This window comes from Marmota flaviventris, chromosome 15, assembly GCF_047511675.1.
Source record: "Marmota flaviventris isolate mMarFla1 chromosome 15, mMarFla1.hap1, whole genome shotgun sequence".
Classification (NCBI taxonomy): domain Eukaryota; kingdom Metazoa; phylum Chordata; class Mammalia; order Rodentia; family Sciuridae; genus Marmota; species Marmota flaviventris.
The window spans coordinates 41,614,430-41,753,434 of record NC_092512.1 but is presented as its reverse complement, the minus strand read 5'-3'; the positions used below and the strand labels follow the sequence as shown (position 1 = coordinate 41,753,434).

General features: G+C 35.6%; 3 protein-coding genes and 1 non-coding gene across 6 annotated transcripts; 1 reads left to right on the top strand and 3 right to left on the bottom strand.

The window, feature by feature from the left end:
* Nucleotides 1-13,926: 13,926 nt before the first annotated feature.
* Nucleotides 13,927-14,033, top strand: LOC114106495 (U6 spliceosomal RNA). The gene has a single exon (XR_003585201.1). It is a non-coding gene; the product is annotated as a U6 spliceosomal RNA (small nuclear RNA).
* Nucleotides 14,034-23,696: 9,663 nt separating this feature from the next.
* Nucleotides 23,697-127,737, bottom strand: Rad54b (RAD54 homolog B). Of its 3 annotated transcripts, XM_071602242.1 has the most exons (16): nt 127,679-127,737; nt 114,119-114,269; nt 102,556-102,724; nt 57,501-57,686; nt 53,879-54,157; nt 51,512-51,674; nt 47,339-47,564; nt 45,062-45,269; nt 41,139-41,278; nt 38,986-39,276; nt 34,988-35,163; nt 29,383-29,644; nt 27,558-27,624; nt 27,167-27,367; nt 27,034-27,051; nt 26,133-26,303 (listed from the first exon to the last, which is right to left on the bottom strand). In XM_071602242.1, the coding sequence occupies exons 2-16, from the start codon at nt 114,251-114,253 to the stop codon at nt 26,263-26,265; spliced, it is 2,562 nt and encodes an 853-aa protein (XP_071458343.1). In that variant the 5' UTR covers nt 114,254-114,269; nt 127,679-127,737; the 3' UTR covers nt 26,133-26,262. The 3 variants fall into 3 exon arrangements, with proteins under 3 accessions (XP_027803663.2, XP_071458343.1, XP_071458342.1); XM_027947862.2 differs by lacking the exons at nt 26,133-26,303; nt 27,034-27,051 and adding an exon at nt 23,697-24,013; XM_071602241.1 differs by lacking the exon at nt 26,133-26,303 and having other exon boundaries at nt 26,610-27,051.
* On the bottom strand, nt 75,486-84,595 carry Fsbp (fibrinogen silencer binding protein). The gene is made up of 2 exons (XM_027947876.2): nt 84,163-84,595; nt 75,486-80,154 (listed from the first exon to the last, which is right to left on the bottom strand). Exons 1-2 carry the CDS (start codon nt 84,534-84,536, stop codon nt 79,629-79,631), a joined length of 900 nt encoding a protein of 299 aa, XP_027803677.1. The 5' UTR covers nt 84,537-84,595; the 3' UTR covers nt 75,486-79,628.
* On the bottom strand, nt 121,499-122,860 carry LOC114101727 (endogenous retrovirus group FC1 Env polyprotein-like). The gene is made up of 2 exons (XM_071602168.1): nt 122,426-122,860; nt 121,499-122,341 (listed from the first exon to the last, which is right to left on the bottom strand). The coding sequence occupies exons 1-2, from the start codon at nt 122,858-122,860 to the stop codon at nt 121,499-121,501; spliced, it is 1,278 nt and encodes a 425-aa protein (XP_071458269.1).
* Nucleotides 127,738-139,005: the final 11,268 nt, after the last annotated feature.

The following is a 139,005-nucleotide window of genomic DNA, read 5'->3' as shown; positions in this document are numbered from 1 at the left end:
AAAAACATACAAAGAAAAATTACATACTCTTTAAAAAAGATAAATTTGGCCATATTAAAATTTAAGACTTTAACAAATAAAAAAGACTGGAAGAAGATATAATCCCTATATTATTAACCAAATTAAATGTTAAGTATTTAAAGTCAACTAAATATTTAAAATCTTATACGTCAATAAGAAAAAGGGAGGAAAGCAAAAAGATAGACAACACAAATAAGCAGATCCTTCAGAGAAGAGAAAATCCACATGGCTTATTAAACATATTCAAACATACCTATCCTGTCTATTAATCTGGAAAATTTAAAAATAATATTTCCTTTGTCATCCAGATTGAAAATTTTAAAGCTGGTAAGTGCTAAGTGTTGGCAAACATGTTGAGAAACAAGAGTTGTCACATCTTGCTGGAGTATACCTACTTTACAGAACAATTTGGCAACATCTAATAAAGATGAAGATGCCCAGTCAATCTGCTTCTAATATGCACTAGTAGTTTTGGTGCAGCAATGTATGTAATAGCAGAATTGGAAATAACCTAAGTGTCCATCAACAAGAGAATGAGTGAATGAATTGCGGTTTATTAACCCACCGTCAAAATGAAAGAACTCGAGCTGCACGATCCAGATGAGTGAATCCTGAAAATATAATAATAAGTGAAAAAATCATTTGAAAACATATATCCATACTTGCTTATTTTTACATACAAAATTACCATGAAATTTTAAAATAAAAACAGATTTCTTTTATTTTCTTTTTAAAGACCTGTAAAAATGGGCAAAATGTTAAAACAGGATTACAGCATTACCCTGATGTCAAAGCACAGGGTTAAAGAATAATCTCCCCTCAAAAAATGGTGCTGGGGACACTGGATATCCACATGCATGAGAATAAAGTTGAACACTTACCTAACACCATATACAAAAAATACACGGAAGGTATCAAATGTAAGGTACCTAATATAAGTAAGGCCCAAATCATAAAACTCTAAGAATAAACAGGACAAAAATCTTGACAACATTGAATTTGGCAATGACTGCTTGAAAATGACACCAAAGGTTGAAAGAAAATAGAACAATTGTACTTCAGGAAATTTTTGAACTTTTATGTGTTAAAAGATAATAGCGACAATAAAAAAGGTAGCCCTCAGAGTGGGAGAAAATATTTGCAATCATATAACTGATAAGGGATTAGGATCCAGAATATATACAGAACTCCTAAAACTCAACACCAAAAAACCCAATAGGCAAAGGACTTGAATAAACATTTCTCCAAAGACAAATAAATAAGTGGCCAATAAGCACATGAAAAGATGTTCAACATCATTAATTATTAGGGAATGCAAATCAAAACTACAAAGAGATACCACTTCACATCCTTTAGGATGACTGCTACAAAAAAAAAAATCAAAACACCAGAAAACAACAAGTGTTGGCAAGGATACAGAGAAACTGGTCTATTTATGTGTTATTCATAGGAATGTAAAATGGCACAGCTGCTGTGGAAAACAGTATAACAGTTCCTCAAGAAATTAAAAAATAAAACTACCACATGAGCAAGAAATTTCACTTCTGGTATATACCCAAAAGATTTGAAAAACAGAGTCATTTGTACTCCTGTGCTTATTAGCAACATTATTTACAATAGCTAAAACATGAAAGCAACACAAATATCTACCTACAGATGAATAGATAAGCAAAATGTAGTACATCGTGTTAGGTAAGGGTTCAACTTTATTCTCATATATACACAATGGATTATTATTTAGCCTTTAACAAGAAAGAAAAATTTGACACATGCTACAATATGAATAAATGAACCTTGAGAACATTATGCTAAGTGAAATAAGCCAGTTTTCTCTCTCTCTCTCTCTCTCTCTCTCTCTCTCTCTCTCTCTCACACACACACACACACACACACACACACACACACCATATAAATCCACTTATATGAGGTACTTAGAGAAGTCAAAACCATAAAGACAAATAGTTGAATGGTGGTTGCCAGAAGTTGAGAGGAGGGAGTAGTTATTGTTCAACAGATACAGAATTTGTTTGATAAGGTGCAAAGTGATATGGAGATGGGTAATGGTGATGGCTGCACAGACTATGAATGTATCTGATACCACTGAATTACAGACTTAAAAAAAGCATAAGATTGTAGAGGTTGGGTGCATTGCAACACAACAAAAAAAAAATTGGAAAAGAAAACTTAAGGGAGATGGGCAACATGCTACAGTTAGTAGTCAGGAAGATCACTCTGAGAAGGTGATGACGGAGTGCAGACGTAAACGAGTCCATGAATCCAATGATGATTAGAAACATTTTCTTCTATATGAAGAAAACAACGAATTTTCTACAAACATAAAAGAAGACATGAATATCTGGAGAGACATTCCATATTCCTAAATTAGCACTATAAATAAATTATTTTTCTCAAAATTAATTGACAAAATAATCCTAAGACACATTTGAAACATAATTAAGAAAGAATAACCAATAATATATTGAAAAAGAATGGCACTACAGATAAGTTGCCTACTAAATGTTAGCAAATTTTATAAATCCATGGAAAATCCACTGTTCAAGAATAGACAAATTGATAGAAAAAAAAAATTCAGAAGTATACCTATAGAAAATAGGTGACATTTCATATCAATGAGGAGAAAAATGGATCATTTAAGTGTTGTTGATACAATTGGACAATCATTTTCTTTTTCATTTTTTTTTTAGTTATAGGTGGACACAATACCTTTACTGTATTTTTATTTGGTGCTGAGGATTGAACCCAGTGCCTCATTCATGCTAGGCAAGCACTCTACCTCTGAGCCACAACCCAGCGCTGGGCAATCATCTTCTAAAACTTAGATTCCTAACTCATGCCTCACACCAAAATTACAAATAATAGAAAATAACCATCTTGGAATCTAGATATAAAAAAAAACTAGAATATCATCAGTTCTCAAAAACTATATAGCAAATGATCAATAAATTAATGAGACATAGAGCTCCTTACAAAAGAAATGAAAGAAGTTCTCTTGTATTTTACTATTTGTTTGATTCATCATTTGTCCATTTAAGCCAATTATATTGAGCACTTGCTTGGTGCCAGTATCATCCCAAAGTGTAGTAATAATGGAAGGCTCAGCATGTCCTGAGATGTCAATCACGTTTCTCCACAGTAAGAGCTCTATCCAGGTGCAACTTGTGGGTAGATCCTCTTTTACTTACAAGGTATTCCACATCCTCTAAGTCTCAGTTATTTGTTCCCTGCATTTGCAGAGCCCACATGTCATCTGCTGGTATAGTATTATTAGAAAAGTGTGACTTTTCTATCTCATCATCCTCAGGAGCACAAGCCCTTTCCCACCCTAGAATCAGAAAAAAAAAAAAAAAAACAGGCTCAGAGATAGGGAAGCCCATGAGACTAAGGCACTCAGAGGAAAAGCAACATCCAGGTCAAAGCATGACTGTGGACCATGTGAAACTCTCCACCTGGGCCTCCAAGGCACTTCTTCGAGAGTCAGATGGGTCCTGCTGGTGCCTCAAGGCTGGCTTTCATCAAATACTGCAGCAGCTGGAAATTTCTCTTTATGGACACTTTCACAGGAATAAAATTAGCAACCCAAACATATATTTTCATCTCCTACTTATTAAATAAACATTGTTTTTGTGTTTTCAAAGCCATTTGACAGTCAAAAAAAATCCTTTAATAAAGTTCATGGAGGAGAATTGAAAAATTGGTATTGGAGGTCTCCCAAAACAATCACAATAAAATAAGGAATGATTCATTCTATGTAAAAATCAGTTTATTAAACCTATATTCATCTCACAACAAAATTGGAAGTTAGTAATTAAGATGTCTGATTCAACAGATAATATCCATTAATTTTTAAAATGTTTGTTCACTTTTTATTTGATTTATAATTTAATACCCACCCATCCATCCTATCCATACAACCCATATGGAAAAAAAAATGAGTGTAAAACGCTGGCAACATAAGAAAATAATACTCTTGGTCATATTGATAGCTCAAATGATTTGCCAATATTTATAGCTCTCATAATGGCAGCCTGTGATTTGAAATCTTACAAAAACAGGAAGCTTTGTGCCTTATGACATGCCTAGAATTCATAAGAAAACTGTGATCTGTTGCTGCCGCCAGCAGGTTATTCTCACTCCTTTGCTTTTGCTTTTTGTTTCTTTTCTAACTTATCTACAGATATTTCTCAACCACCAAATTATTTAGCCAGGACAATTAATTAGATAAAATAACAAATGTCTTTCTCACAGATATCCTCAGTAATGGTCACTTTTTCAAAATCTACAATACATACCCTTTCTTTTCTTTTAGAAAAATGACTCATCTTTTTCCACATTTTCTATTGAATATATTTATTAATAAGGCCTCAGTCCTTGCTTTTTTGAGATCATGTTCCTGGTAAATATATCTTAATATGAGAATAAGTGATCCTGGCATTAAACAACTGAGGCTCCCAGCCCATCACACTGATGATTGCTGCAAGATATTCCTTAAATCTTCATTCAGCATGTGAATCTAAGTCTGGTGCATGCAAGAGAGTTTTAAAGCCATGTCAACCTGAAATTAGATGCAACATGTACTTTGAATTAGCATTGTGATCTTGGAAGTATTTACATTTTCTAAGCCTGAAAAAGTTTCTTCCCCTGCAAGATGGGAATAATAATATAATATCATCTAAGTTTGGGGATTATCTAGAGGAATAATGAAACAATGCATATAATGGTTTAATAAAATGTCTGACACATAGAAAGCAATTGATGAATGATTCATTATTACAATTATAAAAAAGTGCAAAATTTAAGTGACTTCCATATAATTCATCAGGATAGTTTTGACTAAAACCTCCAGATATGCTGATTCAAAGCCAAGGACTTGGACCATCATATTGCAATGATGCTGACTTTCTATTTACCTAATTAACATGAAAGCTCTGGTTTCCTTGGGATAAATACAAAATTGCTGCAAATATCACTTTTCAGCTACTCTTCTGACATTAATATTCAGAATATTTAAGGAACTAAAAAATTCACACACACACACACACACACACACACACACACACACACACACACAAAATAACCCAACCAATAAATGGGCAAATGAACTAAACAGACATTTTTCAAAAGTAGAAACGCAAAAGGCCAACAGATAGATGAAAACATGTCCAACACCCTTAGCAATCAGGGAAATACAAATCAAAATTACACTGAGATTTCATCTCACTCCAGTTAGAATGACAGACATCGAGAATACGAATAATAAATATGGGTGAGGATGTTGGGAGGAAGGTAAACTCATGCATTGTTGGTGGAACTGCAAACTAGCACAGCTTTGGAAAACAGGATGAAGATTCCTCAAAAGACTGAGAATGAACCCACCATGTAACAAACTATCCCACTCCTTGATATTTATCCAAAAGAACTCACAGCATACTATAGTGATACAGGCACAATAATATTCACAGCAGCACAATTCACATTAGTCAAGTTATGGAACCAGCCTAGATGTCCATCAATAGAAGAATAGATAAAGAAAATGTGATTTATATGTATGTATATAAGGGCAATCCTGTACACACACACACACACACACTAGAGTTTTACTCAGCCATAAAGAATGAAATGTGTAATTTGCTGGTAAATTAATGGAACTGGAGAACATCATTCTGAGTGAAATAAACCGGACTCAGAAATTCAAGGTTGAACATTTCTTCTCATATGTAAAAACTAGAGAGAAATAAGGAATTTATTTTTAATAAAGAAGATCTTATGAATATGGAAGGGAGAACAGAGGAGTAGAAGAAAGGGCTCAAGTGGGAGGGAGGAAGAACAGAAAATGGGAGGAACTGTGGAATGAAATTGGCCAAAATATATTATGTGCATGTGGGAATACATCACCATGAATCACACTTTTATGTATAACTATAATGTGCCAATTAAAAAATAAATCATTAGGCAGGCACAGTGACATAGACCTGTAATCCCAGCTACTCAGATGGCTGAGGCAGAAGATCATAAGTTCAAAATCAGCCTCAGCCGTTTAACGAGGCCCTAAGCGACTTAGCCAAACCTTGTCTCCAAAAAAAAAAAATTTAATTTAAAAAAAAATGTGGCTCAGTAGTAAACCACTCTGGGGTTTAATCCCCAGTATCAAAATAAATAAATAGATAATCAGAAGGAAGACAAATAGCGTATATGAAGGGGATAGGGAAAGGAGGAAAAGAGGGAAGGGAGCATACTGGGACTTAAATGGAGCAAATCACATTATATACATTTGTGAATATGTCAAAATGAGCCCCACAACTATGTATAACTATAGTGCACTAATAAAGAGCAACAAATTAGTTAAAAAGTGATGTCCTTTATAAGCCCAGAACTATACAAATCAGCAGATCTACTGGATATCCCTACAACAGCTAACAATTTTCTTCCCATTGGATGACAAAAGTGGTATTTATTTTTCTTTTTTCTTTCTTTCTTTCTTTTTTTTTTTTTTTTTTTTTTTTTTGGTACTTAGGATTAAGTACCAACTTAGGGAGTTTTACCAATGAGCAACAACCACAACCCTTTTAATTTTTTTCTTTTCAGACAGCATCTTGCTTAGTTGCTTAGGGCCTCACTAAGTTGCTGAGTCTGGTCTTGAACCTGCAATACTCCTGCCACAGACTCCCAAATCACTGGGATTACAGGTTTGCTGAACTGTGACTGGCAAAAGTGGTGTTTTCATGGTACCATTTCTTATAAAAAGTAAGTACATGAGATTTCTGTCTCAGTTCTGAAATATTCTACTTTTGCTGAGCTTTAGGGAAATAAAGCAGTTGTGCATTACTTGTTTCTGTCAACTGACATCATAAAATGTGTTCACGGTGGAAAATAACCAGAGGGTCACTCCCAGTGCAATTAGTAAGAATGATTCCTAGTCTAGGTTAAGGTCTAGTCCAAAATCATAAATCCTCTTTGTTTGAGATTGATTGGTACTGATTTCTCTAACATCTCACTGACGAAGTGTCCATGCAGTGTAAGACAGTACACTGTGAATTTCTCATCTAGCCTTGTTGCTAAAGATTTGTAGATTCAGGAGTTGGGAAGACCAGCAATGGCAAAGAAAGTCCACTTTACTTACAGAGAGAGGGGGTGAAGTGTTTGTACATCAATAATAATCTCACACAGGTACCTTGAAAACATTATCCCATAATAGATTCTCACTCCATTAATTGGTCACTCCCATGATTGCCCTTTCTATTTGAGCAAGTTATCATTCTGGACCTGCTGTCTCATCAAATGTTAAATCACACATTAATTGTTCCTATGTCTGCAATGCAAGCATCTCTACAGACTTTTCCACATTTCAGAAATTAAATTATTACATGGAAACTAAATATAGGAACTGAGTGATTTCCAAGACTAGAGAGGGAATTTACAGGATTTGTGTACCCAACTAACTTCATTATAGGGACTAGAGTTTTATAAAAGGTCATAGGTCATTCGCAAGTGTTAGAAGTTCTGGCAATTGACCTAAATCCCCTCAATTGACCTATAACCTCTTGGTATAGAGACACCAGAGTTTCCTTTATTGCTTATTATGTTTTTAAGGCTCTAGTTCTGCACAGTTAATGTTAGGACAAAGTGAAGAGAAAATGAATGAACAGCAATGCTCTTTGGCGTCAGCACTGATCCACTGCTGAACCTCATAGTTTTTTCCTGAATGCCTTTTTTTAATATTATTTTAGTTATATATGGACACAATATCTTTATTTTATTCATTTATTTTTATGTGGTGCTGAGGATCGATCCCAGTGCCTTATGTATTCGAGGCAAGTGCTCTACCACTGAGCCTCAACCCCAGTCTTTCTGATTGCCTTTTAAGGACATAACCACACACCTAAGAATTTTGTCTGTAGAGACAATATGACAATTTATATAACCATCCTCAAAAGCTACTTCTAGTATCTTCCCTAGGAAGAGTACTCATGCATGGCCTTCTCCTGTCCCACATTCCTCCTTGTTTTCATCAAAGGTTAGACACCATTGGTCACTCCTTATTCCAATTCAATTCCCCCAACAAGTTGTTGAGCATCTACTCCCTATGTGCCAGGCCCTAGGACACCAGGACAGAAACTGAGGCAGAAGTATGTTTGGCATTTAAGGAACAGCAAGGAGGAGAATGGGAATGGAATGAGAAGGAGATGAGGTCAGACCATGTCAGGACTACAGCCATTATTGGGACTTCAATTTACACTCTGAGTGAGGGAAGAATGAAGTTTGGTTGGGTGGTGGGGAGTTAATATTTTTTTTCTCTTGGTAGTTAAGAGCAAAATTAGCAAGTAACAAGTACTTAAAAGAGTCCCCAGTTTTAGGTCTCATGTGTCCATCACCCTGGGCATTTGTCAAATGGCCTTCTACCGACACCCCTAGGTGCCTCAGGATTGAACCAGAGTTCGAGAGTGGCCCCTAGCTTGTTCTTGTGAATTAGTGCATGAACTGGGATCTGAACAGGAGCTTTGGTCCCACACCATTCAACACTTTCTTGCTTTCTTAAACTTGCATACTTTTAGAAATGTTGGGCCTGAGCAGGACAGTAGCTGCTCAAAGGGATACACTAAGTTCCTCATGCCAGCTGGGATGCCCTTGGCTGCCAGAGCTATGGGTCTTCCCCATGGCCTTTGGACCATGGTATAACCTGTAAGCTGACTGAACTTAGCTTGGCTTTGGAGTAATCTCAGGAATGAAGAACAGAGCATCATTCATAGCAGCCTCAGTACCACCTTGTTTGCTGGCCCCTGAGTTAGAAACTGATTTCCCAGGCCAACTCTGGGGGGAAATTTGGCTATATTTCCATCTTGATAGTGTTTAACGAGACCTCCTGATGAAATACAAGGTTCCTTCTTGATAATTTCCTTTGATGGCAGAGGGTCTGAATGAATAAAGGGAGCAAGATTACAGCATCTGGCTCCATCTAATAAAGTTGACAGTGTCTGCTTTGCCAGTGATTGAATTTTAAAATACAAACAGGATTCAGAGAATTAAGGTTAATGTGACACCCTATTGCGATGGTTATTGCTTACAGTAGGAAACATCATTACCGTGTTAACATTTCCAAAGTGCTAATGTAAGCCACAGGCTATTAGCATTACTGCTACTCTCATTATGGGATTAAATAAGTCATATAAATGATAACACTCAGTCTAAAACTTGAAAATAAATTCTACAGTGCCAAAAAAGAAAGAACAAAAACTTTAATCTACATGTATATCAGCCTCCTTTGCAAAGCCCTATAGTAAATAATTTTTCCAAAAGTTATGGTGGACCATACTCCCCACCATCCCCAGTTGCCTAGGGAATAATTCTACATGTATTGATACTTATTAGGATTCTGCCCACCATCCATTATGAGAGGATATGGTTCTTCCAGTGCAGAGAGCTTCATTCATATAACTCCTGGCCTCCTTTGTTCCTTTACTCACCACATCCCTTAGGAGAAGTGATATCTAATTGGTAAAGTTATCCAAAACAACTAACAGGCATAGAGTAAAAGTGTGATTTGCAATTTTGAGGATAAGCCCTTAAGGGGAAGGTTTGTCGTTCTCTTTTCTGTTAACTAAAATGCAGAAGTGAGTGCTGGAACCAGTCTGGGCAACAAGGTGGAAGCCTCATAATAAGGACTGAGAAAGATGAGCTAAGAGTTTTTTACCTGAGAAGTCAACCTCTATCTCATTTTTAAGCCCCTATATTTTGAATTCTTTTACCATCATAGCCAGAGAACAGAAGCACGAAGTCCAGAAACACTGGGGGCAAGGGCTCAGGCCAGGAAAAATCCACTAGAGCGATACCCAGAGGAATAAGTTACCGTAAAAGAATAAGGTGATAAAATTAAAAATCAAAAGAAGGCTTGGGGTGGTTGTGTACCTCTATAATCCTGGTGACTCAGAAGGCTGAGGCAAGAGGATCCCAAGAGACTGTCTCAAAATAAAAAGAGTGCAGATGTAGTTTAGTGGTTAAGTGACCCAGAGTTCAATTCTCAGTGCCAAAAAAAAAAAAAAGGAAATATGCTTGATCTGGGTGAAAGAGAATAAACAAACAAAAGAAAATTAAAAAAATTTTTTTTGAACAGAAGGTAAATAAATAGAAACAAAATAAAGATTTGGGGAACCAATCTAACAAATCATGATTTATATTTATATACTAAGATTTGTATTCATGCACATACAAAGGGCCCACATTAATACTTGTAAATCACTCAGGAAAGTCCCTAGCACATAATGAATACTACATAATGGCTAATAACTAAAAATAAAATAAATACGGTAAACAAAATAAATAGTGTATGCTTAATTTTGTGTCAACTTGGCTGAGTTATTTGCTCAAACACCAGTCTAGAGGTTACTATGAAGGTATTTCTTTTCTTTTCTTTTCTTTTTTTAGTTGTAGGTGTACACAATATCTTTATTTTATTTTTATGTGGTGCTGAGGATCAAACCCAGTGCCTCATGCATGCTAGGTGAGCACTCTACCTCTGAGCTAAAACCCCAGCCCACTATGAAGGTATTTCTTAAATGTGATTAACATCTACCACTGAGGTAAAGCAGGCTACCCTCTGTAATGCCAGTGAACCTCACCTACACAGTCATTCTCCTTCCCTTGCGACTGGTTTACGCAGAAAATGAGAGCGACCACAATGATAATGATTTGTCTGAGCCCTTGAAGCAAAATGCTTATAGGTATATTTCTTTTTAAGGACAATGAAAATATTCTGGAATAAAATAGTGGTGATGGATTTATAACACTGTGAATAACTAAATCCCACTGAATTGTTCACTTTAAAATTATTAATTTTATATCATATGAATTTCATCTCAATAAATTATCTTTACTGGTAAATTTCATGTTATGCAAATTTTCAAATAAACAAACAAAAAGGAAATATCTCCACCTCCTTCTTCCTGGGAATGAGGCTTCTTATAGGAGGCACAGAATCTCCCCACTGCCTCCTATTACTCAGGTAATATTTCCTCGTTGGCAGAGTTTAGGTTTGGGCTTTTTTTTTTTTTTTTTTTTTTGGTGGGTGGGTACACAGGGATTGAACTCAGGGGCACTTGACCACTGAACCACATCCCTAACCCTATTTTGTATTTTATTTAGAAACAGGGTCTCACTGAGTTGATTAGTGCCTCGCTTTTACTGAGACTAGCTTTGAACTTGCAATCCTCCTGCCTCAGCCTCCCCAGCCACTGGGATTACAATCGTGTGCCACTGTGCCCAGCTCGGAGTTTAGTATTAACAAACACTATTGGGTAACAGGTATGAAGGCAGGTCCACCAGATAAGCTGTTATAAAAGGGATATTTTGACCTCCATGTTTATTCCCCAACCTTAGCATGAGACAGAGCTAAAAGAAGCCAAGGGCTAATGGCTCCCACTAACTAAGGCTGTTCACACCCAGTCTGTCTCACATGACTACATGTATCTCAAGTAGACAGGGACTGGGACATTTGGAAGCCTTACCTGGAAATCATAAAATGCATTTGGCATTGGTAATTAGTACTTTCTTGTTGCCAATTCTGTATGCTTTCTTAAAGACGTAAGCTTAAAGCCAGGTGCAGACCATCGCATCTTGTGAGTTGACTAGCAATCTAAGCAGAATAGGTGAGACAATCAAATCAACTGCATCAACTATAAACTACCATTTCTATTGTTCTGTGACAGGATAAACATCTATGTGCAAATATCTCCATCAAGATGAAAATTAACAACAAAGATGAAGGAAAAGATGTTGAGATGGGCTTCTACCTCCACCCAACATTATGTCCCAACTCTCTCCACATCCATCCTATAAAATGGCTCATTCTTAAAAAGGAAGCTGGGTGGCAGCTATTCCACTCCTCGGACTATACCCAAAGGACTTAAAAACAGCATACTACGGTGACACAGCCACATCAATATTTATAGCAACTCAATTCACAATAGCTAAACTGTGAAACCAACTTAGATGCCCTTCAATAGATGAATGGATAAAGAAACTGTGGTATATATACACAATGGAGTATTACTCAGCATTAAAAGAGAATTAAAAAAATAAAAAAGGAAGCTGAGTGGGCTGGGGGTCTAGCTCAGTTGGTAGAGTGCTTGCCTCGCATACACAAGGTCCTGGGTTCAATCCCTAGCCCACAAAAAAAAAAAAGAAGAAGAAGAAGAAGAAGCTGGGTGTTCTCTGCTTCTGGTAAACCTTCCCAGAACCCAAAAGTCATTTTAGGTGCCCTTCTCTTGTGATCTCTGAGTTGCTTGTGCACAATTGGTTGTACACATTATGTGTACAACCAGACGTGAAAAATTGTGCCCTATATGTGTACTATAAACTGAAAAGCATTCTGCTGTTCCATATAACAAATAAGAATAAAAAAATTAATTAATTTTTAAAAAGATTGTGGTTCTCAAAATGGGAGATGTTTTCCTATTCCCCCTCTTTGGATTGTGGCTTGGAGACTTTGGATGTCCCTTGCTTCAAGAACATGCTAAGGAGATGGAATTAAACATTGTAGCAATCTGAATTCAGGCAGGGAAACTAACAATAGTCTAGGCAGAATGTGATTTAATGTAGGACCTTCATTGGAAGGTTTGAAGCAGGTTTGAGAAGGCTATTGTTAGGTTTCAGGGTCTCCCCAGTGTGATTCAAAATCAGGAAATGGGGCCTTGGTTTTAGCTCAGCACAGTGATAGAGTGCAGGCTTAGCATGTGCAAGGCTCTGGGTTCGATCCCCAGGAGATCCCCTACCTAGAAGAATGAGTGAATTTCTCCATCAGATGGTTAAATCATACAAGTTTTAAAATCATTTGGGATACCTAGGCATCCTAGATCTAAGCTGAAAAATAAGGAAGATGCCAACCAAATATTTCTAAATTGCTAGGCTCAAGAAATTCATGATTTTTTTATGTCTAAAAAATTTACAAAATTATGTTATATTTAACCCTTGCATTTTCAAGTAAATGTAACAAACTCCAATAGGGAATTCCACATACATTGTTTGTTTGTTTTTTTAAAGAAAAAAAGAATAATAAAAGCTGAATTCTGAATTGGTATTGATTTTATGGACAAAAAAAATAGTCTTAGAAATGGAAATTTGTTATGGCTCGAGGCAAAAAGCATAATCTAGCTATTAAAAAAGTGCCACAGGAAACTAATCTAAACCAAGAAAATCTGTATCATACAAGGTACAACAAAATAATATCCCTTCGTACCAAGCCATATTGAATCCTTCCTTGAACACCAACAACAGCATGCCTACAAACCCCTCTGGGATCCAATAGTGATTTAGAAACAAATTAGAGAAACAGTGCCATCTGCTGATTATACATACTGTTTTGCTGCAAGTCATAGAATTTCAATCTTGTCAATATCTATATATTAAGTTGCCCAGGCAGCATAAACTAGAGGCCATGATTATACAACTCAAATAAGTGCCAGCTGGGTTTTCTTATTTGCTTCTTTATCATACACCCTGTTACAGGGATGGATAGAGGATGGTCCATCCAAAAGTTAAATTACGTGCATCAGATCTGTTCACATTTTAATTAATCATTAGCGATTCAGTCCTAACGAGAACATGATTGAAATGTATTTATATTGTCATTTAGAACAGGAATATCATCACATAAAACTACATGAGAGGTATATTTATATAATTAGGAATGAATTATGTGACTCAAATTTATTGCCAATTGATAACTTTTGTCAGTTCATGCAGTAGATTGATAGAAATCATGTAAGCAGCAAAGAAGAGTCTACATTTTGGGTGCTTTTTTTTTTTGAGTCGAGCACAAACTATGCTCAGCAATTGGCCTAGGAAGTACTTTGAAACTGAGCAAGATGGTTAAAGAAAACAAAGAGGTGAACTACTGTGCTCACTTTGGCAGCACATATACTTAAATGGGACCAATACAGAGAAGATTAGCATGGCCCCTGTGCAAGGATGACACATAAATTTGTGAAGTGTTCCATATTTTTACATACATGTCAAATAGAGCACTAATCTCCAAGATATACAAAGAACTAAAAAAACTTACCACCAAAAAAAAAAAAAATAAGAACCCAAACAACCCAATCAATAAATGGGCTAAGGAGCTGAACAGACACTTTTCAGAAGAAGATATACAACAAATATATGAAAAAATGCTTAACAACTCTAGCAATTAGAGAAACGCAAGTCAAACTACTCTTAAGATTTGGCCAGATGCAGTGGCGCACACCTATAATCCCAGTAGCTCTGAAGGCTGAGACAGGAGAATCCTGAGTTCAAAGCCAGCCTCAGCAACGACGAGGTGCCAAGCAACTCAGTGAGATCCTATCTCTAATAAAATACAAAATTAGTATGGATTGGTCTGGGGATGTGGCTCAGTGGTCAAGTGCCCCTGAGTTCAATCCCCAGTACCAAAAAAAAAAAAAAAAAAAAAAAACTATTCTAAGACTTCATCTCACTCCAGTCAAAATGGCAGTTATTAAGAATACAAGCAACAATAAGTGTTGATGAGGATGTAGAGAAAAAGGCACACTCTTATATTGCTGGTTGGACTGCAAATGGTGCAACCAATCTGGAAAGAAGTATGGAGATTCCTTAGAAAACTTTGAATACAATTGCCATTTGACCCAGCTATCCCACTCCTTGTTTATACCCAAAGGGCTTAATATCAACATACTATAGTAAAGCAGCCACAGCAATGTTCATAGCAACTCAATTCACAGGAAACAAATCTAAACCAAGAAAATCTGTATCATACAAGATACAACAAAATAATATCCCTTTGTACCAAGGGGCAACCTAGATGCCCTTCAATAAATAAATGGGTAAAGAAACTGTGATATATATACACAATGGAATATTACTCAGCATTAAAAGAGAATAAAATTATGTCATTTGTAGGTAAATGAATGGAGTTGGAGAATATCATCCTAAGCGAAGTAAGTCAATCCCAAAAAACCAAAGGCCAAATGTTCTCTCTGATAAGTGGATGCTGATCCATAAAAGAGGGGTATGGGAAAAATGGAGGAACTTTGGGCAAAGGAGAGGGGTTAGGGAGGGGGAATGAGGTGGGGGGCGGGCAGGTAAGATGGTGGAATGAGATGGACATCATTACCCTAGGTACATGTATGACTTAACAGGTGATGCGACTCTACATCATTTACAACCATATAAATGAAAAGTTGTGCTACGATTGCATACAATGAATCAAAATGCATTCTGCTGTCATATATACTTAATTAAATTAATTAATTAATTTAAATTTTTTTAAAAGAGGCAAACTACTTTATTCATTCAATTTCTAAGTAGCTGTTTCTTTGCCAAGCACCACTGAACATCCTAAGAATAAAAGGATGAGTAAAATGAAATCCCGGCCCTCAAAGAATTCTGTCTAATGAGAATGGAAAAAAAGTGAATGAGCAGTTATGGATAATGTGTTAAGAGCTACCCAGCAGAACTACTGAGTAGGTGCATAGAGAAAGGGGAAGGAACAGCTGGGGGCATCGCTCAATGGTAGAGCACCTGCCCAGCCGTGTGTGAGGCCCTGAGTTCAATTCCCAGCCCTACGAAGGGGAAGGAAGGAGAATTCTCAAAAATTGAGCATCTGTTAAAGATGCTTTGTATATGCAACCCCTGCTACCCTAGATGTCATGGAGACCCCTTAAAATCTTGATTGAGTTTAGGCCCCCCCACAAATATTTAGACTGTCAAAGTTCAAAGGTTTTTTCCATGATTCCCAGAGGACTTGCCATCTTGGATGCTTCCCAGCCTGTGGGCTCTCATGTCATACTTGTTGACTTTGTCTCATGTCACCGGACTCTCTCATGAAACAGCCTCTTTTGAAATTTCTACTACAAAAAGCACTTGACTCTATGTAGGTGAGAAGAGTTCAGATTTCAGACGGGATCCAGAGAGATAGAGAAAAGGTCACCTCCCATAATACTTAGCATTCAACTTTCTGGAGAACAGGCATTTCTGTTATTCAAATATCCTTCCCATTGTAGATATTGAATATGAAATGTTCCCCAAAGACTTGTGTGTTAACAGCTTGATCTCCAGTGCAGCAATGTTCAGGGATGGGACTTTGAGGAAACTGTAGGCTGGTGATGTATGGTCAGAGGATGTAGGTCACTGGGAGCATGCTCATAGGCACTATATCCTATACCTGCTCACCACCACCCCTTTCTGGCTGCCATGAATAGATCTGCTTTCCTCCACCATGCCCTTCCACCATGATGTTTTATGCCTTGAAACCCACTGACCATGGATTAAAACCTCTGAAAGTGTGAGCCAAAACAAATCTTCCCTCTGTTAAGTTGTTATATCAGGTATTTTGGCCACAGCGACCAAAAGCTGACTAATACACTCCCATTCCTAACATTGGGAGCTTACCTAACCCAGTCCCAGCCTTCTTCTACATTCTCATTTTCCCCTCTTCTCATTCTTCCCTCTCAAACTGTCTTCCATATTCCAAATTTTCCTTCATTGCATTTTGACAGCAACAAACACCAAAGGTTTTGAGAGATTCACCTGAGTTTAGTAGGTATTTTTTTCAAATAAAGACTAAGGAATTCTCATGCAATAAGTTAATATTATTCTATGTACTATCCAAATCTCACTACTTCATCTCCCTGCACAATTCATATAAAAGTTTTACAACTGTCATTGGACATATTGTTGTAGGGACAGACATGGCAAGGCACCAAAGATAGCAGGAAACAGTTTTATTTGGCTGCAGCCAGGTTCAGAGGGCACAGCTTTTGCTGTAATCAATCCCCTGAACCCCGAGTTCAGGTAGTTTCAGAATTTTATACCCAGCGTGTAAGGGGAGGGGCTTAGAAGTTCACAGTCTACAGAAGTTCACATAAAGCAGCTTTTTTCTTTCACTGTTTTGGGCAAGTTAACCCTTCAAGGACAACACCTGAGAAGCGGGCAGCTTCCTCTCGCCTTTCTTTCCTCCCTCTGCCAACTGTTACCATGGAGGCCAATTGGTAACTTCTCTTATCTTAGGAATGTAGACATCTCTGTGAAGCCCAGATCAAGGCCAGAGGCCTTGTTTACACATTTTTACAAACTACTACATTGGATACATGTTTGTAAAAAACTAGTAAGGGGGTGTCCAGCACCTGGAGTGCTGATTTCTTCCTGGCCAGTGTCCGAGTAAGACAGGGCAACACAAAAATAGGAGCTTTATCTACATTGAACTCTTTTGTAAAAGAGACTCTTTTGCTGACAGTCCTAAAATCAGCCATGGTGAAGATTTCTGGAGAAGCCCAGTTAAGACTTTTCTGTGGAGTAAGGGGGTGCCACTACAATATCACTAAACAGATGGGGAAATTTAGTTTATCTAAGATAAAACCCTATCTCATAGAGTTGCTTATGTATGCAAAGCACTTAGCACTTAGAATACAATAAGCACTTGATAAATGCTAACAAATATTAGTTCATCACTATATTTAGATGTTTCTCTCTTTTCTACTATACTTTACCATCTAGGTTATATTATCTAAATCTTGACTTTAAATACCACCGAGATGCTGAGAGTTCCCAAATTTATCTCCAGCCTTGACCAACTCTGCACTCATTGATATGTCAAATTGTTTATTTGACATCTCCACTGGGGATGTCTACTAGGTGTCTCAAAATCAACACCATCAAAAATGAACCTCTGGGGCTAGGAATAAGCTCTTACCTAACATGCCTGAGGTCCTGGGTTCAAGCCCAAGCACTGCAAAACAAAAACCAAACCTTCTAATTTTCCTCCACAGGCTTCTCCTCCCACAGTTTTCCCATTCTTCCACAATTCCATTCTCCATTTGTTCAGGCCCAAAACGTTGGAGTCATTGTTTTTTTTTTTTTTTTTGAGAGAAAGAGAGAGAGAGAATTTTTTTTTTTTTTTGATATTTATTTTTTCAGTTTTCGGCAGACACAACATCTTTGTTTGTATGTGGTACTGAGGATCGAACCGGGCCGCACACGTGCCAGGCGAGCGCGCTACCGCTTGAGCCACATCCCCAGCCCCACATTGGAGTCATTCTTGATTTTTCTTTTTCTTATATTGTACATTCAATCCACTACAGAATCTTATTTGCTTTGCCTTCAAAAATATCCAGAATCCAACCCACTTCTTAACATCTTGATGTCTATTACCTAGCCTAAGTCACCATAGCCCCTTGCCTAGATTATATTAGCCTAACTTATCTTGCTTCTACCCATTGATCTAGCCAATCTGCTCTCATCACTGAGCAATTCAGATCACGCCATTCCTCAGCTCAAGTTGAAATGTTTTTCCATTTCCTCAGAGTAAACGCTAAAGCCTCCCCATGATCTTCAATGCCCTGTAATATCTGATCCCCATCTCCATCACCTCTCTGACCTCATCTCTTAACACTCACAATGGCTTCCAGGCTGTTTCTCCAACATGTCAATACTTCTCCTCCTGTCTCAAGGGCTTTGCACGTGAGTTTTCCTCTCTTTGCAACATTTTCTTACTTTTTCCAGGTCTCTGCATAAATTCACCTTAATATCGCTGTTATTCTACTTATTTTTCTCCATAGCATTTACCATCATGTGCCATATAATATATGGGAATTGTTCTCTCTCTGCATGTTAGAATGGAAGCATCATGAAGACAGAGACTTTGCCTGTTATTTCACTATATATGCACAGCACAGCGAACATGAACATGTGCTCAATAAATATTTGTGGATTCATGAATTATTTAATCATTTAATCAAAAATTAGGAGGATAGGATTTTCAATAAGCACTCACCAATATCTAAAGTACACAGAAACCGGGATAAAGATTGAAAAGAATTCACTGCAATTGTCAACTAGAGAGCCATTGGGATGAAGGTCTTGAGGTCTGGAGGAGGAAATAGAGGACAATAGTTTTGGGTTGATAGTTAAGGAGAAGTACAAAAAGAGCCATTAAGAATTCTCTTCTGGAAATGGATAGTGGTGAAGATTGCACAACATTGTGAATTGTTAGTCATCTTTCCATTACTATAACAAATACCTGAAATAAATCAACTTATAAAAAAAAAAAAAAAGCCTCACAGTTTTGGAGGTTCCAGTCCGTGATCAGTTGTCCTTCTTGCTCTGGGACCCATGGCAAGGCAGCGTATCATAGTGGTTGGCATATGGTGGAACAAAGTTATTCATCTCATGGCTAGAAAGTGGGGGTGGGGGTGGAGAGACGAGGGGCTAGGGTTCCACTATCCCCTTCAATAGCACATTGCCAAAGACCAAAAGTCCTCCCACTAGATCCCATCCTTTATAGGTTCTTCTATCTCCTAATAATGCCATTGTGGAGACCAAACCTGTAACACCTGGGCCTTTGAGAGATATTTCACACCCAAACTACAGCACAATGCCCAAGAGGCATTAAAAATAAACACATTCTATAAATCTAAAATTATTCTGAAATAAACATTTAAAAAAAATTAGCACAAGTGGCAATTATTTTGGGTATGGCCTATTTTAAAAATGTGCTTATCTTAGTTCAGGTTGCTGTAATAGAACACCATAAACTAAGTGCTTAAACAAGATAAATTTATTTCTCACAGTTCTGGGGAGTCCAGGATATATGTGTCAACAGAATTGATGTCTGGTGAGGACATTCTTCCCGTTTTATTGATGGCCATCTTGCATTCTTACAAGGCAAAGAACAGGGAAAGAAAGCAAGTTTTCAAGACTTCTTTTAAGGGCACCTATCCCATTCATGGAGTTCTGCACTCATAACCTAATTAGTAACTCAAGGAGAAACCTCCCAATATCACACTTGGGGTTAGCACTTCAACATACGCATTTTAGGGAACACAAACAGTGATATAAATCTAACTTTTTAAACATCTTTCACACTATCAGTTCATTCTATTAAATGGTCATCTGCCAACAAGTATTTGCAATTTGATATCATCAATTATAATTATTGACTTGGCTTTTCTATAGTGATACTTAAGGATGTGGAAAATAAATCCAAGGACTCTTCCCCTATCTTCAGTTGTTTCCCCAGGAGCCTTAACTGGGGTAAAATTGAAGCTTTTGTCATTTAAAATCCCAGGCTTCAGCCAGAGGGAAGGAACACCAAAGGAACTCCACCTGACTGGCACCTGACAGCACGCCCCTCCCCAACCCCCACACCCCGTCATCTGACACCAATAAAATAAACCCCAGGGGAATTCCATATTCATATTCCTGTCCACCCTAAACAAAGCCTATATAACCAGACCCTTGCTTCTGCCTGGTTGCCATTTTCTGCCCCCAAAATGAGCCACAGCCACAGCAGCGTTCCACCAATTGACTCTGCCACTAAATACTGAATAAAGAAAAGCCTGATGACCGGAGATTTACTTCCTGTCTCCCACCTTTATCACGTGTGTGTCGTTTGTCCTAAAAGATACTCCTGCAGAAAGTGTCTTAAGTCAGGTTCCCTGAAAACAGACCAAGGCAGATTTGTGTGCAGGGGATTTGGTGGAAAGTCCTCTTAGGAACAACATAAGAGAGTGAAGAAAGTAAAACTGGACTGAGGGAGAAGCAAGAAATGCCTTATCTGAGGATCCACAGAACTGGAATGATCCTGTAGAGTTGTCCCAATTTGAGTGAAAGATGCTAGTCTTTCCACTACACAATCACTAATGCGTCAATTTGGGGAGAGCCTATAACCTTGGGAGAGGCAGCCCTTTCAGCTGAGGGCTATTCTTGGGGTGGGATTTGGCTATGAGTGATCAGTAGTTGACACTACAGGCAACCAGCAAAATTGGCATGTTGGTGCTAAAGAGAGCAATCTAGACAGCACACCCTAGATCTACTGGTTAAGATAATGCTGATTTAACAATAAGGCTCTTATCACTTTCTGAGGATTTATATCTGACAATATGATGCAAGATGTATATTGAAAGCCTCATACAAGGCGTCAATTACCATTTTTTATTGGTTGAATACTTCCTGACAAATTTGGTCTCAAACTGCATGTTTATGAATCCTAGATGGAAAAATGCCCAGATATAGCACTGAAGAATTATATTGTTACCGAAAGCACCCCAATGCCAATCAAATAATGAGGACACCATTTTGAGAAAAAGAAAATGGTTTGTTTTGCTAGCAAAGGAGAAACACCGAGGACTCCTGTCCCAAAGGCTGTAATTCTCCCCATCAGCAGGAACAGCGGTCTTTTAAAAGAGGTGATTCAAAGCTACATTCCACTTATTCTCTGTTGGAGTTTTGTAATTCATTTGTTATTTTGGGAGATAATCATTTCTGAGGTTTTCTGGTACTATCCCCAAAGTCTGGATTACTTTGTTCCTGTGGTAGGTGTGCACTCAAGGACCGATAAATCAGCCTAAAATGGGGAAGAAAACTAATCCTGTTTCCCTGAGATTAGGGAGGGGCAGAGATTAGGAAGAGAGGCAGAGAAAGAAACAGGACAATTTTAAAATAAGTTGCAGTGGTAGAGCAGCAAGGGCTATATTCAAACCATAAAGTGAACCACTGTTACAGTATTTGGTAACTGAATTTTTTTTGGGGGGGAGGATGGTCATGGGTGCTTTACCACAAAGCTACTGTACTGGCACTCCCTCCTCCATAGAAAATCTTAATTAAGCTTCTCCAAAAATCTTCACCATAATTGTTCTTAGGACTATCAGCAAATAAACTATTTCCTGTTGCTCTATCTTACTTGGCCACCAGCCTGGAAGAGATCAGTGCTCCACGTGTTGAATGCCCCTTTACTAGTTTTTCACAAACATTTATGGACTATCTAACATAAATAACATATATAATAGTTTGTAGAAGAGTGCTTGCAAATGCAGAGTGTGATAAGAAAAACAGATTCTTTTAACTAGACCCCTGGCCTTGGGATGATGTAATGGGGGACCGCAATAGACTTCCAGGAGCCGAATCCGATGGAATCACAGAAGAGTCTTTATTGCAAGCTTGAGCCTGGCCTCATAACAACTCTTAATATTGATCAGCACATTCACTGGTGGGAAAAAGTTGGGTAGGGGTGATTGGTTAGTACAAGAGGGGGATTCGTTTGAACTGATTGGTTAATGCCACGAGGGGTTTAGGTGCTAAATTACTTGGTTTCACAACATGTTATCAACTACCATAAACTACTGGGAGGGTCATCTGGCATCCCAGGTATTTTCCCTGTCTCATGCTGATTGGTGGTTGCTATGGGTCCTCACCTAGCCTAACTGAGTTAGGGACACCTGGTGCCTCAGATCTCTCCAGTTATTTGCAAACAACTTAGCAGGGCAAGTATGTGCTTAGGTGTGCTCTGTGGGTTTTTCCAAGGACAAGGGTCATGCCCCCTTCCTTGGACAGGCTTTGAGGTAGAAGCTTTTTTCAAAAATGGAGTCAGGTCGGTTTCTCAATGGAACTGCAGAGAGGTAGATAAGAGGCTACTAATTGTGCTCTGGGTAACAGCTGGTAGGGGGAAGAAAGAAGGGGAGAAGAAGCTCTCCCTTGTCAGGCACTGTCCTTGAAAGGTTAATTTGCCAAGAACAGTGACAGAAAAAGCTTTTGTGTGAACTTCTGCAGACTGAGAACTTCTGAGTCCCTCCCCTTACACGCTGGGTATAAAGTTCTGAAACTGCCTGAATTCGGGGTTTAGGAAGTTTGATTGACTACAGCGAAAAGCTTTGCCCTCTGAACCTGGCTATAGTCAAATAAACCTGTTCCCATTTGGTGTCTTGCCTGTCTGTCCCCTGCAACGCTACATCCCCAGCTCTTTTTAATTTTTACTTTGGGACAGGTTCTAAATTGCTTAGGACCTCACCAATTGCTGAGGCTGGCTTTAAACTTAAAATCTTCCTGCCTCAGCCTCCCAAACTGCTGGGATTACAGGCATGCATCACCAAGCCCAGCTCAATAATTGAATCTTGAACACCTTAAGACAATATTCAGTCTAAGGGTCTGGGTATATAGCTTCAGTTGGTAGAGTGCTTGTCTCGCATGCACAACAACAAAAATTCAGTCTAAAAGAAATTTTCCAAAATGGAAGCAAAAGCTGACCACAGAAGACCCAGTTGGAGACTAGATGAGTAACTCCTTTCTCTTTGTAGATATCAGTCCTTTAATATTTGCTTTGTACATTAAACTCTTTTTAAAATGTCAAAAATTACTCCAGACAATCCTCTGATGATGGGAGCTGAACTTTATTCAGTGTACAAACAATGTTTGGTGGGCATGCCTTTATTGTCTGCATATTAGGCCCCCAAAAGTCTGAGGTCCCAGACCAGGAACTAGTGCTCTGAAATGTCCCAATTTCCTTCAAATCCGGCCCCAACCTACTGACTATTCTCAAATTGCCCTCAACAACTGCACTCAATGTCTTAAGCATTTGCAATTCTAGCCTCAGATTCTTCCCCCCTTGAGCTACAGTTTTAATTTATAAAGTTCTCAATTGTGTATGTTTAATATTCTTCATGAGATTAGATTTCTCAAAGTATTTTTACCTTTTCATATTCCTTGTGAAAATGATTTAATAAAAATGCTTTAGTCAATACATAACAAAATAAACCCATTAAAATAAGTTAAAAAATTAACTCAATTTTTTTCTTATTTGTTCTTTTAATTATACATGACAGTAGAATAAATTAACTCAATTTTTATTATTGTATAAGAACTGATAAATCATATTTGTTGCAAAATGTAAGTAATTTTATTAATTTTCAAAAATTACGTTTAATTACTATGTTAAATTTTACAAAGGGAGCAAGGGAACATCATTAAGTAGTCTTTCACTGCATGGCCGTAGTGTTGATTGTTATGTTCTGAAAAAAGAATGACACATTTTCTCTTATTCCTTTAAGAAAAGGATCTGTAAGATTTATATCATCTCCAGAAAAATGTTTCCACCGCTTTAGCTGTGACATGGAAAGAGGTTTCAGGGAATTTGGTTTCTGGTGATGTGGACCAAGTTGACAATGTCTAGAGATAGCAATCTTTTCTGAAGAATCATCTGAAATAAATACCAAGGAGAAAATCCTTAGACCAAACCAATATCTTATTGTATGCAATATTTTTGTTTAATGACAATGAGTTTATGTGATTTACAACATTTAATCACCATTTTTCAAGTTAAAAGATTCAGTTCATCCTTTCCACAAATTATATATATATGTATTCATGTAAGCATTATGAGCAAAAATTATGAACAAATATAGACATCGAAGAGAAAGCGAGGAACAAGAGATGGGTAAGCGAGAAATGAAAGATGGAGAGCAGGCAGAGAAACATGAGAATTTATTTGTCAGAACTGACAAATAAAGGCCATCTCTCTATAGGACAGAGAGGCAAAACAGACTTGAGTTCTATGACTTATTCAGAGGCTAGGGAATCAGAGCTGAGCAGTCTGAATTCGGGCAGTTAAGGGTTGGATTGGTATGAGGGAGAGGTGTTTCCTTTTCAGAAATGCCCTTGGGGTGGAAAAGCAAAACTTTTTCCTTAAAATGGAGGCTGTCACTTAAGATGGCCATCCTGATGCTAAGGACCTTACAGACAGGGTCTCTGAAATCAAGAACCTATGTTCAATGGAAGAAATGTACATTAAATAAATAATTATTCAAATAATATATTACACGCTCATAATCCCTTATCTAAAAATCTATGAGGCCAGATTTGTTTCAAATTCAGAATATAATTGGAATAATGTGGTTAGCATTCCATAATCAATCTCATAGTATTCTACAAATGTCAGATGAAAAGCCTTATAAATGTGTTAGAGACTACCAATAAGCTTATATCCATTTTAGGTAAGCATTTTGCCACAAATAATTTTGTTGCAAATTTATGAAGACAAAAACCCTTTGGGTTGTTTGAACACTATAGATTTCAGAACTGAAGATAAGGAACTGTGGCACTACATTACAAAAAATACAGGGGGGTCTAAACACAATGAAAGGCTGACCTGGTCTGAAGGTTAAGTGAGGGGTTCCCTGAGAAAATGTTCTATTAAGATCTAAAAGATGACAAAGAATTAAATGGGGAAGAGACAAAAGCATTCCAGGAAAAGTACATTTAAAGGTCATGAAAGGAAAGAGATGCTGACATATTGAAGAACTGGTAGTAGCCAAAAACAATCACAAGCCTAAAGAGTAAACGCAAAGAACAATGCAAGAGGAGAAGTTCAGTATTACTGAATCAAGTAAGTATTCCAGGTGAAGCAAGTATTCAAGGGCTGAATTACGCAATACACGAATGGCAGGGACCAAATCCATTTCTTTTCCCTGCAGGGCACTCAGCACATTTCCCAGCCTCCCTTACAATTAGATACAGCCACTGAGTCTGGCCTATGGGATGTGTTAGTGAAAATTCTAGGTCTGGCCTATAAAAATCGTTATGCAAAATTTCCTACATTTCTTCTCTCACTGCTAGATAGAAGATGCAGGGGATCTCTACAGAGGACTAAGGTACAAGGGGTGGAAGGGCCCAAAGTGAAAGAAGTCTAGTTTGTTAATTCACATTACAAAAAAAAAAACAACTATCCACTGAATGTCATAACTAACCTGTTACATGAACAAATATAATTACATTGTGTTTTTTTAGTTTCCTGTTACAGCACTTAGCCTATCCTGACTAACCACTTTAAAGATTGTAGCTGGTCATGGTGGTGCACTTCTCTAATCCCAGTGGCTAGGGAGGCTGAGGCAGGAGGATTGAAAGTTCAAAGCCAGCTTCAGCAACTTAGCAAGACCCTGTCTCAAAACTAAATATATAAAAAAAGCCTGCGTATGTGGCTTAGTGGTTAAATGCCTCTGGGTTCAATCCCTGGTACTATTAACTATGGAAAATTTCTAATTAAGATAAAAGTTGGTAGGATAGAAATGAAGAATCTGTATATAATTCAATCTTCAGTGACTATCATCTAATGGCCAATTATTTTTTATTTAGATTGCCACACTTTTTCCATTTCCTCAATATTCTGAAATAAATACAAAGCATATATCATTTCACCTACAAATATTTCACTATGTAATTCTAAAAGACAGACTTCTTTTAAATTTTATCACAACTTTAAAAATCTCAACTGGTTGTAATGGTGCTGTCATTAAACTAAGTATCTGACTTAAAATTAGAAAAAGAACATTAGAGTAAATACAAGTAAAAAGGAAGATAGAAAATAATATATTAAAACAAAGAATAGGGGCTGGGGATGTGGCTCAAGCGGTAGCGCGCTCGCCTGGCATGCGTGCGGCCCAGGTTCGATCCTCAGCACCACATACAAACAAAGATGTTGTGTCCGCCAATAACTAAAAGAAATAAATATTTAAAAAAATAAAAAATAAAAAAATAAGTAAAACAAAGAATATATAATAGAATCAAATGTTGATTTTTATTACTAAAAATGGCTATAAAGAGAAAATCTGAAAACATTTATCTGAAGTTTAAAATCTATCCACTATATACATATTTTATATTATACCTAATGTTTTATTATTATAATTATAATTATGATTATATCTGATTATATTAGTTCTAATGAATATAAAATTCAGAATATACAAATTTCATATAAAATATTTTATATGCTAATATAACAAATTATTTCATGTCAGTATCACACAGTCTAATATCTCAATACAAATATATCAAGTGACTTTCAACTACTGGACATTGCTTGCTCAAATCCTACTCCTGATCTAGTTGCTTTTTGAATAGTATCTAATTCTGGAGAGCTGACATCTTCAGCTTTACTTAAGCAGCAACAGCAGTTTACCAAGTACTGTAACAACAGACCATGTTAAGAATCCCAGAAAGTCTGACCCCATTATGAATAAGTTCTACACAATATAAACAAACAGTGGGATTATTTTGTCAAGTATTTTTTTTATGAAATAGAAGAATTAAAAACATTTTTTCTAACTCTAAGGCATTATACCAGGCTTTAAAAGATTTTTCTTAAACAAGTTAATTTTTCACAATCAATTCAGAAATAAGGTGCTAAATTGAGTTCAACTGAATATCTTCTCAAATATCTACCTGGCATTGCTCTGTGACCTGAGGGGAAAAAAGAAAACCAACATATGAAAATGATAAATATTTTGAAGTTATTTAAATATTTTCAATGGCTAAAGAGAAACAAACTCACTTTACAGATTAAAATACAACTAACCTGTCTGATTTTCTCCTCTTGTACATATACAGCCAAGCAGGTCATGAGTGACACAAAGTGAACTTTCATGTAATGTGAACAAATTTTTAAGTTCCTCTACTGAAAACTGTATATGTTCAGATGTCTTAGTTACATCTACAACTGCCCCCGAAAGATTTTGCTTACTGATCTGCCTTTGATAGATCTTTTCTTCTATTGTACCTGAAGAAAAAACATTCATTAGATTTCCTTCAGATGTTTATATCTATTATTTCTGTAGAGTAAACATGCTTATTACAATACTAGTAAATACAATAATAATATATTTCTGACATTGAAACAGATTAATCAAAAAAATTATTTTAATTACTCAAAGGGTATACATTTTTTGGTCACACTGAATGGTTATTACCTGTGGTTAGGAGTCTGTAAATATGTACAGAATGCTTCTGACCATCCCTCCAAATTCTAGACATAGCCTATAAAAAATAAGTGATAATTCTGAGTACAGCAGAAACTAATGGTCCTTGCCACATAAGAAATTTGCCAGAACATATTTTTAAGATTGAAAATTCTGTATTTTACTTAAAACTCCAAAAACCAAACCCTAGGTAACCCCAAGAATAACCCATTTCATATTTTTGTCCTAGGTTACATAAAGGGAGGGCGCTAAGCATTCACTGAGGTACTGTAAAACAAATTGCAGGGTTGCCATACAATAAAAGGGTATATCTTTAAAAATAATAAGACAGTAATTTTGAACAGCAAGAATGTAAAGAATCAAGAATAGCATGAGCATGAAGGGTTCATTCCCAGTCCTAGTAGCTAAAAATTCACTCCCCCCAAAAGCCCCCAGGATATATGCAATCAACTCAGGCTCTATGTAGATCCCTGAGATTTAAGAATTAACAATGATACTATAAAGGTTTGACATTCAAACTTTGCATGTTTCAAAGAAAAGTCTGGCCTCCAATCAGCTCCTAGAGATATCATCTCTCTAAGTTATTGCAGTATCCTATATCAAAATAGTGCCTTGTTTATCTGAAGCCACATTTGACAGTTTATGTTAACAATGTGATACAGGTGAAGGCCTTGGACCATGTGGTCTAAATTTGACCTCTGGAAGGGCCAAGTCTAAGCAAATAAGGTCAGCCATGCATGTGCTTCATGCCTACAAGACTGACCCAAACAAAAATTCTGAACACCAAATTCTAAACCAGGTGAACTTTCCTGGTTGATGATACTTCATATATGTCATCGCTCATTAATGCTGAAAAGAATTAAGAGTTGTTCAAATAACTCTGCTGGGAGGGACAAATGGAAGCTTGTGCCTAGTCCCTCTTGGACTCTGCATATGCACGTTTTTCCTTCGGCGATTTTAGTGTCCTTAACATTAATACAACTAACTGAGTATAGCTGCTTTTCTCATTTCTGTGAGTCCTTCCAGTGAATCAGTAAACCTGACAGTTGTCTTGGTATTCCCTAATGCATATACTAACTTAGGTACAAATCTATACGTAGAAATCTCAAAATACATGAAAATAGACTAGATACTAAAGAAACCAAAGGTTTTCTTTCAGGAACCAGCCTACGTACCCATCAATGGATGAATGGATGAAGAAAATGAAAATCAAAGGGGTATCAGTAGAGTAGATGAAAGGGATCAAAGGGAAGGAAAGGAGAAATACTGGGGAATGAAATTGGCCAAATTATATTGTTATATTGTGTTCATGTACAAATATGTAACAAATCCTGCCATTATGTACAATTATGATGCACCAATAAAAAAATGTGGGAAAAAAAAATCCTTGCTAAAAAAAAATAATAAAACTTATTCAAAATAAGCTAATTTTATACCCTCACCATAGCCTGCACAAATTGATCACAGCAATTCATAGCATTTTATTGTTTTCCCCTCATGGTCACAAGCATCACGAAGACCCAAAAGTGCTATAAAGTGATTTAGGGCTTGTAAATATAAGGTTTGGGTTTGAATCCTGGTTCTGCCTTATAAGCTGGAGGACCTTATAAGCTTCCATTTCTTCATCTGTAAAAAACAGGATCACTAATATCCATATTTATAAGGATGTTTTAAAGATTAAAAAGTTAAATGAAAAGCACTTAGAGTATCTGACACAAAATAAGGGCTCGATGTGCAGCAGTTATTTATACTACATCATGATCATCATCATCATCATCATACCATTCAGTAATGTCTAATGAATAAATAGTCGTACCTGGATATCAGTGGCTGGATTCCAATCAATGTCATAAAGAATTAAGTGAGATCCTCCAATAAGATTAAGTCCCACACCACCAGCTTTTGAACTTAACAAAAAAATAAAATCAGAAGAGTATTTACTATTGAAGCCATCAACAATTTGTTGTCTTTGAGAGATTGGTGTTTGTCCATCAAGTCTTGTGTAAGCATATCCGTGACGTCTGCATACTTCTTGTAAAATATTCAAGGTCTGTGTATAGTTGGATACCAATACCACCCTGTATCAAAAAGAAAGATTCTTTATATACAATTAAAGACAATAACATTTTTTAGTTGAAGGAAAATACCACCATAATATTATTAGTGATATTTACAGAACATGCAATAATGACTTTATACAACTTAGTATTCCTTCACATTCAATTTTAAAGTCATTGTCTAAACTTCCAGTTTTAAGACAGTGGAATAAGGACCTTTCTCCTCGCAAGAGGAGCCAACCTCTCTTTACATTTCTCTGAAATCACCCTAGAAAGAGCAGGAAAACGAGCAAAATATACAAATGAACAAAAAAGGCACTCTTTGTTAAAACAAGTAGAAATTCATATATGAAAACAAAAAGGAAGAGTAAAGCAGCGACCTTATTAGGAGTAGAGAGAATGTGAAACTTAAGAGGCAGATTCCAATAAGAAACAAATACAAGTTCACTCACACTTTAGAATCTTGCAAAGGCACTTCAGGAGGAAGTAATCTAGACTGGAGCTGTTAAAGAACATTGGCAAAGAGAACTTAGACCGCCCCCCATGTGAACAGTTGACTTTTTTTTTCTCAAATAGAATGTGTACTTTCTGGAGAAAATAAAACAAAGAAGCTCAGACCAGAGGATTGTATAAAGCAGGATATTGTATCAAATAAAAAATGAAAGCCTGGATACTCAATGGTAAGACCTTAATCCCCTTTTTCTGCCAACTCCCGGATCAATAAATAGCCAGGTACCCCTCTCATGTCCCAGCTCAAGGATTGTTTGTCTATGGAAAAACTTGAATGATTCCAGAAAAAAAGTCCACAGATAGGAAGTCCCCAAATTGAAAAGCGTCTCATCCAGTGAATACCATGAGTTAACAATCCCTGCCTACCCACAGTGTCCAATTAACATTTTGACTGCCTCACCCCAAGGGTTACCAGCTACTGAGATGAGATTAACAAGAAAAGGAGAAACTAAAACCAATAAACAAGAAAGAAGAAATCTAACTAAAACAGCAATCAAAGAAAAAAGAAGACAATTTGAAGGAAAAAAAAAAAAACAGCATTCACCAAAAAAAAAAAAAAAAAAACAAGGCTTTGAATGTAGTATGGGGGTATAGCACTTACCCAGCAAGAACAATGCCCTGTGTTTGATTCCCAGTACTGAAGGGGGGTGGGGAGAGCTACAATTTTAAGGAACAATCAAGAATAAGAAAAATATCTTGGAAATTTAAAATTATAACCAAAATAAAGTTTTAATAGGACAGTTGAACAATAACAAAAGAGTTTGCCAGGAAATACATTAAAAAGAAAAGGTGATGACCAAGAGGAGAAAAAACATAATAAAGAATCAATTCAAAAGGTTTAATAAATGATTGCTAGAAATTCCAAAGGAAAAAAATTGTTTTATGAAAGACAGAATATTTTCCAAACTTGGGGTCTTCAGAGAAAAAAGACCTACTATAAAGTTCCTAGTTCAATGAATGAAAAAATGACTCCTATTAAAGTACATTAAAATTATAACTCAACTGGGGCTGAGGCTGTGGCTCAGTAGTAGAGCACTTGCCTAGCATGTGTGAGGCACTGGGTTCGATTCTCAGCACCACATATAAATGAATAAAATAAAGGTCCATACATCTAAAATTTTTTAAAAAAAATTATAACTCAAAGTGTAAGAAATGAAGAAAAGTTGCCAAAGCTTTCACAGCGTAAAACATGAAAAGAAATGGAAATTTAAAAAGCATCAGTTTTCTCACAACCAACTCTAAAAACTAGAAGAGATATAAAGCAACACCTTCAGAATTCTAAAGGAATACTATTTCAACCCAGAATTTTATAATCAGGCAAGTTGTTAGTCAAGTGTTAGGGTAAAATAAAGACACTTTCAAACCTGAAAGAAATTAGAAATTTACATCCCATCTTCTCTTAGGAAAATACTATAGGATGTTCTAGCAAACAAGAAACACAGAAAATAGACTGAACACAGAAGAAAAAAGAATTTATAGGTAATTGCCGCAGTCTGGCTGCAGCAAAATAACCAGGGGGCGAGTGACAAGGAACTTGTGAAGGTTGATACAGCGGGAGCCACTTTATTGTCGGACAGTAGAGGTATATATACACTTAACTGATTATACACAGCTTGTTTCAATTAACATCCAGATACATCAATAGGTCATTAAGGAATCCTCATCATCTTAATAATTACACACAGCTTAATTTAATTGACATAATCTAGACACAGCAGTCAGTCATTAAGGAATCTCTATCATCTTAATGGATCGCTGGCGTTACTTCTCAAACCACTCCTCTTGGCAAAGTGCCAGGCGCCACCTTGACTTGTCTGTGGCTCTCAACAGGTAATGAATAAAAGAAGGCCCATGATAACAACTCTGTAACAAGATTGAAATGGGTAACTAACCTAGGCCTGGATACAAAAACTAAGGACACTGTCCGAGAAAATTAGTGCCTGGGAAAGGGAGAGTTTCCCATCCCTCCCCTTTTCAAGTCAGCTGGGTTTTCAGGGAACCTAATTAGCACCATTCACTCCTACCTTTTGGATTGTGAAGGACCTTCCCTAGGATCTAACTAGTTTCCTTTGAAGTGTTAACGCCTCTGTGAAGGCTCCAGGCAAAGGCCTCCAAGAGGAGCCAATCTCCCTTTTACAAAAGCACTCTGCTTTTGTACACATGCTTCCCGCCTGAAAACTCTTACACACAATCATACATAGGTTTTTTTTCAAAGTTTGTGCAGAACCATATATTGTTTTAGAATAGAAAATTTATGGCACTAGATAGCCTATAAATGTTGTGAAAAACTGGTAAGGGGAGCTCAGAATCTGGAGTGCTGATATCCTCTGGGCCCGCCAACATAAAATAAAGTTTGGTTCTCCTAATAAATAAATAAAGTTGGGTTTCTCCCACCAGAAATAAAGTCTTGGTTTCTGCCATTTGCTGCCTCTTGCCTGATTGCCGCAACAAGATTAGAAAACAATCAAATTTTAGCAGAAGAACAGAGGATTCATTGAGTAAAGATAAAAAAGTACAAAATAACTTAAAAGACTTGAAGAGCATGGGGACACTATAACAGTTAAAAAGAACCAAGTAAATGGGAAGACAGGTAGAAAGCATTTGGGGGAGGGATTATTAAAGAAATGAAATGTAATCATTTAGGTGGAGCAATAAACAACAATGCAGTAGCAATGATGTAAGTATTAAATGTTAATTTAGCTAAAAGTTGTAGTACGGCTTGTCTTGGAAGGATGGAAGGTGAAGGGAGAACATAAGAGCACTAAATTCTCATCAACCATGAGAGAAAGTCATTAGATAAAGTAAAAAATGAATCAGGCAAATGATGTTAGCAAGATGTAGACTTGAAAAGTTCCAAACCCTCTTCTACAGAAACATTAAATAAACATCAGGAAACTTACTAAATAACTTTACAGGAGCTCTAGAAACCAGTAAAAGATCCACAGCAACTATCCAAACAACCAGTTTGGAAAAACCACATGTAAATGAGTAGGAAAGTTCCTGGTGTTTTACTTGCCCTATCCCTTCCCCTGTGCTGCAAAGCTAGGGGGATTCTTTGGAATACAGCAACCCATTTCCCAGCTTCCTTCTGTGAACTGAAACCAGCCGAGTGGCTGCAAAGTTCTAACCTACATGAATGCTGCCTGAGGGACTGGTCTCTGTAACACCTCACTTGGAATCCAGAGAACTAAAGTAACTGGGATCTCAGGTTTGGTGAAGCCACAGAAGCAGTGGGCATGGCTTGTGAAAACCAAAAGGGAACTATACGCCTCTGGGGAAAGAGATTATTGAAAACAGCTAAGGTCCCAAGAAGCAGCAGAGATGAGACTCTTAGAAAACAAAAACTTTAAAACACTGTCTTAAATAAGAGGAAAAATAGACCAAGAACTAAGGGAAAGCAGGACAGCAATATGGGAACAAAACACAAGTATCAAAGATAGAATTTTTTTAAAGTGGGAACTGAACCCAGGGACACTTTACCACTGACGCTTTACCCACCCCTTTTTATTTTGAGAAAAAGCCTCATGAAGTTACTAAGGCTGGACTCAGAATGAGAAGCAGAGATAATACCAGGCATGGAAACCTGCAACATAGAAGGGGCACAGGGTGAGAAATAGGGCAAATTACAGGTTTCACAGATAGTCTGGTATAACTGGACCCATGACTGGTTTGACTAGAAAAGGAGGCCATTGGTCTTGTCAAAGATGCTAGAGTTGAACCTGGGTGCAGTGGCACACGCCCATAATCCCAGCAGTTCGGGAGGCTGAGGTAAGAGTTCAAAGCCAGCCTCAGCAAAAGTGAGGTGCTAAGCAATTTAGGGAGATTCTGTCTCTAAATAAAATACAAAACATGGCTGGGGAGGTAGTTCAGTGGTGGAGTGCCCCTAAGTTCAATCCCTGGTAACAAGCCTCCCCCCAAAAGATGCTAGAATTTAGAAATTTCTACAAGACAAATTAAGAGTCTTTGAATGAATATTTTAAGAAAAGGAGTGACATGATCATATTAATATTTTAGAAATATAACTAAAGGCAATGTTGAGTATGCAATGGGGTTGAAAATAAAAGGGAAGTGGTTCGTAAAAGACGATCAGATCACAACCCAAATCAGGAATCAGAATAATCAAAATCTTGGTATCAGAAAGGAGATGGATTCCTGAGATCAAGAAATAAAACAAATAGGATTTAGCAACTGACAATGTTATTAGGCAAGTGAAAAAGAAAAATAAGTCTTGAATAACTTTCAAGGTTTTTACGTGCATTATGATATCATTCATCAAGCCAAGGGATAATGAGGAAAAGATCAGGCTTGAATGGCAAAATGATGAAGCTAATTTTAGACAACTATCTGAAGCTTGAAGGCCTCTAAGACACCAAGATAGATTCAGATGCCAATTAAACAGAAATAACCATGTGGAAATTAGAAGAGAGGACTGGACTAGAGATATAGACATGGAGTCAATATTATAAGAATGACAGTTCAAAGTATGGGAAATAGAGATCACCCAGGAAGTGTGTTGAGAGTAAAAAGTTTAAAGAAAAAACCCTGATGTGTATCAACATTTAAGGGACAAAAGAGGAAGAAAGGATTCTAAAGAAGATTCAAAAGTAAGTTGTGTTATATATCAGAAAACATCAATAGATTTTTTAAAAATATAAATATATTACATTTAGTTTTTCTTAAATAAAACTTACACATTTTATTTATAAATAACTTCACAAAATACCAAGAGCTGACCACATCCCTAAAAACGAATGTTCTTTTTAATGTTTTCTTATTAAGCAGGGGAGAACTAAGAAATAATGCAATCACAATTCCACGAGTGCTTATAGGCAGTTTGTTAAACTGGTCTCTTACTTTTCAGTGGGACAAAGTTGGTGGATAACTGCTAAGAGCTTTGACAGCACTTGTAGTTTTCCAGACTCCTTTTCAGTAAACAGGAGAGGGTTATAATCAGCAGGGAACACCCTCAGTAAGCCTTCACATAGGCGCCTCTCTTCATTTTCATCACAAGTTGAGCTACGTTCTTTTTCCTGTTCAAAATAATGATTGTTAATACTGGCTTGTTTGTTTTATTTTAAAAAGGAGGCAAAAATGCTAAAATTATGAGGGTGGGGAGTAAAGATCAATAGCTGCCTGAAAAATCCAAGCTCATTCTTAAGGAAATCTTTAAAGGTCAGGACTTGATCATTTTTGAAAAAAGCTAACACGCATCCATCCTACTGAGTTAATTATTGAGCAGTTCTAATGCGGTCGCCTAGTGGCTGCTACCTCCACCCTACAAGTGCAGGATTATTTCCCACATACAACTATGGGGGGTAGAGGGTGGAGAAAGAAAGGAGAGGAATAAAGGTCAAGAAGTGGTGCAAGATCTGTCCTCTCCAAAACCCTGATGTTTTCCATTATCAATACTTCTTTTTCTATTTAATTTTCTCCTTTCCCTTCCTATTCTTTTTTTCATCTAAGTTGTGGCTGCATACAACACCTACCAGGTGATATTCAAAAACCCAAAAAGCATTAATAGTCTATTTAATCTTACCAGTTTCTTAGTAGGAAGTTACAATTTTACCCAATCGACTAACAGAGGAATGTATTCTTACAATAATATTTTTTGTTTACTCTACTAATAGTTGTCTCTTCGGGAGAAGGCATTCTAGGGATTAAACGAGAGCCTCACACATATGAGGCAGGTACTCTACCACTGAATTACTCCAGCCCCTATTTTACTAATAGTCTTCAGAATAATTTTATTCCAAAGTTATATCAGCATCTATGAAATTCCTCCCCCAAACAGCCTAGCTAACATATTAATAGAGATTAAGTTATTAGTGATTATTCACTCTTTAGATTAAATTCCCCAAACGGGCAGATCTCCTCACTCCCACTGATATATTTAACAGATATATCACTGTTTTCAAAATTCTTTTCAATCTACACCCACAGCCTGGAATGCATTCTTATTTTTTGGCCAATTATCTCAATTCTATAAATACTTAAGACCCAATGCAAATTCCCCCAATTTTATTCACAGTCTTTTTCTCCCCTTCCCAGTACATTTCAGCTTTGACTTTATTTAAACAGTTACTGTTATACTTTCCTAATGTTTTCATTCCCTCTTGAATAGTATGAGAAATATCTTAAGGGCAGTGAATCCTGTAGTATAACATGCTGGGAATTAAGTACTAATATAGCAATACTTCAGTAAATTCACTGGATTAAAAATACTTGGAAGTCTAAGATATTTATATCAGTTGATACATATGAGGGGAAAGAGATGGTTGCTAGCTGCTTCATGTTAGGTCTGCTAAAATGCCTGCGACTTGGCAAGGTCATCAAAGGTCTGCAGATCCAGGGTCTAATGTTGAAAAACCTGAATATGCTTAAGCTCTACAGACTAATGATTAAAGCTAACCAAATTCAGAGACTGAATAAATTAGAATTCAATGTTTTCTGGAAAATTTACTGATCTGCAAATGAGACACACCTATTTAAAAGAATTGGTTTATCTATTCTGTCCCATTAAAGAAGATCCAAAGGGGAAAACAAATCCCTAACAGAAGGTTGTCTGATGAATATTAAATCAGACTACAAGGGAGACAGGTGATTGCAATGCACAAGTTCTTAACCAGGACCACAAAATCAGAATCACTTGTGAAAGCTTTGTAAAAATCCTCATGCCTGAGTCCTGTTTTCAGAGGTTCTGAATCAGTCCCTATGTGTTGAGGCCTGGCTAGATACAGCTTTAAAAGCTTCCCAGAACATTGCAATATATACCACTAATTAATAATCAACTAATGGATAATATCTTTATGCTATAACAGCCTGATTCATCACCTTCATCACAGAGACTGTCAATTCAGGCTTCTATCAGCTAAACAAAATGTTCCCTGACTCCAAGTAATCCAATAATCTTGATTATGCATTATAATATCATTGCTGTTATACAATTGTTACATGTGTTATTCATATTTCATGGAGAGATCCATCACTTTGACTGAAACAATCTTTCAATAGGAACACATTTGTATTTAGAAACCATTGCTTAAAGTTTACTTATACATGTGGAAGGCTCATTTTAGCCCTTTTCATATTGATGCTTATCAATATCAATATGAAGGTTTTCTGAATAAGTCTCAGACTGTACATGAGGCTACCCTATCTATTTGAAGCTCGTAGTATCCTATGCCTATTATTTGTGGCCATATGGCAGTAATGGAGAAACACACAGAGCCCCCTGCAGCTTTCTTCAAGATCATTTAAGGATATTCTAAATTAACTGGTACATTCTGGGCCATCATAAAGTCTTCCTTTTAAGGAGGAATTGTTAGCTTCTATTTTTGCTGGGCTTCATGCCCAAAGGGTTTAATTTTTTACCACTGTGTATAGAATCTGTTTCTTAAAAACGTTACTTAATAAATTGTTATAATCCTGCCTTCTGTAAAGTTACACAAAGCTGACTTGTCCTATGATAAGCTAGGTAAATATAATCTATTGTAGGACAAACTTGGAGAATTCACTCCATTTTCTAAATATATAATTAATGACTTCAAGTATAATGTAGCATTTTATCACAATTTTTTTTCTGGTGGGTTATTTTTTGATCAAATTTTGATTCTACTGTTCAACAAAAAAATAAAAGAAGAAAAATGGTTCAGGGTGAACTAGGAATAACAGGTTATTCATGGATACTGTGCAACATGTATGGCCAGGCATTCTGCTAGGTTTTTCCATAATTTCTTATCAAATTGTCACAAGAGCATTATCAACTATCATTGGCTCTGTTTTCCGGATAGGAAATCCAAGGCTCACAGGTGTAACTTGATTATGTAACTTGTTGATAGTTTAAAGAACTAATAAATAGTAAAGTAGGGACTAATACCCAATTCCAATTTCAAAACAGAAAACTCCTACCATACTCCAAACTGTCTTAAGTTTATTAAATATCCAAAAGCCCAACTTTGTAGTTATTTTTTAAAAATCATACCTGTAGAAGGTATCTAAATTTGTGAAAATGTTCACAAATTAGTGTAAAAAATAATTTAAAAATAGTGAACACAACATCATTAAAATTTTTATAGAACAAAGTTTTTGTAGAATAAATTTTTTATAGAATAAAGATGATATACATATCTCTGAGCCTCTATTTTCTCATCAAAAAACAGATGGTAATATATGCCTCTAGGCTCAGCTGCTCAGGAAACTGAGGCAGGAGGATCATTTGAACTCAGAAGTCTGATACTAGCCTAGACAACACAGTGAGACCAGGGAGGAATGGTAATAATAGTGCTTATTTCACATAGTTTTATAAAGAGTACATAAAACTAGACAAGCACTTTAAGTCTTTGGTATATGATAAGTTGTTTAATAACTGTTAGCTAATATTACTATTGTTATTAATACCAAAATTTGATTTTCTGTATCTGGAAAGCTTATGATGACTTTTACTTTTTGTGATTTTTCTGAATTTTCCAAATATTCTGCAATAATTGGGTATCAATTTTATGATGAGAAAAAAATATTTTTAATGGTAAATTTCATATTTGTTAGCAACAAACAAAAACAGCTGACTATATTAACATAAAATAGGACAGAACACCATGGCAAAGTATTAGAAGTGTTCCTTAAGGCAGTGCCTAAACTCTTCCCATCCCCACTGTAGCTCCAGGAATGTGGACGTTTCAAGGAACAAGTAGAAAGCTGGAGAAGCGCGATAGCACAGCCATCATGGAAAGTCCACAGAACTTTTCAAAAACCCATAAATGTAAGCTCAGGAATTAGCCCAACCTGCCTTCTTGGACTCACATACCATACAACCCTCATCTGATATTCCTGACACTGTTTCATATCCTACTTACCTTTATAGAGTTGAACAAAAGGCAGGGGTGATTGCACAGTTTTTTAAGAGCCCCTATACATATTAGATGAGGACTATTTTCCAACAACCCTTGAAGACAAAACCTGACAGTCTGAGAATTCAACAGCTTTCGATACAGTTCAATCTGTAGTGCACTTGGTCGGCAAAAGACAACATTCTCTATTTTAGGTGGAAGATATTTATTTATGACTTCCTGGGTTCTTCTAAGGATAAAAAGTCCAGTACGGCAAGTAAGTTCTGCTGCTCGTCTCTCTCCTAACTTCTTTTCTTCCTATGGAAAAAGAGAATATTAAAATAATATTAAAATTATCAACAAAGACCTGATACAGCAAAAAACCAAAACAAAACAAAAACAAAATCCTTTTTTTTTTCTTTTTCTTTTTTTTTGCAGTGAAGATTGAACTCACTCTACTACTGAGCCAAATATTGGCCCCCCCTTTTTTTTTTTTGAGACAGGGTCTCACCAAGAGTTTTGCCTCAAACTTGCAAGCCTCCTGCCTCAGCCTACCAAGTAGGTGGGATTATAAGCATGTACCACCACACTTTTCTGATTGCTTCTCTTGGAAGCAAATATTTTGACAAAGTATTGATCCTAAAACTAAGCTTACAAGAAATTCATAGCACAAGATACTGTTGATGCTTTACAAATCATTATACATTGCTTACTAAATAACAGTACATCTTAAGTCAACTGTATCATCAAAATATGTTAAAAATTCTCTATATAAACTTTTCAGCATACAGAACTTTACAGGAAAGTATAAAATAAATCCCATATGTATATATTTGTTCCTATGTGAATCAGAAATTTTTTCCTTGTATTTTAAAACAATGTTTAATTTTTATTACAAAAGTAATACATGCACTAAGAAAGACAGAAATTACATTCATGCAAAAATAAGAAATTTAACCAACCAGAAACAAGCACTGTTGTAAAGATTTTTATGTATATCTTCTAAGTCCTGTTTCTCTACATAAATACACAAATATAATGATTAACTTTTATTAGTAACAAAAATAGGATCTCAAACTACAAAGTTTCAGGCAAACAAAGAACCAATCTATTTGGCTCATTATCTATCTCCCAGTGTCTAGCACTTAGCCTTTGACCCACTTACAATGTTTAACATATCTGTTGGATAAATTAACTAATATGATTTTATTTTTAAATAATGGAACATGAACATTTTCCATGCTACTAAATAATCACATAAACCAGGTTGGGGGTGTAGCTCAGTGGTAGAGCACTTGCATAGCATATGCAAAGCCATGGGTTCAAACCATAGCATCACCAAAAAAAAAAAAAAAAAATTCACATAAACTATTATTTTGTATAGTTCCTGGCTCATGGAATATGTTCAATAAATATTTGTTGACAAATTACTATGTTTATGAATCTGAAACAATATTATTTTCATACATTTAACTTCTCTGAAATAGGGTGTGGTTTTTTGTTTGTTTGTTTGGGTGACTTTTTATTTTATTTATTTATTTTTATGTGGTGCTGAGGATTGAACCCAGGGCCTTGCACATGTGAGGCGAGTGCTCTACCGCTGAGCCATAACCCCAGCCCCAAGGGTGTGTTTTTTTTATAATCAATAACTTATAACAATTTCAATTGATAGACAATAAAGTTCTATCTTTTGAAATGTTTGTTTTCTTTTAGTTTCCTTTCTGTTTCCAATTTGCTACCCTTACAGGAGAATATTTTAACAAACCTTTGCTATTTCTTTATAAGTTCTTAAAAGTAGCATTACCAGATCACAAGATATATGCAACAGATATACACTATTTTTAAAATTTTTATGTTTCTAAGAGGTATCACTATGTTACCCAGGCTAGCCTTGAACTCCTGCTCTCAAATGATCTTCCTTTCTCAGCCTCTTGAGCAGCCATGGGATTACAGGTGTGCACCACTTTGCCTGTTTGTATATAGTTTTTTTTTTTTTAATATTTATTTTTTAGTTATAGGTGAACACAATCTGTTTTTTTTTTTTTTTTTTTTTTTTACTTTATGTGGTGCTGAGGATAGAACCCAGTGCCTCACACATGCTAGGCAAGCGCTGTAGTTCTGAGCCACAACCCCAGCCCTGTATACAGTTCTTTTTTTTTTTTTGTTAAAGTAAATTATACCTCAGAAGCAGAAGGTTCTCTTGACATAATGATGGGTTCTTCATATATTTTCCTATAAGATGACAAAGTACCTAATATTCCAGGATTTACAAAATCAATTAATGCAAAAAATTCTTGCAGATCATTCTGAACTGGAGTACCTAAGGCAAGATAAAAGTGATGAGAAAGTCAAGTTTGTTTTATAATCAAGGTCTTTAAAGCAATTTGTACTCTCTTTCTTAAGAGGAATAAATACAAGCAACTTCCTTAAAACTAATAAAGAGTGGTCAAATCAAGTTAAAAATATGAATAATCATATAAATTTTTATCTATGGTTTTCACAGCATAGTGGCTGAGTACAGGCTTTGGAGTCTGACTGCTTCAGTTCAAATCCTACCTGCATCATTTCTTCCCTAAGTGACCCTGAGCAAATTACTTCTACCAGTTTCTTATTACAGAGTAGCTCCTCGGGTTGTAAGGATCAAAGTAGCCAATCCATATAACACAATGGTGCCTAGATGTGGACTTCCAGTCTTAAGAACTGTAGGAAAATAAGTAACTGTTGTTTAAACAACCCAATCTATGGTATTTTGTTATGGTGACCCTCGGAAACTAATTATTACACTGTATTCAATCTGAATCCTAACCATTTTCTAGTCAATATTAACTGAACGCTTTCCATAGCACTTGGATGGATAATACCAGAAGACAAAACCAAAATTTCTTTCAGGCAAATCTAAGGATACAAAAATCAACTATGAGTAAGTACTTCCAATTTGGAAGTTAGTGTTAGTTTTCTCCTAAATTTAGAGCTCAGGGGGTTGAGTTGACAAGGACAGGAAAGCAGAAAGAATCTCAAGACTCACAAATTAAGGATTCAGAGGACAACACTACCACTCAAAAGAAACTATCTCACTAATCACCACCAGGACATTCCTTCTGAATGAAGTCCCAGAATCATTTTTTTTTTTTTTTTTTTTACTGCAAAGATTAAATTTAGTATGGAATGCTATTTAAATTGGTATTTGCTTGTAATCAAGAATATAAAACTTTCCATCTTTAACCAAAGAAAATTGTCTGATTTTCAAGTAGGGGAATATTTTACTTTCACTCCTGACCTTCAATACTTTTTAATAACCTTTATTTCCTACTCCTCTTTTTTATTTCTTTTACTCATCACTTCTAGTGCTAATCTTTTTTATTTTATAGCTACAACTATTCTTTAAATAAGCAATATTGACCCCATATTGAGCAATCAGAAGAAATCATCTGCTTTTCTCTTCCAACATAAGACAGTTAAATTCTTTTCCAGTCCTAAGGATATCAAGATCAAAGGCTAGTCAAGAAGTGTGAACTGTGGCTTTGGGAATTAAGAATGAAGAATCGACTCAGTTGCTTGAACAGTCAAAGACATGAAAATCACATAAGATTTCTGTTCCCCATTTCCTTTTCTCCTTTAAAAATAACATTTTATAAATAACCAATACCAGCCTTTCCGTTCTTTGGCTTCCATATCACTATTACTTTCAAACATTTGTTGAGCACCTATTAAATCTTGAGGATAGAAATAACTATGATATTTTACTCTGGTCTTTTTTGTTTGTTTGTTTTTCATCTTTTTCATCTTTAAGTGACAAGTGACTAAATTCAAAAAAAAAAAGATTATGTAACATTTCTCAATTTTATTTTTTATTTTTTGGTGATTAGGTTGACCTAGGGGCATTTTATCAGTGATCTACATCCCCAGCCCTTCTTTTCTTTTTATTTTGAACAAGGTCTCACCAACTTGCTAAAAAGACTCAATAAATATCTGAGGCTGGCCTCAAATTTGTCATCCTCCTGTCTCAGCCTCCTGAGTCAAAGTTATTTTTTAAAAAGTAGTTTTAAAAATTATCTCTGATAATGGTTAATACAAAATTTCTACACAAACTGGATGTCAAATGACTATGGATTACTTAAAGATGGGCTCCTTCCTTACCTCAAGTCAAAAAAAAAAAAGGAATTTTCTGTTCCCTGTTGCTTTAAGAAATACTTCTGGACTGGGGCCGTAGCTCAGTGGTAGAGCACCTGCCTCCCATGTGTGATGCCCTGGGCTCAATCCTCAGCATCGCATAAAAATAAATAAATAAGATATTGTGTCCATCTTCAACCAAAAAAAAGAAAGAAAGAAAAAAAGAAATACTTCTACCCTAAGGATTTAGAAAGAAGGAACAAGCAGTTATTCACACTCCTTCTTTCTCATTTTAACTTCCAATAAGAGCTCTGACAGGCATAAAGAATACACTAAGGGGGCTGAGGTTGTAGATCAGTGAGTGGTAGAGTGCTTGCCTAGCATGTATGAAGTCCTCAGTTCAATCTTCAGTATCACATAAAAATAAATTAATAAAATAAAGGTATTGTGTCCATCTACAACTAAAAAAAAGAAAAAGAGAAAACATTTTTAAAAAGAGCGAAAATACACTAAGGATAAAAAATACATAAAAGGTCATTGTATAGTAAAAACAATCATGGAGCGGGGACGTAGCTCAATGAAAGAGAACACCTGCCTAGCATGCTCAAGGGCCAGCCCTGGGTTCCATTCCCAGCACAACAACAACACACACACACACACACACCCTATCTTAAAATGAGTGAATATGGGAATGAAAGCCAAAAGTCTGAATAGATCTAATTAAAAAAAAAGCCAGGCATGGTGTCACACACCTGCAATCCAGAGACTTGGGAGGTTAGGGCAAAAGGACTGGAATTTCAAGGCCAGCCTCATCAACTTAGAGAGGCCCTATGCAACTTAGTAAGATCTTTGCAGCTCACTGGTAAAGCATCCATAGGTTCAATCTCCAGTACAAAAAAAAAAAAAAAATTAATAAAAAGAATAATCATGCCCTGCCCATTCCTGCAAGAAGGGCTGAAAATGGTAGGGAAATGGAGCCTACCAAAATGGAGGGTTTGTAAGTATTAGGAGTGAATATGATTCTCTTCTTTCTGCTGCTGCCAGAGGGGCAAACGAAGGATGCACAAGACCAAGGTGAGGTATGAAACAGAAGTATGTTAAAAAATTCAGACCTGACTCTAGGCTAGGCCTTAAGCTTAAAAGAACTGTGTAGAAAAGAATTCTTATATTTACACATGGTCCATCACACCTTTCCAGACCATCTGGGCCAGAAGTTTGGCCAGCAAATAAGCCATGCACACGTAGCACAGACATGAAAATATTTAATACAGTGGGCTAGGGATGGAGCTTAGGGGTAGAGCACTTGTCTAGCACATGCAAGGCCCTGAGTTTAATCCACAGGAGACCTTGATATTAAATGTTTACCACATGTCAGGTAGTCCCAAGAATTTTACACAGAATAACTTAAACATCAGAATAACTATATAGTAGATGACACCATACCCCTGTTTCACTAAGGAAACTAGGACACAAAGAAGTTAAATAACTTGCCCAAAGTTGCTCAGCTGTAAATGTCATTGCTGACTCAGAAGCTAAGCACAGGCAATCCAATCTAGCCCCATCTCCTATATTCTTTTATGTTTCTTTTTTGTAAATTACTGGTTCATAGTTTGGATTTTAGTTCTTTATTATTTTATTTTACTTTTTATTGATTATTTTATTTTATTGCAGTGCTGGGGATCAAAACCAGGGCTTCACCATGCGAGATGTGCACTCTACCACTGAGCTACTTCCCCAGCCCCCCATCTCTCCTATATTCTTTACTATGGTACCCGTTGGGTTTATTCCTCAGAAATCCTCAAAATCAGGGCTGCAGAAAAATCACAAAAGGGTTTGAAGGATCAGAATCCTACCAAGATTTAATTAACATGGGTTTATTAGTATGAATTCCATTCAACACAACCAGTTCTTTGGATGTCAAACATCAGATTATAAATCTTACATGTTCACTAGGCAAAAATTCCATCATGTCTTCCCCAAAGTGAATACTGACCAGTTAAAATTATTCTTTTCTCACAAGAGAGGCTAATGAGGGCTGTAGTTGTTTTAATGGCACTGTTCTTCAAACGATGCCCCTCATCACAGATTAGAAGATCAAATTTTACATTCTTAATTTGATCCAGGGAACGAAGTAACATTTCATAACTGATGATAAGAACAGTATAAAATGTAGATTTGATAAAGTCATCAACTTTGTGGTCCTGAGGGAAAAAGAATAACATTTAACAAACTATGAGCAGAAACTATGTGAAATCAAATTTAAAAAGAATATTTCTTACACTTGTTTATCAACTACTAGAACATGTTAACTTTTTCTGTCATGGTTGGCTCAGGTTGTGATAATAAAATACAACAGATTAGGTAGCTTAAACAATAGCCATTTGTTTCTCATAGTTCTGGGGATTAGGAAGACAGAGATCAGAGTGCCAGCATAATAGGTGAGGGCCCTCTTCCTGACTTGCAGATGGAAGCCTTCTTGCTATATCCTCAAATGGTTGAGAGGGGAAGTTCTGGTATCTCCTCTTTTTCTTACAAAGGCACTAATTTTATCTGACCTCTCCTGACCTTATGTAAGCTTAATTACCTCCCAAAGACCCCACTTCCTGAAAGGGTCCCTGGATTTATGATGACTAACTTGTAATTTTCTTATTTTACAGTGGTGCAAAAGCATACTCATACAATCCTTCTATTTCTTCTTTTCATGATTCAATAAATCACAAGATATTCAATATTTTATTGTTTATTAGATGATTTTGCCAAACAGTATGCTTAAGGTAAGATAAGCTAAGATACGATATTCAAATAGGTTGCATGTATTGAATGCATTTTTGATTCATATTATATAACCCCATGGCAAGGCAAGGAGCATCTGCATATTGAGATTAAGGCTTCAACATATGGATTTGGCAGGGATTCAAACATTCTGTCCATAACAACTCAAAATCAAAATGTAAGCTAAGACTCCATTTTTGTGCAAAGATATTAGGGAGTTATACTTGAAAAACTGCATCATAAAGAGTTAAAAACTGTTGTTGTTTGACTTCATAATGGCTGCCAATCTAACTGGAGTGAGATGGTATCTTAGGGTGGTTTTGATTTGCATTTCTCTGACTGCTAGAGATGGTGAGCATTTTTTCATGTACTTGTTGATTGATTGTATGTCCTCCTCTGAGAAGTGTCTGTTCAGGTCCTTGGCCCATTTGTTGATTGGGTTGTTTGTTCTCTTATTGTCTAATTTTTTGAGTTCTTTGTATACTCTGGATATTAGGGCTCTATCTGAAGTGTGAGGAGTAAAGATTTGTTCCCAGGATGTAGGCTCTCTATTTACCTCTCTCATTGCTGGTGGGACTGCAAATTGGTGCAGCCAATTTGGAAAGCAGTATGGAGATTTCTTGGAAAGCTGGGAATGGAGCCACCATTTGACCCAGCTATTCCCCTTCTCTGTCTATTCCCTAAAGACCTAAAAAGAGCATGCTACAGGGACACTGCTACATCGATGTTCATAGCAGCACAATTCACAATAGCTAGACTGTGGAACCAACCTAGATGCCCTTCAATGGATGAATGGATAAAAAAAAATGTGGCATTTATACACAATGGAGTATTACTCTGCATTAAAAAATGACAAAATCATAGAATTTACAGGGAAATGGATGGCATTAGAGCAGATTATGCTAAGTGAAGCTAGCCAATCCCTAAAAAACAAATGCCAAATGTCTTCTTTGATATAAGGAGAGTAACTAAGAACAGAGTAGGGTCGAAGAGCATGAGAAGAAGATTAACATTAAACAGGGATGAGAGGTGGGAGGGAAAGGGAGAGAGAAGGGAAAATGCATGGAAATGGAAGGAGACCCTCAGAGTTATACAAAAGTACATACAAGAGGAAGTGAGGGGAAGGGGAAAAATAATACAAGGGGGACAAACGAATGTCAGTAGAGGGGGCAGAGAGAGAAGAGGGGAGGGGAGGGGAGGGGAGGGGGGATAGTAGAGGATAGGAAAGGCAGCAGAATACAACAGACACTAGTATGGCAATATGTAAATCAATGGATGTGTAACTGATGTGATTCTGCAATCTGTATATGGGGTAAAAATGGGAGCTCATAACCCACTTGAATCAAATTGTGAAATATGATATATCAAGAACTATGTAATGTTTTGAACAGCCAACAATAAAAAATTAAAAAAAAAAAAGAGTTAAAAACTGAATTAGTGATTTGAAAAGCTAGAGATTTAAAGAATGACTAAGGCTAAGCTTTCAAAAATCTCTTACCTGATCAACAGTAAATACCTTGATCCTTTCACTTCCTAGCCATTTTTGAAATTCTTTTCTCCAATTATTCACCAAGCTTCCAGGTGTGACAATAAGTGTCTTCTTTATTACTGGCTTGCCTCCATAGGGTCCCTGACACTGCAGGGTCCAGATGAGCGAAATACATTGCAACGTTTTCCCTAAACCCATTTCGTCAGCAAGAATAGCTCCACATCTGCCATTCATTCTGTTAGAAATAATTTACTTTCTTTAATAACTACAGGAAATATTTTATATTCCCCAAATCATCAAGAACCAGAAACTGATATTTTGTAATTATGAAGAATCTTCCAATATTTCCCTCTTCTTCCTCTTTTTTTTTTTTTTTTTCTTTTCTTTTTAAAGATGGAGGAGTTTCACTATGTTGTCCAGTCTATTCTCAAACTTCCGGGCTCAAGCAATCCTCCCTTTTCAGTCTCCAGAACAGCTTGAACTACAGACATAGACCACCAAGCCCAGCTCTATCTATGGTTTTTCAATCAGCTGATTTACAACACATCTCTTTTGCATCTTTGATAATTATATCCTTTACATATTTTCAACGAAATTACCAAGACATAATCTGAAATTAGAAGCTGAATTTAAAACAGTTACTGTTTATATGTACATATTTTGGAGTCTAGAAATGAATCCCAATTTTATATCTACATTTGGATAATTTAACTATAATTGTGTTTCTCATCACTATAGTTGAGCAATTTTCACCAGTTTCTGTATTAGATATCAAAAGTTAAAAATATATCAGCAAGATCTACTGAGCTGAATTTATTAAAAATAAATAAGTTTATTTTAGAATAAGAATTTATCACTGTCTGGCAGAAAATGAAATCCTCAACCAAAACAGATCTAAATACTATTTAAAAAATTAATAAATACTTGATCAGATTCATATAATTTAATAAAAGTATGCTGTTCTTCAGTTCAACTAAATTAATACAATTTAATAATAAAATCATGCATTTTATATCACTTTATATTTTTAAAAGTAACAAAGTCCAAGGGAATTAAAGATATTACCAAAATTATAAATATACTTTAATAGCTAATGATATTTCTTATTAGTAGAAATAAGAACCAATAAATAATTTTATGTATGCTTTCTATTTCAAGGTATAGAGAAAAAATTACAAACATGAAGTAAAGTCTCCATTTTTTTAGATAAACAACTGGCCAATGCAGACCAAATGAGACTTGAATGAATAATGATAGCAGCGAGAAAACAGAAATCCACCCTTTCAAGGTGGAAGAAAAGAGAGCAGGAAAACTTCACAGAGAAGATGTACCTTGCACAGAATTTTAAAGAGTAAACAGGTATTTACTATATTCAATCAGCATTCAGTTGGATCTTGAACTGAATTCCAAGAGAGAAAATACAGAAATACAAAGCTGGCTAGGTAGTTAAAAGACAGAAGATGAGGATATGCACCCTGAAAGCTTAGATTATATTTGTAGATAAGGATTTCCCAAACATCAGTCCTTCATGATGACCATCATTCTTTTTTGCTGTATATGTACTACTATGTTATTTTTCTTTAAGCCAACTCACTTTAAAAAAAATTTTTTTTGGTTGTAGATGGACAAAATGCCTTTATTTATTCATTTTTATGTGGTGCTGAGGATCAAACTCAGAGCCTCACACATGCTAGACAAGTGCTCTACTACTGAGCTACAATCTCAGCCCATTAATCAACTCACCTTTTTTTTTTTTTTTTTTTGGTGGTGCTGGGGATTGAACCCAGGGCGAGGCAAGTACTCTACCGACTGAGCTGTATCCCCAGCCCAGTCAACTCACTTTTAACAAATTGATCTGAAAAAAAATTCTAGGGGCTGGGGATGTGGCTCAAGTGGTAGCGTGCTTGCCTACCATGTGTGAGGCACTGGGTTCGATTCTCAGCACCACATAAAAATAAAATAAAGATATTGTGTCCACCTAAAACTAAAAAAATAAATATTTTTTTAAAATTTTAAGTATATTTTATCTGTGAAACCTAAAATTTAAAGTGCTACTTTTTCTAATAATTCATTAATGAAATATACTACTATTAAAATTTTTTAACTTAAGGGGCTAGGATTATGGCTCAGGGGTAGAGTGCTGGCCTAGCATGTGCAAGGCTCTGGGTTTGATCCTCAGCATCACATAAAAACAAATAAATAAAACAAAGATATTATGTCCAACTACAACTAAAAACAATTTTTTTTTAATTTAAATCTTGTCCATTTACCACCACAAAATGGATCACATGAGTAAGAATCAGAGATTGGGACACATTGTTTTAAATTCTTGGACTGCAAATAATTCTAAGTAAGGAATGATTGTTCAGAATTGTTGTGCAGAAAACTCAAGCTGGTATCTATATGAAGATTAAATTTGAGAAGAATCAGAAACAATACAAGTTAGGAGTTACTACAATAGTCCAGACAATACACTATGTCTATATGACATCATTTACTATGGACTGCTATAGTGGGATACTAAAAAAGGTTAGGAATCAAATAATATTTAGGAACTTAAAATAATTAAAATATCAGGCTTAACCTCAGAAACTAAAAGGTCAAATATTTTCTCATATACAGAAATTAGAGTAAAATATAGGAAAAGGGGAGAGAAAGACAAGATAACTTAAAAGGGAAGATGAGTAATGTAGAAGGAGATGAAGAGACAGAAGAGCGGGGGTTGTGGCAGAGCCCTTGCTTAGCATGTGGGAGGCACTGGATTTGATCCTCAGCACCACATAAAAATAAAATAAAGGTATTGTGTCTACCTACAACTAAAATTTTTTTTTAAAAAAGAGAGAGTGGAAGGATGGGTAAAGAGAGGTAATGCAGAATGAATTCTTAAAAAATCAGGTTATGTGCATATATAAACATACAAAAGGGAACTTCATCTTATGCACTGGTAGAAAAAAACAATCAAATACAAATTAATCGATGAGCAAAAGGAAGTAGCAGAAGAAGCAGAATGGGAGAGAGGAGAAATGACCAGAGAGAAAAGTGGGGGGTCGGGGGGAAGACTGAACTGAAAGCGAATTCCATGCATGTATGAGTTTGTCAGAATGAAACCAACTTCTGTGCATAACTATAAAGTTCTAAAAAAAAAATACATATATATATATATATATATATATATATATATATATATATATATATATATATATATATTTTTTTTTTTTTTTTTTTTTTTTTTTTAAGTTCAGCCTCAATTAGATTCAGAAGGTGAAAGAAAAAGATGATTCCTAGGCCAACTAAGATAAGATCTCCAAAAGGAGGAGGTGAGAACTTAAATCTAGCTAAAAGTTTCTGGGAGACAGTATTTCCTATCATTCACGGGATTCTTCGAATTGGGGAAAATGTACATTTATCATTACCTTTAAATGACAAATATAAAAATCAAAGGCCTTTGCGTTTAAAAACAAAACAAAACAAACAAGGAAATATTCCAAGATGTTTGTGGTATTTAATTTTGGGGCCTTTGATTCTTTTTCTTCTTCTTTCTGCTGTGTAGATGTGTGTCTTATAACTTTAAGGATGCTACTATTCCTTAATAAGAAAAACCTCAAAGTGGGAGGGTACTTTGTTCCCTTTTTAAAAAATAGAGGTGAAATAGAAGAAAATCTTTTCCCCAAAATTCTTCGAAGCAAAATTAAGAGTTTCTTGTTTGCTTCCCAACCCCTTATCATACTAGTAGCAAGCTCTTATTCTATCACTTTTTTTTTTTTTTTAGTTGTAGTTGGACACAACACCTTTATTTCACTTATTTATTTTTTTTATGTGGTGCTGAGGATCGAACCCAGGGTCTTGCACATGCGAGGCAAGCACTCTACTGCTGAGCCACAACCCCAGCCCTCTTATTCTATCACTTTAATGTTGAAATATTTTAAAAACCACTTATGAGTAAGGACCATGGTCCTAAGTCCTATATGATTACCTCCTCGCAGGGTTTCTGGCACACAGCATCCATCAAAAACCACTTTTGAAATAAACATACTCATTAAGTATCACTTACCTTTCCTACCAACTAAAATTCACAGTGTACCCTTTAGACTCCTCTTATCAAGCTATTCTTGGAAAAGCATTTTTATGTTACAGGGTAAATCAAAACTCAAATTAGACTAAACAAATGACTTCTTTTCCTACCTCATTCCCATTACAACGTCATAAAGGAATATGATTCCTTCTTTCTGGTGTGGGCGAAGATGATATACAAGGTGAGGATCAACAACTACCTCCACAAGAGGGAAATTGTTCTTATTGAACATGCACTGGTGATTCTTGTCTGGTAGTGGCATAATGAGGGAATCTTAAAATAAAGATAAAAGCATAATTATAAATGTAATTTCACTTTGTCAGCAACTACACTTATCTTGTTTTCATTAATTCCCAAGATAGAACTCTTGCCATCATTTATGGAAAAAAAAACCACATGATATTTAGTAATACTGATGCTAAACAAGATTACAAAACCAAAAAAGAAACTCTCACACCTTACCATTATATGATTTCATTCAAAGAATTACAAAAAGCTTCCCAAACTTCATATGCTCTAGACTGCTTCGAAACCACTAATTCACTCTTGTCTAATAAGAAACTTGGTAAGCTACAACATTCACTAGCTCAGTATTCAGAGTAGAGAACTACTTTCACCTGAAGTTAGAATTTTGCAAAGATGCATTTATCAATGCTTATGGCTTCACATCCTAAAGATTCCCCAAACTTAGCATAAAGGCTTTCTTATTTTCAGTCCTACATATACTAACAAAAAATGACCATTATCCCTATTATCAGAAATGAACATCATACATTTTCCATGATTAAGCTATCATTATTTGCTTAAAGTTAATTATTACATTCATAAATGACAAATTCATGATCCTGTGCAAAGCCACATGAAATAAACAATTGAATAATAATATTAATTCTCTGTACACAGTAGTACATTCTTGTAATTCTAGTCACTAGAAAGGCTGAGACAGGAGGATAGCAAGTTCAAAGCCAGCCTGGCAACTCAGTGAGATCTTGTCACAAAATGAAAAACCAAAATAAGTCTGGGGGTGTAATTCAGTAGTAGAGCATACCTGGGTTCAATCCTCAGTACTGGAAGTGGGAGAAAAAAAAGTAATTCTCCATAATTATGCTGAGAGTTTAAAGGTTTTAATAAAGTACCATCATAAAGGCAAAAGCAAATAAAACTATAAGGCAAGTCTCAAATGATAAATCTGAGGTAAGATAATAAAACCATCAAACTTATTTTGGGGGTGAATTTGCATGTTTATATCATGGTTAAAAATTGAATTAGATACAAAAAATAAAAAAGAGATGTGTAAGGAGATGAAAACAAAAGAAATAGGTTCAGCCAGGTGTGGTGGTTCACACTTGTAATCCCAGCAACTCAGGAGGCTCAGGCAAGAAGATTACAAATTCAAAGCTAGACTCAACAACTTGGCAAGGCCTTCATAAACTTAGTGAGAACCTGTCTCAAAACAAAAAATAAAAAGGTTCGATTCCTGGTACCAAAAAAAGAGAGAGAAATAGGTTCCAGTAGCTTAAATTCATCCATGTAGAAATATACAGTCACATCAAAATGAGAGTTTTGATCATGTTTACCACTAGCAATCACCCAGAGGACAATTTTTCTGTGGATCTTCCCAGGATTCTAAGTAAAAATGCTTTCATCTTTGAGGTTAATTAGGCAAGGGATTAGGAAGTAAAAATGGATAATTTTTTTAAACTAATTTTTTCGTTGTCAATGGATTTTTTTTTTTTTTAAATATATATGATGCTGAGGATTGAACCCAGGGCCTCATGCATGGGAGGCAAGCACTCTACCACTGAGCTACAACCCCAGCCCTATAAAGTGAAGTTTTTAAAATGAAATTCATTAATGTGAACATTAACTGAATTGAACTGAATTTTACAGGTGAAACTTGATTTCTTTGCATGGCATCATACCATTCAACATTTTCATACACTAAGACATGTGATCAAAGCATATGCTATTCAAAGCATAATTATAATTCTGGTCTATAAATTGACTATTTTTTCTCCTTTCTATAGAAGGCAAATTTCATTCAAAATTATACTTTTGTGTGGGACTACAGTTGTGGCTCAGTGGTAGAGTGCTTGCCTAGCATGTGTGAGTCACTGGGTTCAATCCTCAGCACCACATAAAATAAATAAAATAAAGGTATTGTGTTCATCTACAACTAAAAAATATTTTTTAAAAATTATACTTTTGTGTATGTCACATTTACAGTTAGTATTTTTCCTTCAACACATGTATAATATTTTGATTACTATATTTCTGGATTATACATTTACATATTAAATAATTACCAAACTCTTATTGTTTGACTTCAACATTATCCCTTGTGTAAGATTGAATATATGAAGGAAAATATGTATTTCAGTTGAACACTACAAAACAAAATTTTAAACTTTAATTCATATACCAAAAATGATTTTGAAAGTAAAAACAGAATATTCAAATTATTTTTTAAATCTCACTTGGTGCATATGGATCATGGCGTGGTTTGCAATTTGGGGAACCATTCTGTCTATTTTCCTTTGAACTTGGTTTACACACACTCTTGAAAGGGTTAGAAAAGCACTTTCTGGCAGTTTGAGAACGTGGGATAGCAGGACTTCCTCCCCCACGCTGAAAACATCTGCCACTGTTGAAGTCATCAGGAGGGATTATCCCCACGATTTCCAATTCTTTTCCCGCAATCATCAGTGTTTGGCCCTCTTCGATTGTTTCAAGCTCTTTGAATTTATGTCCAATACCTTTAGGTTGAGAAAGAAAAAACAAATTAATTGAACTAACATTCTAAGATGACAGTGATACTACAGCCACCTTTCCAAAACAATACAGGATGAAAACTCTGCATATATTTTAACCTTGTACAATGTGTTAGCCCAAATGAAACATAATTTTTATTTTCATTAGGGAAAAACTAAAGTCAGAAGAAATTACGACTATGAAAATCAGCCACGCTTTAACAAAAACAAGGCTGCTTTGGTTTGAAAACATCAAGCCAAGAAAATAGTGTAATAGGCTACATGAACTCTCTTTTTTTTTCTGGAGAGACACTATGATATCTCTGTTTCCAATTAGAAATAGCTAGAAATCTGAAGAATTAGCAATAAAAGTATTGGTTACCACAACTAGTAGTGAGTGTACTGAGATAGCAAAGTTAAAATACAGTTGTGGCAAGAAGCTTTTGATATTACAAGTTACAGCTCTTTAATTATATAATTATAGTGATATATTTTATAATATTGTTTAAATTAATATTAACTTAATGAACATTTAAGTGTTGCCATATGTAGGGTGCTGATGGGATATAAATATGAATAATTCAACAAGTCTGCTCAAAATGAACATTAACTAGACAGAATTTTAGACTCTCATACTTTCCTATCAAGTGAGTCAAAATATGAAATGTATAGTTATTGTGCCATCACAAAGGGCAGGAACTGTGTATATCATAAACTGTTCTTAAGTTTCTAAAAAAATATTAATAGACTGTCATATTTCAAAAAATATGACCCTTATTATTAGTTGAAAATTCTACAATTTGCCCCAATAAAACTCATCTTAAATTTATTATCTGAACCAGTTTTTAAAAGTGTTTAATATTTTTTCATTTTAATTAATATTTTTAAAATTATTTATGGTAAAGTATGTTTTACTTTTAATATTCTTAAGTAGAAAGACTTTACTGGTTGTACATCTCTAATCCAAAAATCCTAAATCTAAAAAGTCCAAAACCCAAAATCTTTAGAGCACCTATATGATGCTCAAAAATGTTGTAGAGATAAGGAATGCTTAACCTGTGCTTAAGCTGACGTTCCAAATATGTTTAGTGATGTTCCTTCACTTCATTCTGATTCAGCAATGGTCTTGACCTCTCCACATTAATGAAGATTATAGTTTTAGCTTTTATTCTTATAGAATCCAATTACTCTTAAACTCAGTTTTACATGAAAATGAAAGACAGGAATAAGCATGAGGATATCTTTAAAATTCTTTAATTCCAGAATCTCTCATTTTATATTGGTCCACAGTAATGGCTCTTTCAAACACCTGAAGACTTTCTTAACTGTTACCCTCTGTTTTCCACCCTTGTTTTTCATTTTTGCTTTGTTTCTGGATATGGTATAATAGTGGCCATTGAGCTTGACTGCCCTATCACAATTACAAATAATTTTAGTGTTCCAGTTTTGGTTTTCTTAGCAACTATCCCTATAGCAAATTTAAATCCTATATATCCAATTATTTCAAAGAAAATCTGCTTGTTTATAGGCAGTCACTTGCACAATTAGCTCCCAATTAAAGCTCTTATTAATGCTATAATTAGGAGAGCCAAGTCTTATAGTTAGATGTTTTAATTTGAAAACCAATATAATCCCCTTCATTGTTTATAACTGGTTCTCATAGTTGGATATTAGAATCACCTGGAAACCTAAAACATACCTATGACCAGTCCCTTTACCTATTCATCAACTAAATCAGAGCCACAGAGTTTAGAGCCCAGGCATTAGAATTTTTAAAGCACCTCAGTTGACTCTACTTGAAGGACCAGGGTTAAAAACCCACCAGTTTAACTTTTATACCTGCAAATAAAAGATCATTTTATTGTAAACTATACATACACAAAACTATGTATATGATACCTTGTAAGATATTACAGAGTTAATTCTGAGAATTTTACCTCTCTAGCTGAAAAACCTAGCCCCAATCTACCTTAACAACATGAAATGAGTACTGTCCTCTAATTACTAAATATTGTATACATAGTAGCTGCCTCCTGTTTTTATAATAAATAAAACATTCTGTTGCAGATCATTAAGTTCAATTTCAACCCTTATTGCTGTGTCACTACCCTTCCATACGCTACATTTCTGAAACACCGAATTAATTTCAATTCTTTCCTGCCTTTTGTATATGCTCTTCCATTTACACAAGCCCCTTTCACGTGACCTCCCAAATATATACTTTCAATATATATTTCTTAAACAGTAAATCTGATGAGCTTATCCCTAAGTCTCCTAAGCTAAATTAAATGGTCCTTTTATGTTATCACTACACCTAATAAAAATTTATTGAAACAATTATTTTATTGTATCCTAATTATTAAATGCATTATCCCCACTAAACTCTAAATTAAAATAACCTTTAATTCTTTACTCCTAGCATAGTGGTTGGCACACATATGTTACTAAAAATTTGTGGGGGAGGGGGGTATTGAACCCAGGGGCAATTAATTTTTTTTGATATCAGGGATTAAATTCAGGGGCACTCAACCACTGAGCCACATCCCCAGCCCTATTTTGTTTTTTAGACACAAGGTCTCACTGAGTTGCTTAGCACCTTGTTATTGCTGAGGCTGGTTTTGAACTCACAATCCTCCTGTTTCAGCCTCCCAAAATGCTAGGATTACACGAGTATGCCACCACACCCAGCTACAAACAATAATTTTAAGTGAAGGAATGAACATGTAAAACAGATTTTATAATTTGGCCACATTAAAAATTGAACAATAGGAAGCAATGCAAATAATAATATGCTCCTTCATTTACACAAGCTTAATATAATATTAAGCATTTTGAATGTATAGGCTAACTTGTACTAGGGTCAATTACACTGGAAACATTTTATAACACAAATGGTAACCTCCAATTTAGATGTGTTAATCTATGTAAGCCTAACCATTATTTCCTTGTTCTGTTTCCCAAAATTTTCTTGCATAGCACTGAAATTCTATTATTCAACTTTTGCTATCAACACCCTTTAAAAATTTTTAATCACTAACCATTCACAAAAAAAAAAAGAGGAAAAAGCATATCAACATAAACTGCTTAATCTTAGAAGTATGACAAAATAACTATATATAATTGGCTGACCATTTTTGGAGAAAATGAAACCATAAGTTGAATTTATCTTATTGAGCTAACACAGATCCTAAGATAGTTAGGATAACTGATTAATATGAAATAATTTATGTATCATACATAGTATGGCATGAATATGGACTTTATAAAGCCCAATTATATTTCAATTTTATAATCAAAAATATACATTAATTTTAGATCAATTCATAAACATTAGGTAATATCATAATACCTTTTCCAATGTCTTTGCCATCCAAATCTTTCAATGTAAATGACCTTCCTTTTACAATAAGAATAGCATCACCTTCCCACTTTTTGTGTTTTTTCTTTGAAGGTTTACACCAAACAACATTAAAATATTTAACGAGGCTCTCAGATTCCTCTTCTTGTCCCTTGGACTCTGTTATTTCTTTAGGAGCTAAATGAATCAGAATTAAAACAAACAAACAAAACATTATTAGAGATGACTTTAATGTTTAAATGTTAGGGTCGTTTTTTAAAAAGGTACAAGAAAATCAGATTTATTAAGTAGTATGAAAGAATTTTTGATTAAGCTTATGTTAGCATTTTAGAAACTAAAAAGTTCACGTCAGGGGCTACCATTATCATGAATACAATGAAGATAAATTTCTTATCACCCATAAGTTATATAAACTCAACTGAAGTAGAGTAACAATAATCACTGTAAACATTTTTGGAACTCTACAAAGTTATTATTTCAATGTCTATAACATTGGGAAATATTTAAAATTACATTTTGACCACTGATTTAATTAACAGTGACACAACAAGTTGAGGGAAAGTATATTGTAATAGTCTGAAATAAAAACCTATATTTTTCTTTTCTTCACTTACTGTGTAATTAACAAAAATATATATATTTATGGAGTACATCATGCTATTTTGATATATTATACACATTATGGAATTCCTCACATTTTTTCATAGTGAAAATATTTGAAATTAATAGCATTTTTCAAGAATACAGTATTTTTTATTAACTACAGACACCATGTTTTACAGTCTTAGAACTTATTCCTCCTTAACTGAAATTCTGTATCCATTCACCAACATTTTACAAATCCCCCAGCCCCACCCCATTCCTCTGGTGATCACCACTCTATTCTCCATGAATTCTATTATGTTTTTAGAGTCCACGTATGAGATTATACTGTAATTATCTTTCTATGCTTCACATATGTCATTCAGTATAATGTTCTCTAGGTTCATTTATGATGTCCCAAATGACAGGATATGTATTTATTTCTTTATTTAGGTGCTGATGATCAGCCCAAGGTCTTGCATATGCTAAATTCCCAGCCTATAGTTTTTCTTCTTTTGAAAGGCTGAATAGTTTTATCCACTGATATTGATAGACACTTAGTTTGATTCCATAGCTGGTTATTGTGAATATTGTTGAAATGAATGTTGAGAGTGCAGATATCTATTCAACATACTAATTTCTTTTGGGGGGGAAATTATATATTATATATTTAAAAGTGGAATTGCTGGATCATGTGGTATGTAATATTTTTTCAAATAAGAACACATGTAGAGCACCAAGGTATGAATGAGACTAAATTTTATTAAAATACTTTTGTTTCCTAATTAGAAAGTAATCAATTTGAGCCACTGTTTTGAGAATTTAGTAGTATAGGCTCAGGAAATAAAAATGTATCTTCTTACAAAAGTCTGGTTTTCTCTCAAAAACACTTCTAGGATCACCTTATAGAAACATATACAGTCTAACAGAAAATACTCCAGCATCATGAAAACTAATCTATAGAAACCAGTGGTTGTGGGCTGGGGCTGAGGTTCATGGTGGAGTGCTTGTCTAGCATGTGTGAGGCACTGGGTTCAAGTTTCAGCACCATATATATATATAAATTAATAAAATAAAGGTCTATCAACAACTGAAAATATATATATTAAAAAAACAATGGTCGTGAAAATATAATTCTATACCTAGAAGACCCAAAAAATTCTACCAGAAAACTTCTAGAACTAGTAAATGAATTCAGCAGAGTAACAAGATACAAAATCAATACCCATAAATCAAAGACATTTCTGTATATCAATGACAAATCCTCTGAAAGGGAAACAAGGAAAACTACCCCATTTACAGTAGTCTCAAAAAAAAAAAAAAAAAAAAAAAAAAACCTGGGAATCAACCTAATAAAAGAGGTGAAAGATCTCTACAATGAGAACTACAGAACGCTAAAAAAAGAAATTAAAGAAGCCCTTAGAAGATGGAAAGATCTGCCTTGTTCTTGGATAGGCAGAATTAATATTATCAAAATGACCATACTACCAAAAGCACCATACAGACTTAATGCAATTCTAATCAAAATCTCAATGACATTCCTCCTAGAAATAGAAAAAGCAGTCATGAAATTTATCTGGAAAAATAAGAGACCCAGAATAGCCAAAGCAATCCTTAGCAAGAAGAGTGAAGCAGGTAGCATCACTATACCAGATCTTAAACTATACTACTGAGCTATAGTAACAAAACAGCATGGTATTGGCACTAAAAATAGACTGGTAGGACCAATGGTACAGAATAGAGGACACAGAAACAAACCCACACAAATACAGTTATCTTATATTAGACAAAGACACCAAAAACATACATTGGAGAAAAGATAACCTCTTCAACAAATGGTATTGGGAAAACTGGAAATCCAAATGCAACACAATGAAATTAAATCCCTATCTTCACCATGCACAAAACTCAACTCAAAGTGGATCAAGGACTTAGGAATAAAACCAGAGACCTTACGTCTAATAGAAGAAAAAGCAGGCCCATCATGTCGAATTAGGCCCTAAGTTCCTTAATAAGATTCCTATAGCACAAGAATTAAAATCAAGAATCAATAAATGGGATAGATTCAAACTAAAAAGCTTCTTCTCAGCAAAAGAAACAATCAGTGACGTGAACAGAGAGCCTTCATCTTGGGAGCAAATTTTTATCACATGAGCATCAGATAGAGAGCACTAATCTCTAGGATATATAAAGAACTCAAAAATCTTAACACCAAAAACACAAATAACCCAATCAATAAATGGGCCAGGGAACTGAACAGACACTTCTCAGAATATATATACAATCAATCAACAAATATATGAAAAAATGTTCAACATCTCTAGCAATTACAAAATTGCAAATCATAACTACTCTAAGATTTCATATCACTCCAGTCAAAATGGTGGCTATTATGAAGACTGTTAAACAACAGGGTTGGCGAGGATGTGGGGAAAAGGCACACTCATACATTGCTAGTGGGACTGCAAACTGGTACAGACAATATGGAAAGTAATATGGAGAATCCTTGGAAAACTTAATGGAACCACCATTTGACCCAGTTATTCCACTCCTCAGTCTATACCCAAAAGACTTAAAAACAACATACTACAGGGACACAGCCACATCAATGTTTACAGCAGCACAATTCAAATAGCTAAACTGTGGAACCAATCTAGATGCCCTTCAGTATATGAATGGATAAAGAAAATGTGGTATATAGACATAATGGAATATTACTGAACAATAAAAGAGAATAAAATCATGACATTTGCAGGTAAATGGATGAAGCTGGAGAATACAATGTTAAGTGTTAGCCAATCCCAAAAAAACAAATGCCGAATGTTTTCCCTGATATAAGAAGGCTGATTCATCATTGGGTTGGAGGAGGGAGAGCATGGGAGGATTAGATGAACTCTAGATAGGGCAAACGGGTGAGAGGGGAAGGGAGAGGGCATGGGGACAGAAAAGATGGTAGAATGAGACGGACATCATTACCCTAAGTACATGTATGAAGACGCGAATGTTGTGAATATACTTTGTTTACAACCAGAGATATGAAAAATTGTGTTCTATATGTGTACTATGAATTGTAATGCATTCTGCTGTCATATATAACAAATTCAAATAAAAAAAATAACAGTGATTGCTGCTTATGGAGTTGAGGGAATTGACTGGAAAGGAGCTAGACAGAACTTGTTATAAGTGATAGGTGTATACAATTAAGAAAGATCACCAAACTGACCATTTAAAAGCAATACATCTTTATTACATTTGTTATATTTAAATTTTATTTATTTTTAACATCTTAATTTAAAATTTGTTATATGATGATGCAGGGGGAAATTAATTATTAATGTTCCTTAAAATTATTTAAGAGCTGGGACTGTATGTAGCTCAGTGGTAGAGGGTAGACTGTATGTAGCTCATGTATGAGGGTTCGATCCTCAGCACCATATAAGAATAAATAGATAAATTTAAATAAATAAATAAATAAAGATATTGTGTTCCGCAGGGCATAGTGGCACACGCCTGTAATCCCAGTGGCTTGGGAGGCTGAGACAGGAGAATTGCGAGTTCAAAGCCAGCCTCAGCAACTGCGAGACCCTATCTCTAAATAAAATACAAAATAGGGCTGGAGATGTGGCTCAGTGATTGAGTGTCCTTGAGTTTAATCCCTGGTACCAAAATTGTGTGTGCGTGTGTGCGTGTGTATGTATTATTTAAATTAAAAACCAAATGCCCTAGAACTACTATTCATAACTATTCAGTCAAATGCTCTCTGAATTAGCTGTGGTACAAGCAAAAACTAAAAAAAAAAAAAAGTTACATTTCTCTGTTGATTCCTATTTAAATAACTTCATTCCAATCCAATATAGTTATTAGAACTTAAAGATCTTCCACCCTTCACAAACTCAGGCCATCTTCTGGGGAGAGGAGATCAAGCTGGTTCCTGCCAACACCCAAATTAAGCTCCTAGGTAAATCCACAGTGTCTCCTCCCACCAACAGAGGAAGCACCACTCAAACCATCAGTCTTTATCCTTGTGCAGTCAGGATCAATTCCAGACACAGTCCCCTGCCTTTAAACTTTTCTTGGCAAGAGTCACACACTAACTTCTCAAGTTCTGGAGGAAATATACAAAGCTTTCTGAAAGGTTTCAGAGACCCTCTTCCCCATTTACTTGGAGATAGAGTGGCCACTCCTCCTCCCTCTGCTGCATCTCAATCTTAAAAAGACAAAACAAAAAATAGTGGTCTAGGGGATAGGGTTGTAGCTCAGTGGCAGAGCACTTGCCCAGCATGCATGAGGCACTGGGTTCGATTCACGGCACCACATAAAAATCAATAAAGGTATTGTGTCCATCTACAACTAAAAAAAAAAAAAAAAAACCCTAAAAACTAAAAAAATATACTGGTCTAATAGATCGAAAGGCACAAATTCATAATTTTATAAATAATGGTGTCTTTTAATATTTTGAAGCAAAATTACCATACTATAATGTACTAATTCAAATTACACTTGATCATGACAGACAAAATTTCCCCAAATGACCTTATCTCCTTCTTTTCCCCTTGGCAATTATAGATTAGACATAAAACACCAACCATCCTGTCATGAGAAATTTAGACCCTCATACTGAATCATAGCTCCTGCTTCTCACCTAACTTTTGTGCACTATATATAGGCAAAAGTCAATCTAGCTGAAGGTGGCAAAATCTAACTTCCACATTACCGAAGGCATTTCACTATGACTTTTACCTAATACACACCTGATCCAGGGAAGCCATCAAAACAATACAACTTAACAAAAACCAAATAAATTTTAACCTTTTAAAATACATCATTTATTTAAATGAAAAAAAAAAAAGAAATACCCTAATATAAGGAATAAGAATGATCACTTCTATTCAACACTGTCCTATAAGTCCTATCCATTACAATATGACAATTAAAACTTTAAAAGCAAAAGGATAGGAAAGGAAGAAATAAAAACTGTACCTATTTGCAGATAATGACTGTTTTCACAGAAATCCCCAGAGATTCTAAAAACTGACTAGATCTTATAAAACAAATTTAGCAGGGTCACAAGACATAAGGCTCATTGGCAAAAAGAAATCAGAAAATGAAATTTTAGAAATTCCATCCCCAGTAACTCCAAAAAAAATCACACAAATACTTAGAAAAATAAAACAAAAGGCATCCAAGTCTTCTATACAAAAAAAAAAAAAAAAAATTAAAGAGCTTTGTTGAAAAAAATTAACAAATCTAAATACATATAAAATAACAAATCAAAATCTAATTAAAGAAAGCATCTATTTCATGTATTGGAACATTCAATTTGGTTAATATAACAATTTTCAGATGGGCTCAGTGGTGCTTAACTATAATCCCAGATACTCCATAGACTCAGGCAGAAATATCACAAGTCTGAGGCAAGTCTCAGCAATTTAGCAAGACCCTGTCTCAAAATAAAAGGACTGGGATTATAGCTCAACGGTGAAATGTCCCTGGTTCCAATCCCCAGTATCCAAAAAAAAAAGAGCAATTTTCTCCAAAATGGTTGATACAACCAACACAATACCAATCAAAATCCCAGGATACTTTTGGCAGAAATTGGTTAAGATATCTTAAAAATCTATATGAAATACATACTCCAACCTATTTTATTTATTTGTTTATTCTGTGGTCCTGAGGATTGAATCCAAGGTTTCACATATGTTAGGCAAACATCCTACCACTGAGCTACATCCCCACCCACCAAAAATATGTTTTAAAAGAACAAAAGTTGGAAGTTTACAAATATGCTACAATAATCAAAATAGTTTGGTATTGGCCAAAAACAAAACAAAAAAAACCAACAATGATCATGGTTCAATGAAAAGAAATTGTAGTCAGAAACACTCAGTCAGGTATCTCCTAAAAAAAAAAAAAAAATGATGAAACAAACTCAATGGAGAAAGAAGAAAGACTTTTCAACAAATGTTGATTGAACAAGTGGCTATGCATTTGCAGAAAATGAGTATCAACTATTAAGCCTCAAAAATTAACTTAAAATGGATCATAAACCTAAATGTAAAATCTAAAATGAAAAACTGCTAACAGAAAACATAGGAGAAAATATTTGTAATCCTGGGGTAGGCAACAGGTTCTTAGAACACAAAAGCACAAAACAAAAATTGTAAATTGAATTTTATCAGAATTTAAAACTTTTGCTTTTTGAAAGATGCCATAAGAAAAGCAAAAAACCACTGGCTATGGTCAAATGTCCACAATACATGTATGATACAAAACACTTTTATCCAGAATATAAAAAGAAAACTTATAGCTTAAAAATAAGACAATAAGGGCTGGGGTTGTGGCTCAGTGGTAGAGTGCTTGTCTAGCATGTGCGAGGCTCTGGGTTCGATCCTCAGCACCACATAAAAAATAAGTAAATAAAATAAAGGTATTGTATCCAACTACAAATAAAAAATAAATTTTTTTTTAAATAAGACAACAAATAAATCAACAGAAAATGAGCAAAAGACTTAAACAGACAACTGAGGAAAGAATATGTACAAAAGTTCAATATGCACAAAAAAGATGTTTAACATCATTAATTGTCTGAGAAATATATATTAAAAACAGTGAAGTTCCACTTCATTTCCCTTAGAATGGTTAAAATAAAAATAAAAACAAGTCAGAGAATATGGAGAAATTACAACTATCACAAACTGCTGCTGGGAATGTAAAACAGTGCAGCCACTTTGGAAAATACCATGGCAGTTGCTCAGACAACTGAAGAGTTGCCAAATGATACACTACTTCAATTCCTAAGTATGTGCCCCAAACAATGAAAACCCATGCTCATGCAAAAACCTGTACACAACTGTTTTTTGCAGGACTATTCAGAATAGCTCAAAGGTAGAAACAAGTCAAATGCCCATTCAAGTGTCCAAATGACAAAATGGATAAATAAAATGTGGTTAAATCCACACAATGGAATATCATTCATAAAATATTGATACATACTCAAACATGGATGAACCTTAAAAACATTTTGCTAGGTTAAAGAAGTCAGTCATAAAGACCTATGTTTCATGATGTTGTTCACATGAAATGTCTAGAACAGGGAAATATATGAGATAGAAAGATTAGTGGTTGCTTAGAGCTAGAGGATAGTTATTTCCACCACCTCACGAGATCGCCTAGTGATAGCTAAAAATATAAGGTTTCTTTTTTGGGTATAGAAAATGTTCTAAAATTGACTGTGGTCACTGTTGCACATAACTCTGAATATATTAAAAGCAAATTGTATGGTATGCAAACTATGTCTCAAACTTGCAAAACACATGCACAATAACAGTACATACTCATTAAACTGAATAAAATGATTTTGAAAACCTACTGTAGCAAGTATTGACAAAGACATGGAGCAACTGGAAGGAATATAAGATGATGCATTGGGAAAAAGTACAGCTGATCCTTTAAAAGTTATATATACCTACATTAACCACTGCTTGGTAGAGATGGAGGAAGAAAAGGGAAAGAGGTAGTTGAAGAAGTTGAATATGTTGATGACATATGTCCACAAAAAATACTTGTACATCATCAAGCAAGGTAAATTAATCACTCAAAGGTCTAAAAATCCAGTATCATCATTAGAACTCAGATAACTCATTATTTTATCACTGGCACTCATGGATTTTAGAAAATGAGTCTTGACTTTCTTCAACAAATAAATTTATAGTCAGAATCATCAAGGTTTTTTCCTTAGAAAACAGATGATTCATATCCTGCTTGAATCACCTCTATCCAGAGTGCCCTGAAAGAATTCAGACTGCTTTGTTAACTCTGAGCAGAGACCAAGAAGACACAGAACTTAAACACAACTTCTCCATTTCCTGACTTTCCTTCCATAATAAGGGTATATGGATAAAGGATAATTTTCAGATACCTCTTTGTATATACCACTAAAAAAAAAATGTACACGTGTTTACTGTTTATATATTATTGTAAATACATTTCTGCATAATCTTCTATTGGAAAAACATATAATTTAATTAGTGCTCTATTGTTGAGCTTTTTGTTGTTATCAATTCTATTTTACACAATCTTTGTTCATCTTGATTTTCAAGATAAAGTCCTAGAAATTAAAGCACTGCTCCAACAGGTTTCAAGATTTTCAGACTTGTCTTAAACCAACAAATTTTTCTCCAAAAAAAGGCTGTATCAATGATATTCCCACCAATCACAATATATCATCAGCACAATATCATCTTTACCAACTACTTTCTAATATTTTATACAGTAAAATTGTCTTCTTTCTTGATGTAGTTCTATGAATTTTTTTTTAGAGAGAGAGAATTTTTTAATATTTATTTTTCAGTTTTTCAGTGGACACAACATCTTTATTTTTATGTGGTGCTAAGGATCGAACCCAGCGCCCTGCACATGCCAAGCGAGCGCATTACCGCTTGAGCCACATCCCCAGCCCAAGTTCTATGAATTTTATATGAATCTCTCTATATAGATTAATATAACTGCCACAACCAAGATATAGAATAGTTATTTCCACCATCCCACAAGACTCTCCAATGCTATACACTCACCCTACCCCTCCAGAAATTACTGACCTGTTTCCCATAAATACAGTTTTAGTTTTTTTTACAATATCCAATAAATGGAACCATCCAGTATACAAACTTTCAAGACTGGTTTCTCTTACTTGATACAATGTTTTTAAGATTCATCCCAAATTGTTGCTTAAAGCAACAGCTTATTTATTTTTGCAGAACAGGGGATTAAACCCAATGTTTCTCTACCACTGAACTACATCTCCAGCCCTTTTTATTTTAACACAGGGTCTCCCTAAATGGTCCAGGCTAACCTGGAACTTGTAATCCAATGATCTCAGTCTCCTAAATAGCTGCAATTACATTTATGTGCCAGCACACCCAGTTGTTCTTTATTATTATATATAATACTGAACAACAGTGAGCTGTTTCCAGCTCTTGACTATCATAAGCTTCTATATTGTGTGAATACTCATGTTTACCAATTAACTGGTAGAAACAGTATCTTCTTAATGACATAATTCAAATTTGATTATTGGTGATAAGACGTTTTTAGATATATCTTCGTTTTCTCTTTCTTTGACTCCCCTAAGTCACATTCAACTTAAAGGATATACTTAAGGTAAAAAAGAAGATTCTCATTTCCTCTACCAGGACCAGTTGGGGGTTTGGTTTAGGGAAAAATTATGTTGTGGGATGGAGGAAATTGAGTTGAGGAGGGTTATGTTCTTTTCTTCCTTCCTTCCTTTCCTTTCTTTTGTAGATTTAGAACAGTGACAATAAATGAGCCCCCTTTAAAGTGAAAAAAAAAAAATTCTCATGTCTTTAAATTTTTAATCTGACCAGAAAACACACAATGTCCACTTAAGCCAACATGTTGTCCAAAATGTACAGTCTAAACCTAGACTCTCAATCACTACTTTTTTTTATTTTAAAATATCTTTATTTATTTATTTATGTACATGTGGTGCTGAGGATCAAACCCAGGGCCTCGCACATGCTAGGCGAGCGCTCTACCACTGAGCCACAACCCCAGCCCTCTCAATCATTACTTATTTCAAAATTTCACATAAATTTTTAAATAGAAAATAGACACAAAGAATATAAATTAGGGGCTGGGGTGCTGGCTCAGTGGTAGAGTGCTTGCCTAGTATATTCGAGGCACTGGGTGCAATTCTCAGCACTGCATTAAAAAAAATAAATAAATAAAGGTCCATTGATAACTTAAAAAAACATAAATATTAAGAAACTCGGTCAAAATTAAATAAAAAACACAAAACTATTACATTTTAATATGTAAAATGCTAAAAAAAAAACCACTTAAAACATTGATTGTGCTAGAAGAATCAGAATCTACTTAATGTCTTACTTAATAGGAGTTACTAAGATATGGAGCAATTGTAAAACTTTAAATAAACACAGGTCATTTAAACAGACTGTCCTATTTTTGTCAGGGTTTACCCATAGGAAGGAAGGAAGGAAGGAAGGAAGGGAGGGAGGGAGGGAGGGAGGGAGGGAGGGAGGGGCAGGGGAGAAGGGGATGGGAGGAAGGGAAGGAATGAGGAATGAAGGGGAGGGGAGGAAGGGAAAGAATGGGGAGGGAAGGAATGGGGGGTGAAGGGGAGGGGAGGAGGGGGAGGGTGGGGAAGAAAAGAGAAGGGAAAGAAAATTTGGGCAATGTAATATTTAACAAATTAAAAGTTGCCAAGATAAAGTAAGCCCACTCACTTATTAGAAATATAAGCATTATACTATACTCTAAATCAATGAATATTCAATGTGTTTCAGTAAAAGAGCCAAACAATACTTGATTTTTCTTTTTTAATAAGAAAAACAGGTAGTGAGGGAGGAATTAGTGCACTCTTTGGCTTCTTACTTGACAAACTTGTTTTTCCACAGTAAATCATTGAAAAGACCATTGCATTAAAAATACATTATGTTTCAGGGAGAAATAAGGACACTCTGTATAAAGAGAAATTTTAACACCAGAAAAAAGTGATCTACTTTCCATTATTTCTATTTTAAGTATCCAAACACCCTAGTCATTACCTCTATTCAATTTCCCACCTTCCAACTACTCCAATCTGACTTCCAGTATCATCCTCTCCCCAAAACTGCAAATATTAAGGGTCACGTAGGAGCTGTCAATAAATCCAGGTCAGGGCTGGGGCTATGGCTCAGTGGTAGAGACCTTGCCTAGCATGTGTGAGGCACTGGGTTCAAACCTCAGCACCACATAAAACATAAATAAATAGGGTTTAAAAAATAATCAGAAAAAAAAAAAAGAACACTGGCTGTACTACAGCTGTGTGCCCTATCTCACTGTGCATTTGTATTATTATCACAACATATGGAAATGTAAAATGAAATAAAAATAAACCCAGGTTTTTATTCCTATATACAATGCTCAAAAGCTTTGGACAGTATTACTTCCTCCTTGAAATAGTGAACTCTATTTCTGTAGCTCTTAACACCCTTATAAGGTTTCTCTTACCTCATTAGCTGCTGCTTCCTAGTCAATGCATACTTCTTTATCTAACCTTTCCTATTGGAGCCCTTAAGAACTTAGTACTAGGCTGCCTTCTACTCTCATGCACATCTTGAATTAGCTCCTCCTCCCCGTGGCTTTGATACAATCCATGTACTAACAACTTTTTTTCCCCTTATCTCTAACACAGACCACAACTCTAGATTTGTGTATCTATATACCCAACTATCTCCAGATATGTCCACATGGATGTCTAACCAACATCTCAAACTCATCATGTCCACTATCTTCTCTCCAAAAACTGCATCTTCTTTATTTTTCCTGTCTTATCCTTGTTCAAGTGAGAAATTTGGAAATCATCCTTGATACTTTCTACTTCCTTAGTCCCACAGCTGATCAACCACATAATCCAGACAAGTTGACCCGATTCTCAAAGTTATATACTATTTGCCTTCTCTGTTGCCTCCACTTATTCTGAGAAATCTTTACTGAGTTCTTTTCATGCCAATATTTCTTTAAACCATATTCCACATTTATTATTTTTAAATATAAATTTGAGCATGTATCCCTCTTGCTTAAAATTCATTAGTTTTTATAGTTCTCAGGGAATTATGCTGCTTCCTGTCAAAGGGCCTTTTATTTGTCTTCCTCTAACGCACTTAACTAAATTAATTTCTACCCACTTCTGTATAAATTTCCCTGTTTAATGGATTAGATCAAGTTGCCCTATTATTTCAGCATTATCTCAACAATTAATTATATAACAAATTACTTAGGATCAGTCTTCCCCACTATACTCTGAATCCTGAGATGAGTGGTCTGTTTTGACTTTGTACATCAACAAACTCCCAGATAATAGGTACTCTTCAAAATTGCCATTTTGACTGTAGGTAAATTTTGACTTCATGGTTTTGAAAATATTTATGAAAGATAGAATTATCTCAAAATTAGTTTTAATCTGGAAAATAGCTTTAGAAAATAAACTCATTTTTGTTTTTACGTTAAAGACTTGTTACTCTCAGAGCAATTGTTTCCCAAGTAAACTTTCTAAGATTCACCAGCCACTTCTTTGTGTATCATATCTTAATGATTACAGCTTTTATCAATGTGAGTTCTTTTAAAACGATAATTTCTAACAAATGTAAATTGCTCATTTTGTATAACTAAATTTAGTCAAGATTGTATTAATCCACCAATTTTTAGTCAAAAATTAGTGGCCAGTTTTCAGATACATTACTTGTCAATGTGTTATTTTTGTTGTTTTTAAGCCCGAGTTCCCAGAGAAAGTTTGAAGGTTTTCAGCAGTAACAAAAAAGATGGGGTGATTTGACCAGTTTTTGAACTTTAAAAAATTTTGTGTTGTGCAACTGTAACCAATTTTAATTAGTACTTAAGTAATTCTAATAGCTGTAGTTACTATGAATCAAATAAAGCACTGATAATAACTTTGTTTTTTTTTAATGTGGCCTTCTGCTTTTTATTGGGTTATTCAAGAGAAAAATATAATTTCCTTTAAATAGTCCAAGAGTTCCCTAAGGCAGGGTAAAAAGAATGTCTCATCAAAATGACTAGGGAAAACATCCTAGATCAAATATTCTGTTATATTTTCACTGTCTAAACAAATTATTTTATATCCAAGAACACTCCAATACCACCAGCAGCAAGAAAAAGAAAAAGCTGAATTAAATAAAGCATAATAATTAAATTCCGGGAACTCAGAAATTACTTATAATTAACTTTGAAATAGCCTTAGACTCTTCAGATTTAATACACTCTCGCAGAGCAGGGGAAGAGCACAAACCATGGAGCCAGACTGCATGTGTTTAAATCTTGGAATCCACCACTTAATAGCTAGGTGGCCCTGGAAAAGTACTTATTAAAACATTTTGTGACAGTTTATGATTCTATAAAATGAAAGGAATACTAATACCTACCTTCAAACTGATCATGAACATCAGATAACAGATGTAAAATGCTTAGAACCATTCTTGTCACATAAAAAATGCTCCCTAAGTGTTTACTACTGTCATCATCATTTTACCTTTGCCCTGTTCCCATCAGTCCCATTTAAAATATTATGTAGGTACAGGGCATGGTGGTACATGCCTGTAATACCAGCAATTCGGGAGGCTGAGGAATAGGATCAAAAGTTCCAGGCCAGCTGTAGCAACTGAGCAAGACCCTGTCTCAAATGAAAAGAAAAAAGGGCTGGGAATGTAGCTCAGTGATAGAATACCCTGGGTTCAATCTTCAATATTTAAAAAAAGAAAAAAAAATCTACCTACTAGGGCAGGTAAAAGAAGATGAGTAACTCCAAAAAATACAATGAAGATCAGTAATGGAATGGTGGAACATCACAACCTCCTAAATCTAGACTATTTGTACAACAGAAAATATTGACTTACTATGTCCCAGGCTAACCACTCTAAAAAATTCCAATCTAACAATATTTTATTTCTAAACTTGGTTCTGATCTATATCCCCCTTGACCATGTACTGTACTTCCCAAATCAACAGATCTGCATGAACATGACAATTGAAGGCCCATCAGCAAGATTACAAAGTAAGGATGCTTAAGATCATGCTTTGAAGAAGATAATGCCATTTACTATTAATAGTGGGCATTATCATCTTAATGAAAGATTCCTAAGTATAGGATGATTTAATTACATATCCCACAACTGCAAGCCTTTAATATTATAAACACAAAAGTTGTTTTCAGTGGTAAAAATAAAATTTAAAATATCTCAAATAATAAAAAATGCAAAGAGTCTTGCAGATTGTTTTTATGTTTCAAAATTACCAAATCTCTAGAACTTTTAACACACATTAACATATAACTGCAATATGAATTTAAGACTAAAAGATTTTATTAAACTAAAGATTATAAAACATTAATGCACAAGTCCCTTCAGACAGATAATCAGCCATAGTTTTCTTATCTAATAAAAGAAATTGAATGTCAACTAAGTACAAATATCATTATGTGTAAAATAAACTTAGAAGATACTTTTTTGCATTAGAGATCATTTTCTGAATACACTTTATAAGCATGACAGGGACTATACAGTTCATATTTCTTCAATACCTCATGTCAAAGAATATATGCAGCAAGTACAAAAATGAAAAAAAAATAATCAAACTACAATATTTCCAGGTATCTAAATTATCTGCTTGACATTTTTAATTCATTTAAATATTAGATGAGTTATACATCAATTTCAATTATGACATTTGTTACTGAACATGCAAAGCTTTATTTAAAAAAAAACTCATACATTGTTGATTGAAATGTAAAAATGGTACAATCACTTTGGGGAAAGGTCTGGCAGTTTCTTAAACATTAAATGTAAAAGTTCCCTAAGCAGGCATTATGTCCACAATAAATCCGTAGAATATTCATAAAATACTTATACATAAGAGCCAAAATCTTGATATTTCCCAGAAGTCCATCAAAAGAAAATGGATAAATTTATATATCTATACAATGAAATACTATACAGCAATAAAAAGGAATGAACTATTGATACAATATATGAAATCAGATAAATGTCAAAAACACTAAGTTAACCTAAGTTAAGACCAAGTTAAAAAAGAAGAAAGTATGCACTGCCTGGTTCCAATTATATGAAGTTCTAGTACAGGCAAAATCTACTTAAGATTTTTAAACAGAACAATGGTTGTCTGAGGTGCCAGGGGATTGATTTCAAGAAAAGGGCAGCAGGGACTTTCTGATGTGATAACATTCTGTATCTTTTGTGTGTATGCACAGTACTGAAGATTGAACCCTGGGCCTCACCCAAGATAGGCTAGCACAGAGCTACAGTGTAAATTCTTTCCCACTCTGTAGAATGATTGATCTTAAATCAACAAGGAGCAAGATAACCTGAAACATCTCCAAATCCACTTTTCTTTTCCTCCAGTTCTTACATCATTTTAAATCCTGATTGGAGTTTGAGCAATACAAATACAGGTATTTTCCAAAACTTATCAAATCATACATTTAAGATTTCAAAACTACACAAATATTTATTTTGAGCAAATAAACATAAGACTCTAGTAATGTTGAAATGTTTAGTGATAACTATTCTAATTTTGTAACATGCTTTAAAATAATGTTTTTCTTGAAGCTGATCCCAGCATAGATGGTGAAAAGGATCAGTTTCAGAGGTTCTTTTAAGGATAGGGACATCAGAACGAGCTAATGGACTAGATGTGGGCAGTTAGGAAAAGACAGTAATTAAAAATGGCTTCTAAATTTTTAGCTTGACCACCAAGTAATAGAATATACTGAGACCAGAGGAGGTACAAGGAGTAATAAGGATTACCTTTCTTCCCCATCCCAGGCAGGGTTATCTGTCCTTGAGCACACACCCACCACAGGAATAAGGGATGGCTCCAGAAGACCTACGACACAGACTCTGGGACAGTAGTGCCCTGTGTCTCTCCTTTCTTAGCAAAGCAATAAAACTTGTTTTTCTTTTTTCTCAATAAAATAATAATAATAATAATAGTGGTTTCCTTAAAAAATGGAGGGTTAGATAAATATGCAATAAAGCAAATATAGTAAAACATTAACTGATATTTTGAATTGATTTAAATACTAGAACTTTTTCAATTCTGACATTACAATTATTGAACATGTAAAGCTTTATTTTTAAAAAAAACACTATTGATTGAATTATAAAATGGTATAATCACTTTGGGGAAAGGTCTGGCAATTTCTTAAAGTCAAATGTATAAATTCCCTAATCAAGCATATGCCAAGCAAAATCTAAGTGGTAGGAATATGAATATTTATTACGAAATTCTTTCAACTTTTTATTGTATATATGAATGATTTCTTAATAAAAATGTTGGGGTTTGTAAAAATCTTTGTTTATTCCATACCATTTTTTGGGGTGGTGGTGTTGAGGACTGAACCCAGGGGTGCTCTACCATTGACCTACACTCCCCAGCCCCCACCCCTTTTGAACTTGGATTTTGAGATGCACCCCTTTTTAACTTTGATTTTGAGACAGGATCTTGCTAACTTGTCCAGGCTGGCCTCAATCTTACAATCTTCCTGCCTCAGCCTCCTAAGTAGCTGGGATTACAGGAGTGCATCACTGCACCCAGCACCACACATACTTTTAAAACACAAAAGATCTATTAATAAAGTGTAATACTAATACATCCATTTTTTTCAATTGCCTAGGCTAACTTGATTGGTAGTTTTATTTGCATTTACTCATTTATTTTGCTTTCCACTATTTATAAAGCTACTGAAAACTTTAAATAATTTCAAATCATAGCTACTAGTTTTAATCAATTTAAAAGATATATAAAAAATTAAACAATTTCTCAAAATAGTACATAAAGATTTAGTATAATTCTGTTAATGTTTAATTTAGTTGCATAAAGAATTTTCTCTTGTATTTAATTATGCAATATTTCATTTAATTCTTTTTATAATCAAATTCACTATCAAATATTTTTAAAGATTTTAACCTTTATTTTTTATTTTTGTTTATGTGGTGCTAAGGAATAAAAGCAGTGCCTCACTCGTGCTAGGCAACTGCTACCACTGAGCTACAACCACAACCTTCACTATCAAATTTTGATTTTGAGAATTTGTGGGTCTTAATATTTGAAAAAATATAATATTTAGATAGGTACATTTGGCATTATATAATCATCTAAATAAATTTATTTCAATTATACCTCATCAAAAAATTTCAACTCTATTGTATTGAATTCTTTTTGGGGGGGTAATAAAAAAATACAAATCAATATAATGTATTAATTGTAATTAAAAGAATATGTATTAATAAATCATTTGCTTAACCACCATCATCAGTGGTATATATTAAATATAATTTATTGCACTCTAAGATATTTAAACATGTCTTTAAAATACATTTAAACTTTTGCAAATCAAAATCAACCAAGACTGACTCAGAAAAAATTACTTTAGTATACTTACTACAATGAATGTAATTCTGGTTTTTAAAAATACACAAAAATAAAGTTTCTTAATCTGCACAGCCCTAAATGCTAAGGAATTGTGTCACTTGAAACCAAGTTTAGACAATTCTGGAGAAAAATACAATTACCAGATTATTCTAAAAGAAGGCACATGGAAAATATTCATATTTTAAACATTTTCACAAAAAGATGGAAAAGGGAAGATCAACTCTTTCAAAAGTGAAATACCAAGTTGTTTCATTACACAAAATGAAAAATTTTAATATTTCAAGAAACCTGGCATTTATTAGAAATGAGAAAATTAAGCTTTTCTTATAAAATTAGGCTTTTTCTTATTATAAATCATATCTAGTTTAGAAAATCATAAGTTATAATAATAACAACATATCCATTTAAGCTCATATGGATAAAAGACAGAAAGCTGGCAAAAATAACCTAACCACTACCTAGATTAATACATTGAATGAAATAAACTTTCAATTTATTTTTCAAATTTAAAATACTTCTACAGAATCAAATCTAAAATCAAAATAAATTCACTCTTCTCTATATTTTCCCAGTACTATATGTTATAGATAAAATTCCATACGTAGGATGTCTGGAAGCTTCCATGTATACACCGCTGGTACTAGCAGAATTTCTTCCTCCCATTAGTGATACTGTCCTCAAAAAAAACTGCTAATGGAAGTTGGTAAGTAGTCCCCAAACTCAAAATATCTCAATATCAAAAAAAAAAGGTTAACTCATAATTTCCCTAAGATACTTTAAAAGATAATAAACAACCTCCAAAAAAATGTTCTGTGGTGAAACAAGCAATTTTCTTTATTCAGAAATTCTTATAAACTACACTATAGTAATCATGGTTTGTAGGGAGGAAGTGGTTAGAAAATGGAGAATTACATACATTTAAACTTTTGCAAATCAAAATCAAACAAGATTGACTCAGAAAAAATTACTTCAGTATACTTACTACAATGAATGTAATTCTGGCATTTAAAAATACATAAAAATAAAGTTTCTTAATCTGCACAGCCCTAAATGCTAAGGAATTGTGTCACTTGAAACAACCAAGTTTTGTATAATTCTGGAGAAAAATACAATTACCAGATTATGCCATTTGATGGGCAATAAAGGAATTTTCAAAGGCAATATAATTACATATCATTTTGTATATACATGATTTTTTTTTTTACCTTGCACAATGACTTTAGAACCAAACTACCAAAAGAGGTATGTTGTACTTTTTGAACAGAAAAATATTCTAGAACCATCTCAGAGAATTGACATTCCACAAAACACATTTTGGAAAATTGATTTTGTTGTATAAAGTCAATACTTTAACACTCATCAATTTCAAGTGATAGCATGCTGAATATGTGATTAAATTTCATATAAATAATTTGCATTGTAATTTCAAAAAGTAAAACTGTCTAAAGAAGTATTTACTAGAATTATAAAAATACTACCTCAAATTAGAGGACTCGTGACACTCAAAGGAAAGTCATAGCACAGATGAAAGAGAGAAGATAAAATGGTCAAATGAATATGATTTATACCCAAGACATTTCTATAATAAAAAGCTTAACTCTAATACGATATAAAAAGTTTTTTAATTCAACTAATGAAATTAAGTAATCAATAAGCTAAAATAGTACCCACAAGAGTTTATTTTTTGTTTCTATAGCCACAACCTAAATTTCCAATTAAATTTTCTCTCACTACAATGCCTACTACTAAATGCTACTATACTCTCTTCCTAAATTACAGCTCTATTATATTGTCCCCCTAATCAAACATTTGCAGTGGCTTCCCATTGTATATTCAGTTAAGTCTGACTCCTTAAAAATAGCATTTTATTTAATCCATTATCTGGCACCAACCAACATCCAAATTGATATCCCTTTGCTTACTTCAACCCATTCTGCTTTTCCACAAAACTTTTTTTTTTTTTTTTTTTTTTTTTTTTTGAGAATCTAACATGATTTAGGCACCAAGTTAGGTTGTAAAATACTCTTATTTCAAGCCAGGTGCAGTGAGGCACCTCAACTCAAGAAGCTGAGACAGGAGGATTTCGAGTTCCAGGCTAGCCTTAGGCTATTTAGTGAGATCCTATCTCAAAAAAAAGGGGGGGGGGGGAGTTAGAGATGTAGCTCAGATATTTAAACATGTCTTTAAAATACATTTAAACTTTTGCAAATCAAAATCAAACAAGACTGACTCAGAAAAAATTACTGGATTTAACCCCCAATGCTGTTTTTAAAAATACATAAAACTATCTCATTGACTCAAATTTTAACCAGCATTATAATCCATAAGAGGGCCTATTACAAAAGACTGCAGGACGCCATCCTCAAAAGTTTCTGATTCAAATGGAATTTCTAACAAGTTCTCAAGTGATGCTGATGTTACAAAGCACTACACTTGGAGAATGATAGCTCTACTCCAAAAAGTCACAAACTGGAAGCCCCATGGCTGAATGAAGCCCACTCACATGTCTACATGGTATCTGAAAAACATTTTGAATTATTTGTGAATATTTTAAAATTGAAAAATATTATGTATATTGCAGGTTTCTGGTTTACTCCTGCAAGTAAAATTCTACTCAAGTTAAATAGAAGCTCCAGAGAGGTGTCCTAGTCTAGGTTACCAGAGTCTGAATTGGGTCTCTGTAATTTCACTTTAAAGCACCTGGCTTAGCATTGCATTTGTGCTTGCACACCCTGATCATTTTTTTTCCCACTCTCCATTCCTTTTTTTCGAGAGCTCACTCTGACTTCAAACACCCTTTCTCCCTGTATTGCTGAAATTCTAGTTGCCCATTCTCAAGCTTGATTTAAAATTCTTTCTCAACAAAATCCCAGCCAAATAGATATTCTTAAGTAAAACACATATTAAAAATTTAACAAAAGTTTAATGTGTTCTTTAAAAATCAAGGTTTTATTTCCACAAATACTAAAATAGCAATGTTTACCTGAAACAAGGCTATCTCATTAAATTATAAACATAAGATATTTTGCTATTTTCAAAGTAAAATTTTCATTTTTCACTGATTTTTACTTTTAAAGAAACCTATTTCAGGAAAATGAAACAGGATATAACTTTCAATCACACAGTCAAAATACAACTTCAGTATGATATCAGATCTCAAATTATAGAACATAAAAGAGAAAGGGTATGATTCCCTTGGTTTTAACCTAACAATTATTAACCGTAATCTTTTGTTGCTGCTGTTGTTTGTGGTCCTGCAGATTGAACCTAGGGCCTCATGCATGCTAGTCAAGCACTCTACCACTAAACTACATTCCAAGTCTTAAAAGTAGCTTTAATTAAATAAATTCTTCAAAATTTTAAATCTAGAAATCTGGAGGATATTTTAACAGATTTTTACTTGTATAGAATAAATTGGGAGGAGGGGAGGAGAAAAGAAAAATGAATACTGGTCCTTGCTCTGCTGAAGCTTTGTTACCGCAGTAAGTCACTGAGTTCTCCTTGGACCTGGGACCTATTTCATTACCTCTAAATTGAAGAGGAGGGAAAAAGTGTTTTCCAAATGTCTTCCATCTCTAAAATCTAAGACTTACTCCTTCAAAAGATGAAAACATAAAAAATAGTGTCATAATGAAATTATGGCATTTGCCAGTAAATGGATGGAAATGGAGAATATCATGCTATGTGAAATTAGCCAAACTCAGAAATTCAACAAACATTTTCTTTCATATGCAGAAGCTAGAATAAAACAAAGGAAAGTGGGAGGGGAAGATAGGATAATATAAAGAGCCAATCAAATATGAATTAATACATGAGCAAAAGGAAATCTAGTAGAGGAACAAGAATGGGAGAGGGGAAGAAGATGGGAAAGAAAGGGGGAGAATCATGAACTGAAAACAATTTCCATGCATGTAAGAGTGTGTCAGGATTAATCCAACTACTGTGTATAACTATAAATAAACCTCTAGTTTAAAAAAAAAAAAAACAAAAAACTACAGTGTCATACAGATAAGGTTTTTTTGTGGTGGTGGTGGTGGTGGTGATGGTGGTACTGGGATCAAACCCAGGGCTTTGCACATCTCAAAGTAAGTGCTCTACCACCAAGCTGCATCTGCAGCCACAGAGAAAAGCTTCTTGTTATTGAGTCAGTATAGTTTCTAAATTGGACTGACTTTAAAACCTTTAACTATAAGTTTCAAACTTCTAACCCAAAGTGCTGAAGACAGAACTTTGAGAGAATATGTTTATATATACATATTTGTATATATTTTAATGATTAAAATAAAAGGCCATCTATAAGGGCAATAATTAAAAATAAATTGGAGGGAAAATATTACCAATCAACACATTAGTAAGTTTGATATCCAAAAAGAAAGTCAAATAATTAGGAAACCATGCCCCCCCCCCCCCGCAAAAAAAGAAAATCATGTCAAAAGTTTTTCCATAATAGAGATTAACAGCATTTTCCATACATCTATTTGCTTCAGAATATTCCCAAAGTAATTTTGGATGAAATTTAAATTATCAAATTGAAAAACTTAAAAAAAAAAAAAACCCTCAAAGACTATTATAATCAGGTAGATCATGCCGTAAGCGAATTGCTTTCAGCTTCTCCACTTCAATTTTTGCTCTCAGTAGCTCTTCCTCTAGCTGCTGCCTTCTTTTCAATCCATCCCTCTTCTCCTGAACATATAATCCAAAATTTCTTTGATTTTCTAAAATTATCTGATGCTCTGCTTTCAACATTTGCAGGATCTGAGGATCGTACCCTAATAGAGACCTAAAATGTTCTCCACTTTCATGCCGAAAAAAATCATCTCTCCTTGGAGTAGAAGTTGGAGATGATGTCATTCTCATATCAACAGAGGAAAGTGATGGTGACAAAGATCTTTCCATAACATGTACTAATTCATGTTCTTCTCTTTGCTCTAAAACATCGCTGTGTTGAGGATTTAAAACCAGTGGAGGAGGTGGTTTAATGTCTTCTTCTTGCTTCACCTCCACTGTAATAGCAACAGGATGGTGATCCAACATTACCTGTAGTGAACTGGTACCAGCTTGTGCAGGTTCATCCAAGTTCGCACTACAGCACACAAAAAAAGCATTATAAAATATAAACCAAATGAAGATATGAGCATATTTATAGCATGCTTCATATTTAATATATACCTAATTATTAAGCCTAAAAAGCCAGGTATGGTGATGCATGCTGAAATTCCAGTAACTGCGGAAGCTGAGGCAAGAAGATTGATTCAAGTGCAAGGTCAGCCTCAGCAACTTAGTGAGACCCTATCTCAAAATAAATAATAAGGGCTGGGGATGTAGCTTGGTGGCAGAGCATCCTGGGTTCAATCACTATTACAAAAAAAGGGAAAGAAAAAGAGAGAATGGGGGGGGGGGGATGAATATGAGAATTGTGAAACAAGAGGAGTTTAACCCTGGGCATAACAAAGAGACTTAAGATTAGGATTTCAATAACACATACATATAGGTATCCTCCCCATCCTTATCCCTTTTTGTGTGTCTTGTTTTATGGTACTGGGGATTAAACCCCTGGCTTCTGGCATGTTAAGCAAGTGCTCTACCACTGAGCCAAATTCCTGGCCCTCCCTTATTAACTTCAAAATTGGGCTTTTAAAAAAGAAGTACAAATCTTATATAGGCTAAATGAAGTAGATAAAAAAGAAAAGTCATTTTTAATGCTCTCAAAGAGATACCAATTGTCCCTATAACCTCAAGGTTTTTAAATAGTGTTAAGGGTCATTTAATATATTCTGTGCCTCCCTCTTCCCATACCTTATTTAGATCTCCTGCTCTGTTGTCTTTGGATTGTTATAAAAATAATCAAGGTTCATGACTTCTAGGAAGATAGTGGAAGCCCATTTATGTGAGGTACTGATTTCTGCATTGACCCAAAAAAACTAAAACTAAGGTCTCTAAGGCTTTGGAGTAACCCCTTTACCTATACTGAACCACATAACTCAGCTACTCTTTAAGTCTTTCAATCATGGGAAGGTAAAGTTAACAAGAGCAAGGGGTTTTATCCATCACAGCATACCCAGTATCTAGCATAATATAGCACTACTTAGAATATAGTAGATGTGTTGAATGAATAAATGAACAAATAAAATGATTTTTATATGAAATATTCTTAAATGGCCTATATAGGCACATTGAAGGTTTGCTGAATTTACAACAATTCCCATAACATATACATTCCTAGTAGAGGTAATTAAGAGTTTTTAGCATAATTTACACTCTGGCATATTATTTTTTGACATTATGAACACAATGCACTTTAAAATCCTATTTTTTAAAAAAAATAATTTCAAGTATAACATGAAGCTATTAAGAATATATATGGGGGGCTAGGGCTATAGCTCAGTGGCAAGAGTGCTTGCCTAGAATGTGTGAGGCACTAGCTTCAAACCTTAGCACCACATATAAATAAGCAAATAAAATAAAGACATTCTGTCCATCTATAACTACAAAAAATTTTTTTAAAGAATATATTTGTGTGTGTGTATATGTATATTCTTGAGCTTTTTTTTTTTTTTTTAATTATGCTTCTGCCTAACTTAAAAGGGAAAATAAAAAGGGGAAAGAGATTATTGGAACATTAATGGAAGTATGTTAACATTATTTAAAGAACATTTTATAAATGATAAATAACATCATTAGGAATATATCCTAGATGATGATTAAAATGTTGGAATACGTTCACATAGAAAATAAGGAAAAAAATTTTAAACTCCCATAAGTTACTTATTAATGGCATTAAGTTGCCAGAAATGTCAGATATTTGTCTAAGAAGATACAAATTTAAACAATTCAACAAAATATATATTATAAAAATTTTTAAAAATTCAAATAAATACTGTTCCAGTTTAGTATGTATAACAGTATAAACATAAATATTACATTTCTCCCACTATATTAAAAATATACTTATATCTGGAATATTCCATTCCATTTTAGTTGAAACATTACAAGCATAACTTTAAAAAAAAAGAAAAAGAAAGAAAGAAAGCTTTAAGAAAAGTAGCAAAAACAATAAAAGGACTTAAAGGATCAAGAGGTTGTAGAAACAAAGCATAATCTGACATTAGAGAGAGGTAAAAATAAAGACATAATTCAAAGTAAGTTGTAGAAACAGATTTACTAAGCAGCTGTATATTTTTAAATACATTAAATAATATAAACATTAATATTTCCTTGTAAAAAAAGGGAGAGTTTGGTGAGATTAACAGTAATATTTATGTAGAAACATAATTAAGATTACAGAATAATTATATATTTCTGATATAAAGATTCAATATGACATCAAATAAGTATATTAAATATATATTAAGTGAGTAAGCTAATATAGAGAAAATGTCAATATAGACACTAACAGGTAAAAATTTAAGTGGTATATTTCTTATATTCTTCCCTTTAAAATTTAAAAACATTACTATTATTTAAAAAGTATAGAAATGCATAAGTCAATTAATTTTAAATGTTTATATGTACATTTATATGATGTATGTATACACACATAAGTGGACAAACTATAAAGATACTTGTATATTTATATATTATTTCTCTTCTATATTCACTGTATTTTTAAAATATGCAACTAACGAAAACCGTAGTGTTTTTATGTGTAGTTTTTTAATTATAGAAAATTTAATACAAAAAAAGGTAGTTTTCCACCTGTAAAGCAAAAGCCTTTTTTTCTCTGGGGTTGATGGAGGTGGAAATTATGAGTATATAGCACAGCATACAACAAATTTACTGTAGACTTTATTGGATTATCCAGCATATTAGGAGGACCTTATCATTTGTCATCAGAGGGAACATTTTAACCAGTGGCCCCAACAAATTAATCCACTGTGCATCCATGTCCTGAATTCCCACTGGTGATTTTTTAAAATAGTTCTATCAAGTAGAAATAAGCAGTATGTAGTAAGAAACTAGGCTCAAAAATATTTTCTTGGTAAATTACAAAAATCACAGAATCTCTTGGTTAAAAAGTTTTTTCTTCTGTTCTTCTAACTTCAAAGAGATTTCACAGGTAATCAATAATTTTGCTTACATAATGCCTTTCCTACTAGTAAGAAAGCGCATTGTGTAAAGCTTTGTTTGAAAGACCCTGCAACTAACAAGGAGTTTACAGTTTGCTTTAATTATCCTAAAAGGTTCAGAAGAATGTAACTGCCATTTTTATCGTTTGCCAAGGGTTAAAATTTTAATTAGTGGCAAGATAATATAGTTTTGAATATTTCCAGGCAAAACATTACTTAGAGCACAATTATCTCAAAAATTGTTTCTAACCCTAAAAGAACTCAGTTGCTATTATGGGTATAATAAAATTCATAGTTTGATATCCTTTCAAGGCAGTGTAAGAAAGCTTACCCTTTCCTGTATGATCCAAGATCAAAGTGAAACTACACCATGAATGAATAAAAACAACAAAAACTTAATTTCATTAAGTAATCTGAATCTCTAATTAGGTATTAATTCCCTTTAGTTGTGTTCATCTTATTTTAAGTGTTAGAAAAATAATTTATCCTGTCTTCAAATATATAATCATATCATTAATAAGTTTACTTAAATGTTGATTTTAGTTCTGTTCAGTGCATTCAATAAGTGGTAGACAGTGACAAATCATAAAAAAGCAAAGATTACATTTCTCCTGAAACTACTTCATATAAATTTTACATAAAATTGAAAAATCCAGTGAAATGTAATCTTAATAGAAGAAAAAGGTAGCTCTTAAAGGAAAATTAAATAATTTAAACCTGAAGCTTAAAAAGTTTATGAAGTGATGTCACAAATTTCATCCCATTTATTTCTCCCTAACCTTCACTTTTAGAAACTGTAAGAGGGAAGGGGGGAGGGGAAGACAGTAAAAAGTGGCTTAAATCTAATGCAGCAGAAAAATTCCTTATAGTCTCACTTTTCTTTTTTTTAAGAAAGCAAAACAAAGACACTATTCATTGCTCCCCTTGTGGGGATGCTTACTATGCATATCTCTATCACAACTAAGCCAAAGCCCAATAGATAGGAGGCGCCATAATTTTCCACAACAAAATAAAATAAAGCTTACCTTTGTATGTGGTTCCTGTCTCTTACCAGGCAAAAACTGGAAATCTGGGGAATCATCTCCATAACTTTCTTGGTTGGCTCAGAAATATTGCTTTTAAAATCTGATTGGGCCTCTTTTTGCTGCAATAGCTCCTGTTTGGCATATTCTTTGAGCCTTTTGTAAAGGGTGCGTAGGCCCTGCGCTGTTCGAGGAGGGCGATCTACTCCAATTGCATTATAGTTAACTGCTATGATATCCCAACATCTATTCTTTTCCACTATGACTGAATGTTTATTAGTGTGTTCTTCGAGAATTTTCACATATGGCTTCACAAGCTTTAGCAAATCAAGCTTTTCAGATAAAGTAAAATTGGAAGATCTAGCCTTTCCTACCATTGTTCTTTTCAAATTAAGTAGGCAGTTTCTGAAACCACCATGCAGCCTTCAGCTCTGCTCAGCTCTTTTCACAAACAGAAAAAGATCAGGCTTAACTAGGCTAGCCTCATTTAGGCCCACGCCTACAGGGGAGGGTTTATTAAAATTCCTCCAGCTTAAGCTGACGCAGGTTCAGGAAATCTGCTTAAGCCAAGCCTGACCTACATAAAGCTTCTCACTGAAGAAGACAGGAAGGCACAAGCAAAACACACTTGTGTATAAAGAGAACAGCTCCAGATAGAATTTAATGCACAAAGGTCTAAAGATAAGTATGAACACAGCTAAAAATTAACTAATTTAGTGAGAATATCAAATTTTCACACATGTTTGCCTGTCAGACTGAAACTGCACTGCAGTATCACTTTAATAAGAACAAAAAAGAAACGGTTTTGTTCTATTTGTTTACAAATCCAGTAGACCGAAAACTAAAAGATATGAGTGGTGAATGTAGTGATTCCTAACAGAGCTCTAATCACTGTTTCTGAGCTGGGTGTTCTCCCTTACAAAATCTGCATAATGCTGGTCCTGCTGTCAATCAGGAATTGCATATCCTCTAGCTAGTTAGGTTACACCCAGCTCAGACTCCACAGTAAAGCTAAGCTTCTCCTTCATTTTACAGTCTACATTGGCTCCTGAATATTTTTTTTGTTATTTAAGAATAAATTTTTGTTGAACACTAAATATAAAAACCAGGTAACAATTACATTTTTAAAGCAATGGATTGTTCTAGCTATAACGCATGTGAATATACTAGCCTGCTTTATTATGTGTAAAAATAACTATTCATGGTGAGAAACAGCATAATCACACCATAGGAATGCACACAACAAAATCACATTTGCTGTTATAATAGAGAATTTTTATTTAGCTATAATCACAAAACATAGACTATAAAAGGAAACACCTAATCTAGCCATTTGCAAGACCATGAGTTTCCATGCTTAATCCTAGTCTGAAAACATGATAAATAATAATGTAAACAAAACAAACCTATTTTCTCATGATATACATGTTTCTCCTGATAAGGGAATTAATTATAATCTACTTGAACAAGGTTCAATTCAGCCAATTACCAAACACTTATAAAAATGCTCCCAACCACTGTGCAAAGCCCAAAGAAAACAAAGTGAATCTATAAACAACTCCCGCACAGGGAACTGTAGTTTTACAGAAACGTTATAAATTCTCAATTATCTTGCTTTCATTCTTTTTAGAGAAGAGAAGCAAATTAAAATTATCATCACTTTGAACTGGAAAATGAGCTAGAAGTTTTCAATGTGTTATCGGTCAGGAAAAGAAAAATTAAAGATTGCTAGGTGCTCTATAAAATGCTACCTGTTTTCTGACAGGCTTTTGCCTTACAGGTAATCTGATTCTGTAACAGTACTAGTTTTTCCTTGCCCTTTTGTAGTTTTATAGCTTAGTAAATATAGGTTGAGTATCCCTATATTTGAAATGCTTCAAATCAGAAGCTATTAGGGTTTCGGATTTGGGGATATTTGCATATATATGATATCTTGAGGATAGAACTCAAGTCTAAACACAAAATTCATTTGTTTCATATATATCTTACACATATAGCCTTAAGGTAATTTTATACAATATTTTCAGTGCACCTACATTTTTTTAACAAAAGAGCAGCTATGCAATTTTCCACTAGAAGGAGTCATGCCAACACTCAAAAAATTTCAGATTTTGAAGCATTTCAAAGGATGTTCAATCCATCTTAATGCAAATAATACATATTAAAAACTGATCCACTGGGCACAGTGGTATACCCCTGTAATCCCAGCGGCCTGGGAGGCTGAGGCAGGAGAAGCACAAGTTCAAAGCCAGACTCAGCAACTGAATGAGGTCCTAAGCAACTCAATGAGACCCTCTCTCAAAATAAAATATAAAAAAGGGCTGGGGAAGTGGCTCAGTGGTTAAACACCCCTGCATTCAATCCCGGCTATAAAAAAAAAAAAAAATTGACCCACTCCAACAACCACAAGGCTGCCCTATATTCAAAGTCATTCTAGCTTTTTCTAAGACTTCAAAACAATAAAGGAGAACTAAAGAAATAAAAAAAATACAGGATATAACTTTATTTAGATAATATTTTCTTATTTTTGGAAGAAATACAGGTATGGTGTTAAGAAATGAAATGCTGTTAAAAATATTTTAAAAGAGCTCAATCTCACTAATTATCAGGAAATGTATACTAAAATGATTTTTCAACCACAGATAAGCAAAAAAATTTTAAACTAAAAATGTCAAGATAAGATGAGGGTATCTGGGTATGATGGCACAAGCCTGTATCCCAGCACTCAGTAGGACGAGACAAATCACAAGTTCAAAGTTAGACTGGGCAAGTTAGCAAGTACCCATCTCAAAATAAAAATATACACTTAGCGAGCCCCTAGGTAACTTGGGAAGACCCTGTCTCAACATAAAATATAAAGAGGGCTTGGCGATGCAGCTTATTACACTCCCTGGGTTCAATACCTAGTGCCAAATAATAATAATTAAAAAATAAAAATATACAGGGCCAAAGATGTAGCTCAGTGGTAGACTGACTCTAGATTCAATCTCCAGTACCACAAACACAAACACACACACACATGCACACAAAGACTGAATGAGGATACAAGGGAGTGCTCTTCAGTCCTATTGACAAGAGTATAAAATGACATCCTGGGTAAAGATCTAGAACTATCTTAACATTTTACATGATTAAAACATTGTACAACTGTGGTAAATGTACTTTTCAAAATTTAACTTAGAAAAATACTCAAATACGCACAAGGAGTAATGAAGTATGCTACGTAGTTGCAGAGTATTGTTATCGGTTGATTTAAAATTAGTCCACACCTACCCCATTTTGTTCAGACATCTCACCCTGTGTGAAGTCGGAGCTCCTTCCACATGAGCTTACTCCTGTAGAATCTAACACCTCCACCCCCACCCACCTGCACACTGACCACAATATCCTTGCTCTATGGGACTAAAGCAAAATCGTTTTTCTGAGAATGTAACTTCTGAAAATATTAGTATATGACTTTTTTGTAACTTTCCATTTGTATGAAATGTAATTATCACTATTTTTTGTAATTATCATTATTATTATTATTATTATTATTATTATTTGGTACTGGGGATTGAACTCAGGGGCACTCAACCACTGAGCCACATCCCCAGCCCTATTTTGTTTTTTATTTAGAGGCAGGGTCTCACTAAGTTGCAAAGCACCTCACCATTGCTGAGGCCGACTTTGAACTCTTGACCTGCTGGGATTATAGGGGTGCACCACCACACCCAGTTCTACCTTGTAATTATGATTGCTCCTCCTGCCCACCCCGCTCTTTGTGGTTTTAGGCCTTACAAGTGTATTCCTACTCCAATTGGGCTCAAGGGTTGCAGAACTGCTTGGTTCTCTGCACACTCTGCCCTGGCCAGAAATAAAGCTTCTGTCTTTATCTTCAAAGGACACAGTGAATTATTTGGAAATCTGAGGATAGCACTTTAACAGTATTAGAAGCAATCTAAAAGCACAATAGTTAAAAACTAGTTAAAATCAGAGTATATCCATGCTATGGTCTACTTAAGCAAAATTAAAATGAAAGAGGCAGATTTCTATATATTGACACAGAACAAGCTTTAAAATACGGTAAATGAAGAGCAAGTTAAAAATATATATACACCATAATCCCATTAAGCTTATATTGGGACTCCAAAAATGAACCCCAAAAAGCAATCTCACAACCAAGGTCTCACTGACCTTACCTCATCTGTCATCCCATTTCTCCTCTTTCTGTGAAGTTCCCCTATGTATCCATGGACCAAAAGAAATACAATTATCTTCCATCCTTTCCAGTTTCATCAACCAAGGAAAACTAAGCTCCTATCACAGAAGAACTGAAAGTCAAACACCATATCTAGAACTCAGATGAACTTTGTCCCAGGCCATGTCTGTTCTTCAGGTCCACTACCTCCCCTAAGGATCATTTACTGTTCCTCTAAAATTACCTATATCCTATTTCTCTCTCCCCCATGAAGAAGGATACATAAACTTCTAAATCTCCTAGATGACAGAATACTCACTCCCCTATGATTATGCCGTGTACATAATAAACTTGCATGCCTTTTTGTTACTACCCAGAATACTGTCATACTCAATATTTTCTGCTGGTAAGTCTATTTCTCATACCCAAATATCAGCTGGGCACAGTGGCACAAGCTTGTAATCCCAGTGTATTGGGAGGCTGAAGCAGAATGATCACAAGTTCAAAGCCAGCCTTAGCAAGTTAATGAGGCCCTAAGCAATTTAGCAAGACCCGCTCCCCGAAAAAAGGGCTGGGGATGTGGCTCAGTGGTTAAGTGCTGCTGGGTTCAATGCCCAGTACAAAAACAAAAAACAAATATCTCATCTTTAGAAGTAAAAGAGATGGTACCCTTGCCCCAACATTTATTTAAAAATAATAATAACAATAAAGCTAACTACTTCTGTAGGTAGAGAATGTTATATAAAAGAGAATGTTGATACATATTTCTAAAAATGTACTCACAAAAAGATCTAGAGCCTTGCTATTCAATACAAGCCACATGTGGATACTGAGCACTTTTAATGTGACTAAACAGAATGAAAAACTGAACTTTTAACTTTATTAAATTTTAATTAATTTAAACAAATTTTAAACTGAGGAAGTATTACACTTTAGGTATGAGGTTTCCCCCAAAGCTCATGTGTAAGACAATACAAGAAGGTTCAAAGATAAAATGATGAGATTATGAGAGACTTAACTTAACCAGTGAATTAATCCACTGATATGGATTAACTGGGTGATAACTGTAGGCAGGTATGGTGTGGCTAGAGAAGGTAGGTCACTAGGGCTTGCCTTTAGGGTTTATATTTTATCCCTGGTGAATAGAGCACACTCTGCTTCCTGGCTGTCATGTCCTGAGATACTTTCCTCTACTACCCTTCCACCATGATGTTCTGCCTCAGCTCAGAACAAAGGAATTGGCTGTCTATAGAATGAGATTGCTGAAACCATGAGACAAAATAAACTTTTCCTCCTCTTAATATTGTTCTTGTCAGTTCTTTGTCACGGTAACAAAAAGCTAACTAAAAGAAGCAGCATTATTTTTTCCTTAAACACAACTTTATTGTTTGGTAGGATAATATTTTACCTTAACCTTTTTGTCACATATGAAACTATTGTTTCTAATATTATTGACAAGGATTCCCTCCTTAACCAAACATTGCTTCTCTGAGAGCTCTTTTCAACTAGGACTAGTTAGTTCTTGGTCTGATGAGGCCAATTTAAGCAAGAATGTTGCTAAGCCAGTTTATTAAGCATTTCCCAGCCCTTGCTATCTAATCAAATTCTTCATCCTCCCCACTTGATATTTTATGAAGTTCTCACCCACTCTTAACACCAAGTACATTACCAAATTAATTTACACTGCAACTAAGCTATAAATCCCAGTTGTATTGAGAGTTGAGTTCAATCTTTTTCCCCTATTGCAATAGTATTGAATAATGTCTTCCTTGCTTGGAGATGGAGGTGTAGCTCAGAGGTAGAGTTAGCAAGCACAAGGCCCTGGCTTCAATCCCAGCACCCTTAAAAGACAAAATGAAATAAAAATTTCCTTGCCTATTTAACCTGACTTTTTTTTTTTTTTGTACTGGGGAATGAATCTAGGGGTACTTTGTCATTGAGCTACATTCCCAGCCCTTTTTAATTTTTGAGACAGGGGTCCACTAAATTGCACAATTTTTCTTTTGACATTATAAATAAATACACCACCAATATAATAGATCTTGTTTAACAAACTGATTCATTTGGGAGAGATAATTCAATGGGGGACTGGAGTTGTGGTTCAGTGGTGTGCCACACATGTAAGGCACTACTGGGTTCAATCCCAGAACCACATAAAAAATAAATAAATAAAAATAATAAAGGTATTATGTCCATCTATAACTAAAAATTTTTTTAAAATAAATAATAAATAAAAAACCTAGCCAAAATGTACAGGACCACGCTAGATGTTAACTTTGTATTCAGATTCACAACACATTTTTGTGATGATGGTACAATTGGCTTTACCAAGAAATACCAGTTCTTTGTATTTCTTGAACTTGGGGGGATTTCTTTGGATTTTTGGATTATGCAATGAAAAATAAAGCCAAATTGACTTTGTAGGTATGTCTGTATGAGAAAAAAAAAAGGCCTCAAGAAAATAGCAAGAACACAAGAATGGAATGAAGAAAATCAGGATGTTGCAAAAGCTAATGTTGGTGCTGGCAAAAAGCAGAAATAGAGATTTGTCAATGACTTTAGGTGTGGAGACTATGTATTTATTTCACAAGCAGATTAATAAATTGCAAAAATGTTTTTTGAAGCTATATTGGCAATATAGAACTGCATGCTGATGAAGAAGCTAGTCTTCCAACTAGAACAGTAAAAGAACAAAAATGAAGGGAAAGGGAAAGAAAAACTGGAATAAGATATCTCAAATTTCATGATCAATATCAAATGTAATTTGCTATAACAAAAATTAAATTACCTGTTTATTAATCAAAATTTTAAAGATAATAAGTATAAAATAGGAAAAGACATTGTCAAAAATACACTGTAAATTTGATAAGCTTCTTCACAAAAGTAAAACAAGAACCAACACAAATTGAGTCATTTCAAATTATAATTAAATAACCAGAAATATTTTTAAATTATTAAGTTATTATTTTTTAAATATTTATTTATTTATTTATTTATTTTTTAGTTTTAGATGAACACAATATCTTTATTTTGTTTCTATGTGGTGCTGAGAATCGAACCCAGTGCTTCACGCATGCAAGGTGAGCGTGCTACCGCTTGAGCCACAACCCCAGCCCATTAGGTTATTATTAATAAGAGATGAGCTTATACTTTTGGCTAGCTAGAAAAAAGCTTGGTTTATCGCACAAACAAGAAAGTATTTTTAGTGAGATTGGTTTAAAAAATATTGTTTCAGTTATGAAATTTTTGTTAGAAAGAAAAATATTTAAGAAGTGTTTCAGGGTTGGGGTTGTGGCTCAGTGGTAGAGCGCTCACCTAGCACATGCGAGGCCTTGGGTTCGATCCTCAGCACCACATAAAAATAAATAAAGATATTGTGTCCAACTAAAAAAATAAATAAATATATAAAAAAAAGAAGTGTTTCAAAAGTGAAAATCTATGGGCTGGGATGGTGGCTCAGTGATAGACTGCTCACCTACCATGTGTGAGGCACTGGGTTCGATTCTCAGCACTGCATATAAATAAATAAAATAAAGGTCAATTGACAACTAAAAAATACTTTAAAAAAAAAGAAAATTAAGCAAATTAATTGCCTATAGAATGTAAGATTTAATATCAAAGATCAACTGATTCAATTTTTTTTTTAAACCACAACTACTTTTCTTTAGATTTACATGAGAGGAGTTACACAACATAAGATTGATTGAACCTATTGCCTCGCTAGGAAAGCACTCTACCACTGAGCCACAACCCCAGCCCCTATTAATATTTCAGTTGCATTTTATCTCAAAGGATTTATAAATTTACAAAAAAAATGCCACTGATTAACAGCCAAATATATACATATGAATACATGAATTTGTGGCATAAATATTTCTGAATCTTCTATACCTGTCAAAGAAGAATTTCAGTGGCAGAGTGCTTGCCTAGCACATGTGAGGTACTAGGTTCGATCCTCAGCAGCACCACATAAAAACAAATAAATAAAATAAAAGTATTCTTTTTTTTTTTTTTAAGAGAGAGTGAGAGACAGAGAGTAAAGAGAGAATTTTTTAATATTTATTTATTGTTTTTTTTTTTAGTTATCAGCGGGCACAACATCTTTGTATGTGGTGCTGAGGATCGAACCCGGGCCGCACGCATGCCAGGCGAGCGCGCTACCGCTTGAGCCACATCCCCAGCCCCAATAAAAGTATTCTTTCCATCTAAAACAACAAAAGAAAAATTTCAGCAATATTTGAAAAAATAAAATTTCTACACAAGAGACAATATTGTTAGGTTATGTAAAAATTCAGGCTTAATGAAATTCTCAAACAAGAAACCAATATTCCATTTATTGTTTAGTTCTACATACATAATGAATATACTGTGCTTGACACTTTCTAAAGCAGATTCTATGTAAAAGACCATGGATACTATACTTTAAAACATTAGTAATACATGCAAATGCTATGAATTACTGCCAATAGAAGAAGTCCTAGAAATTACATGAGAATGAAAAACAAATTTTAAAGATAACTTAGAAAAATACATCTCACAAAACTTATTCAGCAGTTTTTGTGGGGAGGGATCGTAAGAATTTTAAGACTATTTGAGAAACACACTAAAACTATAGTTTCCCTCCTTAGAAAAATGCATGTATGTATGCCACCCTGTTTTAATTGCCTCCTATTCGTACAATTAATGAGGCAGGGATTCCTGTTCTAGGGTTATGAAGATAGCCAAATACATGACATCTGACACTGGACAGGTAAAGTTCAACAGTCACATGTACTCAGAACCCTCACAAGCAATCAGAGCTGGGAGGAGAGGAGGACATTATTCACTGACGGCCACACGGGGGATAAATATTAGAATAGAGTGAACAACCAGTGGCTTTGGGAAACAGGGTTTGTAGTACTAAGAGGATGAGTAGGATTGGCTTGTTTACTTTTGTAGTCAGCTAGGAACTGAAATCTGTTACTTCATAATAAACAGGAACTGAGGAGGACTGTTCAGCTAGAGGACCATATCCATAGAAGCAGAATGGGGAGGAGCTAGTCCATCAAGGCCCTTCTAATTTTACCAGATGTCACAACAGTCCCTAATATTGAACATTAAAAATAAACAACCCAATGCAAAAACCCAAAACAGACATTTCTCCAAAGACATAAAAATGGCCAACAGGTTTATGAAAAGGTGCTCAACATCACTAATCAATGGGGAAATGCAAATCAAAATCACTATGAGGTATCATCTCATATAACTGTCATGAAGACTAACATCAAAAAGACAACAGATAACATATGTTGGCAAGGATGTGGAGAAAAGGGAATCCTTTATACACTGCCGACAGAAATGTAGACAAGGCAAATCATTATAGAAAACAGCATGGAGGTTCCTAAAGAAATTAAAAATAGAACTGCCATATGATTCAGTAATCCCACTTCTAGACATATACCCAAAGAAAATGAAATCACCACCTCCTAAAGATCTGCATTCTCATATTCACTGCAGAATTATTCATAATAGGCAAGATATGGAAACAATCTTAAATGTCCACTGACAGATGGATGAATAAAGAAAATCTCTCTCTCTCTCTCTCTCTCTCTCCACACACACACACACACACACACACACACACAATGGAATATTATTCACTCTAAATAAAAGAAATCCTGACATTTGCTACAACATGGATGGACTAGAGGATATCATTCTAGGTGAAGTAAGCCAAACACAAAGAAAAATGCATGACCTCACTTATATGTAAAATCTGAAGGGAAAAATGCATGACCTCACTTATATGTAAAATCTGAAGGGAAAAGAAAAGGTCAAACATACAAAAAAGATAAAACAAAAGTAATGAAGGGGCAAATGGAAAAAGATCTACCCAAAGGGTACAATTAGCAGGTATGTAGAATAAATGAGTCTAAGAGTTTTAATGCATAACTAAAGGACTAAAGTTAATAAAACTGTATTGTACTAGGGTTTTAAGTAAGTAGATTTTACCTGCTTCTCTCTCTCTCTCTCTCTCTCTCTCTCACACACACACACACACACACACACACAAATAGTAACTCTGAGACAATGAATATGTTACTCTGCTTCATTACAGTAACCATTTTAGGATTTATGTGTATACTATAACGTTATATAGTAAACTATACACATTTTTATATATACATACATGTGTACATATACATTTTTTTTTCAAATTTAATTGAACCTTGAGCTACGGTACATACAGCTCAGTGGTAGAGTCTAGCATGCACAAGCACAATACCCAGCACAGCAAGAAGGAGAAAGAGTGGATGGGAGGAGTAGGAGAAGGAGGAGGAAATGATGGAGAAGAAAAGAACTAATGCTCAATATCATTCTATTGTTGCCTCTTCTCATAAGAGCTCCACCTTAAGAAAAAAGTAGGTAATGCTCTGTGCTCAAGGGATAATCCAATAATTCAGTATCCTAAAATAATCCTGAGTAATTCCTAAGTAGTCTCAGATATGCTTCAAAATTATTTAGAAGGATGCACATGAGAGGATCAATATTCAATTGACCAGGATCTTTTTCACAAGACCGATTCCAGGATAAAGTTGAATAAAATTATTCACTTACACTCAAGGCAAAAATTCAAAAGCACAGTCCCAGTCAAAAGCCCTTCTTTATCCTGAGAACTAAAGGCAAATTAGTTAGGGGAGAATAATTTTCAATGTTGTTTTTACAAGGGGTGAGGCTACAGCTATCAAATTTCCACTTATTAATAGAATGGGTTACAGACATCGTCTAATAATCTGGACTAAACACAACTCTACATACTCCTAAAATTGTGAAACCTGTTTATTCTCTGACCCAAATCCTCATCTTAAAAAAGCCTTAAAGGGCAAAAGATGGCCTCTCAATTCTTTATGTTCTGTGGGAAATTTTCTATGGGGAAAAAGATATTGGTGGGTCTAAACATTCAATATATGATTACTTACAGTTATGTCTAAAGTTGTAATATGAGGAAATGAGTCACCAAAAGAGAAAAAAAAATTTACTAATCAACTGATAACTGATTTTTTAAAAAATCAGTCCCCCCATTCAAATGTCTTTTCAGGCTTAAATATAATATAAAAGTCTCTTTTTAAAAAATATTTATTTTTTAGTTGTAGTTGGACACAATAACTTTTTTTAAATTTATTTATTTTTATGTGGTGCTGAGGATTGAACCCAGGGTCATGCAAGTGCTAGGCAAGCATTCTACCGCTGAGCCACAGCTCCAGCCCCTCAAAGTTTCTTTTAAAACTGAATGACAATATGACAATCAACTGCAAAATGAAATTGCAAATTTTGCAAAAGGGTGATATACTAGGTGTTTTAAAAAAAAAAACTGACTTGAATATCAAAGAATTTTAGGCCCTTGAGAAATAAGAACTCCACAAATATTTTGCAAAAAAAAAAAATAGTTATATGATAGTTCTAAAAAAGTCATACATAAACAAGAGAACCTTTATCCCACCACCATAATTTTTGTGAGGAAAAAGCAGAATGGTAAATTTTGTTTAAACAACCACTCTTAGGCTGGCTCAGTAGGAGAGCACTCTGTGGTAGAGGGCTTGCCTAGCATTTGTGAGGCACTGGGTCTCAGCACCGCATATAAATAAATAAAATAATATAAATAAATAAAATAAAGGTCCATTGACAACTAAAAAAATGTTTAAAAAAACACTATTAGTAAGGATATAAAATCTCTATCAAACTTTTTCCACAAAAATATTTACTGTTAATTTTGGTTCCATTTTGATAGACTGGTTATATAAAAGTGAAATGAATAATATAGGTAAATCCATTTAGGATAAAACCAAGTCTTTCACCATCCGAGAATGTGCTACAAATATAGAAAGGGTGAAGACTAGAATGAACTGTGGAACTAAACTGAAATTAAAAATGTTAGTATGAACTCATGGTTGTTTGGGTTTGCGGGGGGGGGACTGTTTTTTTATTTGTTTTGGTGCTGGGGATCAAACCAGGACCTTGTGCATGCTAAGCACAAGCTTTACACTAAGCTAGTCCCAAACTTATTCTTTTTATTTTTTTTTATTTGTTTTAATTAGTTAAACATGACAGTAGAATGCACTTATATACTTTGATACATCACACATAGATGAGATATAATTTCTCATTTTTCTGAGTATACATATGGTAGAATCACATTGCTCATACAGTCACATATATACAAAAAGTAATAATGTCTATTTCATTATACTATTTTTGTTATCCCCACATCCCCTGCCTTTCCCTCCTTTCACTTCCCTCTACCTAATCTAAGATAATGCTATTCTTTTTTTCCACTGAAGGACATCTAGGTTGGCTCCAGTTTATCTATTGTGAATTGTGCTGCTATAAACATTGATGTGGCTGTGTCTGGAAATCCATATGCAACAAAATGAAATTAAATCCCTATCTCTCACCATGTACAAAACTTAACTCAAAATGGACCAAGGACCTAGGAATTAAACCAGAGACTCTGTGTCTAATAGAAGAAAAAGCAGGCCCTAATCTTCATCATTCTTTTTAATAAATATTTTTTTTAATTTATTTTATTTTTTTTAAATTTTTTTTATTGTTGGTTGTTCAAAACATTACATAGTTCTTGATATATATCATATTTCACACTTTGCATCAAGTGGGTTATGAACTCCCATTTTTAGCCCATATACAGATTGCAGAATCACATCAAATACACATCCATTGATTTACATATTGCCATACTAGTGTCTGTTGTGTTCTGCTACCTTTCCTATCCTCTTCTATCCCCCCTCCCCTCCCCTCCCCTCCCCTCTTCTCTCTCTACCCCCTCTACTGTCCTTCATTTCTCCCCCTTGTATTATTTTTCCCTTTCCCCTCATTTCCTCTTGTATGTTCTTTTGTATAACCCTGAGGGTCTCCTTCCATTTCCATGCAATTTCCCTTTTCTCTCCCTTTCCCTCCCACCTCTCATCCCTGTTTAATGTTAATCTTCTTCTCATGCTCTTCGTCCCTACTCTGTTCTTAGTTACTCTCCTTATATCAAAGAAGACATTTGGCATTTGTTTTTTAGGGATTGGCTAGCTTCACTTAGCATAATCTGCTCTAATGCCATCCATTTCCCTGCAAATTCTATGATTTTGTCATTTTTTAATGCAGAGTAATACTCCATTGTGTATAAATGCCACATTTTTTTAATCCATTCGTCTATTGAAGGGCATCTGGGTTGGTTCCACAGTCTTGCTATTGTGAATTGAGCTGCTATGAACATCGATGTAGCAGTGTCCCTGTAGCATGCTCTCTTTTTAATAAATATAAATAAATATATATGAGCCAGGCATGGTGGCACACTCCTGTAATCCCAGTGGCTCAGGAGGCTGAGGCAAAAAGATCACAAGTTCAAAGCCAGCCTTAGCAACATAGCAAGGCACTAAGCAATTCAGTGAGACCCTGTCTCTAAATAAAATACAAAAAAGGGCCGGTGATGTGGCTCCATGGGTAAGCACCCCTGGGTTCAATCTCTAGTACCAAAAAAAAAAAAAAAAGAAATATATATGTTAGTAATCTGTATCTCCTACCTTTGATTGCTAGAAAGGCTAAAACCAGCAACACTGCAGGATCAATGACTATATCAAATGACCAGACTGACTTTTAAATACCACTCTCCACTAAAATAGAAGTAAGACCTTTAGCTGATTTCAAGAGCAAGGGCAAGGAAGATCTTATTGAACTATATAGTACAAAAGTACTCAAAAGTTGATGGGAATTGTCAAAAAATAAAAAATAAAAGTTCTTGTAAAGGGGTTCTCATTAGTCGAATCTGAAACAATCTGAGCATCACAAAATAATTACATAACAATAGATTATAAACCACTGAATAAAACAAATTTATAAATCCACAAAAATTAATTAGCAAGTTAGGGGAGAAGGGAAAGCTTTTCCCTAGAGCAGAATTCAAACTGATAAATATAAGTGAAATTAGTATCAGACACGGTGGTGTACACCTGTAATCCCACTGGCTCTGAGGCTGAGGCAGGAGAATTCATAGTTCAAAGCCAGCCTCAGCAACTTAGGGAGGCCCTAAGGAACTTAGCAAGACCCTGTCTGAAAATAAAATATTTAAAAAAAAAAGAGTGGGGATGTGGCCCAGTGGCTAAGCAACACTGTGTTCAATCCCTGGTACCAAAAATTTAGAAAATCAACATTTGACAACAAACATAGCAATACATTTTAGGCAATAATCAGTATTTTCAAAGTGACTCCCCAGAGTTACTTATAAGTTACAAAGGAAAAATAATTTTTAGAGTAAATACACCCTTTAGATAGCAATTTTTCAAATAAGTTTATTATCGTCAATAATGGGATAAATTAAAATCATATGCCTTTAGATGATATACTAGGAATTATGTCTGTGATATTCCTGCCCAAAATGTATAAACTGAATCTAATCATGAGAAAACATCAAACAAATCCAAACTAAGAAACATTCTACAAATGAATGACCCACACTCTTTAAAATTGTTAGTCACAAAAGATATGCAAAGACTTAAGAGACTGTTCCAGACTATAAGGGACTAAAAGACATGACAACGAAATACAACACATAATTCTGGACTAGCAGGAAAAAAGTTTATTATTCATTTAAATTTACTTTTGCCATTAGTACTTTGTCTTAATGCACTCAGGCTACCATAACAAAATACCACAAGTTGGGCATCTTATAAACAACAGAGATTTATCTTCCACAATTCTGGAGCCTAAGGAATCTGAAATCAAGGCACTGGCATTCAGTATGTCCTCATATGGTAGAGGTAAGCAGCTCTCTGTGGCTTATTTTATAAGGGCAGTAATATTCAGGAAGGCTGAAGAATTTTGGTTGATGGGGCATCATGTCAGCAAATCTCTTGTTTGGTTCCAAAAAATTCCATACACAAAAATACACAAAAATGTAAACTTTGTTGATGTTATTTGTACTAGTCTTAGATTTTTCTATAAGTTTGAAATAATATTAAAATGTAATATTTAAAAGTTTAAATTAAAAAGCATAACAAAATAACTTTTTAATTACTAGACTATGAAATACCAAAAGTATAATTATGTATAGATTGAGATCACAATAAATGATACATGCATTGCTCAATCATGCTGGCAGTATAACCAGTACTATACCTCTACAGAGAGCAATTTAGCAATATCTATCAAAACGATAAATGCACATACCTCATGACCAACATCATACTCCAAGGTATTCTCCTATGAATATATTATCAAATACGTACATAATATATAAACACTTATTTTAGCTTATTCATAATAAGAACATATCCAAAACAACCTAAATAACAATTAATAAGACATAGTTAAATATATATTTGATGCATCTTTACAATGGAATTAGCTTTTAAAAAGAACAAGGTAGTTCTAAATGTATTTTAAAAAACATTTCAAAGATGTACTATTTACTCTCATCCCTGCCTTCATTGTCCTGTGGCCTCATTTTGATCTGTTTTTCTCTTTCTCTCTCTGATAAAGATACCAGTCATTGGATTTAGGGTCCATAATAAGCCAGTATTTACTCATCTTTATTCTGGATTTGTTTGTTTGGTTGTTTTGATGTTTTTTATTTGGTTTGGTTTGGTGCTGAGGATGGAACCCATGGCTTCACACATGCTCTAACAATGAGCTATATCCCTTACCCTTTTCATTTTGAGACAGGGTCTCGCTGAGTTGTTAAGGCTGGCCTTGACTTTGCACTACTCATGTCTCAGGCTCCCATGTTGCTGGAGTTACCATGTACCAGTATGGCCAGCTCTGACCTCATCATAATATCCTAACATCTGCAAAGAATCTATTTCCAAATAAGGATACATTCATAGGTACCCAGGGTTAGGACTTCATCATATTCTTTTAGGGAACACAATTCAACTGTTTCTCCTTTCACAGAACTTGGTTTTCACAAAACCAATCTCAAAAGACTAAGCTGGACTATTCATAGAGAGAAAGGGCTATGACACTTGAACAACAAAAAAAGACAGAAGTGGGTCCTTTTACTACAACCTTCAAAGAGGCACATTCTCTGGGCCTTGGAGGAAGTCATTCAGGAGTAGACCTGGACCTATACCTTTAGCCTCTCACAAGGAATATTATCTACAAATATGTAATGTTACAAAGAGACTTCAAGTGCTCAGTAAAGTTGAATGGAGTGGAAATATACTTAATAGGGATAGTTCAGTTGTGAAAGAAAAAAAAAACTTAAAACAATTTATGTAAAAATAATATTACTAATAAACTGAATATTAAATATCAAATATTATTATAAAATAATATATGATTATATAGGAGAAAACATTTATTTTAAGAAATACTGCTAAAGTAGAGATAAAATAACATAAAATACACAATTTACTTTCAAAAAGTTTAGGGGAAAAAAGTATATGCACAAAGAAAGAAAGAAGGGCTGGATATGGTATAGCTCAGCGGTGGATGTTTGTACAGCATGTGTGAGGATCCCTGTGTTTGATCCCCAGCACCACACACAAAAAAGGAGAGAGTGTATAAATAATGCAAAATAAAAGTAAACTGTTGATTTTAGGATGTTAACTGGCCTATTCTCTCAATTTCTCCATTGTAGGAAATTTTTCAAACTAAAAAGATGATGTGGGGAAATGGGGGCATATCTTAACTGGAACATACCAGCTTGCACCTCACATCAGAATAGATTAGATCTAGAACAGAAAGGATGTAAAAAGGTGAGTACTTTATACTACGTGTCTCTCATCTCTATGTTTTTCTATATATTATATTTCTCCCCAGCAATCTACCATAACGAACAAAACATTTCTCACAGAGCTTTTTTACCCTATTTAACCTCTCTCTGAATAAGAGGCAGAAAAGTATCAGGAGGTTGGCAAAGTTTCCCCAGTCCAATGAATGTACTAAATCAGAGAAGGATTAAGGGATTAAGGCTTGAGTAAATTAATTCTCTCTTCAATTTATCTTAACTCTTAATTCCCTTCTCACATTTAGCAGGGAAGAGAATGAGAAACTATTGTGGGGGGGGGGGGAGCCCAAATGAGTAATACAGATTATATTCCAGAGTCTAAACATCATTCTCTGGTGATAAGCTACCATCCTAGAAAAGAAGCAGACACACATGAATCATTCTCTTTCTCAGGTTTGACAGTCAGAACAAAAGCCTGGGAAAATAGGATATTCACCTAACTAGGACAGAGGAGAGAAAAGAGGAATGGAGAAAAGTAAGAAAGAAAAAAGGGAAAGCAAATTAATAAGAGTGGCAATTAAATTGATAAACTCAGAGCTGTCCCTAGATATCTTTCTAGATCAATTCCAACTCCGAAAGTCTTTCTCAATCTCATTCTGACACTAGTTACAGCTTTTGAAGTCATAAGAAATACAAACATGACACCAGGTTATTGGACAATCAGGAAAACACAGAATTCCTTTCTGCTACAAAAAGAAATGAACCCATTCATGGGTAAAATTTATTAATCATCACAAAGTTCAAGAACCTCCTTCAAAAGGGTTAAGTGTTTAAAATACTTTACTGATTTGCACTGGTATCATAAGGACAGCAGTTACCATTCTACAGCCCAACAGATGAAGCCAACTCCTAGAATCTGTCCATTCAAACGATGAATAAACATCTGTGAACCACCTTAATTATATTTTTTTTAGTTACCTGAAAAATAGTATCTCTTACAGATACAAAAAGAACCATAATCACTCTTTTAATCCAATTCAACAATGGCAGAATGAAACATGTTAAATGCTTGGTTTTCCTGCAATTATATACCTTGGTAATTGAAATTCAACTAATATGAAGTTACTTCAGACTATAATAAATTGAAAATTTATTCATTTCAAGTACATCTCCCCAGTACCATTAACATGTTTATTACAAAAAAAATTATATCAAAAATTTAAACACAATTAATTGTGGTACTTGAAGAAAAGATCATATTTGACCAATAAATTCCCTTAAAATAGTATTAAACCTACACCTACCATAAAGTACAAGACTTCAATTACATGGCTATTAATATAATCACTAAAGATAAGTTATGACAACAGAAGATCTGAATTATCAACAATCTAGTATTATTACATCAACAGTTTTCAAATATAACATTCATTCTTGAATAATCATTTAAATATGGTAATAAGACTGATCAAGTACAAACCTGATCAACAAAAAAGTTCACTCTTACCTAAAGGAGGTGAATCTAATGTCGTCACTGCAGATGCTTCAAAACACCACTTCCCACTGTAATTATTTCCATCATTAATTTCCTTACTTCTTCCTTTAGTAGGCAAAAGATTTGAACCACATACTCCAGAATCATTCTGTGCCTGAAGAAATGCATTATTTGCTGTACCCTAAAAGAATCAAATATATATATATATATATTTTTTTTAAGCAGAAATTGATTCTAACTTCCCATATTTTTATAATAGACTCCTAATTTTAAATGAGCTACCAGTTTGCCTACATCAAGAACAGATATTTAAGAATTAAAATCCAATTTCTATTGGTTTTTAATTGCAGAAAGACACAATAACTTTATTTTATTTATTTATTTTTATGTAGTACTGAGGATCAAACCTAGCGCCTCACACATACTAAGCGAAATGCTCTACTACTGAGCTACAACCCTAGCCCCCTTCTACTATTATTTTTATTTATTTATTTATTTATTTTGGTACCAGGGATTGAACCCAGGAGTACTTCACCACTAAGCCACATCCCAGCCCTTTTTTGCATTTTATTTAGAGACAGGGTCTCACTGACTTGCTTAGTGCCTCGCTAAATTGCTAAGGCTGGCTTTGAACTTGCAATCCTCCCGTCTCAGACTCTGGAGCCACTGGGATTTTAGGTATGTATCACAGCATCCAGCCCTCTTCTGTTATTTTTAAAGCAAATTTATGTTAATAAAGCTGAAAGACATGACAGAATGAAAACTATGGGTATAACTCCAGTGTATTTTAAACATATCAGAAGAATTTTTAAAGAAATCAAAACGTCATTCACATAGTCAAATGTTCTTTTTCCTGATAAATTTCTCATTACTAAAATCAACATTTAAATATAATTAATTTTTAGGTGTGAAAATAGCAAATGCTTGGTTTTCTTGCAATTATATACCCCGATATTCAAATCTAACTGATGTGAGATTATAGCTGGCTCCCAGAATCTGTCCACTGTTGGTTTGATTTAAAGAGCCCTTACATATTAGAAACATATACTAAAAATGTACTTAAAAGAGACTCCTGGAATTTTCTTCAAAATACCTTGGGAGGGCAGATGCTGCGGCCGTGCCCAGGTCTTTTCTCTGCTACCTCCGAGACTGCTGCCCCTGATGCCCAGAGGTCTTTTCTCTGAGATTGTGACTTCCACCTACAGTGTTACCACCAATGCTGCTGATACTAATAACGCTGTTGCCACCCCAAGGCCTCCAAGAGATCTTCTTTCTGGGTGCCCACACCCAGGCAGCTGCAGCCAACTCACTGCCCCCCGCAACACCGCTGTCCCCTATACCATTGTGGCCGACACCACTGCTGTCCCCGCCCCTGAGATCACCTAGGTGATGCTACCACTGTCCCACTATAGCTACCGCTGACCCACCACCTGCTGCCACCAACCCCTGCCACTACTGCTGCCATCACTGCCCAGAGGTCTGCTGCCACGGAAACTCCAGGCTTGGTTGCATGTGGCAGCATCCACCTTGGGACACCAGCCAGGGCCCAGGGGGCTCCAGAGTGCCAGCAGGTTTGCCACCACAACCGCCTCTGTCTGGGGATTCCAGCCAGGACCTGAAGGTCCAATGTGGGGAGTTCTGGTGGGTTTGGGTGCACATGGGGTCTTCCTGCTGGGAGTGCTGGTCGCCCCTGTCTTGCTGCTGCTTCTCAGGGTCACTCCTTTTTGTGAGCATGTCCCTGGTGGTCTCTCTGCAAGGTGCAATAGTGTTGAGATCTTGGGACTACAGCAGGGCCAAGCCTGGGGTATTTGAAGCCCAGATTGGTGGAAAGAGTTTGATTTTTCCATCAAAATTTATTTTATTTTTCTATTTGCTAACATCTCTACCATATTTTGAACAGGGTGTTTTTTATGCCTCAGTGTGTGGAGGATGGTGATATATAAATAGTGTTTTGCAGTTTTGTTGTACTCTTACATATCTTTAAATTTTTTTCTTTGTTTGTATTCTTCCTTTCACTTGTCTGTTTTCCTGGATTCTCTTTCCACCTTTTCTCTAACCAACAGCCAATCTCAGTCGGTTCTCTTCCACTCTTCCTATGAATTTAGCTTCTAGCTTCTCTCTTCCTCACTTGTAAACACTGCATACTACACTACTCCTGTTCTCTCATCCACCATTTGAAATTGTAAACAGTTTAGCAAATTTTCTATTTATACTGTAGATGACTACTGAACTTATCATTTTGGTTTATTGTGAGAAAGCAGTGGATGCCTTAGTGGGAGCTATAAGGTTTAAGGCTATATATTGTTTACACTGGGTACTGTTGATATTGGTCTCACCTTTAAAGGTGAGGTGCTGGAAACCTTCAGAGACATTATAGGTCAACAGGGTAGAATTTCTGCTAGATGGGAAAACACACGAACAACATGAAAAAACAAGGGAATAAAGCACCCCAAACAAACCAAGATATTCCAACAACTGATTCTTCTAACAACATAGTAGAAGAGATGTCCAAGGAGTTCAGAATGTACATAGTTCAACTGATCTGAAAAGTAAAGGATAGTATAAGGAGTGAAATCAAAGAAAGGAAGTGAAAGATCATTTCAATAAAGAGAGATTGTGGAAAAAAACAAGCAGAAATTCTAGAAATGAAGGAATCAATAAACCTAATTATAAATTCAATAGAAAGCATCACAAATAGACTATACCACTTGGAAGACAGAACCACAAGCAATGAAAACAAAATATATAATCTTGAAAATAGAAATGACCATATAGAGAAAATGTTAAGAAACCCTGAACAGAACACCAAAGAATTGTGGGATACCATGAAAAGAGCAAATTTAAGAGTTATCAGAACAGATAAAGGAACAGAGGAAACAAACCAAAGGAAAGCACAATCTTTTCAATGATAAAATATTACAAAATTTCCCAAACCTAAAGAATAAAATGGAAAATCAAATACAAGAGGCTTACAGGACCTCAAATGTACAAAATTACAGCAGACCCACACCTAGACACATTATAATGAGAATGACTAACATAGAATAAAGATAAAATTTTAAAGGCCATAAAAGAAAAATATCAAATTACGTATGGGGGAAAACCAATTCAGATCTCAACTGATTTCTCAATTCAGACCCTCAAAGCTAGAAGGTCCTAGAATAATATATCTCAAGCTCTGAAAGAAAACGGTTGCTAACCAAGAACTTTATATCCGGCAAAATTAAGTTTCAGATTTGAAGATGAAATAAAAACTTTCTGTGATAAACAAAAATTAGAAGAATTCACAACTTTAAACCTGCACTACAGAACATTTTCAACAAAATATTCCATGAGGATGAGATGGGGAAAAAAAAAAGTGAAAACCAGCAAAGAGAGGATCTACACTAAAGGGATAGTCAACCAAAGGAGAAACTAAGTTAAATTAAAAACCAGAAATAAATCAAAATGACAGAGAATACAAATCACATCTCAATAATAATAACCTTGTATGTTAATGGCCTAAACTGATCAATCAAAAGACATAGATTGGCAAATTGGATTTTTTTAAAAAGACCCAACAATATGCTGTCTCTAAGAGACTCACCTCATGGGCAAAGACATTCACAAGCTGAAGGTGAAAAGATGGGGAAAAAAACATATCACTTACAGATTGTGTGAACAAGCAGTGGTTTCCATCCTCATTTCAGACAAAGTGGACTTCAAGCCAAAGTTAATCAGAAGGGACAAAGAAGGACATTTCATAATACATGAGGAATTATATATCAGTAAGACATAACAATTGAAAATATTATGCCCCAAATAATGAAGCATCTATGTACATCAAACAAACCCTTCTCATTTTCAAGAATCAAATAGACCACAACGCAATAATACTGGGTGACTTTAACACACCTCTCTCACTACTGGACAGATTTTCCAAATAAAAACTAAATAAAAAAACTACAGAACTACATAATACAATCAATAATTTAGACTTAACAAATACATAGAATATTCTATCCATCAACGAACAAATATACTTTCTTCTCAGCAACACATGGCTCCTTCTCTAAAATGAATCGTATATTGTACCACCAAAGCAACTCTTAATAAATTAAAAAAAAACTGAGATAATACCTTGCATTCTATCAGATAACAATGGAATAAAATTAGAACTCAACAATAAAATAAAAAATAGAACCTACTGTAACAAATTGGAGACTAAATGATGAATGGATAGTAAAAGAAACAAGGATGAAATAAAAAAATTCTTAGAGGTAAATGAGAACACTGATACAACATATCAAAATCTCTGGGACACAAGGCAGAACTAAGAGGAAAGTTTATTGCATTGAACTCAGACATTAAAAGAAAAAAAGTCAATAAATAAAAAACCTAAGATTATATCTCAAAGCCCTAGAAAAAGAACAACAAATCAACACCAAAAGCAGAAGACAGGAAATAATTAAAATCAGAACTGAAATCAATAAAATTGAAACAACTGAAAAAATTGACAAAACAAAACTCCTAAGCCATGCTAACAAAGAGAAAAAGAGAGAAAACTCAAATTACTAAAATACATAATGAAGAAGGAAATATCACAATGGACATGTCTGAATTACAGAAGATAATTAGAATCTATTTTGAAAATTTATACTCCAATGAAATAGAAAATATTGAAGACATTGACAAATTTCTAGAGACATATGATCTACCCAAACTGAATGAGGAGGGCATACACGATTTAAACAGATCAATTTCAAGTAATAAAATAGAAAATACCATCAAATGCCTACCAATCAAGAAAAGCTCAGGATCAGACAGATTCTCAGCCAAGTTCTACAAGACTTTCAAAGAAGAATTAACACCGATACTCCTCAAAGTGTTCCATGAAATAGAAAAGGAGCAAACCATTCCAAACTCAATTCTATGTGGCCAATATTACCCTGATACCAAAACCAGACAAAGACACATCAAGGAAACAAAACTTTAGACTAATATCCCTGATTAACAGAGATGCAAAAATTCTCAATAAAATTCTGGCAAATCACATACAAAAACACAGTAAAAAGTGTACCACAATCGAGTAGGGTTCACCCAGGGATGCAGGGTTGGTTCAACATGCGGAAATCAATAAACGCAATTCATCATATCAGCAGACTTAAAACAAGAATCATATGATCATCTCAATAGATGCAGAAAAAGCATTTGACAAAATACAGCAGCCCTTCTTGTTCAAAACAATAGAAAAACTAGGGATGGTAGGAATATAATCATAAAACATTATATGCTAATCTCAAGGCCAGCATCATTCCAAATGGAGAAAAATTGAAAGCATTCCCTCCAAATATCGGAACAACACAAGGATGCCCTCTTTCATCACTTTTATACAACACTGTCCTTGAAACTCTAGCCAGGGTCATTAGACAGAAGAAAGAAATTAAAGATAAGTAGGTAAGGAAGAACTCAAACTATCACTATTTGCCAAAGACATGATTCTATATCTAGAAGATCCAAAAAATTCCACCAGAAAACTTCTAGCACTAATAAATGAATTTAGCAAAGTATCAGGATATAAAATCAACACCCACACATAAAACAGTTCCTATACATTGGCAATAAATCCAATGAGAGAGAAATTAGGAAAACTATCCCATTCACAATAGCTTCAAAAAAAAAAAAAAAACTTGGGAATCAATCTAACAAAAGAAGGTGAAAGACCTTAACAATGAAAATTCTAGAATACTAATGAAAGAATTTGAAGAAGATCTTTGAAGGTGGAAAGATCTCTCATGATCCTGGATAGAAAAAATTAATATTGTCAAAATGGCCATACTACCAAAAGTGTTATACAGATTTAACGCAATTCCTATTAAAATCCCAATGACATTCTTCATAGAAATAGAAAAAGCAATCATGAAAATCATTTGGAAAAATAAGAGACCCAGAATAGCTAAAGCAATCTTTAACAAGAAAAGTGAGGCATCACAATAGCAGACCATAAATTATACTCATTTATTTATTAATATTAGTATGGGTTCAGACTCCTACATTATTTGATGATTTATAATCAATATTTATTTTGATGTTCAATTTATCTCAGATTTTATATTTATCAGGTCAATCCAGTAAAAACTTCTAAAAGTTACTAAAGCAAACCTTTTTTTTTGTACTGGAAATTGAACGTAAGGACACTTTATCACTGATCTATGCCCCCAGCCCTTTTTCTTTTGAAACAGGGTCAAAGATGCTTAGGGCCTCACTAATTTGCCAAGGCTGGCCTCAAACTTGTGATCCTCCTACCTCAGCCTCCCAAGTCTCTAGAATTATAGGTCTGTAGCCAAAGCAATACTTTCTTACTAAAGGTTAATTCAGTGTAATGATATTAGCCAATCTCTGAGAAATAGCCATGTTTAGGTACATACACCTAATTCCAGCTACTCAGGAGGCTTTTCACTTCAGCCCAGTTTGGGGCCAGCGTGGGCAACAGGGAGAACCTATCTGTTGAAAAACAGAGCCAGGCACAGTGGTGCACACCTGTAATGCCAGCAGCTCAGGAGACTGAAGCAGGAGGATTGTGAGTTCAAAGCCAGCCTCAGCAACTCAGTGAGACCCTAAGCAACTTAGCAAAACGTTATCTAAAAATAAAATATGACTCAGTGGTTAAGTGCCCCTGGCTTCAATCCCTGGTACTAAAAATATAAAATAAAATAGCCAGACATGGTGACACATGCCTGTAATCCCAGCTACTGGGGAGGCTAAGGCAAAAGGATCACATGTTAAAGTCCAGTCTGGACAACTTAGCGAGAACATCTGAATATAAAACTTTTAAAAAAAGGCTAGAAATGTAGCTCCATGATAGAGCACTTGCCTAACATGTACTAGGCCCTGGGTTCAAACCCCAATACAACAAATAATCAGGATGAGAAATAACCAAAGAACAAAAATTTAAGAATGGAATAAACAAAGTAAAGAGAAGATACAATTGACTGCTAAGTCTAACTTAGGCTTTTCATGTTAACTTGCTTTAAATTCCTGTATAACTTTAAAAATGCCTGCTTTATTAGTTTTAAAAAGTAAAATAACTATTAAGTTTCCTGATGTACTTAAAAAGAGAAATATTGTAAATCAGTATTTTGGTCTCAATTACTTTTTATAAACTACATCAGAAAATAAACTTTAAGACAAGGGTATCAAGATAATTCAATGGGATAATGGGGTTTTAGCTCAGTGGTAGAGCACTTGCCTAGCATGTGTGAGGTACTGGGTTCAATCCTCAGCACCACATAAAAAAACAAAGGTATTATATCCATCTACAACTAAAAATATTTTTTTAAAAAAAGATAATTCAAGGGCTGGGGTTATGGCTCAGCTGTGGAGCACTCACCTAGCACATATGAGGCCCTGGATTCGAGTCTCAGCACCACATAAAAAATAAATAAATAAAATAAAGGTATTGTGTCCAACTACAACTAAAAAAAATAAAATATTTTTAAAAAAAAAGATAATTCAAGGAGCTGGGATTGTAGCTTAGTGGTAGAGCACTTTCCTCGCACATGTGAGGCACTGGGTTCAATCCTCAACACCACATACAGGTGAACAGACAAAGTAAAGATACTGTATCCATCTACAACTAAATATATATATATTTAGAGGATCACATGTTAAAGTCCAGCCTGGACAACTTATACACACACACACACACACACATATATTAAAATTTTTTAAAATATATATATATTAAAATTTTTTAAAAAAGATAATTCAGTGGTGAAATAATAATCTTTTCAACAAATAATCCTGAGACAACTGGATAGATATTCACATATGAAAAGAACAAAATTGGACTACCACCTCACATCTTACTCAAAAATCAACTCAAAATGGATCATAGACTGAAATGTAAGAAATAAAATTATAAAACTCTTAAAAGAAAATAGTCAAAAATATTCATGAATTTCTTATATATGACACCAAAAGTCAATCACTAATAGTGATATAGGTAAATCAGATTTCATCAAAATTAAAAACTTTAGCCAGGCATGGTGGCACATGCCTCTAATCCCAGTTACTTGGGAGGATGAGGCAGGAAGTTCAAGGCCAGCATGGGCAACTTAGGAGACCCTGTCTCAAAATTTAAAAAATTAAAAAGGACTGGGGATGTAGCTCAGTACTTGCTTTGCTTGTACAGGCCTTATATTCAATACCTAAGTCCTCAGTATCACACACACACAAAAATATTATTAAAAACTTTTGTGTTGCAAATGAGACCATCAAGAAAGTAAAGCAACAGAACAGGAAAAACTACTTGCAAATCATAGATTTGGTAAAAGACCTGTATCTAGAATAGATTTTAAAACAAACAAACAAACAAAAACAAAAAAAAAAAAACAACTCTTTTATCTCAATAATAAAAAGCAAATAATTCCTATCTTTGACAGAACAAAAGATCTGAATAGACAATTCTCCAAAAAAATACACAAACAGGCAATAAGCACTTGTAAACATGCAACATTAGCTATTAGGGAAATGCAAAACAAAACTATAATGAGATACTACTTTACCCACTAGTATAGCTATAATCAAAAACTGAAACACTCATGCACTGATGATGGGAATGTAAATGGTCCAGTTATCTTAGAAAAGGATCTGATAGTTCATTTAGAGGTTAAACATAAATTACCATATTATTTAGCAACTATTCTCCTAGGAATGCACTCAAGAGAAATAAAAACATGTCTTCAGAAAAATCTATCCACAGATGTTAAGGAGCATTATTCAAAAAAGTCAAAGTGGAAACAACTCAAATGCTTGTTAATCTAATGAATAAATACATAAAAAATGGTAATAGGGTTTATTCAGTGTTCCAGGCAGAATAACAGCTCTGAAAGATATCCTTGCCCTAACCCCCTGAACCTATGAATGTTACCTTATGAGGCAAAGGGACTCTACAACTATGATTAATAACTATGAAATGAAGACATCATCCTAGATTATTCAGGTAAACCTAATCTAATCAAATGAACCAGAGAGATAGCAATATGGAGATTCAAACTTCGATTGCTGACTCTGCAGATGAAAGAAGAAGGCCATGAGCCAAGGAGTTTGAGTGACTTATAGAAGCTGGGAAAGGCTAGCAAGAAGACTCTTCTCTAAAACCCCCAGACATGAATGCAGCCCAACCAACACCTTGACCTTAACCCAATAAAAATCTGTGTTGCATTTCTGACTTACACAGCTGTAAAATATACACATGTATTGTTTTAAGCCACAAATTTGTAGTAATTTGTTACAGGAGCAAGAAAAAAATGATATTTTGGCAATAAAAATAAATGAATTACGAACACAAGTTACAACATGGATGAGCCTTAAAGATACTATCCTAAGAGAAGAAAGCAAGTCACAAAAGGACACATGTTGTATGAGTCCCTTAATATGAAATGTCTGTAAGAGGTAAATCTGGATAAAGTAGATCAGCCATGCCAAGACTGGAATGTTTGTAGAAAATTGGGGATTGACTGTTAATATGCATGAGGTTTCTTTTGAGAGTGATGAAAACATTCTAAAATTGATTATGTGATGGTTGCACAAGTCTGTAAATATACTAAAAAAACACTGAATTGTAGTAAGTGGACTGTATGGTATGTAAATTATATCTAAATAAAGCTGTTTTTAAAAAGGAAGAAGCTTTATTCAAAAATGAAAACCTATGTTTTCTTCTTACAGTATGCCAGAATTCTTACTTTGTAAGTGCTAACGGTATACTTGGAAGACTATAGAAATTCTTTAAATGTAGAATTAAAGAAATACATGCAGACCAAAAAAAAAAAAAAAAAAAAAAAAAGTCAAAAATTGATATGCTTTTTGGGGCTGAGGCTGTAGCTCTGTGGCAGAGCGCTTGTCTAGCATGTATGAGGCACTGGGTTAGATCCTTAGCACCACATAAAAATAAACAAATAAAATAAAGGCATTCTGCCCATCTACAACTACAAAAAATTTTTTTTAATAAAAAAAATTAGTATTCTTTCCAATAACAAAGACAACCCATTAAAAACCAAAGGACTTAAACAGACATTTCCGCAAAGAAGATATACAAATGGTCAATATCTCATGAAGAAAATTATCTAATTACAGCACCATTAGTAATTAGAGAAATGGAGATTAGAAGCACAATGAAACACCACTTCATATGTACCAAGCCAGCTAAATTTTTTTTTAGTTTCTGAAAATAGAAAATAACAAATGTTCTGAAGATATAGAAAAAAATGGAACATTATACACTGGGATAAGGATGTAAAATAGTACTGGATTTATGAAAAACAGTTTGGTGTTTCTTCACAAAAATAGACATAGAATTACATATTACCCAGCAATTCCATTCCTAGGTATATACCCAAAAGAACTAAACCCAGAGACCAAAAACAGAAATGTATATGCCAATGTTCATAACAGCATTATTCACAATAGATAAAAATTAAAGTAAATGCTAGAGTGATATAAATTATTTATGTATTTTTCTCTTTAAAATCACCTTATCTAAACAAGTTTTCACTTCTCTATGTAATAACTTTAAAAGAACAATGATAAAATTATTTATTTTTATAAGAATCTCTACCCTTTCCCTTGAAGAGATTTTTATTTACTGTTTATCACAAGTTTATTTTACAAATTCAACTGTGTGATTCCTTTAAAACATAACATAGCCTGGCATGGTTGTATACGCCTGTAATCCTAGCAACTCAGGAAGCTAAAGCAGGAGGATTGCAAGTTCAAAGCCAGCCTCAGCAACTTAGTGAGCCTCTATCTCAAAATTAAAAATAAATAAATAAATAAAGGAAGAAAGAAAGAAGGAAAAGGGCAAGAAATGTGGCTTAGTGGATAAACACCCCTGGGTTCAATCCCTGGTACGAGAAAAAAAAAAAAAAACATATACACAAACACACACACACACACACACACACACACCATGAATGTGCATACATTATATATTTAAAAGACTATTTCTAAGATTCTGGAAAAACTTTTTCAGAAACACTAAAAAAATATAAAATAAAATAAAATGGGGGGCAGAGGCTACCAAGGATTGAACTCAGGGGCACTCGACTACTGAGCCACATACTCAGCCCTATTTTGTATTTGATTAAGAGACAGGGTTCCTTAGCACCTCACTGTTGTTGAGGCTGGCTTTGAACTCACAATTCTCCTGCCTCAGCCTTCCAAGCCACTGGGATTACAAATGTGCACTAATGCACCCAGCTACACTGAAAATTTCTATAAGCAATTAAGTACTTGTAAGTATTTAAATTATATTTATAAAAAACACATTCTTGACAGGCGTGGTGGCGTATGCCTGTCATCTCAGCAACTAGGAAGGCTCAGGCAGCAGGATCAAAAGTTCAAAGCCAGCCTCAGCAATTTAGCAAGGTCCTAAGCAACTTAGCAAGACCATCTCAAAATGAAAAAATAAAATGGGCTGGGGATATGGCTCAGTGGTTAAGCATCCTTGGGTTAAATTGCTGGTATCAAAAAAAAAAAAAGCACAGTCTTCTCTAAATTCTCTATGATTGTATAATTTTCTATGATTTTATTTTACCTCAAATAATCTTATATCTGGATTTAGTTCTGTAATCTCTGTATTCAAACTTGGATTACTTCTTCCTGGTGGTATGAATTTTGGTTTTTTCAAGGAATCACCCTGCAACTGACTCGGTGCTGCAGATCGTCTCATTTTCAGCAATACTGACCTGAAAAATACCAAAACAAAATGGTCCAAGTCTGATTACAATCACCTCCAAATATAAAAATAGCTCATCATTACAGTAATGATATATTATAAAACGTACATGAACAAACCTGTACTAAGACTTAGAAAATAAGTTCACCAGCTAGTAAGATTTTAGTTTTCATTGTAAAGGGCTATTAAAAAAAATTCAAAGATTAACATGAAACATGTGAACTTGAGCATATATGACTCCCATTTGGATAATACAACAGATTAATAAAAATTTCAAAACTTAACACAATTATTCACACATATATACATATACTTCGTACATATATATATATATATATATATATATATATATATATATATATGTATAAAGCACCTAGCTTAAACCACATGAGGGTGGTGATCATAACTGTTTTCTGGGAGGGGAGGGGGGGATAGTAGAGGATAGGAAAGGCAGCAGAATACAACAGACACTAGTATGGCAACACGTAAATCAATGGATGTGTAACTGATGTGATTCTGCAATCTGTATACGGGGTAAAAATGGGAGTTCATAACCCACTTGAATCAAAGTGTGAAATATGATATATCAAGAACTATGTAATGTTTTGAACAACCAACAATAAAAAATTTAAAAAAAAAAACAACTGTTTTCTTCACCATTCTAAAAAAGCTGCACAAGCCAGGCATGATGGCACATGCCTGTGATCCCAGGAACCCATGAGGCTGAGGTAGGAAGAAGGTAAATTCAAAGCCAGCCTCAGCTACTAAGGGAGACCCTGTCTCAAAATGAAAAAATAAAAAGGTGTGGGGATGCAGCTCAGTGGTTAAGTGACCCTGGGTTCAATCCCTGGTACCAAGAAAAAAATAAAATTAAAAAGCAGAATGAACCACAATGCCAGACATCTGCAGTCATTAACAAATATTTTTTAATGAATGAATAAAATCCTAGCAAGACATTTATAATTCATAAGTTACCCTATTTCCTTTAAAATAATAGGATTTTTGAAAATGCAAATCAAGATGGTAGCACATGCCAATAATTCAGTGACTCCAGAGGCTGAGGCAGGAGGATCTCAAGTTTAACACCAGCCTCAGCAACTTAACAAGACTGTCTCAAAATAAAATAATAAAATATAAAGGACTGGGGATGCAGCTCAGGGGCCCTTGGTTTGGTCCCTAGTACCAAAATAAATTCAAATACACACATACATATAAATTGTGTGTGCTTGGTTTTCTGACTTTTGTTCAATTCTATTTCCACTAGGACTAGATAGGGAAAACAGTTAGAAGACAAGGACATCACATACATATATCATGTTTTTGTAAAGACAGCAGCACTCTGATTCGCCCCAATTTTGTAAAACACTAAACAAAATAAGCCATATCTACCAAAATTATTTGTTCAACCCAGAAAGTCTACTTCTGGCAATTTACCTTGAGAAAATATCAAAAATACATTCAAGCCAGGCACAGTGGACCATACCACCAACTGGCCACAGCAATTAAGCAAGACCCTCTCTAAAAATAAAAATGAAAAATGTCTATGGTATAGCTCAGCAGTAGAACGTCTCTGGGTTCAATCCCCAAACCCAAATTAAAAAAATAAAAATTATATTCACAGAATTATGTATAAGGATAATCATGCTAGTATTACTTATAACAGGAAAAAAGGGAAATCTATGTCAATAACAATGTACTAGATAAATTATGGTACACCCACCCACATAGTAAAATACACTCTATTCATATACTACTAAAACCTTGAGTTATTATTGCAGGTAAAGCTAGTCATGCTCTCTTTTCCTCTAGACCTTTGAACAAACTTTCCACTCCATGGTATTGGAAATACTTTTTCCCATTTTACTTTGCCAGATTTATTCCACCTTGGGGATGGGGAAGGGGGTGTTTGCTTTTTGATTCTGTACCAGGGATTGAACCCAGGGAACTTAACCACTAAGCCACATTCCCAACTCTTTTTATTTTTTTTTTCTCTTAATATTTTTTAGTTGTCAATGAACCTTTATTTTATTTATTTATATGCAGTGATGAGAATCAAACCCAGGGCCTCACACATGCTAGGCAAGCGCTCTACCAATGAGCCACAACCCCAGCCCTCTTTTTATTGTTTTTGTTTTTGTTTTTTGAGACAGGGGTCTATAAATTGCTTGGGGCTCTTAAGTTGCTGAGGCTGGTTTTGAATTTGTGATCCTTCTGCCTTAGCCTCCCAAATCACTGGATTATAGACGTGTGCCATCATGCCCAGCAATTCTACTTTATCTTTTATAACTCTTTCCTATGAGTATTCTTCCTCTCTCAAATATGGATAAAAGAAACCTCTAATGTGTGTACCACACAAGCACTTTTCACAATATATACAATTATACAGGTTAATTATTCCTAATCCAAAAATATGAATCCAAAATTCTCCAAAATCTGAAACTTTGAGAACTACCATTGTGAAAATTCCATAGCTGATCTCTTAAGGCAGGACATGGTCAAAACACAGGTGTGTTTTTATAAAAATCAAAAAAATTTTAAAAAATTAATTAATTTTAAAAAATTTAAAAATTATATAACATTACTTTCAGGCTATCTATGGTGTAAATGAAAATCAGAGAATTTCATGTTAAGACTTGTCTCATCCCCAAGCTATCTTATTATGTATATGCAAATGTTCCAAAATCTGAAATATAAAATACTTCTGATCCCAAGCATTTCAGATAAGGGATATTCAACCTGTATTCCATTCATCACTACCAAACATAAAAGGTATTCATTGCTATATAGACAATTATATAGCCATTAATTTGTGGAGGGAGTAGAATCACACTTTAGAAGAATGTTTAATGACATGAAAAATGTTTTTGGCATACCAAATACAAAATGGCCACAAAACATGCTCATTCTCATTACAACTTTTTAAAAAGGAAAAAAGAGTAAAAAGAAACAGACTTAAAAACAAAGGAGCATAAGAGAACTTTCTTAAGTGATAATCTATATCAAACTGTAGCATGGTTACAGGGATATGTAAGCAACTGTATATAGAAATTCAGAAGACAGTATACCTAACTAGAGCTGGGGTACAGCTTAGTTGTAAAGCACTTGCCTAGCATACACAAGGCCCTGGATTCAATCCCCAGTGCTGCAAAAAGAAAAAAAAAAGTGTACACCTAACTATACAATGCAAATTATACTATAAAATAATATAATATATATAAATTAGATATACATATTATAATATACAATCTTTCAAAAAGATTAGAAAACTACATGCTACAACATTATCTCTGGGTGTTAGAATAACCAGTAATTTTTATTTTCTTCTGAATTCTTATTTTTTTATATTTCAAATTTTCTACAATGAAAATGTTACCTCTGTACTAAAGTACTATTAGATTTTTAATTATCATATTTCATTAAATCTAAAATGCCATCAACTGTAAGCAGTACCAATATTTTTTGTATCCAAGAAAAAAATGCAGCCAGATATTGATGATTAAACATTTCCCAATTTCAGCAATGTCAAAATGATGAAATATTTCTTTATATATGTCATATGCAGATTAATATATAAAGTATATATATATATGTAATATATATAACAACATATATAAAGTAAATATGTCTTTATAGAGTTTAAGGGATTAGAATGGAAGTCACTTTCTGCAGTTTCTTATTCAAGGAGAAAACAGATGCCCATTAGCACAATCTTAGAGCAAATTAAGGAACCAATGTTTTGGGACCACATAAAAGCAGCACCTAAAAGAAACCACACACCAAGCATGATACAAATTTGAAAATGACACAAGCTAACTGCAACAAAATGAGTAAATGTTAGACACTGCATTTATACAGCTACTTAATTTTCAAGTAAAATGAGAAAGTTCAGATAAGAACTTACAGCTCTGAGTTAACTATTTCTCAATTGAAATAAGACAATCATGAGTCTACTAGTAAACTAACATTCTAGATGACATTAAAGCCAACTGAGTGCCTGTGGTAGATGAGCAGAACAGGTAGGCAAGGCAGCAAAGGCAAGGCCAGGTGCCCTGGCAATGTGTTTGGACAGGTGCAGGCACAGCTTTCATCTTTATATTTTAGCCATTATAGTTATAGTAATGGTGGGATTCATTGTTACATAGTTATACATGCACCCAATATAACAATATCATTTGGCAAATATCATTCCTGAGTTTTTCCTCTTTTCTTCCCCTCATCCCTCCCATCTACTGATCTCTCTTCTAATTTCATCATGAGATCAGCCCCTTTTCCTTTTTCTTTTCTAGCTTCCACAAGAGAGTAAAGATCCAATTCTTGACCTGAGTTTGGCTTGTTTTACTTAACATAATGTTCTCAAGTTCCATCCATTTTCCAGTAAATGACATAATATCATTCTTTATGGCTAAATAAAACTTCACTGTGAATATATATATATATATATATATATATATATATATATATATATATACATATATATATATATATATATACACACACATACATACATGAATGAATGAATGATGAAATGTAATAGATCCATTCTCTACATTAGTCAGACTCCCCTGTAATGCTGTGAAATTGTTGATTGGCACCTTTTTAAAAGAAACATCAGAAAACTATATGAACTAGAAATACCAACAACCGAAATGAAGGAAACCCAGTACAGTTCAGATATGATTTAGGGATGCTTAACAATGGAGGAAGCTATTTAAAATCTCACATTCCTCATCTGTGAATAAAAAACTGGACTAAACGCTAAAATGTCTTTCAACATTAAATCTAAGAATCACTACCCTACACAATTCTACATCTAATATGTGATTTCTGATTTGAGAATGTAGGCTTATAAGAAACAGCACATAGCAATGGTCAGGAAAACAGATTCCTGGGCAGGGTCGGAAAGAAACCCAAACGCCACCAGAGCCTGCAGGCAACAGGCTGGCTCTGCTGAAACCGCCCCTCTCTCCGGTGAATCTCCTCACCACCCCACCTCCGGCCTGGGCCAGCAGCCAGGGCGACCCTTGCATTCATGCTGTCTAGCATGAATGCAGCCTTGAGTTCAATCCCCAGCCCTGGAGATTTAAAAAAAAAATACAGAATCTGAAGCCAGGTGGCCTGCTCTGGCAAAAATCCTACCTAACTCTTCCTATTTATGTATAATCCTTGGGCATCCATAAAGTTATATAATTTGTTATTGCATTTAGAAGTAAACTATGGAAATCAGTCCATCACCCAAAATACTTCAGCACCCTTAAGTGCTTTTTAAATTAATTGTTCAGACTCTTCCCAGGCAGGAAGGGCTACAACTTCTTTTGGGGCAGGTAGGATAGGGGAACTGAACCTAGGAGTGCTTTACCACTGAGCTATATCCCCAGCCCTTTTTAGTTTTTGAGACAGAGTTGCTGAGGCTGGCCTCCAACTTGTGAATCTCCTGCCCCAGCCCATAAAACAGCTGGATTTCTGACATGTGCCAGGAAACCTGGCTGTGATACTACACTTACCTGTTCAATCTTAATTACTTGACACTAAACTGAAGGAATTAAGAACACAGCCCCCACACCATGCCCCCAGTGAACAGAAATGGAATATTAAAGCTCCTACAGACTATCTGGCTGACTAGAACATTGTGAAAAGACAAAATGTTACAGACTGAGATCCAAAATTATCTTAGTCTCTTTCTGGTGGTTGTTGCTGTTACTGTTCTCTTACTGGGAAATGAACCCTGAGGAACTCTACCCCTAAGCTACACCCCAACTCTTTTCTATTTATTTTGAGACAGGGTCTGGCTAAATTGCCCAGTCTGGCCTGGAACTTGTGATCCTCCTGAAGCAGCCTCCTGAGTAGCTGGGATTACAGGTATGAGCCATTGCACCCAGCTTTAATCCCTTCTAATGGCCATTGACCATCAGTTTCTATGTATGACCGAACATTCTCATGACTACTATGTAAAACTCTTGGGATTTATCATTAAGCTTAGCAGATGTCTAGCTTCTACCTGAAAGACACCGCACTACGAATGAAAGACACCACACGACACAAGTCACCGGAGAGGTTCCGCTTTATTACAAAAGGCTGTGGGCTTATATAGATCTAAGGAGAGGCGGCAGGGCTTAGGTAAATGACGGGTCACCTGTTTATTGGTAAGTTCTTCCAGATGTCCGTTCCGGAGCCCAAGAAGTTAGTTCTTATTGGGGTTAAGGTTTCCCGCCAGCAGGATTTGAATATTGGCGCCGGTGGGAGAATTGGCGCCGGTGGGAAAGGGAGAGACAGGAAGAGAAGCTCTTCAGGCGCCATGTTGGGGTTTTTGGGGTGTGGCTGCCATTATGTTTTCCCAACATTCCTCCCTTTTTGTTTTCTTAGGAATTGGGGTGTCGTTGGTCAGATCTGGCTGCTTCCTGCTGTGTGGGGGTGGCGTGGGGCCTAGAAAAGGAAGTGGAGGAATGTTAGGGGGGGCAGGTCTGGGGATATCATGGCAGCCAGAAATGAAACCCAGTGGCTATAGACAGCTACTTCTGTAGGGGTGAAGTCTAGGAAAGTTCCCTGAAGCCACAAGTCGTCAATGGCATCGAACCAGTCCTGGATGGAAGAGATTGTCGGTATCAGCCATTGGTCCTGTAACAGAGACTCTAGGAAATATTGGAAGCGTCGCCTTGACATGGCATCACTAGCACCTGAAGAAGATCAGAGCGAACAAAAGCAGGATGAAGATAAAAATTAAAAGGTCAGTTTTGGGCAGAAGTTCCATGTTGGGGGACTGACAGAGAAGAGGCCAAGGGCCATGAGGAGGCTTAAAAGGACATAAAGGCTCAAGAATCCAGGATGGCAGATTAAGAGTTTCTCCGGGCTTGTTGTCTCCCGCTGTCTGATGTCCGTTGCATTAAATCGTGCCTGGTAGTAAGCTTCAGCACTGAGTGAGCTGTTCTCTTGAAGATGTTGGGGGTTCATCGGTCATCAGAGGCTGATAGTGCCTAAGCAGAAGCTGGTTGAAAGTTTGGTTAGAGATCTTCCGTAATTGGCCCTGTAGGAAGCGAAGCAGACAGGGCAGGAACAGACACATCAGAAAAAGGAGACATATGGGCCCTAAAAGAGGCAACAGCCATGATTGGAAGTTGGCTAAAAAGAAGGTAGCAATTGGGTTTTGGTTTGGTGGATTTTTCAAAGAGGTAGCCTGGTCGGTGAGCTTGACTACATTAGTTTCCACAAGGCCTGATTCATTGATGTAGTAACAGCATTCTTCCCTCAAGAAGAGGCAGGTTTCACCTTTTTCGACCGTAAGTCCATAGCTTGTCGGTTTTGAAGAGTAACTTGAGCCAAGGATGTGACCTGCCTTTGTAAAGATGCTAGAGATTCTGCCGTAGAAGTGAGCACTTGTTCAAGTTTAGAATTCAAGTCCTGTACAGCCCATAAGGAGTGTCCTAGAGCTCCATCAGAAATTTCTGCTCCCGCCGCAGATGAAACCAGTGAGAGACCCACCATTACTGGAAGGAAAGCAGCCCGCCTACTTCGCACAGGGGAAGACAAGAGGGCCTGTACTTCAGCAGGTGTATAGAGAGTCAATTGCGGGACAAGCGTCACCAGTATACATGGGGCAGAGGTATTGGTGGATAAGATAGTGGTGAAAGAACCATTACACCAGAAGAATGAGCCAAGTGGTGCATAGAGGGTGAAGTTAAAGGTGATGTTAGAGTGGCAAAACTCTGACTGGGAGACACCCAAGCCCAAGAGGCAGCGCCGGGGAATCACAGTATGGTTAGACTCCTCGGGCTCCCATAATGGAGCGTCAGGTGAAAGGGTCCGGAGAGAATGGCGGGCAGATGGAGTGGAGAAATTTGAGAGGTCAGAAGCCGAGAAGTTTAAGGGAACCGCTGCAAGCAAAGGTCGAGTCAGAGAGGCGCATAAGTAGCAATGAGTTGGTGCAATGGCGGGGAGGGTTTGATTTAAGAAGGTTACAGTCTCGGCAAGTAGTCGTAGCCATGAATACTGTGGTGAACTCCCGGTATTAGGATCAAATGGATCCTGTATCGAGCCTAACAACTGCTCTTCGGAATGCTTTATGTCAGTAGAGATTATAGCTACTGAGGGCTGGGAGGGTTAAAGCTCCCGGGAAATGGAGATGGAGCCATAGGGGGTGGAAGAGGATATGTCACAGTAGAAGGAAGCATTTACCCTAGAGGTCCGGCGCGAATGGTTGGGGTCAGTGATAGCCAATTGATAGCCCCCCGAGATCGATCTGAAATTTCCAACGCAGGAATCCCCAATGCATGCACGTGGGTTATGAATGTTGCATGACCAGTAGGGGCACCCACCATAGGTTTCGGGCCACCATTTGCAGTAATCCTGTGTCTGATCATATAAGAAGCAAAGGTAAGGCCTAGTGGCTGTTTTTAAAAGTTCAGAATTCTGGGAGGAGAGGGGAAGGAAGATAGATGCATTACATCTTGCAGGGGCGCAATCAACCGAAGAAACTAGGCGAGTGTAACGAGTGCTACCTTGGACATATGTCTCTCTAACTTTGAATCTCCAAGTATAAGAGGAGGACGATGATGTCCCCAGGAGAAGGGTGATGACAGCGAAAATACCAATTAGAAGAGTGAGAGTCATGGTGGAGTATGGGCGGTTATGCGGGACAGGCGAAGCTTTAGAGGATAGTTGGGATGTGAAGAGCAGGAGTAAAGGGGAGGTCTAGGAGGTGACTCTTGAAGTTCCTCTGGGGTTGTCCTGTCGTCAGCAGGTGGGGCGGCCTCCTGGTGATACGGCTTTAACCTAGAAATGTGAATCCAGGAGATGAGACGGTTGCTTGGTAAGGAAAGTTTGGCGGCGGTGGGGGTACAGAGAACGACAGGATAGGGGCCTTCCCATTTTGAGGCAAGAGGCCGTTTCTTCTCTGGGGTGTTATAACAGACTAAACTCCCAGGTGTTAAGGGAGGAGTATTTGGAGAGGAGTCTGGGTCCGGAAGAAGCCAGTCCTGATATTTCCAGAGTTCCGAGCGGATATGAAACAAGACAGGCAAAGACAAATCTCGTGTGAGAGGTCCTTGTGAAACGACCAACCCAGGTGGTATAAGAGGTCTTCCATACATTATCTCAAAGGGAGACAGTAAAGATGGTTTTTTAGGGAGAGCTCTGATTCGAAGCAAAGCCAAGGGAAGGAGTTTGACCCAGTCTAAGTTTAATTCCATTGTCAATTTGGTAAGGACTTCCTTCAGAGTCCGATTTACCCTTTCCACTTTCCCTGAAGCCTGGGGGCGATATGGACAGTGGAAATGCCACTTGAAGGAGAGGGCTTGAGAGACCTTTTGTGTGATCCTGGAAATAAACTCAGGGCCATTGTCGGATTGTAGGGAAGTGGGCATACCAAACCTAAGGATGATGTCTGTCAGTAAGATTGAAGCTACAGTGGAAGCCTTCTTATTGGAAGTGGGAAATGCCTCAACCCAACCAGAGAAAGTGTCCACAAAGCAAGGAGGTATTTAGTGCGCCATACTGCAGGCATGTTGGTGAAGTCTACCTGCCAGTCAGCAGCAGGAATGTGTCCCCGGGCTTGGTAGGAGGGAAACAGTTTAGGCCTTAAAGGAGTATGAGGGTTGGTCCGCTGACAGATCTGACAATTAGAGGCTATATTCTGTAGCATGGCTTTGTCAGAGGGGGTGAGGGAGAAGAAGCTCTGTAAAAAGAGGGTCAAAGACTGAGAATTGGAATGGAATAGAGTATGGAGGAGCTTGAAAAGATCCTTGTTGTTACTGGAAGAAGTAGGGGCTTCAGATGGACAGTCTAAAGTGGCTATTATATGTCTCCCAGGGAGGTCATAATTGGAAGTGGTAGCAGCCATCCGTGCCGCCTGGTCAGCTTTGGTGTTGCCCTCAGTGATATGAGAGCCATCCTTCTGATGGGACCTACATTGGATAATTCCCAACTCGGTGGGGAAGTGGGAGGCCTCTATCAAATCGGTTATAAGACCCGAATTAGTGATGGCATTACCTTTAGTGGTAAGTAGGCCTCGCTCCTTCCATATTGCAGCGTGGGATAATAGAATATGGAAGACATATTTTGAGTCAGTGTAAAGGGTGAGGGATTTGCCCCGTGCTAGGAGGCAGGCACGAGTGGCTGCTACAAGTTCAGCCTACTGGTTGGTAGTTCCTGAAGGGAGAGCTTTGGCCTCTATAATCTCAGTGGCGTACCCAGAGTAATGAGTGCCGTCCTGCCTAAAGGAACTACCGTCAGTAAACCAGATAAGGTCACACTTGGTGAGTGGTCCCTCAGAAACGGAAGAATGACAGGGGAGGAAATCATCCAGCGGGATTTGAATATTGGCGCTGGCAGGAGAATTGGCGCCGCCAGGAAAGGGAGAGACAGGAAGAGAAGCTCCTCAGGCGCCATGTGGGGGTTTTTGGGATGTGGCTGCCGTTATATGTTTTCCCAACACTACCAATACTAAAGTGAAGAATGTTATAACAGCCAGGGATGTTGGCACATGCTTATAACCCCAGCAGCTCAGGAGGCTGAAGCCAAAGTTCAAAGCCAGTTTTAGCAATGTAATGAGACCCTATCTCAAAATAAAATATTTTTTAAAAGGGCTGGGGATGTGGCACAGTAGTTATATACCCCTCGGTTCAATCCCCAGTTTAAAAAAAAAAGTTATAACATCTAAAACCTATAAGAGATTCCCCTACCTCTACTTTTGCCCACCTGATGTTTCATCAATGTATTTAGTAAATGCACTGACTTATTACTTTCTTTTGTTCTGTGACTATAAACTCTTCTTCAGTGAAGCACGCAATTCAGGGTAACATAAATTTCTTCTGTTGTGATGGTGACCATTCAGAAAACACACTAAGTCCAAATTTGAAATAAATTTAAAAAATTTATTTTACCTATTTTGCCAATTATTCCTGGTCTGGGGCTGTGTCTAACAAGAGTCCAAGTGGCTCTCTGAAAGAATAGCCCCAAATTGTTTGCGACCAGACCAAAGTAGACATGGCAGAAGACCACACCCTATGGAATTTTTCAAAATTTACAAACAGCAAGCAACCGGAATACAGGGGTTGATTATGCTGTAGTAGTACCCTTTTCTCTACAGATCTTAACTGGGCTTCTCCAGAAATCTTCACCATGGCTGATTTTAGGACTGTCAGCAAGAGTCTCTACAAAAGAGTTCAATGTAGATAAACTTCCTATTTTCGTGTTGCCCTATTTTACTTGGACGCTAGCCTGGAAGAGAAATCAGCACTCCAGGTGCTGGACACCCCTTTACTAGTTTTTCACAAACATTTATCCAATATAGTAGTTTGTAGAAATGTGTAAACAAGGCCTCTGGCCTTGAGCTGGAGCTTCACAGAGATGTCTACATTCCTAAGATAAGAGAAGTTACCAATTGGGCTCCATGGTAACAGCTGGCAGGGGGAGGAAAGAAGGGAGAAAAAGCTCTCACCTTCTCAGGTGTTGTCCTTGAAGGGTTAATTTGCCCAAAACAGTGAAAGAAAAAGCTGCTTTTATGTGAACTTCTGAGCCCCTCCCCTTACATGCTGGGTATAAAATTCTCAAACTACCTAAACTTGGGGTTCAGGAGATTGATTGATTGCAGCAAAAGTCGTGCCCTCTGAGCCTGGCTGCAGCCAAATAAAACTGTTTCCTGCTATCTTCAGTGCCTCATCTGTCCTACAACAATGTCATTAGTAGAGAAGAAACAGACAACCATATCTTAATTTTACATGCTCATTTGTGGGTACACAAAGTACAGAAAGACAATTTGAATTTTTAACATTAAAACAACTTATGTAACAATTTCACATGGGAACCATAAAGACGGGAACCATAAAGATGGGAACCATAAAGATGGAGTCACTATGGCTATACTTACTTGTCTATAGCTATTTCTTATACTTAACTACTGTTCTAGTAACCTATGTCCATCTCTATATTTATCTGTAACCACCTGTAACTATATTAGACTCATGAGCTTCCACTTATCACCTTACATTGTCTAAATCTTATTATTAAGAACTTAAATCCTATGTCTTATAGTGATTATCTTACTTCTAACTTATAACTAGGGCAGACTGGAGTTTCTTAACATCACTAATTCTATAACGTTTGTCTCATGATCCTATTATTCTTACTAATTAATATTTCACTAACCTATATTTTCTAATCTATGATCTATAACCTATAACATGCATTGATTAAATTCAGACTATAACAGTTCTCTGACTTTGGTCACACAGAAAAAAACTACCTCTTCTTCCCTTTGGAGCAAAAGCTGTGTTTTTCCCCAACATTCCTCATCCATACCCAAGAACAAAGCTTTCAATGCAAATGCCTGAATATAAATATTGACTGATACTTCCTAGCATGTGCACTTACACAGTTACTTAATTTCTTTGTGCCTCAGTTTCTTTATCTATAATACCTTAATTAAACACAGGCATGTTGGGAGGATTAAATACTTAAAGCACTTAGAACAAAGCTGGACTCAGTAGCACTCAGTGTTACCTGTAATATTTCCATTATAATCATTATTAGGAAAGAATTAGATTTTTTAAAGAATATTTTTAAAATGATAATTATTATTATTATTAGGGTTTAATACATAAGGTCCTATCAGAGTAGCTACCTTAAAGTAGGGGGATAGAAAAGAATATAGTTCTGCATACAGGATTATGACCAAACTCCATGGGATCCTTTGGGTTTTTAAGGGTAAGTGTGTGCAACCATCAAACCTCTAGGATGCACGCATATAAACAATACAACTCTGCCAACAGCCAGCAACAGACACACACACACACGCTTTGATCCTGCTTTTTGACTTCCAACTACATTTGGTAATAATTATTTCATTTCAGGCCTTCCGTGCTCCTTTGACTTCGCGACCTCACTACACCTGCTACAAAATCCTCCAGGGTTTAAAAAAGGGAGGGGGTGAGGGACCTGAGCTGTGGACTGTGGCCCTATGGAAGGTGCTCGCTGCGCTGACACCTCCCAAGCGCTGGCCGAACCTTCACCTCTAGGCCTGGGAAAGCGGCTCCACAGCATCAGAAAGAAACCCAAACGCCACCGGAGCCTGCAGGCACCCGCTGGCTCAGCTGCCCGGAACCGCCCCTCCGCCGAGTCTCCACATAAAAGCCCACCCTCAGCACCCCGCCGCCGGGCCTCCACCCCTTGGGCCAGCAGCCAAGGCGACCCTCCTTCAGAACGTGACTCGGGGACGCGCAAGAGGCGACCGCAATCGCTCCTAAAGCCTTCCTGCCCCACAGAGGGTTGCTCCAGCACCATTCCCCACTTTGTCCCGCCCGTGCTCACCGGCTGTCGCAGCCTCACGAGCCTACCGCTCTACAGACCCACTGACAACAATCTGACAGAAATTGCGCGCCCGATCTAAGAAGTACCGAGGAGTTTTTTAAAAAAACATTTAAAATGACTTACAAACTGCCAACACCTTACAGCCACAGCAGCTCAAGGATCCCGCCTTCACGCAGCCAATCGGAAACGGGCATCGCGCATGCGCATTACCTCTCCGCTTCAGCGCATGGGCCGGCTCACTGATTGGACAACCTTGCTACCTCACTGCTCCTGTGCCTTTGCGCTTCTCTGACTCCGGTTTACAGTTCAATACAGAAAACGCTGATTTGATTTTAACGCAGAGGTAGAGGCTGAGTTTGCAGACCTCACAACCCACGTGGGCATGTAATAACTTATGATTCGGTGTAGAAGTGCAATAATAGAAATGTGCCCCTCGTTAAACTCATGCATGTTGGGTAAACATATAAGGGCAGCAGCACCCGAGAGAAAAACCCCAGCATGGCATCTAAGGACCCTCTTTCTCCTCTTTGTTTCTTTCACTGGCGCAAAATGTTCCCGCCAGCGCCAATGTTCAAACCCTGCTGGTGGGAAGCCTTAGCCCCAATTAGAATTAACTCCTTGGGCTCCAGAACTGACATATGGAAGAGCTTGCCAATAAACAGGCGACTTGTTATCTACCTCAGCCCTGCGACCTCTCCTTAGACCTATATAAACACACAGCCTTTTGTAATAAAGTCTTTGGTAATCTGTGTCTTGTGGTGCGGCGTTTTCCAGTCTTACAATGCATTTATTCAAAAGTAATTTTTAAGTCTTTGTCAAGTTCTAGAAATATAAAGATGAGTAAGTAATTACTTGACTCTCAGAACGGAGGACCTTCTCCGGACTTGGAAAAGCTTTAAAGGATTTTAACCAGGGAAGTGACATCATTCAATGGGTATTTACTAAGCAACTTCCAAGGCAATGACATAGTCTGCCAGTTCTGTGAAATGTGGAATTAGAAAGGCATGTCTGAAAGGATAGAAAGTGGTCAAAGGTCATTTATTGAGTTTTATTTAACAGCTTGACAAAAATTAAGAAACTAAAAAAAAAATCGAGGGATTAATGAAGATGTTAAATGACCAGAATTCTTATACCGTTGATAGGATATAAATAGATTATTTGGAAATAAGGTATTTGAAGAAAAATAATTTTTAAAAGGAATGTAAATGTGTACAGTCACAATAATTTTGACAGCATCTAATAAAAGGAAAAAGTGCTTAAAGACACTTCTAGCCCTCAGGACTTTTTCCAATCCTAAAGAGACAATCATAGATTGAGTTGTACAGTTGCTAGGGCCAGGATTACAAGAGTTTTGCATCTGGGACCTGCCAGGTCCAAACAAAAGAGTAAAAGTGACTAGGAAACAACCTGCCCTCATAGTGTCTGCAGCCTACCTTAATGTCATCTGGAAAATCCAGAAAACCTAAAACAGATTGGCTGGAGGTGGCCTGGGACATTCTTCTTCCAGATTTGCACAGTCTACTCACTTCATCCAGGTAATAGGAAACTTTATATGACCAAACTCTCTTATCTCACTCATACTCTACTCCTTTCCTACTTTATAGTTCATCTTTGCAATTCCTAACATACTTGGTTTTCTTTTGTTTTGTTTTTCTGTTACTCTCAGAATTTAAGCTATGTGAGAGTGTGATTTTTGTTTCCTGCACATATATCTGAACAGTACAAGGAGGAAAAAAAAAAAAGATTTAGAAACTCACCTTGTAGCTTAATTAGAACAATTATTTAAGGTCTACCAGAGGCCAGAGGATGCACAAGAGATTCATATCTTTCAAAAATCTTTCTTTTTTTTTTTAATTTTTATTGTTGGTTGTTCAAAACATTACATAGTTCTTGATCTATCATATTTCACACTTTGATTCAAGTGGGTTATGAACTCCCATTTTTACCCCGTATACAGATTGCAGAATCACATCAGTTACACATCCATTGATTTACATATTGCCATACTAGTGTCTGTTGTATTCTGCTGCCTTTCCTATCCTCTACTATCCCCCCTCCCCTCCCCTCCCCTCTTCTCTCTCTACCCCCTCTACTGTCATTCATTTCTCCCCCTTGTATTATTTTTTCCTTTCCCCTCACTTCCTCTTGTATGTAACTTTGTATAACCCTGAGGGTCTCCTTCCATTTCCATGCAATTTCCCTTCCCTCTCCCTTTCCCTCCCACCTCTCATCCCAGTTTAATGTTAATCTTCTTCTCATGCTCTTCTTCCGTACTCTGTTCTTAGTTACTCTCCTTATATCAAAGAAGACATTTGGCATTTGTTTTTTAGGGATTGGCTAGCTTCACTTAGCATAATCTGCTCTAATGCCATCCATTTCCCTGCAAATTTTATGATTTTGTCATTTTTTAATGCAGAGTAATACTCCATTGTGTATAAATGCCACATTTTTTTTATCCATTCATCTATTGAAGGGCATCTAGGTTGGTTCCACAGTCTTGCTATTGTGAATTGTGCTGCTATGAACATCGATGTAGCAGTGTCCCTGTAGCATGCTCTTTTTAGGTCTTTAGGGAATAGACAGAGAAGGGGAATAGCTGGGTCAAATGGTGGTTCCATTCCCAGCTTTCCAAGAAATCTCCATACTGCTTTCCAAATTGGCTGCACCAATTTGCAGTCCCACCAGCAATGTACAAGTGTACCCTTTTCCCCACATCCTCGCCAGCACTTGTTGTTGTTTGACTTCATAATGGCTGCCAATCTTACTGGAGTGAGATGGTATCTTAGGGTGGTTTTGATTTGCATTTCTCTGACTGCTAGAGATGGTGAGCATTTTTTCATGTACTTGTTGATTGATTGTATGTCCTCCTCTGAGAAGTGTCTGTTCAGGTCCTTGGCCCATTTGTTGATTGGGTTATTTGTTATCTTATTGTCTAATTTTTTGAGTTCTTTATATACTCTGGATATTAGGGCTCTATCTGAAGTGTGAGGAGTAAAGATTTGTTCCCAGGATGTAGGCTCCCTATTTACCTCTCTTATTGTTTCTTTTGCTTCGGAAACAAGCAGGAGTGTCCATACTCATATCAAATAAAATAGATTTCAAGCCCAAGTTAATCAAAAGGGATAAAGAGGGACACTACATACTGCTCAAGGGAACCATACACCAACAAGACATAACAATCATAAATATATATGCCCCAAACAATGGTGCAGCTATGTTCATCAAACAAACTCTTCTCAAGTTCAAGAGTATAATAGACCACCATACAATAATCATGGGAGACTTCAACACACCTCTCTCGCCACTGGACAGATCTTCCAAACAAAAGTTGAATAAGGAAACTATAGAACTCAGTAACACAATTAATAACCTAGACTTAATTGACATATATAGAATATACCAGTACAATCTCATAGAAGGCACTCAATAAATACTTGAAGAATGAAGAGTTGTGTGAAAATCAACAGAGCTTAATGACTGCTCCCTTTTAGAGGAAGGAGATTGACACTCAATTTTCACACATCAGTACCAGCATCAGAACCCTCTGAGGGATTGCTGGACTCCTCTGGAGAGTTTTGGATTCTGTGGGTCTGATCCATGCTGATAATTTGCATTTCTAATGAGTTTCCAAAGATGTTACCAGTGAAAAATGCAAGATTTTAGGGATGAGCCCACAAATTACAATGCTATGTTCTTTTTGTTTTGTTTGGTGATGGGAATTGAACCCAGGGCCTTAGTGTAAACAAGGCAACCACTCTACCAACTGAGCTATACATATCCCCAGCCTCAGTTACAATGCTATGAAGATAAACTACTACATAAGCTACATGTAGTTGCACAGTATCAGGCACACAAAAAAAATACTCAATAAATGCTAAATGTGCATCTGATGCTTCCTTCCAACTGTGACTGAATTAATTGCTCTGTGCTTATCTTAAAAAAAAAAAAAAAGAAGAACCCTGGAACTACAAAAAAAAAGGAGAAGGAGAAGAAGAATAGCAGCTCCATTCTGTGTCAAAACTCAAGGATCTTTCACAAGACTTCCTTCCATTAGTTTAGCATAAATCTTCTGTTTGGAGGGGCTTTCTCCATCTGGCAACAGCTTCTCTTTTAACAAAGGGTCCAGAGGTAAGGCATGGGAGATGAAGATCTGTTCCCACTTCACTATCACTCTGTCCAGCTAAAACTGTGGACACTTTAATAGAGGTATGTCAAATTTTCTCTAAGTTTGGTGGTATTCCGAGTTGTCGTCAAACTGAAGTAATAAGCTTCTTTAAATTGCACTCAAAGAATCCATAATCAGATCCCTGTACAACCTTTATAACCTCATCTACCTTGTACTCTCATGTTGGGAGTTCCCAGACCACCCCCGGGTTCCATGACTTGCTAGAAAGCCTTCAATCTCAGAAAAGCTTCTATAAACACAATTGTGATTTATTACAACAAAAGCATACACACTAAAATTAGCAAAGGTAAAAGGTGCATAGGGCAGATTATAGGAGAGATGAGATACTAGCTTCTAGTTGTCCTAGAACAATATAGGACAACACACCCAAAGTATTGCCAACCAGGAATGCCATGTGAACACTTGTGTCAAGGATTTTTGTTGGATGTTGTTGGACCACAGAGCACCCACATGGCTAATCTTAGTTACACAGTCTCTTCCTGAGGTCAAAGTTATAAATACCTCAAGACCTGTACCATAAATCACATTGTTAGCATAAGTTACCTACCAAGGTACCAGGTATACAGAAACACTCTTGACAGACAGGATATTCCCAGGACTAAAAGGGACTGGTACCTCCCTTCCCAGATGCTGTCAGGAAATAATGTTTATCCTCCCATACCCTGACTTTTGACTGTAGCTCAGGGCATAGCTGAGGTCACCATTCATAGAGTTCAGCAAGGCAAAGTCCAGACAGCACTGCACTCTCTCAGGAAATAGGTCACCTAACACTTCCCTTTGACTGCCTGTCAAGACACTAACTAACTTATGGGAGTCTTTTTTTTTTTTTTTCTTTTTTTGGTCCTGGGAATTAAACTCAGGGGCACTCAAACAGTGAGCCACATCCCCAGCCCTATTTTGTATTTTATTTAGAGACAGGGTCTCACTGAGTTGCTTAGTACCTCGCTAAATTGCTGAGGCTGGTTTTGAACTTGGGATCCTCCTGTCTCAGCCTCCAGAGCCTCTGGGATTATAGGCTATGCCACCATGCATTACTGGGAGTCTGTTTTCTTATCAGCCAACCACTGTTGAGTTTACCTCATAAGTTTTTCAGATTTATAGAATTATAGAAGAAAAAAAAAAGGAAATCCAAGCTGATGATATGACATTGCACCAAGTTATTCCAGAGGTGCCCTTGTATGAGACAGTCTGGGATTCCAAGTGACTCCCAACTACTTTAGCCTTCCCAAGGGGGCAACTCACTTTTCTTTCTTTCTTTTTATATTTTTTTAGTTGTTGATAGACCTTTTTCATTTTTTATATATTTACATGCGGTGCTGAGAATCAGAACCAGTGCCTCACTCGTGCCAGGCAAGTGTGCTACCGCTGAGCCTCAAGTCTTAGCCCCAGCCCCAGCCCCTCTTTCTTTCTTTTAATGTTTACCATGGGTTTTAGAAATTAAGAGGTTTTATTTCTATTATTTGTAAGTAAAATTGCAGATAATGTTCCAAATCATCATCAAAAATTCAGAGCACCTGATTTTCACATGTCAGTACCAGCATCAGAATCCTCTGATAAAAAATTTGGTTTACATAGATTCTCAAGAGTTCACATCATTAAGTACAAATTTTTGGTTCATTTTAGCACTGGCAGCAGCGTTCAGAACAATTCAAACCCAATGCTGAAGGAAGCATTTCTGAATGTATATGACGATATGAAGGGCGCTTAATCACTGAGCCACATCCCCAGCTCTTTTTATATTTTCTTTAGAAACAGGGTTTCGCTGAGTTGCTGGAGGCCTTGCTAAATTGCTGAGGCTGGCTTTCAACTCAAGATCTTCTTGCCTCAGCCTCCCAGCTACTGGGATTACAGGTATGTGCCACCACCTGGCTGGCAGACATAATTTAATGGAAGCAATTCAGTCTTCTGAGTAGCTGGGTTATAGGTGCATCAGTTTCAAGTACTTTTAAATTAATGTCTCTACATTGGACTTTTTAAAAAAGATAGCATATCATATCAAACTTATATGCACTGGGGAACCAAAAAAGTGTGTAACCCATTCTATTGCGATATTTGCTTTATTGCAGTAATCTGGAGTTGAACCCCCAGTATATCTGCAGGATGCTTTTTGTAGGAGCACTGAGCGCAGAACTAGAACTTGTAAGTTACAATTTCCTCTGCATAGTGACTATTTAGTATTTATTTCATCATTTCAGATTTCTTCATTTGAAAATCTACCAGTAGAAAGATATTCTTGGATGTTTTGTGGAAACTGAGTTTTCCCTTCCACTTTTCAACAGATGTCTTTGCTTTTCTACTGCGATTAAAAATATATATATATTTATTTTTTTAATTATAGGTGGACCCAGTGTCTTTATTTTATATTTATGTGGTGCTGAGGATCGAACCCAGTGCCTCACACATGCTAGGCAAGCGCTCTACCTCTGAGCCACAACCCAGCTCTCCACTGCAATTTTTAGATGAACTTCCAGAATTACACAAAACAAACAAAAACCACCTTGGTACCACTTTATTTACCTCCAGCAAGTTTTTGTTCCAGGATCCAGTCTAGAACCCTACAATGCATTTAGCTGTGCTACTTCTTTAATTGCTTCCAATCTGTAATAATTCCTTAGAATTCCTTTTTCTTTCATGAGCTTGACACTTTTTTTCCTGATAGGAGGAGGTACTGGGAATTGAATGTTGAAGCGCTTACCACTGAGCTACATCCTCAGTCCCTTTTTTTTTTAATAACCCCAATTGTACCTAGGATTTATTTGTTTCAAATATAGAGGTAAGGTAGGTATGAGGATATCTTCAGCAACAGAAGCCTCCTGTCTGGATTAGAAGGATGCCAATGGGAGAGTCCTCACTTGGACCAGCTGAGCTGGTCACAGGCAGCACTCCTCCACAGGCATGGGTTTCCTTATAGGCCATCCAGATGTCTTTCCACCCTACAGGAGGAAAGCTGAATGCTCCCATATAGTATAGAAAACAAAGATGCAGTCCAGGAGGAAACAGGCTGAAACATACATTGCAGCTGAACCAAGCTGAGGAGAAGCAGGTCCTCTAGGTAGTAATGCCACAAGTAGAGATTATTACAGTTTAAGACTTGGGAGGTTCAGGGGAGCAAATCTAACATCCTAAGCAGCAAGTCTCCATTACAATTATTTGTAACTGATAAATACCTAGGAGAACATGTTCTGAGATAATGTTAATATCCTCTTTCTACTCAGTTTTACCCACTGGTTTTAGCATCTATTTTGCTGATCATAATTTTCAGTATGATATTTACCCAATGGGATTATGTATTTCTCTCATTCCTTATACATTTATTAGAATTCTTCTATTAGGAAGAGTTCTGCTCCTCTCCTCCACTTATTTACCTATTTGATCGTTTATTTTTTTCAGTATAGAATCAAAGATATTTATTTTATTCTGTGAAATAATCGAGTTTATCAATATTTTGTAAAATTATTCAAAGTTTGGTCATTAGAGGTTCTACCTTAGCTCATCTGGTCTACTATAATGAAATACCACAAACTGGGTAGCTTATACACAACAGAAATTTAATTCTCACATTTCTGGAAGATGGCAAGTCCATGGCACCAGCAGATTCAGTGTCTGATGAGGGCCCACACTCTGGTTCATGGATGCTGCCTTCTTGCTGTGTCTCTTGAGTGCAGTGAGGACTGCACTCTCATAACCTAACCACTTCCCATAGACACCTACATGCTAATCTCATCACATTGGGGGCTTTTTAATTATATGAATTCTAGGTAGTCTTAGAATGAAAAAAAGAAAACTCTTTTTTCCTACACTCCAGTTGACTCAACACTTCTGAAACTGGATGTGTGACTTCTGTGGAGAGGGCAACAGTTGAATTCTGGATATGTTTTGAAGACAGAAGCCAGCTATCTCAGAAGTAAAGTGTGAAACTGAGGAGGTAAGGACAACTCTAGGTTTTTAGCCTGAGAAAGCTTGGAGTTGCCACTTAGAAAAAGAAGATGGCCAAAGTTCAGTTTGTTTATGTCAAACTGGTTATGTCAAACTGAGGTGCTTACCAGATATGTAGTGGAAATGTTGAGATGCAAATCTAGGAGTTACTGACATAGGTTGGAATTTTAAAGTATGTAGACCTGCTATTTAAAGTCATGAGACTAAAAGAAATCAAAAAACAAATGTAGTTTAAAAAATTAAAATTTGATCCTAGTAGCTCAGGAGGCTAAGGTAGGAGGATCTAGAGTTCAAAGCCAGACTCAGCAAAAGCAAGACACTAAGCAACTCAGTGAGATCCTGCCTCTAAATGAAATACAAACTAGGGCTGGGGATGTGGCTTAGTGGTTGAGTGCCCCAGAGTTCAATCTCCGGTACTCACCCCACAAAAAATTAAAAGTTGGGACTAAGGATGTAACTCAATGGTAGAATCCTTGCCTAGCATGCACTGCACAAGGCCCTGGGTTCAATCCCAGAAACCACCAAAAAAATAAATAAAAGTTTTATTCAATTATGTGAACTGAACACAGTAGCACACACCTGTAATACCAGCCACTTGGAAGTCCAAGACAGGAGGATCATAAATTCAAGGTCAACCTTAGCAACTTAGTAAGACCCTGTCACAAAAATAAAAGGACTGGGACTGGTGAGCGGGGTGCGGTTGTACACACCTGCAATCCCAGCAACTCTGGAGGGTAAGGAAGAAGGATTGCAATTTCAGCAATTTAGTGAGGCTCCAAGCTATTTAGAGAGCCCTGTCTGAAAATAAAACATAAAAAGGCTTGGTGAGTAAGCACTCCTGGGTTCAATCCCTGGTATCAAAAACAAAACCAATGGCTGTGATTGTGGCTCAGAGGTAGAGCACTCACCTAGCACATGAGGCACTGGGTTCAATCCTCAGCACCATATAAAGTAAAATAAAGACATTGTGTTCACCTATAACTAAAACATTAAAAAAATTTTAAAATGGTGATGTGGTAAACCAAAATTGGTGTAGCTTAGTGGTAAAGTGCCACTGGGTTCAATCCCCCATCCAAAACAAACAAACAAACAAACAAATAATTAAGAGGACTCAGACATCTTTAGAAAAAAACATATTGGTGGGCTGGGGATGTGGCTCAAGCGGTAGCGCGCTTGCCTGGCATGTGTGCGGCCCAGGTTCGATCCTCAGCACCACATACAAAGATGTTGTGTCTGCCAAAAACTAAAAAATAAATAAATAAATATTAAAATTCTCTCTCTCTTAAAAAAAATGCTTCTTAAAGAAACATATTGGTAAACTTCAGTTCATTTCCATCTTTTTGTTTGGGGGCAGGGTACTGGGGATTGAACTCAACCACTGAGCCACATCCCCAGCCCTATTTTGTATTTTATTTAGAGACAGGGTCTCACTGAGTTGCTTAGTACCTTGCTTTTGATGAGATTGGCTTTGAACTCACAATCCTCCTGTTTCAGCCTCCTGGGCTCATTGTGTGCCAATGCGCCTGGCTCATTTCCATCTTTAATCATTAAATACCAAAGTATATCACCACTAAATATTTTTTGTAAGGATATTATGTTATCTTCAGTTTCAAGTGATGTTACAAGTATTGGAGGTATTTATAGGACAAATAATAGTAAATCAATACATATATATATATATATATATATATATATATGTATGTATAATCAAATCATGATTACCATCTCTTTAAACATTAATAATTTTTATATTGGGAATTTCATGCTCTTCTTGTCATCTTGAAATATATCATTGATAGTAGTAACCACGTTATGATACTGTTCTATAGAAAACAAGACCTAATTTGTCCTCTCCCTGTAAATCTTAATTTTGAGTTAAAAAGCATTATTTATTAGTCATGGTAATGACAGCTAACTGGTTAGCAAACAACCAACATCCTGGGAGGTAGAAAGAAGAAAAAGAATTTGGAGACCTCCTTTTAAACTGGTTCCTCTTTTTTTTCTTTTGAAATAGTACCAGAATTGGACTCAGGGCCTCACTACTACTAAGCTACACCTGCAGCCCCTTTTTTAACTTTTGTTTCAGACAGGGACTTGCTAAGTTGCTGAGGCTGGCCTTGCCATCATCCTGCCTCAGTTTCCTAAGTTGCTGGGTTACAGATGGGCCCTGTGCCCAGCAACCCTTCTTTTTTCAGTTGTTATCTCATTTGTCTTTTAGTAACACTGTATCAATTCTAAATTGCTTTTTACTTAATTGCTTTATATGTCAGAATACAGTTTTTAATTTATTTTTTTATGGTGCCGAGGATTGAACCCAGTGCCTCACAGGTGCTAGGTGAGCACTCTACCACTGAGCCACAACCCCAGCCCTAAAATTCATGTGTTTAAAAGATCCCTGATGATTTGTTCATAACACATAGCAAATTAATGATTCATTAACCAAGCCAGGATTAATACCTAGCTCTTTTCATTACTAATTTTCCTACTTTTTCATCAGAATAAGCTTCAGAGATAAAATTTTGTTTTATACAATTCTTTCAGATGAATTATTTTCAATTTTTTATTTAACTTAGAGAATAATAAATTTCAGAGAACCCTAAGTTGTTCAAGAAGGGACAGGTGAAATGCTTAAACAGCAAGTGTCCCGTTCCGGGGTTACCAAAATGTCTAAAGAGACATTGCTCCACCCCAGGATAAATACTTAAAGCAGCTGCAGACTTGGGAGAGGAGTAGGAGAGCCATTAAGCCTACTTCAGTTCAGATCTTTACAAAAATACTCCCAAAGTCTCTCCAGCAAACCAAGAGACCTTCACTGGAGAATAATATAGTTTGCCAACTCAAATAATTGTCAAGATTTATTAACTTGAAAACATTTTAAGAATTTTCATTTGGTTATTTTAGGGTTGTCTTTTGCTTTAACATGAAAGCCACGGCAAAGTGGGGTGTTGAACACCTGTAATTCTAGCCACACAGGAAAGCTGAGGCAGGAGGATCACAAGTTCAAGGCCAGTTTTGGCAACTTAAGCAAGACCTTGTCTCAAAACTAAAAATAAATAATTCTTTGAAACTCCACTTCCATTTGATTAATTCTGTTAATATTTAACCTAAAAAGTAGCTTCTTACTTTTCCAAAATGGTCCAGAGGTAAGGAATTTGGGAACTAGCCAAGCTGGTTTTAAATACTATTTCTACCACTTTTTTTTTTGGTGGGGGGCAGGGGGATTACTGGGGGCTGCACCTAGGGGGGCCTAACCATTGAGCCACATCCCTAGCCCCCCTTTTTTTAATATACATTATTAGAAACGGGGTCTTCTGAGTTGCTAAGTTGC

Excerpts from the sequence above, each read along its gene's own strand:
- Fsbp (XM_027947876.2), bottom strand. The coding sequence starts at position 84,536 with ATGGTAGGAAAGGCTAGATCTTCCAATTTTACTTTATCTGAAAAGCTT. Across the intron at positions 80,155-84,162 it reads GACAGGAACCACATACAAAG|TGCGAACTTGGATGAACCTG; the intron begins GTAAGCTTTATT and ends TGTGTGCTGTAG.
- Rad54b (XM_027947862.2), bottom strand. The coding sequence starts at position 114,253 with ATGAGACGATCTGCAGCACCGAGTCAGTTGCAGGGTGATTCCTTGAAA. Across the intron at positions 57,687-102,555 it reads ATTAGATTCACCTCCTTTAG|CTCCTAAAGAAATAACAGAG; the intron begins GTAAGAGTGAAC and ends TGATTCATTTAG. Across the intron at positions 27,368-27,557 it reads TTACAGACTCCTAACCACAG|GTACAATAGAAGAAAAGATC; the intron begins GTAATAACCATT and ends TTTTTTCTTCAG.
- LOC114101727 (XM_071602168.1), bottom strand. The coding sequence starts at position 122,860 with ATGACTCTCACTCTTCTAATTGGTATTTTCGCTGTCATCACCCTTCTC. Across the intron at positions 122,342-122,425 it reads ATTCGCGCCGGACCTCTAGG|CCCTCAGTAGCTATAATCTC; the intron begins GTAAATGCTTCC and ends TAACCCTCCCAG.